Raw genomic sequence first — 141,030 nt, forward strand, 5'->3', positions numbered from 1 at the left:
TTAAACAAATAGGAAAACCGACTGGAAGGAAACAGCAGAACGCCAGCAGTGGGAGGAATCCTGGTCTCATCCTTCTCTACTTTCCACACTGCTTTCTATAAAATGCTTGGCCTGCTTCTTGAAAAGTCAAAATTAAGATACACAGAAATTCCAGACCAGCGGTTTCCAACTGCATTTTGGAGGCTCCCAGGGCTGTGGAGGGAAGGGCAGGAGTGGAGAGGGTACCCGGCTTGGATTCGCTCTCTTCCACTTGTGCATTTCGGGGTTTGGCCCAAGGTGTCACGTGTCCTTCAGTTAAGAGTTTTTTCAACTAAACACGTAACTGAAAATGAAGCTGACTGAACTGCAAACAGGGAGATTCCTCGTTCACACTCAGACGGGTATGGGCAGAGCCTACAACCTGATACCTGTCAGTTCTGGGTTCCCGTTCTCACCCCAACTGTGTGCCCACCTGAGAACGATAATCCTCTGAGGACACGGGGCTGCTGTGTGGCTAAGAAATGGCATAGGAAGAGTGCCCTGCAGACGGCATGTCTACTGTTACAAGCAGGACCAAGAATTCCAGGCTAACACCCTGGCGAACATCAGTTACTTACGTTCTCTCTCAAACAGTTCTCTGACGCCAGGCAAGTCTTTCGCTGCTCCGAAGTACTTGTAACCTCGATTTCCTGGGACTTCTTTCCCTTCATGATCCAGCATTTTAGGGCCAACTTTCTTATTGGGAAGGAAGAAGAGAAAATGGATCTGATCCTTAAACCCAGTATTTCCATGTTTGCAAACAGATTTAAGATAATAATGCTAAAGGTAGAAAATATTCATGTACAACAGAAATATATTTAGGTACTTTTTTTAATCCCTTAAAAATCAACCTAAATACCTAACAGTAAGAGGATGATTTAAGTAAATTATAGCATATTCAGGATGGAATATATCCTATAGCTTAAAAATGATGGTTCATATGGAACACTTTTATTGACTCAGAAAAACACAATATAATGTTAAGTGAAAAAAGCCTTTAAAAAATTGCAAAAAACCTAAATGGCAAGCAGTAGAAGACAAATGAAATATCCAGAAGATGGAATTCTCTCCACTAAAAATGATGATGTTGACAACTTCATACAGTATGTGACCCTGGACAAGGCTGTGTACTATAAGGGGAAAGGCCATAAAGGATGAAAATCAATAAAACAGCCAAATGACTGTATCAAAGTTAAATGTCTTAAACTCTACCATGGTTATATAAGAGAACATTCTTATTCTTAGGAAATACACACAAAAGTATTTCTTAGGAAATACCCCTTAAGTATTAAGGAGTAAAGGAACATGATGTATTTAAGCCTCAAACGGTTCAGAGAAAATAAATCTCAAGGTACACACAGAAAATGATAAAGCAAATACAGAAAAATGTTAAAAACTGGTAAATCTGTATAAAGGGTACATAGGATTTCTCTATACAATTTGTGGAACTTTCTATGAGCTCAGAAATGCTTTTTGAAACGATTATATAAATGATTATTTACTGACATGAACATATGTGTCTGATAGACTGTTAAGTGAACAAAGCATATAGTTAGAATAATGAATCATTATCTGTAAAAATAAATATATATGTATATAGAAAAAATTCTAGAAAGATAAGTAGAAAATGTTAATAGCAGTCATTTCTCAGTGGTAGGAAGATACATAATGTAATCTGTACCACACATAGAATATATAAAATTTTTTTATACTTTAGAATCTTATATTTTTGTTATGTATTCTTTTTTTTTTGACATAAAAGTAGGTACTCTTTATACAACCAAAGTTACCATTTTGAAAAGAAGTATAAAACCTAGAACCAAAATTGTACATACATGAGTATGACCTCAGTTACAGGACTCACGGAAAAACAATGGACGGAAATATTACAGAAGTTGCTCCTAGTTAAAAGGACCGTGACTGCATGGTGTCCTGCTCTGTACTTTTCTGAACTTAATAACAATATATTACTTTTTCTCTTATTATTGTACTAAAATACACGTAACATAAAATTTGCCGTCTTAACCATTTTTAAGTGTCCAGGTCAGTGGTATTAGTATATTCATAGCGTCATGCAACCATCACCACCATCTTGTAAAACAAACTCTAAACGTGTCACTTTTTTTTTTTCAGTTGCACTGAGCGGCTTGCAGGATCTTAGTTCCCCGACGAGGGACAGAACCTGGGCCACGGCAGTTAAAGTGCTGAGTCCTAACCACTGGACCACGAGGGAATTCCCTAAATGTTACTTTTGTACATAGAAAATGAAAATAAAATTCTTTAGCATTAAAAAGACGCTAGGGCTTCCCTGGTGGCGCAGTGGTTAAGAATCTGCCTGCCAATGAAGGGGACACGGGTTCGAGCCCCAGTCCGGGAAGATCCCACATGCCACGGAGCAACTAAGCCCATGCGCCACAACTACTGAGCCTGTGTTCTAGAGCCTGCGAACCACAACTACTGAAGCCCACGCGCCTAGAACCCATGCTCCACAACAAGAGAAGCCACGGCAAGGAGAAGCCCGCGCACTGCAATGAAGAGTAGCCCCCGCTCACCGCAACTAGAGAAAGCCCACGCACAGCAACGAAGAGCCACCGCAGCCAACAAATAAAAAAAATTAATAAAAAAAAAAAGACTCTACAAGGAAATACATAAAAACATTACTGTTGACTCTGGGTGGCGGAACTTAAGAATATTGTACATATTAATTTTGTAACCCTTCCAGGAAGGGTAGTAAACCCCTGCACTAAAGCAGTCTGACAGGGAGCAAAATCACCATCACAGAACTACTGAAGATGCAGTGAGAACGTTCCTAGCACAGGTACTCCAGGAGTGGAAGTGCCTTTCCTTCTGCAACAAGAATAAGTGCCTCATTTTTAGGCCAGGTACTAACGTGAGAACTGTGGTTTTGCATTAAATACATAAAAAACTGCACATATTTCTTACATAACATACTACAGTCCACTGACTACATACTACTGGTTCAAATGACCTGGGAAAATGGGGCAGGGCCTGGGGCAGCATTTTTCAAAGTTGACACCCACTGGCGGGTCGTGAAATCCATTACATGGGTCATAATCATCAATTTTTTAAAAATCAAGATAGAACAGAAAAAAAAAAGATAGAACAGAATAGAAAATATCAAAGTGCAGCAACATATACCAAGCATCTTTTCAGTACTGTGTTGTGATATAGTGAGTGAGTGAGTGTGTGTGTGTGTGTGTTTATTTTATAGTGGGTCATGGGCCTAAAAGCTTGAAAGTCACTGTTCTAGAATACTGCATTTAAAGAATCCAGAGAAAGGAAACACAGGCATGTCCCCAGGGCCCCCTTGAGTACAGAAGCCGACAATGGAATGGTTGCCCCAATTCTCAAGGAGTTCAGAGAAGGCTGTGAGGGGCCACGGTCATTTCAAACAAGAGGCCCAGGGAGCCCGAGCGGCTCACTCTGGAACACCTGGCCAGTACACGTACTGAGGCCTGCGCTGTGGACCTTTAAGCACCACTGGCCCGTGCTTTCACGTTTCCTGTCCACGCGCAACAGGCACTTTCAAGCCTCCTTTCATCTCTCCAGTGCCTACTCTGTGGCAGGACTGCGGAGGCAGCAGGAGCCACCCTGCAGGCAGACAGCACCCGAGCTCAGCCCCCAGGGCTGCGGCTTACTTACCCCATAGTCAGGACCACCCAGCTCCTTGATCCGGGCCTCCCAGTGTCCCTTCTCTCTTAGCAGCTTGTTAATTTCATCATTCAGGTCACGAATTCGGAATTCACCTAGACCAGCTAGAAAACAAAAACGTCCTATCGTTTCTTGAAAATACCAGTCGATGTTGTAGCCTTAAGAATGAATGTCAACACCTAAAAAGGTGCATAACACAAAGATACTATTTCAATTTATAAGAAAACCCACCCACACCGAAATCATGGAAGGGCAACAATCGTGCACAGTTTCAGCAGTGCTGGGGGGGAAGAAACTTCATCCTCATTAGCAACCGCAGAAATACAAACTGAAGCAATGCTGCAGCTCCATTTATACCACCACTGAAACAGTAAATTCTTAGAGGTGGGGACACAGCGTCCAATCAATGTCAGCCAAAATGCAGTGAGGCAGCGTCAGCATTAGGGTTGGCGGCAGTCTGTGTTAGTCTAGTCCTTTCAGGAAAGGGCTTGTTCCCACCTTGTTAAGTGGGAACATCTTTGACAAAGACTAGGGCCTGAGAACTGAGCCTAAGGGACAGATTTATAGTCTTTATTTTTTACTTATTTTATGGCCGCACTGCGCAGCACGCCGTATCTTACTTCCCCTACCAGGGATCGAACCTGTGCCCCCTGCAGTGGAAGCGCGGGTTCTTAACCACTGGGCCGCCAGGGAAGTCCCTAAGGGATGGATTTAAAGGGATGACGACAGGGAGTTTGCTGAGGTGTTGTTGTCGGCGGATGGGAGCCGGGAGCAGTTGGGGCTATTCCAAGGGAGAAACCCTCCCCTTCTCCACTGAATTGCTTTTGTACTTTGTCAAGTCAACTGACCACATACGTGTGCCCCTATTTCTGGACTTATTACTCTGTTCAACTGGTCTGTGTGTCTATCTTTCACCAATACCCAATTGTCTTGAATACCTTTAGCTTTACATTAAATCACGAAATTAGGTGTTATGAATACTCCAATTTTTTTCTTTTTCAAAACTGTTTTGGCTATTCTAGTTCCTTTGCCTTTCCATTTAAATTTTAGAAACAGTTCGTCAACATAAACCAAAAACCACTGCTGGGATTTTGACTATGATAGATTTTGAAAAGAAAAAGAATCGACACCTTTCCTATATTGAGTCTTCCCATCCACAAACACTGTCTATGTCTCCATTTGATTGGTTCTTTGACTCTTTCATCACTGTTTTATAGTTTTCAGCATACAGATCATATATATATTTTGTTAGATTTATACCTAAGTATTTCTTGTGTTTTGATGCTTCTGTAAATAACACTTTAATAAAAGTTCTAGTTCCAAATGTTCACTGCTAGTACACAGAAACAGAATTGATTTTTGTGTATTGACTTTCTATTCTGTGATCTTGCTAAACTCATTTATTCATTTTAGAAATCTTTCTGTAGATTCCTTGGGATTTTCTACATAGAAAATTATGTCACCTCAGAACAGAGCATTTTTCTTCCCTTCCAATCTTTGGGCCTTTTATTTCCTTTTCTTGCTTTATTGTACTGGAAAGGAATTCCAGTACAATACTGAATAGAAGTGGTGAGAATGGATATCTCCACCTTGTTCCTGATCTTAGGAGGAAAGCATTCAACCTATAGCTAACTATAGGTTTTTTGGTAGAAGTGCCTTATCAGGGAAAAAAAAAAGTTCCCTTCAATTCCCAGTTAGCTGAGGTGTTTTTTTTGGTTTTTATTTTTGCCTGCATTGGGTCTTTGTTGCTGCACGCGGGCTTTCGTTGCGGCGCTTGTTGCGGCGTGTGTGCTCTTCTTTGCGGTGTGCGGAGTTCTCTCTTGTTGCCGCGTGTGGGCTTTCTCTCCCTAGTTGTGGAGTGCAGGCTCCAGGGAGCATGGGCTCTGTAGTTTGTGGCACACAGGCTCTCTAGTTGTGGCAAACGGGCTTAGTTGCCCTGTGGCATGCGGGATTTTAGTTCCCCGGCCAGGGATTGAACCTGTGTCCCCTGCATTGGAAGGCGGACTCTATACCGCTGGACCACCAGGGAAGTCCCATGTGTTTTCGTTTTTTCTTGATCAGTCTGTCTGATTGGAAGTTTATCGATTTTACTGATCTTTTTATTTTTTTAATTTTATTTATTTATTTTCGGCTGCGCTGGGTCTCCGTTGCTGCTGCATGTGGCACGTGGGCCCCTGCATTGGCCGGCGGATTCTTAACCACTGCGCCGCCAGGTAAGTCCTGATCTTTTTAAAGAACCCGCTTTTGTTCTATTTTCTCTATTCATCTTGTTTTCAATTTCATTGACTTCTTCTCTTTATTATTTCCTTTCTTCTGCTTACTTTGGAATTAATTTGCTCTTCCTTTTCAGTTTCTTAGGGTAGAAGCTTAGATCACTGACTTTGAGACCTTTCTTATTTTCTTTTAATGCTATAAATGTTCACCTAAACGCTGCTTTACATGCATGCCATAAATTTTTTTGTCCCCTGAATTCTGACATTATGTTTTCATTCTCATTCAATTCAAAATATTTTCTAATCTCCTTGAGGTTTCCTCTTAGATATATGGGTTGTTTAGAAGTATGTCTAACTTCTAAATAGTTAGGAATTTTCCAGATGTCTTTTTGTTATCCATTTCTATGTTAACTGTGTTATAATCAGTGAACATACTTTGCAAAATTTTAATTATTTTAAGTTTGCTAACATTCATATTATAACCTAGAATATGCTTTATTTTGGTGAATATTCCATTTGCTCTTAAAAAAAGAAAATGTACTCTTTTCTGTGAGGTGGAGTGTTCCATAAAGGTCAACTAGGTCAAACTGATCGATATTATTGTTCAGTTCTTCTATGTTCTTACTCATTTTGTACCTACTTGTTCTATTGATTATTGAGAGAGGAGGCTGACGTCCCCAAGGCTAATGGTGGATTTGAGAATCGAGCACTTTAAACAGACAAGCTAGCTTACCATTCTGAATTTGAGCCACTTTTTTTTGAGATCTCTCCAATGATCTGTGAAAAAAATAAAAGGCAATATATTTTTATGACTTTTGAGTAAGTCTGAAAGCATAAGAAAAAATAATTCAAAGTGAGTAATGAAAAATTCTTAGAATTCTGGTTGAAGAGTCATGTAGCTACAAAAGCCATCAGAGACCTGTTCTGTAAGATCAGATTCACCCAGCACGTACCTGTCGTCTCCACTTCTCGGCTTTGGGCAGCTCAGTACACTCCGAGGCAAGGAAGGGTCTTCGTTCCTAAGGAAAAGCCAAAACACATGCTGCCGCTGTGCTGTATGAGATTACAGGCTTTGTGCAACACTCATGACTGACTCAGGCCTGAAGCCTGAAATGTCGAACAGGCTAAAGACATCTGCAGCTTCGGTTGCAGGTGCTCTTCTTCAAGCCTTATGGCTCACGCTGCAGCCTCTCCTTAGGAGAGAACTACACAGGCAAAAACATTCACTGCACTGCACCTGGTACAGGCAGCCACTGGAGACAACATAAAAGTCCAGTACACTTGACCCTTGAGCAACACGGGGGTTAACCTAAGTATAACTTACAGTCGGGCTTCAGCATCCGTGTTTCCTCCGCATCCACAGATTCAACCAAGCACAAACCGTGTAGTTCTGTAGTATTTACCGTTGGAAAAATCCGTGTATAAGTGAACCAATGCAGTTCAAACCCGTGTTGTTCAGGGTCAGTTGTTCCAGAGAGATGGCGAAGTACACTGGTTATACCCATTTCATGGCATACTTATACTACTTAGGAAATGACAGCTCTCAGTGTTTAGAACAAACATAAACATACATGCATGTCCGTGCGTATACAGGTGTGTGCGCGGGTGTGTGTATAATTAAAAAAAAACAAAAATATCCAAACAACAGTACATATCACCCCTAACCTGGCTGAGTCTCCATGAGCTAAGGTCATTACTGGTTTCAGGTTAGAGCTGCTCCTCACAGCACACCCCACTTTGTACTAGTCAGTATTAGACAGTGCTGGGATAACATGGAAACCCAATCATCATATTACAGAGCAGACAGAAGCACACGTAGTCAGATCATCACACTGCCCCAGCTACCTGGGATTCAAGTGTACAGACTCATAAGACACAGGAAAGCATGGACGAGAAAGAGGAAGATCTGGAGTCTGAAGTCTGTTCAGGAGGGAGTTGTACTGCACTTCTCCTCAATAATTTAAAAATTCATGAGGAAGATTTAAACCAACCTTTACTTTTCCCTCTTCCAGCTGAGCTTGGCGAAATCTTGCTAAGGCCGTCCTACCGGGAACAGAGGAGACTCCGTTAGATCCTGCTCGAAGATCTCTTATCATCCAAGTTCCTGGATGGGTAAATCTGCTCATGACCATACTGAATGTCAACCATCACTCATAAACATATATACATATTGCAATCAAGAAACCAGAGAAGTTATGAGTTTCCATGTTCCAAAAAGTAGGGCTTATAAGGATTTGTGTTCCTTCCACCCATACGGCGTGTAAGGACTGGACTGTGGGAAACTCTACTCATCAGGCCACTGTGGTGAGCAACACATCCAGATGTTAAAAAGACTAATATTATGGGCTGTCACTCTAACAGCCCCTGCACCACCCCAGGTGAGCCAACGTTCATCCAGAATAAGTTCTGGGAGCTGTCAGAAAACACTATGGGGAAAACAAATGTATGGGCAACTACTATACGAATACTATTTCAACACAGGTAGAGAAAGAAAGCTATATCAAAAGACCAAACAGAAATTTACAGACGAAATCGAGTTGATACGTACATGGCCTTTTCCGCATTTCGGGCCTAAAAGGAGAGAAGGGAAGAAAAACACCCATGTTTAAAGAGCTTTTTCTTTTACTTTCTAGAAAAACGTTTCATTTACTTTGTAGAGAAAAGTTCCACAAGGACACAGGCACAAGCAGAATGCCTACACTAGTGCACGAACACAGTAACAATCGCAACATCGATCACAAGATGCCCACATCCTGTGGCCTTACTTATGCTGCTCTCTCTACCTAAATTCTTTACTCCTCCACTCCCCCAAACCCCTTGGATCTGGCCACTCATCCTTCAGAATTTACCTGTGTTATCACCGTCCCAGATAATTCTTCTGTGGCCCCTTCATCCCAGCCAGGCTGCCCCGCTTTGTCTGGGTTTATACCTACCACACAATTTCCACCCAGCATCACAATTGTCTGTTCCCTGCCAGTGAAATTTGAGGGAGGAAAGACTGACTTTTACAAAGTGAGTTTTATATAAATACTGTTGCACTAATGTCAAGTCAATTATCCCTGAAACACAGTGCTAGGCACGAACACATTTTCCGGGTCGTAGTGTAAGTAGAAAGAGTACTTGCTGAGTCAAGGACTTGAGTTTCACTCCCAGCTCTCCAACTTACCATCCCTGAGAAGTTGTCTCTCTAAGCCTCAGTTCCCCCACCTTTACAGCAGAGATCATACCTTTTATCTCATAAAGATGTCATGATGATTTAATGAGGTAAATACATGAAGTCATCAGATGCTCAGCAAAAGCGAGCTCAATTTAAATCTTTTTGACTCTCCCTTTCAATGGACACAGAAACAAACTTGTCAAGTTTGTTTGGTAGATAAATGAACACACTATCTACTAAGGAATAAAACAGAGGTTCTCCCAGGAGAAGCCATCATCTTGAGGGCTGAGGCTGTGTCCTACCTATTTCATTAAAGCCTACAGATTCTAAGTATTTAATTTAATATTTCTCAATGCTTACTCCATGCTTGAAACACCACGCTGGGTACTAGGAATTTGGTCACGGTTCTTCCTTTTGAGGGAACTCATAGGAATTTCCCCCAAAAAACCATAAATCTTGGGATAAGGGCATGTACCAGGGGTGATGGAAACCCACAAATATGAATGTGTGTTGGTGACAGTTTGCCAGAAACATCCAGGCCCAGGGATCCTTCTGTCCTGCTAGGGAACGGAGACCGGCGATTCCCTATGTTTGTCAGAGTTCAGAAACAAGAGGCAGAATCAAGAGGCTGAGCCGGCTAGTATGAAGCAGTAATACGGGGCATATCCTCCGAGGGCTGGAGAATAGAAAGGGCTGCTTTTTGTCCACCGATTTCTCTCGTCCTCCGGATCTTGGGCTCATCAGTCTACAGTGGCATCCAATACACCTTCTACCATGTATTACGGCGTCGTGTGCTTCGCTTAATGAGACCACCATGGTAACCAACATGTAAGAGTATCTCCCTTGTGCCGGCACTCTGCGTGCTCCGTCGTGAGCGCTTCTAGAACAAATGAAGCAGCCGACCACCAGCGCCCGACTACAGCGATCACACCCTCCTGCGGTCACACGACGCCGGCCACTCGTCCATCCCTGGACCCCGACAACGCGCCAGACACCGCGTCAGGCGTTAAGGAGGCAGCGGTGGGAATACCCTGCCCTCGGGAAGCTCCCCGTTGGGGAGCCGGAGAGCAGACACAAGGCAAATAGCGCAGGAACCGCTGCTGGGCCCCCCACGGGACGCGGCGCCGGCCCTGCGCCTCCCAGAGCCTCGGCTTCCCGGTGGGGAACTACAGCGCGCCGTCCGGACTAAGCACGGCCGCGGACGGCGCGGCGGCGCCGAGGCTCAGCTTCCTCCGGCCTCTGGGCTCACGCGGCGCGAAGACCCCCGCGTCCCAGCCGCGGATCCTGTAACCCGCAGGGGTCCCCTGGGCGCCCCGGACCCGGCCCGCCGCTCGCCTCCCTCACTCCCCGCCCCACTCACCATGGTGCGAAGGAGGGCGCCGCCCTCAGGCCGCGCGGGCCTAGCCCGGGGAGCTTCGCCGCCCCAGGCGCGGCCGACCCGGACGGGAACTGAAGGTTCTAGGTGACCGCACCACCGCCTTCTGAGTCGGAAGGATAACTGGGAAGGACCAGAAGTGAGGGACCGGAAGCGAAATGGAGAATTGACCCGGGGAGGGGAAGAAAACGCAGGCGAGCTGCCGTAGACGGCCCTCCCTCGGCGTCTGGACCTCGCACCGACACGCCCGTACGGAAAATAGGGGCGCTGGCAGAACCGCGCTTGCGCAGTGGAATCGACGTGCCTCTAACTGGGCGCTGGTTTTGCTCTCGCGATAACAACGGCGAGACGTCCCGCGGCAACTATTGGTACTGCACACGCGGTCCCGCAGTTGTGTGTGAGGCTACCCGAGATGTGTGTGCAATTATAGGTGCGCATCCCTCCTGCCCTGTCTGGTTCTGTGAGAGCAGACACGCCCTGTGGAAGTTACTCGTCCTCATCCCTCTGAGTGGACGGGGCCCTTGGACTGGGCCCCCCCCCCCCCCCCCCGTCTGCGTGCTCTCCAGGGGCAGGAGCTGGCTCGGCCTCGCCAACCCCCACTCGCCTCCCAGGCGTTTACTTGCGGCCTGTGCTTTTTCTGAGATTTTCTCTTCCTGGAATCGAGGGGTCTGTCGGAGCTGGACCAGGGCTTGAGGTCACCCTTTTAAAATAAGAAATGTAAGGTCCAGGGGAGATGAGAGAGGGACAGTCAGTCGGTGTCTGCTGGGCACGTTGCGGGGATCAGAAGGGCCACAGTTCAGGACCAGGGAGGCAGGGGAGAGGCCACCGGTAGGGAGGTTCTGGTGGCTCCTCCCTCAGGGTGTCAGTGATGGAGCGAGCTGTGGTGTGACATTAAGGCGGGGGCCAGTGGCTACTTCAGCCATTTCCAGCGGCTCCCCCTTTGCAAGCATGGTGCTTCGCTGTGGCGACTTGCTCCGCCACAGGGCCTAACCGATGCCGGGAACTACGGCTGCAGGCGGGAAGCACAGGCCAGTGGGAGAAGCAGCTGACGTGTGTGGTTCAGGATCAGTCAGGACAGACATGTACTTGGGATAGACACCAGGAGCTCGTGCCTGAACCATGACAAGTTTTCTCCTTAAAAGTTTAGGCCGTTCTTCTAGACGCCAACGTCCCACCTCCCTGACGGCTAGGTGTGGGTTTGCCGGTAAATAATGGCCAATGGGAATTGAATGAAAGGAATGTGTGCCACTTAGGCGGTGCCCTGAAAAGTATGGACGTGCCTTTCCCTTTTCCCCTCTCTGCTGACTGGTGACTATGGGAGCAGCCACCGTGAAGGAAGAAATTAAGTATTTTGAGAATTGGGGGGGGGGTCCCCTTCCAGGCTGACAGCCACTTTCAGACTCCAAAGGCAGATAATCCTTAGTATTTGGTGACATCACTGACTTGTTGAGTCTTTGCCTGGAGCCCACTACTCAATCTTCAGTTGTATGAACCAATAAATTCCCTTTAGTGTTGCAGCCAATAGTCAGACTTTCTGGTACTTGAAACTCAGAGCATCCTTCCTGATCCACTTATCTTGCCACAGTCTGCTAAGTGTCCTTCCTCTCTAGGCTCACACTGATCCTGTCTTTGTCCACATCAACTGTCCCTGTTGCCTGCAGAACCCTTCTCCTCCATCCAGCCACCTAATCCCCTGTTCATGCCTGCTTATCATTTAAGGCAGTTCAGACAGCCTGGATTCATAACCTGATTCCAACGCTTCTTAGCTCTGTGGCCTCAGATGACATACTCAACCTCTCTGTTTAATTTTTACTCTGCTGTGAAATTGGCCTGAGTATTTACCTTCCTGTTCTCATTTTACCTCATCCACGAAATTGGGACATTTGCCTTAAGGAGCTGTGGTTTTATAGGAGACACTACACACAAAAACTGCTCAAGGCCACAGTCCTCACGGAGAGTCGCCGCGGTTTCTTGCTTCAACAGTGCTTGGACGGAACCCGGCGCTCGTCCCCCGCTCCGGCCGGCCGCTCAGAGCCAGCCCTCGCCACCACCTCACGGCGCCCTCCGATCGCCCCAAGGTCCCCGCTGCCGTTACAGCGCCACGCAGCCACCGCCACCGTTTCACCTCAGCCGCCCGCCATGACGACCGCGTCCCCCTCGCAGGTGCGCCAGAACTACCACCAGGACTCGGAGGCCGCCATCAACCGCCAGATCAACCTGGAGCTCTACGCCTCCTACGTCTACCTGTCCATGTCGTACTATTTTGACCGCGATGATGTGGCTTTGAAGAACTTTGCCAAATACTTTCTTCACCAGTCTTGTGAGGAGAGGGAACATGCTGAAAAATTGATGAAGCTGCAGAACCAGCGGGGTGGCCGAATCTTCCTTCAGGACATCAAGAAACCAGACCGTGATGACTGGGAGAATGGGCTGAATGCAATGGAATGTGCGCTACGCTTGGAAAAAAGTGTGAATCAGTCACTGCTGGAACTGCACAAACTGGCCACTGAGAAAAATGACCCCCATTTGTGTGACTTCATTGAGACTCATTATCTGAATGAGCAGGTGAAATCCATTAAAGAATTGGGTGACCACGTAACCAACTTGCGCACGATGGGGGCCCCCGAATCTGGCATGGCACAGTATCTCTTTGACAAGCACACCCTCGGAAATAGTGATAATGAGAGCTAAGCCTTAGGCTGGCTTCCCGTAGCCACAAGGATGACTTCCCTGGTCACCAAGGCAGTGCATGCATGTTTGGGTTACCTTACCTTTTCTGTAAGTTGTACCAAAATATCTACAAGTCCTTTCCTTAGTACCATTCCTTCAAATAAAGTAATTTGGTACCCAAAAAAAAAAAAAAAAAAAACTGCTCAAAACAGATCTATGTAAAGTTCTCAACTATTTCAAATACAAAAGCCCCATGCACTACAGTCAGATGTAGTGTGTGGGCTCACCTAACTCCCATGTACCGTCAGCTGGCCAGGCTCAGGGGCTTGCAGGGCTTTGTAAAAGCTCTCTTAGGGGCTTCCCTGGTGGCGCAGTGGTTGAGAGTCTGCCTGCCGACGCAGGGGACACGGGTTCGTGCCCCGGTCCGGGAAGATCCCACATGCCGCGGAGCGGCTGGGCCCATGAGCCATGGCCGCTGAGGCTGCGCGTCCGGAGCCTGTGCTCCGCAACGGGAGAGGCCCCAACAGTGAGAGGCCCTCTTACTGCAAAAAAAAAAGAAAAAAAAAGCTCTCTTAGCCTTTAAATCACTGTTTAAGATCGACAGGCCTGCCCTTACTGTAATCCTCTCTTGTTTTCTATGTCCACCTCCACACCCACCTCAGGCACAGGTCTGGCATGGAAGATTTTATGGCTGAATAAAGGGCACGTACAAGGCTGTGCTGCCTTCTGTTCGGGCCAACAGCCCCAGCTGATGCTGCTTCCTAGCGACCCTGTGTGCTGTAACAGAGTTTTTGTAGTAAGCGTCTCTGTACTCATATCCTAGTATCAACCACCCATATGTCTATATATTTTATCTATATATCCACAGTAAAACTGTAAAAGATGCTAAAACTAGGAGATTCACTATCAAGGGATGTGTGCTCTGGAGGAAAAGCCAAGGGTGTGGGTAGGCAGCCCTTTTCTAGTGTCTCAGAAGGATTAAAAGGACAGATGGCTTTTGGAAGAGATTAGGTGTGTGACTCATGGGTCCCTTCAACCATTTCAGCAGAAGCCAGGAAGAGAGAAGGGATTATCCAGAAATGATCTGTGGAGAAACCTCTTGTGTAACACAGTGAATTCCCATGACATACACAGGAGACCCCCCAGGCTGAACATTTTACACCAGCAGAACCGCTGCCAGCTTGGACTTCGAGGGACAGAGAGGAAACAAAACGAAAGGCTGTTCAACTTCCAAAATCGTAGGGGCAGCAAACAGACTGATGAAAGTAGGCAACCGTATACCAGTGCCACCCTTCATGGGAAAGAATGGATGGCTCTGGGGGAGGCAGCTCAAGCAGAGGAAATGCTCAGGCCTTAAAACGTAATACTGTTGGGCTTCCCTGGTGGCGCAGTGGTTGAGAGTCCGCCTGCCGATGCAGGGGACACGGGTTCGTGCCCCGGTCCGGGAAGATCCCACATGCCGCGGAGCGGCTGGGCCCGTGAGCCATGGCCGCTGAGCCTGCGCGTCCGGAGCCTGTGCTCCACAACGGGAGAGGCCACAGCAGTGAGAGGCCCGCGTACCGCAAAAAAAGAAAAAAAAACCTAATACTGTTTGCCCTGCTGGATTCTGTAACTGGTTGAGACCAGTGATGCCTTTTCCTTCCACTGCCTCCCATTGTCAAAGGTGGTGTCCTATGGCTCCCACTGATTTGGGGGAGCAGATAACTTTAAAACAAGTTATAAAACCGCAGACAGGAGTTTTGCCCTGGGATGGATCATACCCAGATCTCACCCATACCTGACTTAAGACAGTGAGATTGGGGACTGTGGAGCCGATGACATTTAGATGAGACTTAAAGACTGTGGTAGGCTGACACTCTCAGTGATGTCAGGATGAGGTGAATGCATTTTGCATGTGAGATGGCTGTGAATCTTGAGGGAACAGAGTGCAGCCTGAGGTAGTAGCATACCCTCCCCCTTTATGTACGTGTCCTGATCCCCAAACCCTGTGAACGTTACCTTATATGGCAAAAGACTTTGTAGATGGGAAAGTAATACAGTGGTTGATTCCTTGTAATCAGAATAGATGTTGGAACATTCTGTTCTTAGGGGAAAATAAGGATGTGACAATATGAGAAAAAAATAATAAAAAATAATTCATAAAAGGCCATCACTTTGTAATTTTGGTAAGAAAAGGCAAACGTTTACCAAAAAAGTTATGGATACTTCTGATTATACAGGTGTGTACCTATTTTGCCTGTGAATAAGTGAATAGAAACGTATCAAACAATCCAGAAAATTCATAAACTATACAAAGAACAAAAAGCACGCTCAACACCTGTGGCCTACTATAAAAACATATTTTAAGAACCCTTCGTTTCTTGAAAAAAGGGTTCCAACATTTAAAATGTCTGAAAGATAGTAATTAAAAGAGACTCATCATGTACTAATGTATTAAGAGGAACTGTTCTGAAAGAGGATTCAACCTCACTTCTAGAATCTCAGGTTTTAATCGACTTTGCGCTTCTGTGCCCCACACTAGAGTTAACCAGCCAGAAGTACCAGAAACTCCCATGCTCATGAGGAGATGGCATTCTTTTGGGTTTCACAGGAGTATTAACATCCAAGAAAAGAATAAAAATGGAGTATGGTAAAATCCTTAGGAAGGGGTATGACTGGAGCATCCCAAAGTTATAAGAAAAATTTTAGTTATTAACAAAACTTTAATCCATTATATTTGTAGTGTTTGTTTCAAATTGTCAAAGCCAAATCGCGTTTCTAACCAAAGTTTAAATTGTGAACTAACTGGGAATCAAGATCTAAATGCCCAAGAAAAACTGATTTTCAAAATGTGGCTCAGGTTTAGCCAAGAATGCATTAAACACGCTTTAGAACAGTAGACGGCTCCCCCTGCGCACCCCAGCCCTGGAGTGTCTCCGCGGCAGAGCAGAGCCAGGGAGCTGCTGTCATCCCTGGTGGGACAGGGCTCTTCTCCAGTTCCCTGCAGCACCACCTCCTCCACTTCCCAGCTCACCAGCTTCACCCACATCAGCTTTTGCCTTCCAGCCTCCAGAGTTAGCGGCTGGACACTAGGTGTCCCAGAGCTGGCTCATCCAGTCCCATTTCAGACTTGCCCAACACTGAGAGGTATTCCTCTCAAGTGGCATGCAATCTGGTGACACAGCAGGAAGAGTTTGAAAACAAACAATAGGTATCACTGATTATTCTACCAAGTGCTAGGCCCTCTACCAACAACGTCTCAGGTCATCCATCATAGTGATTCTTCAGTATAGGTTTTTTTTCCACTTTACAGATGAGCTTAGAGCTACTGGCTCAGTTTCAAATACGAGTGAACAACTGACCTAGAGCCAAGATTTCAATGAGGTCCAACACCACAGCCCATGCTGCCTGCACGATGCTACGTAGCTTCAAACACGAGCAAGGCCCTGCTGCTAAAACCAGAAGGGTTTTGGAGGCCTGGGTACAGAGGCACCAATAACCCTTGGGGGAGGTGAGAGATTACTTAGCCCCGGTTTTTAGAAGTCACACATAACTCCTGGGGTCTGTGACTGAAAACTCTGACCTCTGTCTTATCTGCTCAGGTTCACGTTGTAGAATATTTCACCCAAAACATTAGCGGATAAGCAAATGGTCTCAGCTTGGAGACGAGTGTCACCTCATCTATGGTAAACAGACCATATCATTTGCACAGTTTCACTTTCCCAAATTAAAAATACCACCTGGAGGCAATGAAAGAAATGCCCATACCTCTATATCAGCCAGAAATCTTCTCCTGACCTTGAAACATTCATCCAGGTCTAATCAGTTCTTGGTTCGAAGGCTCCCCAAAGCTCCATGATCAAATAAGGCAGCCTCATAAATGGTAGGAACATCACCTAAGCATCAAGTACTGAGAAAATGTGCCTAATGCATGAATCTCTGTGGCCTGACCAGGAAGTATAAATGTAGGTTGAATGACACGAGTTCCCCCTTCTCCTTTTGGGGAACTGCTCCCCACTCCTCCCCACATGCATCCACCTTAAGTGGAGGCCCTGAATGCAATAACCTCGCTCCAATGACTACCACGACAGGGGGCACAAGAGGGCAAGCTAACTGCAACTAGTAACATGTAAACTGAACCTGATGGAAGTGGATGGCTACCGTGGGAAGGAAAAGGCTCGAGGGAGGACGACTACAAGCGCAGGTAGCCATGCTTATGAAAGAAGTCCATCTCAGTGAACTGGGGGAAGTCCTACTGAGAAGTCACTGAATTCATTACCTCTGCCACCAAATTATCTTTGCCCAAGCTTGGTGACGTAGTCGTGTCCTCTGGGGAGGACAAGAGTAGTCAGGTTCCAGGCCATGGTTCACTTCATGTTGCGAAGTGTCTTCCATGAAAAACGCAATGATGAAAACGGGGAGCCCGGACGGACGGCAGCTCACGCACACTGCTCAGTGCAGCTGCCTGTGGTCGCCTCAGGCCCACTTAGGAAGTTTTTCAAGCGTAAGAGTAGAAATGGAAGTGTGAAAAAGACGTTTATGATTTTGAAGACACTGCTATGACCATCCTTGCCATCACATACGTATCAGCTAGCTCAGAAGACAGGTTTGACACCACAACTTGCTACCAAAACCTTTACTAAGAGATTACAAGTAGTTAAATTCCTTGCCAAGGTTTGTGGTGGAGGTGGAAATGGATAGATGGGAAGCAGTTATGTTTAGTGAATGCTCTTTCAGTTCTATGGCAAGCAGAAAGGATAATTACATGTACATAAACCACTGTAATTTACAGCATCAGCTCTGGACTGAGCTGTTCTCAAATTCCAACCATGACACTGAGGCCATGACGTTGCTTCCTTATCCCGGTAGCTGTCAATCCAGCGGCACCCTAGAATCACCGGGAAGCTTATAAAATACTGCTCAGGACCCACTCTGAGAAATTCAAGCCAAATGCCAACATCTCATAATTCTAGTAAAGAAGCCCCTTAACACCTACTCCATAAAACTGCTGTTAGGACTGACGCTTTTAAACGGCTTTAGCAGTTACATGCTCTGCATGGCATGCACTTAAAGGTCAGAGATGTAGCCCTTAATACTTCAGGTCACATAGAGCAAATGGAATGCCTAATGCTTATTACATATCAGAGTCCAGTACAAAAACAATGTAGTCAGAATCTTTTGGAGAACTCACACTTTCTTCCAGTTTTAAAATTATGGAATTAAGGGACTTCCCTGGTGGTGCAGTGATTAAGAATTCTCCTGCTAATGAAGGAGACACGGGTTCAAGCCCTGGTCTGCGAAGATCCCACATGCCGCGGAGCAACTAAGCCTGTGAGCTACAACTACTGAGCCTGTGCTCTAGAGCCCGCGAGCCACAACTACTGAAGCCCGTGCGCGTAGAGCCCGTGCTCCACAACAAGAGAAGCCACTGCAATGAGAAGCCCGCACACTGCAACGAAGAGTAGCCCCCGCTCACCACAGCTAGAGAAAGCCCGCGTGCAGCAAAGACGACCCAACGCAACCATAAATAAATAAGTAAATAGAAAGATAAACAAAATTTTTTTTAAAATTATGAAGTTTAACTTAACACGGTTGCAACCAGTACTAATTCATATTAAGGCAAACACATCCCAAAACAGGGAATAAGAGACAGATGATAAAAGACAAATATGTGCTGAAAACTTCTTTGACAGCCCCAAATTCTCAAGATTTTGCTTCCAACACTTAGAGTAGACAAGGTTACAAATGTACTTGTAACAGACAGCATGTTCTGAATGTATTCTGGAAGAGTAAACCACCCCAAAGCCCTGTGCTACTAATCAAGGTAAACGTGCAGTTTTTTGTTCTGCACTGGACTCCTGAAAACACAAAACACTATGCACAGGGGCCTCGGATGTTACCAAGTCACTAACTTCATTCCATCACTGTGGCCTTTCACTGCAACACAGCATACAGGTTTTGCGGGGAGGACTGGAATTCCTGACTTATCTACGGCAGGGAAAGGGAAGAATCTTCTCAGTTGCTTTTTTTTTTTTTTTTTTGCGGTATGCGGGCCTCTCACTGTTGTGGCCTCTTCCGTTGCGGAGCACAGGCTCCGGACGCGCAGGCTCAGCGGCCATGGCTCACGGGCCCAGCCGCTCCGCGGCATGTGGGATCTTCCCGGACCGGGGCACGAACCCGTGTCCCCTGCATCGGCAGGCGGACTCTCAACCACTGCGCCACCAGGGAAGCCCTTAAAGTGTCAAAGCAAGAATGCACCGACCAGTAAAATTAGCATTTCTAAAATTTGTTTTGCTAGATAAGCAGTAAGATGCAGGCTCTGTGGTTCGTCACAGCTAAAAACTATTAACAGTGTGGCTTTCTTTGCTGTGTGTATCTAAATTAGATGGAATAGAGAATTAAATGAGCTAGCCACCTGCAGCTAGGTGGACTTGATTCTCCTGGGGGACAATGTCTCACTGCCATGATTTAGAAGCCAGGAACCTGACCTCCTGACCCTGGAACTGCTACATGCTAAGGACAGACTATTCCATGAATAATTTAACATATAAAATAATCAAAATAACTGAAGCTCAACAGCCACAATCTTCCCAGACAAAATCCTTCAAGGCACTCTTTTCCCTACAACTTCAACAGAAATTTGACTATTTCTATTAAGAAAATCAACTTTTCCTTAATGGGTAATACTCAGTATTTACCGGGAACCTCAAAACCACGAAGGGCACTGTATCACTCGGTACCACCTGGCTTTGCCGGACCAGGGAGCAACAGTCTCCATTTCTCCCAACTGCGCAACAAGTTTACGAACTCAAGTCAACATCTGCACGGGGGCAATAAATGCTAAAAGCCTCAGCGGACGGGTGATGAAGACCGAGACATTCCGGACTGTTCGGGAGAAACGCACACCGCTACAAAGAAAGAAAGAGGCTGCCTTAAATGACCGTTCTGTATCAAGAGTAAAACTGATGTAACACAACATTACACACTTGGAAGACACTCTCGCCAACACAAGTTCAAGCTGACCCTAATCACCAGGAAATAAAGGGGATATAAACCAGTGAAATGACACCAAGGAAAATCAATCAGTAAACATAGGGCACTCAAGAAAATCGTGCCAGTTTCAAAAAAAAAAAAAAATCAAGCTTATGAGGCGGGAAAAGTTAGGAGAGACTGAGGAAACGTACCAACCAAATGCAACTTACAAACCCTGACTGGATCCTGGTTTGGGAAAACTGGCTATGCAAGGCTTTTTTGATACAACTGGGGCTATCTCAACAGTTGTATTAGGGATCAGATGGTACTAGGGAAATAATGTCAAATTTCTTAAGCATGACAGTGGTATCGTGATGCTGAGAGAGGACATCCTAGTTCCCACAAGATGCATGCCAAAACAGTCACACCTACAACTTACTCACAAACACCTCTGGACAACTGTTCGCTGTTAAATCTAGGGGTGGGGACACGTAAGTGTTCACTGTACTGGTTATTCTAAATACCACTTACAAAACCCTTCAAAACAGGCTTGTAGGCAAGAGCTCCTCCTGGTCCACTCACTGAAGTCCCTGATCAAGAAGCTTCAAGAAGTTGAGGAGAAATAGCTATTCTACAAGTACGCAAAACGGAGGCAAACGCTAACAGGTGAAAGATGCTACCTCCAAACAAGCCTCACTTTTGACAAAACCATTCATGTATCAAGGCAACGTTACTATCTGAAAACTGTTTTTAAAAAGTAGCCTTAAGGACTTCCCTGGTGGCGCAGTGGTTAAGAATCTGCCTGCCAATGCAGGGGACAGGGGTTCGAGCCCTGGTCCGGGAAGATCCCACATGCCGCGGAGCAACTAAGCCCGCTCGCCACAACTACTGAAGCCTGTGCACTCTAGGGCCTGTGTGCCCCAATGACTGAACCTGTCTGCTGCAACTACTGAAGCCCACAGGCCTAGAACCCGTGCTCAACAAGAGAAGCCACTGCAATGAGAACCACACGCACCGCAACGAAGAGCAGACCCCGCTCTCGCCAGAACTAGAGAGAAGCCCACACGCAGCAACCAAGACCCAATGCAGCCAAAAAATAAATAGAGTTAAAAAGATATCTAAGGAAGCATTAAAAAAAAACACAAAGTAGCCTTAAAACCAAGTCTGACAGCAAAGCATTAAAAGCCTACACAAAGTGCTCATTGGCTCCTAGCAATTAGCTCAATATCCCTGTAAAACACATTTTCTCACTGGACTTGTTCAGTCATCAAGGTCAATGCAAAGAAATGCTACCTTATGAAAGCACACTTCGTGGTCTGTTTCAAATAGGTCCTTAATTATGTGCATCAAAGGGTCTCGAACAAAAGGAAACTGCTAGGTACTACAAACGCAGCGCGCTACGTTGCAACAAAGCAGTTTTAAATATCTCGTTTGCTGTTTTATGTTTTCCACTTGAGGTTGGAAACACTGGGGGAAAATAACCTCATGTGCACTGGCCCCCAACCCTGAATTTAATTACATGTAACAGTGATGTCTTTGAAAACAGGGCTTCCCTTACGCTGTCTCATGCTTGTGCTAGAAACTAAAAAAAATTCTAACAGAAAGTAAGCTTGTACTCAAAAGGAAATGAACCCATGTCGTGATTTCATTTTCTTGCCTACTCTGGACTATTAATTTGACCAAGCTGGAATTAGCACAGCACAGCTGAAACACCAAATCTTAACACTGCAGTGATACACCAACACAAACTGACCAGACTTTACATGGAGGGTGAAAAATGCACGATACATCCAAGGTGAAATCACATGGCGGTGTGAAGGAGGAACAAATGAACTAACCTGCGGAAGCATGTGCCACTAACTGTGTGTTGTTTGGGGTGGGGTGGGGGGGACCACAAAAAAGTACAGAGGGCATAGGGTCGGAAGCTTACTTCAAGTTCCCGGCTCTAGGCACCCTTCAAGAAAGTTAAGCTTCTAGTAACTCACCTATAAAGTGAGTTTATTAAACCAGGTAACTTCGAAGGTCCATCTCAACTCTAGCTCAGACCCTAGGAAAAAAAGAAGGAATCCAGCATTTCAGATCCCCCTAAAGCCCAGGAAAAATATGAAATGCTAAAACAGCAATGGTATTAGAACTGTTCAGAATGAACACAGAGCTAAAGGCCATCATTATAATGAATGGATTAGAACGAATTAAATTTTCTATATCCCTGCAAAACAACTGACCCCAAAGTATCTGAAGCCTGTGCTTCCATGTAACAGCTATTTTTCATTACTGAAGACTTAACTTAGTACAAAAAGAAAAGTCCAAACTGTGAGCTTTCAGTCCTCCACATTCCCCTGTTTAATATGGCATTTTGCACTATATACATTAATGAACATCTGAAACAAGCAGAAAGAACTTGAGCCAAACTCCCCTTCCTCCTCCAGCTTTATTGGATAGTTTAAAGTTACACTTCTAGTTTCTAGGACTTCAGTCGCTTTTACCATCTGACCTTTAAGAACTGATTACAACAAGTGAAACACAGTTGTCTAAGTGATACAGTATACAAAAATAACATCTTCATTTCTGTGAAAATGCACTTCTCTGCAATTCCTGAATAGCTCCAAATTATGCTAGCTCTGAGCATAGATGTTTACTCTGGGTTTTAGATTTAGTCTTTGAAAAAATGTGTTCTACACCTTTGCCATCGCCATCTGTTTACCCAGCATCAACGCTGCGGGGAAGTTGTTCCTGTTCAGGCTTTTATCCCAAGTTTTCTTGCACAGCCGTTAACACGCATGTTTGGTTTTTATTTTGTTTACTCCCAGTCAACTGTATGTCCTATGTAGGGCCTGATACAGATGTTACTTGATGTTATTTAACAGCTACTGAGGTCAGACAATCCAAGGCAGTCATTATGCTAAAATTAAAGTTATTTATGGAAGAGCTCATGGACGCTTCCAGGATTGGTTTTTACCTCCTACATGGGAACATATTCGAGAAACCCAGAATGGGCTTACTGGTCTGACTCAACTCTTCCCATTCATCAATCCCTATTCACCAGTGGCGCGGAAAGGGGGTTCTTTAACAAAGCATTATACGTAACACCTCTACCAAACTAAACATAAACTTTTTTTTGTAGTTAAATGCAGGAAGTCGGTTTTTTTCCACCCCTTTCCTCCTTTTACACGGCAAGTAAAGCTCACTGGCCTGGGAGTAGCCTCTATCTGCCAACCTTTGGCCAGTGAAGAGGATTCAATCAGAAAAGGAGGGGCGACAGAGGACAGTAATTAAGCCGTGGCCTCGATCGTGCACTCCCGTGCAAGGTGCCCTGACTCGCCACAGCGGTAACAGTTGACTTCACTCGTCTTGCTGCAGTTGATGGCTACATGACCAGTCTCGCCACACCTAAAGAAAGGAAAGTAGAACAACTTCATAATAGCGCTCAGAAAATGCCCAACTGGACTGAAGCAATAGTTACTGCAGAACAAAAAGCAACAATAAACCAGTACAGTTTTGTTTTCAGGACAGTAAGTCTTATTATCCCCTAAACTAAGACCAAAAAGGAGGAATTTGATAGCGAAGCTACCCAATTGTGCAGCCTAAGGCATAAAACCAAAACCTTTGCCGTAAGAGTCCAATCGACAACACAACCAAATCACTGGCCAATGTTATACTTTCACACAAATTAACCCCTAAGATTTCAGTTATATACATATCAAAACTTATATAAAATTTTACACTTTCACGTGTACGTATTATTATATGTCACAGACAGGCAGAGTCTTCTGGTTTCATGACAAAAGATTTGTGTGTATGAATTACACGGTTTTCTACAAAGTGTCTGAAAACCCCAAATTATTATAACAGAAAATTTTTTTTTGGTGGGGGGGGGCCCCCACCCTGCACAGTAGGCGGAATCTTAGTTCCCTGACCAGGGACCAGACCTCAGGGACCAGACCCATGCCCCCTGAAGTGGAGGCACGCACGGAGTCCTGACCACTGGACCGTCAGGGAAGTCCCAACATTCTTATTTTGAGACCATTAAAAATTCCAAAGTTGTGCCGCGTGCCGCCCAGCTGCTATAACCCACCAGGCATCACGGTAGGACACTGCCCAAGGCAGACAGTTGGGCTACGCAGGCCGGAAACCTCTCCTACGGTCGCAGCCACCTCAGGGAATGTACTACCGCCACGGCCCTCCCATTTACAGCCAACTCACTCTCCAGGAGCCCCTGCAATGAGCTCTCCGCCAGCAGCACGCCAGCAACTCACCTATAGCACTTCACTTTGGTGCAGTCTTTCTGAATGTGTCCGAACTCTCCGCAAGAATAGCACTTCTGCTCGTCTGCGTGGTCACAGTCGCGGGCCAGGTGGCCGGGTTTGCCGCAGTTGTAGCAGCACTGCTCTCGCTCCCGCTTGGGCTCCTTGCAGTCCTTGGCAATGTGACCTCCCCGGCCGCAGTTATAGCAGGCTTCAACAATAAGGAAAAGAAGCAGACCAAGACTATAAAACCTTACAGACGCCGCTACACGTCAAACCACACAGCACACACCCTCAGAGGTGGAAAATGTCTTCCAACGCAGTAGAGCGTGCTTGCACGGAGAGGAAGTGTTAAATGCTTACCATCCTCCTGCAGATCACAATCCTTGGCAAGGTGACCAGACTCACCACAGCGGTAACAGATGTCTGGAAGCGATGAGGAAACAAACTGGAAACCTATTTTGGGCAGAAACAAAAAGAATTTGGCTATTTAGACCAGTCTTGATGCTTACGAATACTGAAGTACTTCAAAATTTTTTATTCGACAAAAATACCTCTATCCGAGGTAAAACCACCTCTGCCACGGCTTCTCATTCCACGACCACGGCCCCCACCAGTGGGGCATTCCCGGGCCCAGTGGCCAGATCGTCCACACTTGAAGCATTCATTACTGCTCATGGCTGCAGCCAGATCTTCAAAACATTAAAAGTGACAACATTAAACCACTTGAAATTACTTTTAGCTTTTATTCCCCGTTTAGTGTATTTCTGGATAATTATTCTGGAGAAAAAAAAAATATTTTTTCTAACCAATATATTGGTTAGAAAAACAATCACATAACTATATATGTAGGCATTATATATCTATTATGAAATATGTTAAAAGTGAAAAACACATTGAAAACATGTATTTTCAAAAAACTTGTGATCTTTACAATCATTAAGATTATGCATACATGTTAATCCAATTATTAATGAGATGGCGGGACTTACAGGGTTAGTATCCATGAATATCCACTATTAGAAATAATTAGTAATACCTCATTCCAGGTCCAACTTAATGGACATTTTCATGGTTACAAGCCAGTAAACTTTATTGTGGGCAACTGGAAGTCATTTACTGGTTATAAAATTGGAATAACCCAGTGGGGCTGTAGTATGGATTCTGGGAGTGGATGAAGAAACGCTCTCCTCTGCGCCCTTAGCACCTAACACGGTGCCTAATGAAACTGCAGCACTACGCGCTGATTCAGTATTTAGAGCAGATGCGCTAGAAGAAATGCAGGCACTTTTGTCTCTAGATGACAGGGTATGCTAAAAATATTAGAAAAAAGACAAAGAGGAACACCAAAGTAAAATGCCAGTAGCACTGGGACCACTTTTTCCCTCTTCTATTCTCCCATTTCCAAATTTTTCTGTAATTTTACATTTAAAACAAGGTTACTTGGAATTTCATAGTAGACCCCTTTATTGGTTATTGTTTCAAAATAAAAGCAAAACTCCAACTAAAGCAAATGCATTTTACACTTCTTATGTAACAACCTAAAAATAAGCACGGGCTATTCCTAGAATAGAATGGAATGGAATGGAATAGAACAGAATGGAACGTTGCAGGACAAAGTCCCAGTAAAGTCGCCTTTAAAAAACAAACTAGTTAAAAACAATGTAACCTTTACATTTCCACACTTGCATAGCTCAACATTTTTACCCTTAATTCCAGTGTCAAACAATGGTAAACAAAGTTTTAAAAACACGTTGTAGAGAAATCTAGTGACTAAAAATTATGCTCAAGTTGCAAGTCTCCATCATCAAATATTGAAAAGAACTCATTACCTATCCCAACTCTGCAATCAGAGCCAGGATAAATCTTCAGAGGAGTCTTTCTACCAGCCCTTGCCACTTGCCATATAAACTTATTATCAAAAGGGGGTAGGGGAAAGTGCCTGAATGCATAATGCACATTTCTAGTCAGATGAAACCAGTCAGCGAAGATTAAAAACGTATTCTTGCGAAATTACATTTGCCTTCTTATACGGGTGCTGGCATTCTAAGTCATGTGGAGGGCTGGTTTCCACCAGAGAGAATACTCATGACTAAAAAACGAATGGCACATAAAATGATCACAGAAAAAGGCAGCTTACGGTATGTCGTCCTCCCCTCAACCCCATTTTCATTTTGCATCTTCTGTTTACTCGGGACCAATTTGAGCACATTCACTCTTGGTCCCAAGGAGTTCTCTGCACAAACGATCACTTCCTTTCACAAGGTAATCCAGGCAATTTGACAAGTTCTGAGTATTTTATAATTTTCTTATTTCAATAAGATACTTATCTTTTAGAAAAATGACAACCCAATATTCAATATGCATTGTCAAAGATAAAGAAATGATAGCTCCGGGCAACCTCCCTTTTAGACTGCTGCTTTAAAAGGACCTCTTGTTTCATAATGGTAAAGTCAAAGGAAATACGTTACAATGAATCATCAGATGTTTATCAGTGTATCGAATAAAGACAGCAGTTAAAATTTTACGTTTACTTTTAGCCTACAAATATTAGTTTAAAAAATTTAGCTACTCAAGAACTGATAAGCTAAGTGTGGATTTTCCATGAACTGTTTCTCTCCCTTTGGCCAAGCCGACCTCAATCAGCTGGTCTACATTTACTCCTTTATGACAGAGAGCTCTTTAGTAACATTAACCCAACTGATTCCCACTATGTTTTTAAGGCACGCTACTGATCCTGGTACTCATCTTACATACAAATGTACTTAGTTCTAAGGTCTTTAGAGAATGGCATGCTATTATTCCTTAGGAAAACTAGAGGCGGTAAGACAAAGCTGCAAATCTATCATGGCTCCCTGACTCCCACTGCTCTAGGCTGCGAGTGTGCAGCACTGTCCTGCCCTGCCCCCACCTCTCCCGCTTGTCACCACCTTTTGCAGCCTTCCAGGGCCAACTCTATAAAAGAGCCTGACCACACCACCCAGCCTGGAGCTATCCTTAATCCCAGGGCACTCTGCACTACCATTTTGCTTTTTATCATATTCCTTCAGAGCAGACGCCGAGTAATTCACCTTTGAATCATAATACCCCATACAATTATCCTTTTAGTAGCAGTATAACAGTATTTTTAACCGCTGGGTTGTTGTTATTGGTTTTTTTTGGCGGGGGGGGGGGGGGGGGGCACCAATAGTCATTTGCTGAATGAAACCAATTGTGCTTCTGGTACAGACCCGATCCAATCCAGAAAGTACTGACAATAAAACACCTGAATTCTTGCTATCACAAGAGGTGCTGCACCATTAATTTAAAGTAGTGATGCTGAGAATTCCCTGGTGGTCCAGTGGTTAGGACTCAGCGCTTTCACTGCCGGGGCCCGGGTTCGAACTAAGATCTCACAAGCCATGTAGCACCACCCAAAAAAAAAAAAGTTAACGATGTATTTTCAACTACATACTCAATAAGGATTGAGTACAATCACTCTAAATTCAGTATGTATTTCAGATTGTCTAGTAAAATCCCCACATGTAACTGAGAAATTTTTACTCCTGGTCACTAAAATCAGCAACTGAGCCAGGACCCCTAACTTGCCATCCAGAGTCTCAGCAACATTTTATGGAATGCTACAAAACATATATACGAATTTAAAAAACAAATACCGTATTTTCACTGTTGCCAGGCAGTAGGAGAGCATATTTTTCTCTTCCTTTTGCTGCTAAAAATCATTTCTGTATCTACACCCATGTATCCTCACACAGTATAAAAAGACTTGGGGACTATAGGGCTAACCACTTAACCGAGCTTAACCACTTGCTGCGTTACCTCAAGACACCTGACCCCTCTCCTGTCTTGAGGAAGATAAAACTGATCTGTAACGAGATTACTACCAGGTGCCTTGTGCTTAACAGGTGCTCAATTTTAAAAAACGTATGGATATATGTACACTGCTCACAGTTATTCCTGCCTTTCCACTCTTCTCCCAGTTAAGTTGGATTGTAGACAGATAGATGAGCACTCAGTCCAGGGAATTCCCTGGTGGTCTAGTGGTTAGGATTCTGGGCATCCATCCTGCAAGCCGCACGACACAGCCAAAACAAACAAACAAAACCAACCTACACAGCAGGCTTGAAGTGGGCCCAACTCTGCTTATACTCAAGCTTCCCATCTCATAAAATCTACTTCCTGAGGGGAATGGATTAAAAGGGTGAATTCCTAATGACTTCACATTTTCAACAACAGGAATCAGGATCTGTTTCCATTTCGATTGCTGTGTATTGAATTTTCACTGACATAAATCACATGTAGAGATGTGGTAGGAGCACAAGGCATGCCAGGCAGCAGGAGGAGTAAGGCAGTCGAGATACGGTTTGCAAAGACGCACTGTGAGGCCGTGTAAGCCAAGCTATGAGGCCTCTTTTACAGGTACTGCACTCGTCTAGGCTTTAAGGCTTAAATCCTGGAATTGGTACCAAAATGCAAATGGTAATACAAATGTCTTCGTGAATGTAATTCTACCATATTTTCGACACTAAGAACAAAGCCAGTAAACTACTTAAACCTTAACGGCACACGGTCAAGACTAACAATGCGTTTCGACGACTAAGAGACCATGACTCTATAAATACATTTAAAATAAGTAGCAACAGGCAAGGCGGGAGTGGGGAGCGTGACATAAAGCAGTAGATAAGGATCGGGTTGGATTGTTTTCCTAACACAGCCACATCGACTCACATTTGCTGTGTCTCCAGTCACCTTCCCCAAACTCAGGGTTACCCGACTCATCCACGTTGACCTAAACTGCACTGAGACCACAGTGGAGCTTCTGCCCCTTGAATGCACTCACCCATTTTTACACCCTAATAAGTTGCTTCAGAGTTCCAACATGGTACTGAAACACTTCCAACTGTTGAAATAAAGATAAACTGCAGACAGAATGGAAGGAAGCAAGTTATACTGTGCACTACCTGCGTTCTGGCCAGAATACTGTAGAACAGAGTACAGTCCTGGGAGCAATGCCACTCACACCCATTTCTGCCTGCTCTGAAGGGTTTTAATCAGTAGCTGAATACCTACTATAAGTCAAGGATTGATAAACACATTATCTGTAATCCCTACAACCTTGCTAGTCATGTATTCTTGTCCCCATTTTACAATAAGGAAACTGAGGATCTGAGACCAAATGACTTCCCAAAGCTATACAACTACTGGGTTGGCCACAAAGTTCGCTCGGGTTTTCCCATAACATCTTATTTCTAGAACTTTTTGGCTAACCCTACAGAAAGTTCTACACTTGATCTTAGCCAAAAGGCCGAGAAGCGATTCAGAAAGTTCTAGAGTCAGGATTTCAACAGGTAGCTCCAAGTCCTCTGCAGAGGCTTTTGTTAGGTTCAAGTGATACTGTACATGAAAATGCTATCAGAAAAGCACACCAATTTAGAGAAGTCAAAATAAAACTAGAATCGATAGGTTTCTAAAAATCCACACCCACGAATGAATTTAAAGCCACTTTAGATTTTAACCTTCTTCCTGAGGCAGAACTTAGGAGTGTCACCACAGACCAAAGACTGGCAACCTGACTTCACTAGTTAACACCCTCATCTGCAATTATGGAGCAACTCCAGGCGACCACCCTACTGCACTCTGTCCTGATTAACAGAGCCCATCCACTCACAGCGTGAATGCTGGTAGCCACAAGCTCTATTTTATTATTCCAGCAGTTTTTTACAGCATGAAAATGGTGTACACTTTACTGTGAATCTCTCAACAGCATGCCCTTACTGCAGCAGCATCTCACACTGCCAGAATAAGAGTTCTATTAAGTGAGACAGTACAGAAAGAGTGTTCTCCACACAGCAGGCCAGGATGCCTTGGCATCAGTCTTCTGCTCTCCACTTACTGTCAGAAGGCTAGGAAGAGGAAAGAAGCCAGCAATTCTGAAAAGAAACTCTCACTCCTGCAAGGGGAAGAAAAAAAAAAAAAGCAAAATCTCTCTTGTGGTCAAGCGTTTAGACAACAGACCAATCATTCCAATTAGTCAAACTGTGGTTCTACTGCCTTTAAGTACCCATCTTAAGCCTCCATTTAGGTACCACAGACTTCAATCAGATTTTAAGAAAGGTAAAAAGAATCCAATCACAAAACTGTATTACAAAACTCGCTTATAATACCTTAAAAAAGATCGCATTCGGCCTGTTCCAGATGTTCAAATACAAGTGTAATAAATGCCCCTTAAGTTTTCCACTGATTTGGCTCAAAATATTTTAAAGAGACTGCACATATGAAATACCTAGCTTATCAATATGAAAAGGAATGTGGATCTTTGGTTGCTGAGAAAAACGTTCCCAGTTTATCTGCGACATATAAGTACATAAATATATACTGTTAGCTTTTTTCAAATACTGTTGCCAAGAGGTGCGATTTGGAAAAATTTTAAGTCCTTAATTCAGCCCTTGGGAACCTAATAAATTATTCCTTTTATATTCCAGTACACAGAGCTCCTTGCAGACAAGAATCAAGCTCAACAAACTAAAAACAGCATGAAACTATGTACGAGGCACTTTGTAGGTGTTTGATTAAGCCTCCATCACAGTAATTTTTAAGAAGCATTTGAAAATAACTGCTTTGCAGAGGGAAAAAAAAAAGCCTAAGAGGTAGGAACTTCTTTTCATCCATCTCTTTAGAACCTCAAAACCTTACACTCAACTTACAGGGCTTGAGCAAACGAATAACAAAGTTCTTAATTTAAATTAAGGTTAATTCACTGATGCAGAAATTAACTGGTTATGTTTCTCTCCCAAAACTGCGTCAAACAATAGGAAAAAGGGAAAAACCTGTTTTTAAAAGCTTGTCATTTGGGGGTACAAGATGAGAACGTAAATTACTCCTCCTGAAAAGAAAAAAAAAACGAATCCCGACTCTTGGCTTCTTTACCCTACCCCTTCTGTGGATCCTTCTGAATAATGCCTGAAACACACTATCTTAAGTCACAGATGAAAACTGAGCAATGTTTTCTCTTCCTAAGACCCCTAAAACCAGATGTAGTCACTTCCTTCGGAAGTGCCCTGTGGCTGCGGCCATGTGGTTAACATGTGGCAACAAGCACAAGCTTTACCCATAATAAAATCAACACCCAAACCCAAATGTGGGCCATTATGCCATTCTAAAATAGGTTTTCACGTTTGGAAAATCCAAATGGAGGTTGGCTAATTAATTTTCTCGCCTCGTTTTTAGATTAAATTGTATTCGTTTCACCTGTCCAAGAGATGATGCAAAGGTTACTGCTGCTGCCATGATTTTGGAAGTTTGACAAATTCATGCTTTTTTCTGATAACGGGGTTTTTTAAAAGCCTCCGTAACTTAAATTAGTGTTGACTCAAGAAAAGCGGGCCTTATCTGCCCCTTCCCGAACTGCACCGTAAAACAAGTAACTTAGCATGTCAATGACGATAAAAATTCAAGAAGCGAGAAGCTATCGGGAAGTAGGCAGAGCGAGTCCCGAAGACTCACGGGCCTTCCGGCGGGGTGTCCCCCCACCCTAAACGGAGGACTTCTCCAAGGCCCCACCTAAGCCCACACAGCCCCTGGCACATGGCCCGCGCCAGGCCCAGCCCCCGTGCCCCCCGCTGCTCCAGGGCCCTCCCCCACACACGGCCCCCTCCTCGCACGTTCCCGCCAAATCCACCCCCGCCCTACGTTCCGCGACCCCGGAGCCCCCGCCTCGGCCCCAAGGACGCGCGGCCTCGTCCGCGGCGAGGCTGCGGCCTGGGCCCGGCGGCCCAATTGCGGCGGCCCCGCGTCCCGGGCGGCAGGCAGGGCGGGAGGGCGGCCGGCCGCGGGGCGCAGTCCGGGGCCGGGCGGTGGCGGCCCGTTTCCCGCCTGACGCAGCAGCGGCGCAGGCCGGAGCGCGGCCGCCATCGCCGCCTCCCTGCTCCCGACCCTTCGTCCGCGGCCCCCGCACCGCGGCCCCCGGCATGCTCGCGGCCTCACCTTCGGCGTCGGAGGGGACCGCAGCGGCGGAGACTCGGACGCAGGCCGAGAAGGCGGCTCGCGAGGCAGCGGCTGTTTATTTTCAGGGTCCTCGCCTGCGCCACACGCGGGTCTGCACACGGCCCCACACACGCCGCTGCGCACGGCTCTCCTCCGCCTCGCCCACGCGGCCAATCAGCGCGCGGCGCTCGGCCGTCCAATTAGGGCCGCCTGTGGGGAGGGCCGCCCCGCCCGACGCTGCGCGTCGGGCGGGGGGCTCTTCCCCTGATCGCGCGGCCCTTCCCGCCGTGCCCCGCGTGAGGCCTTCTCGCCCCGAGACCCAGCCTCTCTGGATCGGGGATGTCGGCGTCCTGGCTCGGCGACCGTTCTGGCAGCAGCGCCGAGGGGCGCCGAGATGGGGTCTCAGGGAGGCGGCTGTGGTGCGCGTGGGGCCGGGAGGACTCCTCCCGGTGGCGGGCTCCGGAAAGCGTGTGCCCGCGGACCCTGAGCTGGCGCGGCCGGAGCCCGGCCCCACTTCCGGGGCCTCTCGGTTTGGAGAAGTCGGACTGCCCAGTCACGCAGGTGGCCGTGGCTGCGTGGGCCTGAGATTCGTTTGGGTTTTTCTGCGGCCCAGGCAGAGCCCCGGAGGCCTCGCAGCTCCCACTTGCAGGACTGATAACACCCCCTTTCAAATAAAAGTCCCTCACTGGGGAGCGGGCGGGGGTGGAAGGACGGCCCGCGACCTCGGTCCCAACACCCGTGTCACCGGAGGAGCATGTCATGAGTGACGTTCCCTGCGACAGGAGGGCCACCCGGCCTGGGCTGTCACGGTCCCGAAAAGCCTTTAGATTTTCTCCAAAAGACATTGTATATATAGCATAGATATTCTGTCATGGAGGAATAAAGTCAAACTGTTCAGTGGTAAACTCAGAAGTTACAGAATTTTGTGTCCCATTTGGGAATGGCCTTTATTAAAAACATAAAATTTTTAAAAAAGTAAGAGTCCCCAGTCTCTTGAGCCCTAAAAGGCCCTAAAATCACTTCAGTCTCATACTAAACTTGGCGTGCTCTTGAGGTTAGTCTGCGGCCCATGTTGCCTGATGCATGCGTGCCAGGAGTGTATTTTTCATTCTTTTAATGACTTACACTTGGAAAGTAAGCGCTCCTATCATTTGTTATTAAGATGTTAAAACTAGGGTGATCAGACCTTGTTTGTAGTGTTAGTTCCGCAGGTGGCTGTGTAGACTTGAGCTATTCATTTGCCCCCGGTTTCACCTCATTTGAATCCTAGTCGCAAGGCTGTATGGCTTCTTAAATCATGTTGTGAGGAGGTAGTATAGCAGAGTGGTTAAGAGCTCAGATGCTGAGAGTCAGGGTTAAACCTGATCCAAATCACTTAATTATTGTAAAGCATTTAGCAGATTGTGTTCAACATAGTGCTCAAGAGAGGGTAGCAATTATCAGAGTGGATGGACTATTTTAAGGGCCAATGATTTTTTTTTTAACTGTTGTTAATCAAGGCAATTTAAAGTAAAAATATTTTAAAATTAAGTATGAAAAGTCCCCATTTCCAATAAGACTGAGTTGCCTGGCACTTTATGCATTAAGTTACAACACCAGAGTGACCAATAATAAAATGGTATTTTGTGCTTACATAGTTTTATTACCAAGAAGCTTATACAGCTTCATGGACTTCCCCTCCCTAACTGCTGAATCTTTATAATATCTTGAGGTAAGGCGTAGTGTGGTAATTGCAGACACAACTAGTGATTTCCTAAGCCCTAACAGTGAGTCAGTGCAACACAAGAGCCTATGTAGGAAGTCCAGCCTGGGTGCCTCCACGCCATACCAGGAGGATGAATTAAAATTGTCGTAGGAACCATAAATTAACATTTTCTGACTTGATTTTTGTTTACCATTCCAACCACAGTGCTACATAAAACATCTGCTATTCATTATAGACGCAGGGACTGAATGTTCCTAATATTAAAAAATACACTTAAAAAAAAAAAAAGGTGGGTGGGGCTTCCCTGGTGGCGCAGTGGTTGAGAGTCCGCCTGCCGATGCAGGGGACACGGGTTCGTGCCCCGGTCCGGGAAGATCCCACATGCCGCGGAGCGGCTGGGCCCGTGAGCCATGGCCGCTGAGCCTGCGCGTCCGGAGCCTGTGCTCCGCAACGGGAGAGGCCACAACAGTGAGAGGCCCGCATATCGCAAAAAAATAAAAATAAAATAAAATAAGGTGGGTGTGAAATAAAGGTATTAGACATAATGTTCTTCTATAGGTTTAAAAGACTTAAGTAGAGGAATGGAAACGTAATGTGGTCTTTGCTGTTTGGCTCTGGGAGGAACAGCTAATGGCTCTTCTCTACCTGGCGTCCAGCTTTCCGCAATGACTACTCTCTACCTGGCGTCCGGCTTTCTGTAATGACTATTATTAATAGAGCCAGTCTGGTCATGAGGCATTCTGACTGACCCAGAGAAGGTCTGGGATGGAGCTGAACTACAATGACTCGTGTTGCGTGGATATGTGCCTCGGTACACCTGTTTCACTAGCGATGTTTGAAAATAAAGGGAAAAGGCCACCCCACTCAAAAGATAAACTGCCAAGTGTATTTGAAGGAAGAGGCTCCTATCATGTTTCCCTCCCCTGGAGATGTATTTTATCCCCTCCTGCCCTCCAATGTTCAGTCTAACCCAGGGTATTGTGCGCAGCATTGCAGGGGTTACAAAGGTGAGTTAAGACACAGACCGTGCCCTTGAAGATCTTGCAGGATGACACGGGCCAAAAGAAGTATTCAGTGTCCTCAAAGGACCAGCTAAAATGCTGTGATTCAGCATGATTCAGGATTCTTTCAAATGAGTGCCAGTTGAGCAGCAACATCTGCCGACTCCTAATTTCTGCCTAAAAGGCCTGACTGTCCAGCACAGGCCTTAGATCCTGCTGTTAAATGGAGATGATACTGTGTATATCCTTCTAAACCCTCCCATACCAACAGGGAAACAGTCTCTGACTTTGCTTGGAAAGTATGCAACTAAGGTTAAGGAGGATAAATTGTTTCCACCTCTCATGTCGGCTTCTAAAGCAGAAACATAGCTTACTAAGCTAAATCCTGAAATAAGAAGCAGTTATACAGTACTAATAATAGCTAATAGGTGGGCTTCCCTGGTGGCGCAGTGGTTGAGAATCTGCCTGCCAATGCAGGGGACACAGGTTCGAGCCCTGGTCTGGGAAGATCCCACATGCCGCGGAGCAACTAGGCCCGTGAGCCACAACTACTGAGCCTGCGCATCTGGAGCCTCTGCTCCGCAGTAAGAGCGGTGCGGTAGTGAGAGGCCTGTGCACTGTGATGAAGAGTGGGCCCTGCTTGCCGCGACTAGAGAAAGCCCTTGCACAGAAACGAAGACCCAACACAGCCAAAACTAAATAAATAAATAATAAAAATAAAGGCATTCCCTTAAAAAAAAATAGCTGATAGGTAATATAGAGAGAGTTCTTGTTACAGTGCCTGGCATAAAGTAATTACTATAAAGTATTATCCATCATTATTGTTATTAGCATTATCTACTGAGTGCTTACTATACACCAGGCATTGTTTATAACCTCTTTGTAAGTTTTCACAAAACCCCTGTGAGATAAGTACTTTTATTATCCCTATGGGGAAATAGGTCCAGAGAATTTAAGTAATCTGCCCAAGGTCAGAGAGTAAATAAATGACTGGGCAGGCTTCAAACAAGGGCGGCTGAAGTGCTTCACACAAAGCTTCCAGCCTCCCAGTAGTTATTGAGACTGAATCCTGCAATTTCCCATTGACTCCTTAAAGTGACAGAGTGGGGAAGGATAGCTGATGACAAGGAAAGTATGAAACACTGACTAATCATTTAGTGAGCTTTCCATTGGTTGGCTTCCTCCTCTGTGACCTTATGTTGAAACTATCTCTCCTTCTGCAAACTAACTGGTAAAAGAAAAACTTTATCTGAAAATAGTTTAAAAGTTTCAAAATAAAACCACCCATCTTTTTTTTATTAATAGAAAAGTAGATGCATTCATTTTAAAAAAGTACTTTCGGGACTTCCCCGGTGGTCCAGTGGTTAAGACTCCGTGCTCCTAATGCAGGGGGCCCGGGTTCAATCCCTGGTCAGGGAATTAGATCCTACATGCCGCAACTAAAAGATCCCGCATGCCACAACTAACAGCCCGCATGCCGCAATGAAGATCCCTCGTGTTGCAACTAAGACCCAGTGCAGCCAAATAAATAAATAAATATATATATTTTTTAAAGTAATTTCATGTCAAGCATCTACATTATTTAAACTTTGAAATACGTAGTGAATAGCAAGATAATGGTGTGTTTAAATTGTTCCCAAAGAGTATTTTACAAGATGTCTTACGTTGTGTTTTGAGAGAGCACTATACAGTGTAAAATTGGATCATGTAGCTCTCATAATCTATAAACATAATGTAATTGATTTTTAAAGACTAAATTTAAAAAGAACTATTATATAATTGGGTGAATTAGGATCTAAAACCTAGAAGGACATTTAGTCTAATCTCATAGCATTTAGTCTCATTTTAGTCTCATTTTAAATTTAAATTTAAAGAAGACCTATAGAGTTGCACAGAGTTCCTACAAGTGCTAAAAAGAACTGATGTTTCTTCAGCCATAAAAAAGAAAGAAATAATGCCATTTGCAGCAACATGACTGGACCTAGAGATTATCATATACGTGAAGTAAGTCAGAAAGAGAAAGAAATACCATATGATATCATTTATATGTGGAATCTAAAATATGACACAAATGAACTTATGTACGAAACAGAAATAGACTCACATAGAGAATAGACTTGTGGTTGCCAAGGGGGAGGGATGCATTGGGAGTTTGGGATTAGCAGCAAACTGGTATAGATAGAATGGATAAAGAACAATGTCCTCCTATACAGCACAGGAAACTATATTCAATATCCTGTGATAAACTATAATGGAAAAGAATGTGTGTGTGTGTGTATATATATATATATATATATACACACACACAAACGCACACACATATACACAACAGAAACACTTTTCTGTACAGTAGAAATTAACACATTATAAATCAACTATACTTCAATAAAATACATCTTTTTAATGTGAAAAAAAACCTGATGTTTTTAATATGAAAACAGGTGCCAGCCACATGTCATAAGGGCTGTTAGCTGTGCTCGTGCCCTGATTAGCCCAGGTAACCGCAGTGGAGTTAAGAAAAGGAGGGCCCAGATCTAATACTATACATTTCTTCATTGTGTCTCCAGCCCTGTTCTGTGGAAATGTACGCAAATGGCCATTCTAGTTTATAAATTAGTAGCTTATGAGTTTGGCAAGGATGAATCAATAACCAATTTCTCAATCTTGAGAAATATACTCAGACTTCAATTTAAGAAACGTAAACTTTAGACTCTACATTTTCATAAGGACTATGAAAATGTCCTCCAATTATGTATTATAACTACAAAAGAGAATGTCTGAGTTTATACCTGGCTGAAGAATGGCTTTTAGGTAATTAAATATTACAGTTACAGCTAATGTTCCCTTTAACCATCCCCACCCCAAGTCCCACTTCTTTCTCTTCCTCCCAATATCATGCAAATGGTATATATCCTTCTGGTCCATTTTTTATATTACGTAAATAAATGTATGTATATATTAAATGTATAAACTTGGGCAGACTATTTAAATATAAATTTTTTATAAATATGTAAAATTTATAATATTATATTGTATTATATATTCTGTAACTTATATATTACCATATGTATAAATTATATAAAATTTATATATAATCTATAATATGAATAATTTAATTATATAAATATAGGTTTATATAATTTTTATATATGGTTTATATATATCAAACAATACATACATAGTATCATATCTATCTGCTTACTTGTTTGTGTTCCCTTACAAGAACCTAAGAGCTGCAAGGCAGGGACTTTGTCTTGCTTTGTCTGTTTTCTGCTATACTTCCAGCTCCTAGAATGGCTCCCTATACATGAAAGGCACTCAAATTGTTGCTGAATGAATAAATATCAATCTTTATCTTGCTTTTTTAATTTGGTATTATGTTTCTGAGATCTGTCTATCCATATAAATGTATATACACACATATATCTGTATTCTTTTCTAGTTCATTATTTTTTACTGCTGTGTATTATAGATATACTATATTTTATTTATCCATTTCCCTAATGGAGGGTATTTATGTTATTTCCACTCTTTTGCTATTATACAATGTTGTAATAAGCACCCCTGTGTGCAGGTCTCCTCAGGCACATGTGGGAGTGTTTCTCTACGATACACAAACCCAGAGGAGAGGTGCTGGCATTGAACAGGCTGTATTTTACGTTTCACTGGTTGCCTGCCATGTGACTCTCAAAGTGGCCATACCAAAGTATACTCCCAGCTGCAGTGGCTAAGGGTGCCATGTTTCTCAAATCTTTGCCAACATTTTATACTGTGAGATGATTTAATTTTTGCCTATCTGATGGGTAAAACATGGGGTCTCTCTTGTTTGTTTGCTTCTATTGACATAACTGTAGATTCACGTGTAGTTGAAAGAAATAATACAGAGAGATCAGATGTACTCTTTACCCGACTTCCCCCAATAGTAACATCTTGCATAATACAATGTCACAATCAGGATATTGAAGTCGATACTGCCCCCTGATTCTGTTCAGCTGTCCTCAATTTTACTAGTACTCTGTGTGTGTGTTGTTTAGTTCTATACAAGTACGTCTCATGCACAGGTCTGTGCATCCATCTCTGCGCTCAAGAGACTGAACGGCTGCAACGTTGAGTTCCTGCAGAACTCAAAGACATGTATGTTATGTATATCTCTTGAGGAGGAACTAGAACTCTATTTTATTGCTGAACTATTGTTTCTTGACTGCTTTTCCTTTATCCTTGCATTCCCTCACTTCCCTTAACATCCTTAATTACTGAGACCTGTTCAAAGGCAAGCACTGTGGCCAGGCTTCGATACCAACATGGCTTAGACCCAAAATGGCTTTTCTTATGTCAAGAAAGCCATGCCTGGTTCTGTTTCTCCAGAGACCACCTGCCCTACCTGGTTACACAATCTTCAAGCATTACAATTAAAGCTGCTGTGAACATTTGTGTAAAGGTTTTTGTGTGCACGTTTCCACCCGGTATCTTGTCTTTTTCCCACATCACAGTGAGGCTGAACATACTCCATACATTTGTAGGCCATTCAAGTTTCCTCTTATGAGAAAGGCTGAGTTGCTCATTTTTTCTATTTTGTTGTTTACCATTTTCCTACTGACTTGAAAGAGTTCTTTATATGTTCTGGACACCAATCCTTTGTCAGTTATACGATGTTGTGCTTATTGATGGTTTAGTGATAACTGTTTCTCAAAGTGATGTAAAGAGTCGGAATTGATAAAAGAATTTCTGAAACTTGCATTTGGATGAAGGGACAGAGGGGTTTCATTCAGGCTGCCCACACTGCGTTTGCGGAGATGGCTGCCCTCTCCCCAACGCTCTGTAGCACCACCTTTGCCTCTGTTATATGCCAACTGTATGTTTTAATGGTGGCATGCAGGATGCCAGCCAGACAGCATCAAAGCCTCTGCCTGCTGCAGGGCAAACACCAGGCATCCTTACGTTTGCTTTTAACAAACGCATTCAGACGCGTTATTGCATCACAAACCCATGCTTCTCAGCATTTCGACCCTCGGAAGCTGCTGACTTCATGATGTACTTTCTTCACGATGCTGCCATTTTCCCCAGCGCTGCAGCCGGAATTTAGAATCCTGACTCACCCTCCAGCCAGCCACCGAGAATGCTGATTATTCTGGTATGGTCAGCGCTCTCAAAGTGACTTTGACGGGGGAAATAGCTCCCGGACAAGCCCAAGCCAGTGCAACCTCAGGTAACAGGGAGGCCTCTTCTTTCCTGACTCTCTCATCTGCTCAGCCTCTTGTTCTTTCTGCCTTGGCAGATGCAGAAGCCACGCTCCTGCAATCCTGGCCAGAAAGCTGCAGACTGTACGAGCTGGCAGAGCCTGCACTGTCCTTCTGAGCTCAGAGAGTTGTCTTTCCCATCAGCACCGAAGTCCCGGCTGGGGGGCAGCACCCACAGTGCAATGGTCTGTAGAACTGAGTTACAATTCCAAATTCAGTTTGCATTTCGATAGATTACCTTATAAAACATTCACTCACCAAAATTATCTTGATTATCTTTTATGCACGTTGCGGTTCCCCAAATTGCCAATGGAGAAACTGATACACAAAGTTTCTTATAATTTCCCCTCAACCCATAGCAAAAACATAAAGGCAGGTAATAGGATTTCGAGGAGCATGAAATCTATACCTATAAAGTGTTATACCAAATAGATATTAAAGAAAAGAAGCTTTGGATATTCAAAGGTCTGTGGTGAAGGCCAAATAGTTATAATATATGAAAATGCTTTGCAAATTCCACACTGTTTTACCAAGGTAAACTGTGATTAAGATCAATTTCTGTTAGCCTGACACACGTCATGAAATTCTTTTTCTAGGGCTTCCCCGGTGACGCAGTGGTTAAGAATCTGCCTGCCAATGCAGGGGACACGGGTTCGAGCCCTGGTCCCAGAAGATCCCACATGCCGTGGAGCAACTAAGCCCACTCGCCACAACTACTGAGCCTGAACTCTAGAGCACGTGAGCCACAACTACTGAGCCCACGTGCTGCAACTACTGAAGCCTGCACACCTGGAGCCCGTGCCCCGCAACAAGAGAAGCCACAACAATGAGAAGCCTGTGCACCGCAACAAAGAGTAGCCCCTGCTCACCGCAGCTAGAGAAAGCCTGCACACAGCAATGAAGACCCAACAAAGACAAAAATAAATAAGTTAATTAATTAAAAAAAGAAATTTTTTTTCTACACTGATTTATTACAAGTAAAGAAAATATTCTGGACACATGAATAAGCAATCATAGTATTTCTCTTGCATTTGAAGAATGATTGGAAGTAATTTTTCCCTTTATTTAGGGGTTGGTTTCCTCATTTAATGCAATAAAAGTTCTCTGGGGACTACAACTGACTCTAAAAGTTACTGGTGCTGAAGATTTATCCAAAATGAAGTCTGCTTTGAGTGGCACAGAATTCAAAGACAGCTCTGGACCAAACTGAACTGAGTGGTGAATTCGATCTTTTCTGTGCTTCCTCCTTTCTTCCTTTTGGACACTTCGAATCCACATCTAGTTTCCTAGGGATTTCCTGAGTTGACCACGGCCACTTTCTTCTCTCTTCCAGGTTGACCAGCCCCATTCCATCAGGGACTGTCATTTTATCAACCCATGCATGCTACGATAATAATCACCTCATTTACATAGCATTTCATAGTTTGCACATAAAAATTCAGTCAGAATTTATTGTGAGATTATTACGTGCCACACTCTGCTGGGCAGTTCCACCTTTGTTACATTATTTAGTCATTTGTAATCTTATTATCTGAACCTATGAGGGTTTTTTTTTTAATAAATTTATTCATTTATTTATTTATTGGCTGCGTTGGGTCTTCGTTGATGCACGGGGGCTTTCTCTAGTTGGGTGAGCAGGGGCTACTCTTTGTTGCAGTGAGCGGACTTCTCATTGTGGTGGCTTCTCTTGTTGCGGAGCATGGGCTCTAGACATGTGGGCTTCAGTAGTTGTGGCGTGCAGGCTCAGCAGTCATGGCTGGCGGGCTCCAGAGAGCAGGCTCAGTAGTTGCGGCGCATGGGCTTAGCTGCTCCGCAGCATGTGGGATCTTTCCGGACCAGGGATCGAATCCGTGTCCCCTACATTGGCAGGTGGGTTCTTAATCACTGCGCCACCAGGGTAGTCCTGAACCTATGAGGTTTAGAAATCTCATAGATTCAAGCACGACCTCTCTAGGTGGGATCTAGATATTTAAGTAGGAGGCATTAGCAGCCTAATGTTTTTCACAGCGAGAGATGCCTGGATGCTTTAGGTGGTATATGACAGGGCATCAGCTAAAATTGCGCTGTATGGTAATAAAGTGTCATCTCAAGGAGGAAGCCTCAGTTTGGTGCTTACCAACCTTTAACTCCTCTGTGACACTTTACCTACCCTGTGTTGAGTAGCCATCTTGGATGTTATCATTTTATTGTGATAACACAATATACAAGTTATGCTCTTTTCTCACTTGTACAGTAGGGTCTCCTCTTTTTTTTTTTTGGACATACACACATAGATGTTTTATTTTATGGCTGAACCATCTGAGAGAAAGTCGCAGATTTTGTACATTTTTTTATAGAGATTATAATTGACATATAACATTATATTAGTTTCAGGTATACACCACAATGATTCCATATTTGTATATATTGCAAAATGATCACCACAAAAGTCTAGTTAGCATCCTTCACCACAGTTACTCATTTTTTCCTTGTGATGAGAACTTTTAAGACCTATTCTCTCGGAGGGGTAAGTTAGGAGTTTGGGATTAACACATACACACTACTATATATACATCAGATAACCAACAAGGACCTACAGTATAGCACAGGGAACTCTACTCAATATTTTGTAATAACCTATAATGGAAAGGAATCTGAAAAAATAGATCTATATGTACGTATGACTGAATCACTTTGCTGTATACCTGAAACTAACACACACTGTAAATCAATTTTACTTCAATAAAAAAAAAAAAAAACACTTCATACCAAAACAAAAGACCTGTTCTCTCAACAACTTCCAAATACGCAATACAGTATCATTAACTATATTCCTCATGCTGTACATTCTATTCCCAGGACTTATTTATTTTATAACTGGAAGTTTGTACCTTTTGACCCCCTTCACTGATTTTCACCTACCCAACCCCTCACAACCCAGCAACCACCAATCTGTCCTCTGTTTCTATGAGCTTGATTTTTTTTTTATTTCCACATATAAGTGAGATCATGTGGTATTAGTCTTTCTCTGGCTTATTTCACTTAGCATAATGCCCTCGAGGTCCATCCATGTTGTTGCAAATGGCAAGATTTCCTCCTTTTTTACGGCTGAATAACATTCAGTGGTTTACATGTACCAAAATTTCTGTATCCATTCATCTGTCAAAAGACACTTAGGCTGCTTCCAAAAGTTTCCACTTAAAATAAGAATAAAATGTGAGTTAATCTAAAAATAAACATGAAGTAAATAAGAGCAGAGGAAGTACACAAATGTGAAGAGTCAAAAGGATAGGTGGATGTGACAAAAGGGAGTCACGGCTGTGCCAGTGGAGCCAGTGTGGAAACCTAGTGAAATCCAAAGGACCCGTCTATCGGCGGAGGAGGAGAGGAAAGTACCCAGGGCAGCATCTTCAGAGCCTGTCGCCTGGCCTGGGGTCTGCTTTTGGGCTCTGACGGGCCTTCAGGGTCCGCTGTCAGAGTAATCTGTGTGATAATCAGGGTGGAAGAAAAGAGCCTCAAGAAATACACTACTGCCATTAAACGTAAAACCCAAGATTTTCTTGAATATGGCAAGAAAGCTGTTGAAGAATCAACACAATGGTCAGCTATCCTGGAGGATTGACAATGTTTTAAATTGAGGGGAAAATAAGAGGACAGAACCAAGTTCCTGCCGCTTCCGTCTTCTGTGTGCAGAGTCTTCAGACAGAAGAAGCTGGAGCAGGGCTGGCGCTGGGGCACCCGAATGTCTGCGGACGCGCAGGTCCACCAGCTTTTCCTGCTGCCTTGCTCTTAGGGGCAGCTGTCTGCAGGGCTGTTGGGTGGGGGTGGGGAGGGGGTGAAGTGTTAGCAGAAGGGACTTTGGAGAGGTCCAGCCCCTGCATGTCGTGTATGTCTAAAAATCCAGTGTAGGTGGTAGGTGGAAGGTCTTTTTAGCCATAGGCGGCATCTCAAGTGCAGAGCAACAGACTCACTCTGTGTGTGTCTGTGTGCGTGCTCACACACACACTCCTGCATGCAGCACCTTACACGCCCTTCATGATTGGAAGAAAAACACAGACGGTAAAACCTCCTCTCAAGATAAACAACCCCAAGTGTGTTGACTGGGCCTCAGGGGGATCTAAGACCCCACTGGAGGTGAAAGTTGTCTTTGATTTCTGGTTTTTATTTCCTTATCACTCCCTTTCCCCTTCCTTACTATTATCTTTCCAGTACTCTTAGGTAGTGGCCCCAGCTGAATAGAGCCAATAAATCACTTCCCCCGGAGAGGCTAGGGGACGTCAGCCAACAGTCTTAGCTTTTCCAGGGTTTCATCCATGGCTCCTTCTTGGAGACCCCATTAAAGTCTTTGTGGTAGATTTCACGGAGAGGCTAGCAAATACAGTCTCCTCAAGGCTGTTCACATCATAACCACAGACCCTTACCTACTTCCTTCTCCTACCATCTTTTAAGACCTTTATACATTCTTCTATAAAGGACAGAACTTTGGGTTATTATATAGGGACATAAACAATAAAACTGTAGTTTAAGATCTGCAATAGGGAAAAGAAGAGAATTCCGAAAAGTCAAATCACAGGAAGTTTTGGAAAACACACGGCTTAGTTTCATGACATGATTCTAAACTGTAGACCCTCCAAGGTCAAGGGGAGGCAAGACGTGACTAAGGTTTACAGTAGCAGCTCCTAGCAGAGGCCTACAGGGGATCGTTACGGAGTGCACGAGGACTGTCCTCGTCCACACCACTCCTGAGACTGCCCAAACCGCCCGTGATCCTCAGGGCCAGCATTTCTCAGATCTCACTAGAAAGTTGCTAAGACAAGGCATCTTCCACAGGCTTTTCCTGTTTCCTAAGTACCTCCCAACACCATTCCGGTGACAACGTCACTGGCATGGGTTTTATGCTGCCTTTGCGATGATACAGCAGACAATGTGGAATCTCCAGAATCGATATTAATACAAATAGTTTTTAAATGGAACCACCACACAAAGGGAAGGCTGACACTTACCTCACCAGAGAGGGTTGTGAGTTTAGAATAATGTATGTCAGAAGCGCTTTTTACACTGTAAAGTGCTATCCATTTATTAGTTATTACTGGAATATCAGAAAACAACCCACAGGACTTTACAAAGAGTCATTATTCCAGGTCATTTTTACTCTCTATAACAAAGCACTGATTCTCCAACATTTGTGGTCAGTTAATCATTTTGGCAAAAATACCTCAAGACTTGCCATCTCGTTCACTCTTACCGTCCAATCCAAGACTTCTATGAGAATAAGTGGGAAGAATAGAGCTATTTTTAATATCCAGATATGCTATAAAAGTCACCCTTTTAGGTCTTCCCTGGTGGTGCAGTGGTTAAGAATCTGCCTGCCAATGCAGGGGACACAGGTTCAATCCCTGGCCCGGGAAGATCCCACATGCCGCAGAGCAACTAAGCCCGTGCACCACAACTACTGAGTCCGCACGCCTATAGCCCATGCTCCGCAACAAGAGAAGCCCCACCGCAGTGAGAAGCCCGCGCACCTCAATGAAGAGTAGCCCCCGCTCGCCACAACTAGAGAAAGCCTGTGCACAGCAACGAAGAGCCAATGCAGCCAAATATAAATAAATAAAATAAATTTTTTTAAAATGTCACCCTTTTATAGTGTACAGTTCACTGGGTTTCAGTACTTTCACAAAGCCATGCAACCATTACCTAATTCCAGACATTTTTTTTTAGGGCAGCTTTAGGTTCAGAGCAAAATTGAGCGGAGAGTACAGAGCTCCCACATCCCTGCTCCAGAAATACCGGCAGCCACCACTCATCTCACTATCTCCCTAGTTCTGCCTTTTCCAGCGTGCCCGAGAGTTGGAATCATACAGTTTGCAGCCTTTTCAGGTGGGCTTCTTTCACTTAGTCATACGCATTTCCGTTTTCTCCACAGATTTTCATGGTTTGATAGCTCCTTCCTTTTTCCTGCCAAATAATATTCCATTGTCTGAATGTACCACAGTTTATGTATCCATTCATTTACTGAAGGATGTCTTGGTTGCTTCCAAGTTTTGGCAATTATAAATAAATCTGCTATAAATGCCTGTGTGCAGGTTTTTCTGTTGACATAAATTTTCACCTCCTTTGGGTAAATACCAAGGAGTACGATTGCTGGATCATACAGTAAGAGTATGTTTAGTTTTGTACGAGTCTGCCAAACTGTCTTACAAAGTGACTGTACCATTTTGCCTTCCTACCAGCAATGAGTGAGAATTCATGCTCCAGGTCCTCGCCAGTGTTGTCAGTCTTTGGTTTTTGGCCCTCTGACAGGTGTGTAGTGATATCTCATCACTGTTTTTAATCTGCAGTTCCCTGATGACGTATGACGGTAAGCATCTCTTCACATGTATACTTGCCATCTCTACATCTTCTTTGGTGAGGTGCTTGTTCAGCTGTTTTGCTCTTTTTTTTTTTTTTTTTTTCGGTACACGGGCCTCTCACTGTTGTGGCCTCTCCCGTTGCGGATCACAGGCTCCGGACGCGCAGGCTCAGCGGCCATGGCTCACGGGGCCCAGCCGCTCCGCGGCATGTGGGATCTTCCCGGACCGGGGCACAAACCCATGTCCCCTGCAACGGCAGGTGGAGTCTCAACCACTGCACCACCAGGGAAGCCCTCATTTTTAAATTGAGTTGTTCCTTTTCTTATCGTTGAGTTTTAAGGGTTCTTTGTATATTCACAATATTTAAAAGTTTCTTTGAGATTTCTTCTTTAACCCACATGTTATTTAGAAGTGTGTTGTTTAATCTCCAAGTATCTGGGGGGGGGGCTTTCCAGATCTCTCTTTGTTACTCATCCCTATTTTAATCCCACATGGTCTGGGAGTAGGCTGGCATCACGTGGCCACCCCGTGTTACAGGGCAGAGTCATGGCCCTGAGTACTGACATCACTGAATCTGCAGCATCTGAGCTGAGTCTGACTATAACTTTAATCTGGAAGGATTAATCATCTAAAAAAAAAAAGTCCAAATCTCCACCTCTCTATGTTTTAAACTGATTTATACAATTGAAAATAAAAGGCTCAGTGTTCAGTAAAGGAAAACTAAGCAGATTTCTGTTTAACAAACCATGGCCTAAATGTACCAAGCCACGTGGATTGGCGGTAGACTCTCCTTCTGAATTTTTTTATTGTGGTGAAATATACTTAACATACAATTTACCTTCTCAACCATTTTTAAGTGTACAGTTCAGTGGCATTAAGTACACTCACGCTGTTGTGCATCCATCGCCACCATCCAGCTCCACAACTTTCTCATTTTCCCAAACTGACACTCTGTCCCCACTGAACACTAACTCCCCCCTCCCCCTCCCCCAGCCCGTGACACACACACACCCCCATCCTCCTTTCTGTCTCTATGGATTTGACTGCTCTAGGGACCTCATGCAAGTGAATCATACAGCATTTGTCTTTTTGTGACTGGCAGAATTTCCTTTCTTTTTAAGTCTCCATCTGAATTTTTATTTCTCCATTTTGTTTCAAATTAAAACTACAACAGTACAAATCAGTCCTGATTTAGCAAATGAACGTGCTGTGTGCAGCTGACCTAAAGACAGGGTAACCACCGTCTCCAGAGGCTGCTGCCTTTGCAAGGATGGTCATTTGCACAAGGACCTCAAACCTCTCTATTGACCGTGGCTGAGAAGCAGCAGAGCATTATTTAGTTTTCTTTGCCAAAAGAGAATCTAAATTGTGCTGAATCAGAGCAACTATAAACATTGCTTGCTTTTAGATATTTCACTTTATCAGGCAGGCTCAGAGATAATCAGCCTGTGTCCTGGAACTGTGCTTCTGAGAAACAGATACAAATGAGTTGGCAGAGTCCATAAGCAAAATATTTCAGGCCCTCCTAATCTAGGACAAGCCAACTAACATAAACCGTGGTTTGTATTATACAAATCTTTATAAAAGGCGAGCATTAACTGGTGCAAGGAAATTTCTAGTCTATAGAAAACGGCAACATATAAAGCGGTTAATGATTTATTCTTGTACTTTAATATTTTACTATATATACTTTTTCATATAATATTTTCTAAGTACCATAATTTTATCACCTCTTCCTATTGTAAATTTATCAAACTGAAAAGTCAAAGCAATAAATGCTGGTGCATCTAGAAAAAAATCCAACTGCTTTCTTACATTGTATCACCATAAAATATGCGGTTATAGTCTGTATGTGTAAGTATATATGTTGCATATTTATATTATTATGAAGAGTGTAAATATATATTTATGTATGTGTATATATGTAAAATTGCATGGTATTTACTGGTTTTGACCAAATTTAAAAGATGGCCTCCAGGCTTCCCTGGTGGCACAGTGGTTGAGAGTCCGCCTGCCGATGCAGGGGACACAGGTTCATGCCCCGGTCCGGGAAGATCCCACGTGCCGCGGAGCGGCTGGGCCCGTGAGCCATGGCCGCTGAGCCTGCGCGTCCGGAGCCTGTGCCCTGCAACGGGAGAGGCCACAACAGTGAGAGGCCCGCATACCACAAAAAAAAAAAAAAAAAAAAAAGGTGGGGGGTATGGGGGAATTGAGTTCTGACACATTCTATAACATGGGCAAATCTTTAAAACACTTGTAAGTGAAATAAGCTGGACACAGAAGGACAAATACTATACAATTCCACTTATATGAAATACCTATCGTGAGAAAATTCATAGAGGCACAAAGTGGACGAGAGGTTACCAGGGTTGGAAGCAAGGGGGAGTGGGGAGCTATTACTTCTTGGGGACAGAGTTCCTGTTTGGGGTGATGGAAACATTTTGGAAATAGTGCTGATGGCTGCACAACACTGTAATTAACGCCACTGAATGGCACACTTGAAAATGGCGAGTTATATATATTTTCCCCCACCAAAACAAACAAATAAACAAAATCAAATGAACAAAAAACCTTCAGTGGCTCCACAGCTTTTTAGAACTCAAAGTGCATGCATCCTGGCTGGTGGGCAGGGCCCTTCTCTGCCTTTTCAGGCTCCTCGGCTGGTCCTGGCCGACACCCAGTCCTTCTGGCCCAGCTCAACTGGGCCTTCTCCAATTCCCGGTCTGAGTGTCTCACCCAGTCCAGTGAGTAACTGGCCAATCCTGAACCACCTACTGCCCCACCCTGCACCCTCCTAGGCCTCAACTCTGAGTCATCTGGGCTCGCACAGGGGCTGTCTGCTCAGTAATCTTAAGGACCCAGAGAAGAAGGAGAGAGAGCAAATGTAGGGGCTGGCCAAGGTCATGGCTTAGGACACAGTGTGTGCTCCAGGAGAAAGGCCACAGGACTTGGCATCCGAAGACAGAGGTTCCAGGTCCCCTCTGCCACCAGCTAATAGGGTGATGGTGGACCACCCACTGCCCCTCTCTGGACTTGCTTTCTCTTCTGTAAAATGAGAGGGTTGGACTGGGATCTCCAAGAGTGCTTTCAGTTCCAGGCTTTGGGGAATAAACTTGGGCACAGAGTACAGCAAGATAAAAGCAACCCTTTTTCTTTGTTTAATTTGGCTGCGCCGGATCTTAGTTGCGGCATGCGGGCTCTAGTTCCCTGAGCAGGGATTGAACCCGGGCCCACTGCATTGGAAGCGTGGAGTCTTAGCTGCTGGACCACCAGGGAAGTACCAGAAGCAACCTTCTTCAAAGGAGAAAGTTTTCCTGAAATTTTCAATTGATGATTTTCTTCTCATCAGAGCACCTGGGGCAGCCTTTAAGGTTTCTTGAGAGAGAAATGAAAAAAATTTAAGGTGTCCAAGTTAAGAGTTTTGAGGCTGTTACACAATAATTTCAGTTATGCAATAATTTCAGTCCATTACAATATTAGGATTTTCATAAAAGAAATTTTCCAGAGGAAATAGCAGTTATTCTTTCTACTCTTAGCCTACAAATGTAACCCTAAGATGCTGAGTAGAATCTGGATATTAGTAATGCATCATTGAAGGTAGAAGCAACTAAGAGGAGGCAGTAAAACAGGTGTGGCAGTGGAATACTATACAGCAGTGATTCAGAACTCAGCACAACTTCCTACCACAACACAGATGAGTCTCCCAATGATAGACGCTGTACCACTCCCCTCTGTGAAGCATTCAGAAATGGGTGAAATTAATTGACCATGCTTTTCGTGATTCCACAGCATTCCAGCATGAGTTAACTTTGGTTTTAAAAATAAAATAAGGAACAACTGGAAAAATATTTAAGATAAGATTTTATTTAACTCATCAATTTCACTTCTGGGTATTTATCCTAATGAAATATTCAGTGATGTGTACAACTATTAGTTATATGTATATTCACTGAAGGATTGTTGTTACAGACTGAATGTTTATGTCCCCCCAAAATCTGTATTGAAACTCTAATCCTCAGTGTGATAGTATTGGGAGGTGGGACCTTTGGAAGGTAATTAGCTCATAAGGGTGGATACCTCATGAGGGGGATTAGTGCCCTTCTAAGAAGAGGTCAGAGAGCGAGCATGGTCCTTTTCTGCCATGTGAGGATACAATGAGGGGACAGCTGTCTGCAAACCAGGAAGCGGACCCTCACTAGATACCAGCTCTGCCAACACCTTGATCTTAGACTTCCCAGCCTCCAGAACTGTGAGAAATAAATGTCTGCTGTTTAAGCCAGCCAGATAATTTGTTATAGCAGCCCAGATAAGACTAAGATAATTGTTTATAATACCGAAAAAGAAACAACCTAAATGTCTTAAGGAATTGGTTTTATATGTATAATACATATATGTATTGATATAATAGCATACATATAAACATACGGCAGTATATACATATGCCATTATATCAATATATCAATTCATATGCCAGAGATATATCACATATATAAGTAAATATAATATAAATTACATGTAAATATAATTGTATTATATTGATATATATTTACTTAACAGATGTCAGTGTATCAATACAGTGGAATGCTATACAGCCATTTAAACTTTTGGAGAAGAATATTTAATCACTTAGTAATAGTAACTAACATTTACTGGACTCCAATCAAGCATATATATTATCTCATTTAATCCTTACACTATAACTCACTGTGATAAAATACTTGTATTTATAGATGAGAATACTAACACATAGGGAGTGAAGTAACTTGCTCAAGAAAACCTAGTTAAAAAGTGACAAGCCCAGAAACATATCCACTAATTTCTGCTTAAGTAAAAAATCAGGTATGTAACAATATGTGCAGTATTATCCCATTTTTATTGCTGTAATTTTTTGTTCTAATTTTTTCAAAATATGTGTCTGTGCACATATGTAAGACAATAACAACATATACATACATACACAACACACACATAACCTCTACAAAATGCAGTGGTGGGATTATGAGAAATTATGCTTCTCCTCCTTTTGGTTGACGTGTGTTGAGTGGGTCTGTCTATGAAATATGGTGCAGGGTCTTACCGATTACCAGCCCCTGGGGACTGCCCTATCCGAGGGTGAGTCAACATAACACAATACGCGGGGGTTGCTGTTTGCATGTTCCTAAGACATACAGCAGGGCCAGAGGTACACCTGTCATCTCTAGGACCAACGTGCCAGGGGTTGCTCATTTGCATGGAGCCTATCAGATCAGAGGGCCACGCCCCACTCTGGAGTTCAGGATCCCTGAGCATGGTGGCATCTATACCCAGCACAGCAGGGCGGCATGCTGTCCTCCACACTCCAACTCTAGAAGTGGGGGGAGTCTCTGGCTGCAGGCTCTGGCCCTCCCTCCGGTGGGGGAGCCCTTGTCCTGGATCCAACCCACAGTGAGCAAAGGCCTAGACAGCTGCAAGAAGGAGCCACCCTAACATGATACCACCTAGAAGTTATGGTACCAGGTATGGCCTCTGACCCTACCTCACAGAAATCTGCCATGTGTGCTGTTGTTCAATAGGATGCTTGGGTAGATTAGATACTTGTATCAATATATTGGACAATTTTTGTTAGGTTGAATAATTTTACAATAAATACAAGTCATTTGAAAAGGCTGCCCAAGTTACCACATCACTCTATTAGAGCAAGTGGTGCGACTATAACTCAATTCACTAAATAGCTTTGACAACGTCTATTGTCTAAAGTTTCTGTAATGAAGCATTTTTTCATAAAAACATAATCTGGGGGGAGGGGCAACATAGGGATGGGGGGAGTGGGAGGTACAAACTATTGGGTGTAAGATAGGCTCAAGGACGTATTGTACAACATCTTGTAATAACTATAAACACAAAGTAACCTTTAAAATTGTATTAAAAATTTTTTTAAATAAAAAAATTGCAAATATGTTTTAAACATTTTGGAAGCATTCATTCATTTAACAAATATTTGGGAGCTGGCCACAAGGAGAAGACACAAGATTCATATGTTGTGCGTTTATGGTGTGCACATGGAATCCCATTCTCCTCTGCACCCCTGACAAGGAAGCCCCTAGATTCTCTGCGTCTGTGTCTCTGGGGTGCAGGCGCCCTGCCCTCCCCCTGGCTCTTCTCTGACTCACTCTTATGGCTGCTTGAGGCCAACGGGAGCACTCCCCTCCCTGGGCTTACTTGTAATATTCTGATACCCATGATATCTTATATTTATTGGGTGCTCCGTGTGTGTCAAGTACTTTGCCTTCCTCAGCTCTTACCCCTCCCAACAGCACAGCGAGATGCTCTTCTCACTTTAATGCTGAAAGGCACTCATACACAGAGAGGTCGGGTATCACCCCAGGCAGACCGGCCCCAGAACCTGCACCCAGTCTCAAGCCCTTAGCTCGATGCCATGTCCACCCCCAAAGCATGTATACGGCCCACCCTGGCTGGCCTGGAAAGTTCTCAAGGGAGAAATCCATCTAGGCGTTCCCGAATAGCCCCAGACACTACAGTGGCCAAGACTTATTGTTTCAAAATCCAGTTTTTCTCTAGCACTGTTGGTGAGAATGTAAATTGATACAGCCACTATGGAGAACAGTATGGAGGTTCCTTAAAAAACTAAAAATAGAACTACCATACGACCCAGCAATCTCACTACTGGGCATATACCCAGAGAAAACCATAATTCAAAAAGAGTCGTGTACCAAAATGTTCACTGCAGCTCGATTTACAATAGCCAGGACACGGAAGCAACCTAAGTGTCCATGAACAGATGAATGGATAAAGAAAATGTGGCACATATATACAATGGAATATTACTCAGCCATAAAAAGAAATGAAATTGAGTTATTTGTAGTGAGGTGGATGGACCTAGAGTCTGTCATACAGAGTGAAGTAAGTCAGAAAGAGAAAAACAAATACTGTATGCTAACACATATATATGGAATCTAAGGGAAAAAAAAGGCCATGACGAACCTAGGGGCAAGACGGGAATAAAGACGCAGACCTACTAGAGAACAGACTTGAGGATACAGGGAGAGGGGAAGGGTAAGCTGGGACAAAGTGAGAGAGTGGCATGGACATATATACACTACCAAATGTAAAATAGCTAGTGGGAAGCGGCCGCATAGCACAGGAAGATCAGCTCGGTGCTTTGTGACCACCTAGAGGGGTGGGATAGGGAGGGTGGGAGGGAGGGAGACGCAAGAGGGAAGAGATATGGGAACATATGTATAACTGATTCACTTTGTTATAAAGCAGAAACTAAGACACCATTGTAAAGCAATTATACTCCAATAAAGATGTTAAAAAAAAAAATCCAGGTTTTCTCTGCAATCCAGACCCTTCCTTTTCTTTCAGCCCAGCTGCCTCTGCTAGGCCCTCACTGTCACCAGCCTGCACACAACCACCACTCACTCAAGTGGAGTCATATTTAAGCCCCTCCACTGGCTCCATACTGACCTGGGGACAGAGTCCAGCCTGTTGCATGGCAAGCAAGGTTCTCAGTGACCCAGCCCCAGCCAGCCTTCCCAGCTCCATCGCCCACCTCCATCCTGCCACCAAGCTGATCTCACCATGCTGGACCCGTCCTGAGGCTCCACCTGCAAAGGCACTTCCTGCCCTCCTCCAGAGAGACCCACTGGGCCAGAGGAGCCAGGCGTAGTCAGAGGGACTGCTGTAAAGGACAAACTAAAATACAGTGTGTAAATGGTAAGACCATCCCGAGAGAATGAGGGAAGACTGCTCGGAGGAGGAGATATTTCCCCTGTGTCTTGAAGAATGAGAAGGTATTCACTGGGCTGAGAAAAGCAGGGAGGGAATCCCATAGTTAATGGCTGTGAAAGGGCCTTTGTAAACTGCAACAAGATCTGTGCTCTACAGACATTACTTTATTCACGGACACAGCCCGAGGACCAGGCTTTGGAGTCAGTTCAGAGCTGGGATCCAGTCCTGGCTCTACCCACTCAGCTCCGAGCTTGTTTACGCAGCTGTAAAGAGGAGGTGGGAGCGGGGAGAGGGGAGAGATGGGACCCCTAAATGAGGTATGGGGATGCCTAGAGCAGGTAACATCGTTTCTGGTTTTTTTCTACCACAAACCAGACAGCAGAGGGTTCTAGGCACACATGGGGCTGCTGTGTCATCCCTTGACCCTCTAGGTCTATTATTAGCCCCATTTTACACTCAAATATGAAATCATTAATGATGCTGTGCCGGTATTTCTCTAGATTACTGATATATTTTATAAAAGACATAATGGGTAATGCCTGGCAGTCCAGTGGTTAGGACTCTGCACTTCCCCTGCCGAGGGCCTGGGTTCAATCCCTGATTGTGGAACTAGGATCCTGCAAGCCGCATGGCGCAACCCAAAAAACAAACAAACAAACAAACAAAAAACCACATAATACATTCAAAACCTAGGGCGTTACTCTTGGGAATTTGTTGAAAGTAATTAAATTAATAACTAGAAAAATGCATGTGCACAAAGATGTTTCACTAAAAAGTGAAAAATCGAGTACCCAAGAGAAGAATAATTTCCATTAACTTATGGGCTATCTCTGGATGCGATATTGTGCAGCCATTAACAATTATAATTTTGAGGACTGTAATGCATGAGAAATGCTTACGTCTTAAGTGAAGAAACAGAACACGAAAGTACATAGACATTATGCTTATCAGGGAACCCAGAAGCTATAAAAGCAAAGATTCTCATATTTGACTACTTGAAATTTTAAGTTTTATGACAAAAAAACACTTAAAAAGTTAGAAGACAAAGGATAGATCAGGGAAAAAATGATAATATCTACAACAAAGGTTAACATCTTTAGTAAACAAAGAATTGCTAGAAATCAAAATCCAATAGAAAAATAGGTAAATGATCTGTACAGACAATTCATAAAAGAGGAAATCCAAGAAGCACAAGCTCGGCAGTCGGCGAAATGCAAACTCAGGCAATAATGAGATACTCATTTTCATCTGTGGAATTGGCAAAAACTGAAAAGAATGAGAACACCCAGTGCTTGCAAAGATTCAGGGAAAAAGACATTCCTGTTCATTGCTGGTAGGAATGTGGCCAGCTATGACCTCTTTGGAAAGTAACGGTTCTCTCAAAATTACACTCGGCAGCATAAAGGAAGAAACTTCCTAGATGAGCCACGAGGTGGATGAATGTCCAGGTCGTAGGGCCAAGTGAAAGAGCCAAACCCGGGCAGCTACACACTGAGTGATCCCAGGTACATGAAGTCCCAGGAAATGGGAAACTGCATGGGCAGTGGGGGAAAGGCTCTCCTGCGAAGGTGTAAGGACCTTGCGGGGTACAAAGTTGTGTATCTGGGTTGTGTTGGTGGTGATACTGGTGAATACGCTTGTCAAAACTCACTGACTCATACACTGAAAAGGGAAGCATTTTGGGCTTCCCTGGTGGCGCAGTGGTTGAGAGTCCGCCTGCCGATGCAGGGAACACGGGTTCGTGCCCCGGTTCGGGAGGATCCCGCATGCTGTGGAGTGCCTGGGCTCGTGCGCCATGGCCGTTGAGCCTGCGCGTCCGGAGCCTGTGCTCCGCAACGGGAGAGGCCACGGCAGTGAGAGGCTCGCGTACCGCAAAAAAAAAAAAGGGGGGAGCATTTTATTGCATGAACATGGTATCTGCAAAAAGTTGATTAAAAAATTTAAAAATACAAATAAATATGTTTTCTGACCTTGCAAATCCCATTTTGGAGAATCAGGCTCGCAGATATAAAAGTACCAGTATATCTTTTTTTTTTTTTAAGTCTTTATTGAATTTGTTAAAATATTGCTGCTGTTTTGTGTTTTGATTTTTTGGCCGCAAGGCATGTGGGATCTTAGCTCCCCAACCAGGGATTGAACCGGCACCCCCTGCACTGGGAGGTGACATCTTAACCACTGGACTGCCAGGGAAGTCCCAATGTACCACTATAGAAGAATATACGTAGATGGATGTTTTATTGCAGTACTGTTATTAGAGGCAAAAAAACTGGAATTGATAGGAATGTTTATCATCAGGAAAATATATTACAATAGATCCTTAATGTAAAATATTATAAACCCACTTCAAAGAATAAGTTAAATTAGTATCTATCGGCCTTGAGGAATATGCATGCTATGGTTAAAAAAAAAAAGTGAGGTGTCAAGAAATGTGCATAGTATTCCATTTTTGTAAAAAAAAGTGTATATATATATATATATTTTTTGTGTGTGTGTGTGTGTGGTACGCGGGCCTCTCACTGTTGTGGCCTCTCCCGTTGCGGAGCACAGGCTCCGGACGCGCAGGCTCAGCGGCCATGGCTCACGGGCCCAGCCGCTCCGCGGCATGTGGGATCTTCCTGGACCAGGGCACGAACCCTTGTCCCCTGCATTGGCAGGCGGAGTCTCAACCACTGCGCCACCAGGGAAGCCCAGAAGTGTATATTTTTTGATATATCATTTATATCTGAAAGATAGAGGAAAAAATATGGATTGAGCACTTCAGGCTGTTAATATTTATTTATTACTTCAGGGTATGGAATTAGAGTAGGGTGTGGGGTAGACATAATTTTTCTTTCACAAAATTTTGAATGATTTCAATTGTAAAAAATAAGCATGAATTACCTTTGTAATTCTTTCAAGTCTTAAAGAAAATTTCAGAAAAAATGATAACGAGTAAAAGGAATCATTAAATGTTTTATAATATAAAATAGGATAAAAATATTAAATTGAATTCATGCTTTAATTACAACTGGAAAAATGAAATATGCATGTGGATAAGGACTGGTAAGGAGAACTCAAAACAGGTTTTTAGAGTTTTGTAGAGTGTAGGAGTAGGTATTCTTTTTTTTTAAACCTGTGAATGCTTCCGGGCAATAACCAAAATAGTTCTATTATGTAAAATATGCAAAATATGGACGCAGTGAACAAAGTATAGATAGAAAATGCAAAACCTGAAGTGGTTCAGTAAAGATGGCAGGCTTATGAATAATTGTTTTCCATTTCCCCAAACTTTATGTAATATTACAGCATCTTAGGATAAAAAGTAACTCCTCCCCTCTGAGAAGCTAGGTACTCTTTTCTGGAATCAGTGACATTAGGAGAAAAGAAGAAACAAATGTTATCAGCTTTGTCAACCTAAACCCCTATACGGACAAGGACTAGAAAGAAGAAGGCTTGGATGGTTGAGGTTTCTAATTTCTATTTCCTTTACTGTTATACTGCAAAAAATACAAATCAAGAGTAGGGGGGAAGCCATTCGCAGCAACGTGGATGGACCTAGAGATGATCATACACTAAGCGAAGTAAGCAGACAGAGAAAGACAAATAGCATATGATATCACCTATTTGTGGAACCTAAAAAATAATAATACAAAGGAACTTATATACAAAACAGAAATAGACCCACAGACATAGAAAACAAATTTTTGCTACCAAAGGGGAAAGTTGGGAGAGGGATAAATTAGGAGTTTGGGATTAACATATACACACCACTATATATACATTAGATAACCAACAAAGACCTTCTGTACAGCACAGGGAACTCTACTCAATGTTTTGTAATAACCTATAACGGAGAAGCTGAAAAAATAGATATATATGTATGTATAACTGAATCACTTTGCTGTATACCTGTATAGCTGTATATCAACTATACTTCAATAAAAATTAATTAAAAAAAAAAGTAGAGGGAAAAAGTTTTAATTTGTGTTTTCCCAGTTGCCAGAGGCTCTATGTTCTTTTTCCAATTATAAAAAGTCTCTGTTTTAAATTCTAGCTGATCGGGTCGTCCCTGAAACACATTACCTCAAGCTGCTGACCTTTGGAAAGCAAATCAGAGACCATGTGGAGATGTGATCTGGCTCCAGCTTCAGTGAGGGTGATTCAGCCCCGGTTACAGCCCCGCCTGGGCAGGGGGGGTGCTGGGTCCGACACATGGAGGGGACACCGGAGCAGGTCTGAAGCTGATGTTCCAGGAAGGAGGCCCGGGACTTCCCTGGCAATCTCCGCCAAGCTCGCGGAGGATGTTTGTGCCATGTCTAAACACGGACTGCAGATTGAACATGACCCAAGCAGGTCACTTTCCCTGCAGTTTTAAAAACAAACTCAATCCAAGACTTGATATGGTTCAAATCAGCTGGATCAGGGGGCCTCTCGGGTTGAGAGAGGCTCCAGCCACTTCTAATTTGGTTTTAGAATATGAAGAAATATCAAATTGGTATTCAAAATCGTGATATATTTTAAATATTTAGATAATTAACACTTTCAACACATTTGCATCTGTAATAGTGCTATCCTAAAGATGACTACAGAATTATATATACATATATATGGATGGAGATACATATATTCCCTTTTTGGAATGTATAGATATATTTTTAAAGTCAGGAAAAAGGATAAGTTTATTTTATTTTTTTGCTTTTTGTTTTTGGCTGTGCCATGCAGCTTGCTTTAAAGCAATAGCTCCAATTGTTTATTTGAAAAAGTACAGTAAATACACAGGGAAATTTTTACACATCTTGTGTAATAGTCTCTCACTATATATCTGCTCATGGTATACCACAGGTGCACTGGTTTGATAAAGGAAGACAAATTCAGGGTAATACGATAAAACAAAATACATTTTTTTTTTAATCCTTCTTTTCACGAAGGTCCTTGTATGGAGATGGAGCTCTTGGAGAATGCGCAACCTGGACACCTGCCCAGGGCAGGCCCTGCTAGGAGACAGCAAGAGCTGCAGGGGGTGGAGCCTGTGACTCGGCATCAAAGGACTCAGGTTGGAATTGCAGCGCTGCTCTTTCTTGTGTGACTCTGAGCCTATATCCTCCACAGCGAGATGGAGATAGTTGTAAAGCCTGCACAGGCTTGTGGGGAAGGTAAACTGAGATCATGCGCAGAATGGCTTACCACAAGATTTAGCACAAAAGTTGCTCAAATGTTTACTTCCTTGGACCATCTCTCTCTAGCTGGACGTGAGGATTACGTGGGATGATATATGTGAAAACAAATGTTGGTTATAATTAGAAATGGGCAACAGGGACCCGGAATCTGTGTCAAGGCAGCACGTCTGTGTGTAAGATGGTGGTGGCAGGAGCTTTTGCACGGCCTCTCCATTTCCAGCACAGGGATGCTAGCCCTCAAATGCTACGATATTTTTTTAGCTTCCTTCTGAGCTCCCCTGACCTTCTGGCAGTTCCCAGATCTAGCGAGCTTCTTAGAATGCTTCTGGAAATGCAGAGGAGCACAGGAAAGGGGCAGGCCTATGGGCAAGGAACTACAGGTCGCAGCTCCTGACACTCAAGCAATACTTCTGGGCTGCACCCAGAGGCTCAGCAAGGCCTGGCCTGCGCACTCTGACCTTCCCTCCCTTCTTTTATACTCCAGCCACCCTGGCCTTTCTTCTGTCAAGAAGAAACACGTCAAGCTGAGTCTTAGTCAAGGTGTATTCCTGCTCCTTCCTTTGCCCTTGGTTCCCTCCTCCTAGAACATTCTGACCCAGATCTCCACAAGCCTGGCTCCCCCTCATCACCTAAGTCTCAGCTAAGCTACCTGCTGCAAGGAAGGCCTCTCCTGACCCCCACAGCTAAAGCATCCACCCCTCAACCCCTGCTCACTCTCTGTCCCATCGTGCTATTTTATTTTCTTTACAGCACTTGTCATCATCTGAAATTGTCTTATCTGTGTGTAGGTTATTTGATACCCCACAGAAGCAAGAGCTCGCCTAATGTGTCCAAACTGCACATTCAAGAAATACTTGTTAAATGAATGAACGAGTGAAATCCTTCATGGCGTCTTCATAGCCGAATGGATAGCTTCCTCCTGGGTGATCCATGGCAGTTTATTTACTCCTGTATGCAGCACTCTTCCTGGTTGTGGTGGTTCAGTACATCAGTGGTCTCCAACGAACATCAGCCCCTTTGTGGTCCCTCAAGTGTAAATTCCGGGATTGGCCATGTGACTTGCTTTGGCCAATGGTACGGTAGCAAGTGTGCTGGGCACAGAGCCTTGGTAAGTACTTGAATGCTGGGGTCTGTCCTCTTGGGACACTGTCTCTTAAGGTCTTGAGTTACTCTGTAAAGAGGTCCAGCTACCATGATGAAGAGAAGAGACCACACAGAGGGACAAGTGAGCCCAGCCAGCCCCCTTTTCCAGCCATTCCAGCTGAAGCCCTAGAAATGTGAGAGAAGACGCTCTCTTCACTCACCTTCCACCACAGGAGATACCAGGTAGGGCGGAAGAACCACCCAGCTGAGCCCAGCCCAGAGGGCAGAGCCAGGAGAAATATGAAATCACTTTAAAAATAAGTTTGACTTGCTTACTTCAGCAGTAAGTAGCTGAAACACCAGCTTACCTTCCATTATGAATGGTCATGTGTGAGTCTGTGACCCAGAGCCCAAGGCAAAGAGCTGCAACATAGTTCCCTTTGTCTTTCACACTTTGCCCGGCATCCCACACAAATTAGAGTCAATAGTTCATTCAGAAGTTTATTGAACTTCTCTCCAAGCTAGTCTCTGCACTACTTGTGTGTGTGATGGAGAGGGTGCCAGTCATTTTCTCCGTGATCTTTAAGGTCATCCCAGAGGTGTCAGTAGGGCCGTTTCCCGGCTTGTCCTTGGTCACAGAGCTTGTGAAGGGCTGCAGCAGCTGGGCCAGCAAGGGTGAGCTTCCTGCAGACTTTACAGCTGGGTCACTGCCCTCTGCCTGGGCCTTACGTCCTGCACTCTTTCCCTCAGCAATAATTGCTCTCTGGGAGAGAGATAGGTCTGCCTAAACTTGAAGTTCATTCATGTCTTAAAAAACAAGAAACAAACCCTACTCTATACTGCCCCAAACCTATGTTTAATTAGAAAGTCTTATTTCTTCCTTTCTTTTTCCCTCTTGGACGAATTAAATAAATCCAAAGTGATGACACAGTTTATCTCAGGTAGATTAGAAGCTACGATTGGTGATTTGAAAGTTAAAAAATTAATTTTACAGTTAAAAATAAATACATTAAAAAAATTTAAGGGAGGAAGTGGGGGTTCTTTTATCCCCAAACTTTTTATTAAAAAAGTCGAATATGCAGACTTAAAAGATCCAACAATTGTCATTAAGTTGACATATTCACTTTATATGTGAATGTGTGTGTGTGTGTTTTCCTCAAAGATTTGGAGGAAACTTCGATTCTCCAACCACCACAGCATCATCACACCTAAAAAAAGTAACCTCATGAGACAGAGTCTTCAAACACAGGGCTTGGGGGAAAGAGATAACACCTTTGTCTTCACTTCTTACCTGGGAGCACAGGCTAGTTGGCCAGGGTGCTGGGCCAAGTGTGGGAGGAGGGAACGAGAGGGCTTTCTGATCCTCAAAGGCCGGGCAAAGGCGTGGGCTTGGCGCCCTTCAAAGTTGTGTTTAAAACCATTTATGGGAGAGCCCCAGCTCCTGGATTCTGAGCCCGCCTGAGTAACTGCCTTTGCGTTAGCAAGCTCCGGGCTAGCTCACCCATCAGCAGTGTGGAAATGGCATGAAAGATAGAACTGAGTGGGTCTCTGAGAGACGAAACAAACTGTAGCCACAAGTCAAGCACATGCGGGAAACAGAAAAGATTCAGTGCAGACAATTTCTGCTGTGAATGAACCCAGGTCTTCCCAGGGGGGCGACCTGGGTGGGGACAGTTGGACTGAGGAAGGACATGAGGCTCAGGCAGGAGGAAATTCCTGGCTGTGTTAACTGAGTATGGAATGTGCTGGAGGAGCACCTCGCTCGTCCACCTCTGCCAGCTCGGGGGGGGGGGGGGTGCCACAGGGGAGGCTTCCTGGCCTGGAAGGTTTTTGCAGAAGCCCTCTGTGCCTTCTCTGCAGCCCTATCTCCGTTCCTCCACCCCTCTGGCTCCATCTCCCTCACAGACTTGTTTTTCTTTATCTGAGTCCCTAAACGTCCTCATCCCTGTAACGCAGAGGCGATATCTGCTTGCAGGGCAGTTCTCAGGCAGGGCCACACGGGGTGGGGTGGGGTGGGTGACCATGGCTGGCACATTGTCAGGCACCTTAGAACAGGCCCTAAGTAAATGGTGTCTGAGTCATTTCCTGGGGAACCCCCGCCTTGCTCACGGCTGGGTCCAGCCAATGGGAGATACCAGTGGGGGCTGGGCAGGCAGGAGGAGGGAGAAACCAGGGTTCTTCTCCCCTTCTCCCTGGCAGGGGGTGGAGTGGGAGCTGACCCTCCTCTGTCGTGCTGGCACCTGCCGACAGCTCACCCTCTGTGCCCCAGTGCCCAGCAGGCAGCCCCACACCTGAGTCAGCCTCTGGGCTCAGGCAACACCACCCCTTGTCCTGGGGCAGCAGAGGTCTCCCTGTTGCTGCTGCTGGTTTCTGGGTTCCCTGCCTCCTGCGTGGCTTCCCAGCTCTTCAATCACCTGGGAGACCAACTCCTTGTATTAAATTCTGTCAGTTTGAAATACCTACAGTGGTATCAGTTTTCCTGGCTGGACCCTGGCTGGTACACATGGTAAGTGTTCAGATCAAGTATGCAGTAAAGGGATAACTCAGCAGGCTTGGGTAGCCCAAACCCCGCACATTCCATGGAAAGCACTGCCCTTGACTGGCTCCTGGGAGCTAACCTGTAGACTCTTGGAATATCCTGCCTGGTAAGAGTGCCTTTGTGTACCTGGAGTCTGGGGCCACGCCAGACAGCTAATGCTAACAATGCGATTTATGGTGAATGCTTATTTTTATTTGCCTGGGACCTTGGGCCACACTGTTTTAGTTCGACGTGGTTGGGGGGTTGGTAGTGGAGACCGAATACCTGTGGTCAGTCATGGGGTTGCTCCCTGCCTACGAGACTGGCCCTCCAAAATATCCCCGAACTCTGAGGCTCAGATGAGCTTCCCTGGCTGGCCACATTTTGTGCACATTGTCACACATGGTCGCTGGGAAAACTAAGTGCTGTCTGCAGGTCTCCTCTGGGTGAGGACAGCCAGACGCTCTCACTTGGTCACTCCTGGACCCTGCTCTGTATATTTTTTCCTTTGCTGATTTTATAAATTTATTTATTTATTTATTTATTCCTGGCTGCATTGGGTCTTCGTCACTGCGCGCGGGCTTTCTCTACTTGCGGCGAGTGGGGGTTACTTTTCATTGCGGTGCACAGGCTTCTTGCTGCAGTGGCTTCTCTTGCTGCGGAGCATGGGCTCTAGGCATGCTCCATACGTCAACAGGCATCTACTGAACTCTTCGACTAAGTGACCACTCGCTAGCCAGGGAGTGACCAGAGTGGGTTCGTGTGGGTGAGGCCACTCTAGCTGCAGAGTGAGGGAGGACCAGGAGTGAAACAGGGCGACTGCAGAAGCCCAGAGAGACAGGCTGGCGTGTGGACCAGGGGGGCTCAGTAGTTGCGGTGCATAGGCTTAGTTGCTCCGCCACACATGGGATCTTCCTGGACCAGGGCTCGAACCCGTGTTCCCTGCATTGACAGGCGAATTCTTAACCACTAGGGCGCCACTTCCAAAGTCCCTCCTTTGCTGATTTTAATCTCTATTCTTCTGCTATAATGAACTGTAACCACGAGTTTAACATTTTTTCTGAGTTGTATGAGTCCTCCTAGCAAATCACTGAAGCTGAGGGTGGTCCTGGAGACCCCCAACACGCTAATTAAACAGGAAACTTTGCTCTTCCCAGAGACAAAATGTCTAGGGTCCCCAGAACTTAAGTAACTTAACTGAACTGGATGCAGGTTCCACTAGACTCCAAAGGCCTGGACCCCGTCACCACACACCATGTACTGCCTCTGGCAAGGACGGAGCAGGGGGTGAGGAATGTGGAAGCAGGAAGGCCACTTGACTGAGGAGCTGAAATAGGGACGGCTGAGGCCCCTCCTGACTCCAACAACTCATAAATCCATACGCCAATAGGCATCTGTTGAACTCTTCGACTAAGCGACAATTTGCTGGCCAGGGAGTGACTGGAGAAGGTTCGTGTAGGTGAGGCCACTGGAGCTGTAAAGTGAGGGAGGACCAGGAGGGAACCAGGGCGGAGGCGACTGCAGAAGCCCAGAGAGACAGGCTGGCGCGTGGACCGGGGGTGGCAGTGGGGAGAGAGAGGCAGGGTGGATTCAAGCCACCAAGGGAAATGGCTGTTGGGCCTCTCCACTGGGAATCCCCCCACTTCCCCAAACTGGTGGCGTCCTGGCTTCAGCACTGCGGTAGGTGATACAGGATAATTAGAGTGAGAAACACAGCATCCTCTGGTCCCTTCCTTCCCCTTGCTTCACCCACACACCAGCAAATCATATCACGTCTACTTCTGAAATCGATCTGCAAGGGCCTTCTTTTCTCTCTCTCCACCTCCACCACCAAAGTCCAGACTGGCGCCCCCTTTGCCTCTGCACCACCTGCTCCGTCCCGGGATGCCTGCCTGGCTACTTCCTTCTCATCCCTCTGGCTTCGTGCAAAATGTGGCTCCACAGAGAAGCTTTCCCTGCCCACCCAGGGAGAGGAGGCCACGCTGTCCTCTCCTACAGCCTCCTCTTTTGTTCTCACTTACAACTTTTCTCACTTTCTCCGACAATCACAGCTAGGACTTGTTGAGCATATACTGTGTGCCAGACACTGCTCGAAGCATATTACTTCATGTTAGTTCACTTGGTCCTCATTTACCCAATTCCATTTTAAATTAACTTTACAACTAAGGAAACAAGTTTAAAACTACTGCCTCAACAAGCCTGCGGGCACGAGGAGGGCAGGGAGCCTGCCTGTCCAGGTTATTGCTGATCCAGAAGCTGGGAACACAGCCTGGTCCATATGCAGGAACTCTGGATGTATTTGCTGGAGACACAGAGAAGCATGCGGATGGACTGGATGTGGAGACGGGGGAAGGAAGGTGTTGAGGATGGATCTCGGTCTCTGGGTGAGGCAACTGGGTGGTACCGTTGACAGAGGTGCGGAGGTCTGCCGGGTGAGCCGCTGTGCAAACCCTGTGCAAAGCCCTCTCTGAATGTGGGCTGGACCTGATTACTTGATTCTACCAAGTAGGACATGACAAAAGTGATGTGATGTCACATCTGTAGTTAGATTACAAAAAATTCTGACTTCCATCTCACTAGTAGACTCGTTCTATTGCCCTCCTGGTTTGCACACTCTAAGGAAGTGAGCCAACATGTGGAGAGGACCGCATGGCAAGGGGCCGAGGGCAGCGTCTGGCCCAAGCCATTGAACGACAGAGGCCCTCGGGCCAGTGGCACACAAGGAACTGAATCCTGCCAACAGTCACGCAATTTTGGAAGACCTTTCCCCAGCCTTCAGATGAGACCCCAGCCCCTGTGCAGCCTCGTGAGAGAGCCTGAAGCAGAGGACCCGGCTGAGCTGGGCCCAGATTCCTAGCCGCACAAACTGTGAGATAAGAAATGGATGGTTTTTTATTTTTTATTGTGGCGAAAAGCACGTAGCATAAAATTTACCATCTTAGCCATTTGAAGTGTCCTGTTCCGTACTGTTAACTACATGCATGTCGCCCCAGGGCTGAACTTCCTGGGGGTTGCCAAGTCACGGGCCCTTTACAAGCTGCACCAGGGTCACCCTCCAGGGGAATGCCAGTACCAGGTCCCTGCACATGAAATGTGTCCCCGCCTTAGTCACACAGTGTGACTTGTGTACACTCCACGATACCGTGCGTGTGTCTTTTAGCTGTTCATGCAAAGGCAGACTTGCTCTGGGGCCTTTCTGACTACAAAATCCGCAGAACCACGTACAACCCAAGGTTGGTGGGCCCCGTGGGGTGGGTGTAGGGCTCGGAGGTCTCATCACAGGCACTCCCTGTTGGTTTATCGAGCTGTCACTATTCTGTCACTGTCCTCCAGTCTGCTGGCGGGTGGAGATGTGCTCAACCCTTTCTATTTACTGTCACCAGCTCCTGGTGAGTCACTAATAGACAATCCGGCCCTGCCACCCCTCCTGGAGGGTGAGAGCCTGCAGAGGACTGCTTCTCCTCCTACTTTGCAGCGACAGGAAAACTGTCTCTGGGGAACCTTGAAGCTTTGTTGCAGGCCTCTCAGGCTTACAGCCACACAGCCAGAGAAGAGCAGGATGGGTGTTAATTTTGTTGCTTGGGAACTGAGAAGCCACAAGAAGCTGAGCTGCCTGACACTCCCAGGCCGGGGCTCTTTCATCACACAAAAAGAACACCATGCATTTGCGTGCGGACACTGATTTGACTGCAGATGTTATGTTTTTCTCCTCAGTCAACCAGCAGTGATCAACATGAAGGAATGTCTTATTGCAGAAAACGAATAAACATGGGATCGCTCAGAGCAGGGCTGGAGTCTGGGCTCTGTCATTCATTCATCCCACTGCTATTTACTGACCAATTATTATGTGCCAGATGTCAGGAATATGCCAGACAAGGAGCTGCCTTAGCAGCTGAAGGTGGAGAGATGACAGTAAACAAGTGTGATGGTTAACTTTATGTGTCAACTTGACTGGGCCACGGGGCACCCAGATATCTGGTCAAACATTACCCTGGGTGTTTCTGTGAGGGTGTTTTTGGATGAGATTACGTTTAAACCACTAGACTGAGTAAAGCCAACTGCCCTCCCCAACGTGGGTGGGCCTCACCCAAACAGCTGAGGGCCTGAGTAAAACAAACAAACAAAAAAACTGAATGAGAGGGAACTAAACCTGCCTAACGGCCTTTCAAACTAAGATATCAGCTTTTTTCCTGCCTTTGGACTCAAATTGAAACATCAGCTCTTCCTGAGTCTGGAGCCTGCCAGTCCTCACACAGAAACCACTACTCAGCTCTCCTACTCTTCAGCCCTTTGGACTCAGACCACAACTTAATCATTGGCTCTCCTGGGGCCCCACATTGCTGACTCACCCTGCAGGTCTCGGGACCTGCCCACTCCCATAACTGCATGAGCCAATTCCTTACAGCAAATCTCAACCTCTCTGTCTCTCTGCCTCTATATATACCCACACACAAACATACACATCCTATTATTTCTATCTTTTTGGAGAATCTTGAATAATACGACAGGCCAACAAATGATCAATTCGGACAGTGATAAACTGCCATGAAGGAAGTAAAGCAAGACCGTGGAAAAGAGAGGGGGTGGTACTTCAGCCACAGAAGTCAGGAATGCCTCTCTGAGCAGGTGGCCTTTCAGCTGACAACAGCAGGAGAGCAACAGGCACATAAAAGCTGTGGGGGACTGGCTGGGCAGAGGCCTTGTCCACAGGGCAGGGTCACAGAGAGCTGGAGGAACAGGAAGAATCCCAGAGAGGCTGGAGGGAACCATGGCAGGAGAGTGAGGCAGGATGCAGGGTGTTAGGGCCTCACAGGCCACGGGGAGGAGTCTGGATTTTATTCCCAGTGTGAGGGGAATCCTCTGGAAGCTTTTCTACTTTTTTGGGGGGGGGAGGACCGCACCTCACAGCACGCAGGATCTTCGTTCCCTGACCAGGGATTGAACCCATGCCCCCCACAGTGGAAGCACGGAGTCTTAACCATCGGACCACCAGGGAGGTCCTGGAAGCTTTTAAGAAGTTGTTAACCCTCTGGCTGCTTTGTGTCCCTAGCTTGCTGTGTGATCTTGAGCAAATGAATGTGCCTCTCTGAGCTTCAGTTTCCTGGTGTTGTGACGATCAAATGAGATAACGTAAGAGAATGAGTTAGCGTCCCATGTGGCGCAAAGAAGCGGCTGTGGAAATGTCAGTTTCTTTTGCTGCTTGTTCAACGGGGGCACTGATTGGTAAATGCTGACACTAGAACTAGCTGGGGAAGTAAAACTGACATGAACTTTCTGGAAACAGGGGCAAAATGTATACCAGAGATGTTTATCACAATGTCGTTTACCCGTGGAGAAACTGGAAACAGCTAAATGCCCGAGAGGAAGACGCTTTGGTGCATTAAAGCTAGAGGCGTGGGGACTTCCCTAGTGGTCCAATGGTAAAGAATCCACCTTGCAATGCAGGAGACACAGGGTCGATCCCTGGTCAGGGAACTAAGATCCCACGTGCCTCAGGGCAACTAAGCCCATGCGCCACAACTACTGAGCTCAGGTGCCTCAACGAGAGAGCCTGCGTGCCACAAACTACAAAGCCCACGCGTTCTGGAACCCCTGCACCACAACTACAGAGCCCACACGCCCTGAAGCCTGCACGCCACAACTAGAGAAGAGAAAACCCGCACGTCACAACTAGAGAGAAGCCCACGCACCACAACTAAGACCCGATGCAGCCAAGAATAAATAAAATTTAAAAATAATAAATACATCTTAAAAAAAAAAAACTTGTAGTCAGACAGACTTGGGTTCAAACTTTGGCTCTTCCGCTGCCTCCCCCGGGCAACTTTTGTCAAATCATCAAATTCTGTCAGCTTCAGTGAACTTGGAAAATGGAGACTGTGAGAATTAAATTAGAGAGCTTGTGCAGCGCATAAACACAGTACCTGGCACCTGTCAGAGACACTGGGGGAAATGCAAGTACCAAGGTTACATTTATTTTTTTTAATTTATTTATTTTTTATTTTATTTATTTTTGGCTGTGTTGGGTCTTCGTTGCTGTGCGCGGGCTTTCTCTAGTTGCAGTGAGGGGGGGCTACTCCTCGTTGTAGTGTGTGGGCTTCTCATTGCAGCGGCTTCTCCTGCTGCGGAGCACGGGCTCAAGGCGCACAGGCTTCAGTAGTTGTGGCATGCGGGCTCAGTAGTTGTGGCTCGCGGGCTCAGTAGCTGTGGCGCATGGGCTTAGTTGTTCTGCAGCACGTCGGATCTTCCCGGACCAGGGCTCAAACCCGTGTCCCCTGCATTGGCAGGTGGATTCTTAACCACTGCGCCGCCAGGGAAGCCTGATTTAATTCAATTCTAATTAAAATCCCATGGTTTGTCTATGGAACAAGCAGAGGCAAGACATGCTCTGAGAATAAGATGGAAGGACTCGCCTTCCTAGATACTAACATCAATGCTTATCCTGACTATGATGATTAACGCAGTACGGAATTGACACAGGGATAGACAGACTGACAATGATACAGAATAGGAAGCCCAGAAACAGACCCACAGAGATGGCCCTTGATAGATAACATACAAACAGCATATAAATGGAAGTTTGACAGGGGGCAAAAATGGCATTGCAAATCAGTGTGGAAAGAAAGGATTATTCAATAAAATGTGTTAGGCAATTGATTATCCAAATGGAAAAAAAATGAAATGGACTCCTTACCTCACACCATACAAAAAAAAAATTATGATGAAGTCAGAACTTAAATGTGAAAGGCAAATTTAAAATCTTTGGAAGATAACATAAAACTGTGCTGTTCGATACAGCTCAATATAAAAAAACCAAACAACTCAATCAAAATATGGGCAGAAGACCTAAATAGAAAATTCTACAAAGAAGATACCCAGATGGCCAACAGGCACATGAAAAGATGTTCAACATTGCTAATCGTTAGAGAAATGCAAATCAAAACCACAGTGAGGTATCACCTCACACCAGTCAGAATGGCCATCATCAAAAAGTTTACAAATAATAAATGCTGGAGAGGATGTGGAGAAAAAGGAACTCTCCTACAGTGTGGGTGGGAATGTAAATTGGTGCAGCCACTATAGAGAACAGTATGCAGGTTCCTTTAAAAAAAAAACACGAAAAATAGAACTACCATATGATCCAGCAATACCCCTCCTGAGGGGTATATCAGGAAAAGACGAGAACTCTAATTCAAAAAGATACTTGTGGGTCTTCCCTGGTGGCGCAATGGTTAAGAATCCGCCTGCCAATGCAGGGGACACGGGTTCAAGCCCTGGTCCGGGAAGATCCCACATGCAGAGCAACTAAGGCCGTGCGCCACAACTAGTGAGCCTGCACTCTACAGCCCGAGAGCCACAACTACTGAGCCCACACACCGTGACTACTGAAGCCCACACGCCTACAGCCCATGCCCTGCAGCAAGAGAAGCCACTGCAATGAGAAGCCCACTAGAATGGCTATAATCAAAAAGTCAATAAATGTTACCGAGGATGTGGAGAAATTGGAAACTTTAATACACTGCTAGTGGGAAAATAAAGTGGGGCAGATGCTTTGGAAACCAGGCAGTTTTGCAAAAAGTTAAACAGAGTTATCATATGACCAGCATTTCTACTCTTATATGCTCCAGAGAAATGAAAACATGTGTCACACAAAAGCTTGTACACAAGTATTCACAGCAGCATTATTCACAAGAGTCAAAAAGTGGAAACAGCCCAAGTGTCCATTAACTGATGAATGTTAAATAAACAAAATGTGTGTGTGTGTATATATATATATTCATAAATGCAGTATAATTCAGCAATAAAAGAGAATGAAATACTGATTGATGCTGTGACATGAACCTTGAAAACACTATGCTAAGTGAAAGAAGCAGACACACAAAAGGCCACATTGTATGACTCTATTTACATGAAATACCCAGAACAGACAAATCCACAGAGACAGAAAGTAGATCAATGGCTGGGGCGGGGAGTGAGGGATGGTGAATGACTAGTAATGGAGACAGATTTCTTTGGGGTAATGAGAATGTTCTGGAAGTAGTGGTGATGCACGCTCAACTGTTTGAATATACTAAGAACCACTGAAGTGTACACTTATAAAAGGGTGAATTTTAAGGTATGTGGATTATATCTCAATTTTTCAAAACGAGTAATGTTAATAAAAAAAATACCACAAGCAGGATATCGATATTGGTACAACCTACTAATCTTATTCAGATTCCCTAATTTCTCCGGTACTTTCAGTATCCTGTGTTTCTACAAAGGACTCAGCAATTATCATGAAGAATGTATATTAAAGGGACTTCCCTGGTGGTCCAGTGGGTAAGACTCCACACTCCCAGGGCAGGGGGCCCCGGTTCCAAAATAAATAAATAATAACTAAAAATTTTTTTTAAAAAGGAATGAAGTACTGATACATGCTGTAATATGGATGAACCCTGCAAATATTTTTTAAAAAAAGAATGTATATTACAGTTAAAAAATAATAAAAACCCTACAATTACATGTTAGCTTATACAGAAAGCTGGACTCACAACCCACAATTCTCATTATAAAAATGAGGTATTATAAAAATTGCCCTTGGTATATAGTTCTATAGAATTAATATCATAATATAAAAGGATATTTATCTCAACACACTTTATCTGTACTTCACGGTCTTAACACAACAACGAAAAACTCTGGGGTTCTTTTCTGGCTTTTAACCATGAGGCATACTTATTTCACCTTAATTATGAACACTTTTACACCCTGCTTTTCCCCTTTAACGTCTCATTTCGTTTAAGAAGTTTGGATACTGCCTCCCAAGTCCTCAGAAATATCCCTTTAGAAGGGTGTGGAATGTTTCATCCGATGGATGCACCACAATGCCCTTAATCATCCCCTTACTGCTGGGCATTTAGGGTGTTTCCAATTATCTTGCTGCAAACTGCTGCAGTGAGCAACTTGATTTTCTTCCTTTGGATGATTTCCTCCGGATAAGGAAGGGGTGGGGTTACTGGTTAAATATTTTGCACATCTTTCTGGCTCTTGACAATTTCACGTTGGCGCAAGACCCCCGCCCCCCCTCCCCCGCGGCCCCCGCGGCCCCCGGGTCCCGGGCCCCAGCTTCTGCAAAGCAGGACTGCAGAGGCGGGCGCCTGTGCGTCCGGGGTCCCGGCGCGTTGCGGTCCAAGCCCCCCGCCCCTTGGGCACCGCCCGCGCCCCGGCTCACCTGGACTCCTCCCCTCGGGCCAGGGGACTCCGTCTCGGTGTCGCGCAAGTCCTCACCTTGGCCTCGGGGTGTCTTCCCAGGTCCGTGGAGGTAACCCTGGGCGACGTCCGTCTCTCCTTCGCGTCCTTTCCCTACCCCAGCGCCAGGCGGCGCATCCAGTAGGTGCTCGATAAATACCCACAGATTTCAAGAGCAAGTTGACGTTGCCGCGCCGACCTTTGACTCTAGTCAGATCCCTGGAAGTTAGCCAAGTACCAAGCAGTTCGCACCAGGAGCGTAGGTGAGGGGGGTGGGCAGAGTTGAACTGTAGAAGCCTATTCATGCAACAATTGTCTGAGCACCTACTGTATGTCAACATCATCCACCGCTGGGAATAAAAGACAGTCAAAGCGGTAAAGTAAGAATGTAGTTAGTGTGTCAGACGGCGATTCGAGGTAGGCAGAGAAATCCGGCAGGGGAGGGGCTGAAGTGAGGCGAGGCTGGCGGGCCTCCGGGAGGAGGTGACCAGAAGAGGTAGTACCTCGGAGGTGGGCGACTGCTCGGGCCAGCGTGCTAGGGCCTCGCCTCCGAAAGCACATTTAAACTCCCGCCACAGGCATGAGGCGGGAACGAATGTACCGAGAGGAGGGCGTAAGGCCCCGAATTAAGCCCCGACCCCTCCCGGCAGGGACGGGGTTACGCCTGACGGGGCGAAGCGTCCCGGATGTGCGCATGCGCGGAGCGCGGAGTGCGCCTGCGCACAGCGCCGGGCGACGTGGCCGGCCGGAAGTGGCCCGTGCGGAACCTTCGGAGGACCACCGTAGTCAGTCGGTCAGTCCTGCGCCAGGTGCTGGTTCGCGCCCCCGCCGGCACCACCATGCTGAAGAAATTTGACAAGAAGGACGAGGAATCGGGTGAGGGGGGCGAGGCCTGCGGGAGGCCGGACCAATGCCCAGGCTCTCGGCGCCCTCCCCGGCGGCCTCTGTCCCGACCCGAGGCCCCGGGAGGGACGGGGGCTTGTGCGAGGGGCTGCCGCCGGTCAGTGGCAAGCCCTGGAGAGCCCGAGCAGGCTCCACTGCCCCGCACTCGTAAGCTCGGACCGCGATTCGCTGGGTGACCTTGGGCGGGTCGCACGCCTCTCTGGGCCTCAGTTTCCCCATCTGTTAGGGGAGGGCGCCGCGCGCGATGCTCTTGTGGGGATTCGCTGGGGCTGCGTCGGTGCTGACCGGACTGGGGAGCACAGTGTCCCGTGGCTGAGAACCCTGACTCTCATGCATTTACCCAGTAAACATATATTGAGCGCTTACTGCATGCCAGGCTGTACTGTGCCCTGACATTGCAGTAGAACAAGAGAGACGCTCAGTGCTCGAGCCCGGAATATTAGAATGGTCGCGACGTAGTGGAGGAAACAGACGTCAGTCAGATACTGAGGTGTGTAACTAATTACACGTGTGATATCTGCCAAGCACAGACCCTAGTCGCTGGAAGTGGTGGTCCCGCACGTAGTAGGAACTCAGTTAAGTACCAGTTGCATAAATGAATGCAAGACGTGACACTCTGAGAGGCACACAAGGACTGTACCAGGGCTGCTGGGTGACTGTGAGTCAGTGGCTTGGGATGGAGGGAGCTCCCCTTGCAGGAGGATGGCTGGATCTACTGGCAGTTTGTAGAGCTTTGGTTGCCACTCAGAGGAGTTGGAACTTGACTAGGTCGGGCACTGGGACATGTTTCCCTTGGCTACATCTGAGAGAGTTCTGAAATTCAGGGTCACAGCCTGTGCTCAGTCCTGCCTGTTCTCTGACTGTAGGTGGAGGCTCCAACCCGTTCCAGCACCTTGAGAAGAGCGCAGTGCTCCAGGAGGCAAGTGTCATTTGCTCCCGTCTCTTCCGTCATGAGTGTTCCTAGTCGGCGTGCGGGCACGTTCAGAGTGCTGGTTTAAAGGACAACAGGGGGGAGACCTGCTCCTGGAAAGACGGGGGCACTTTGTTCCCAGGGAGGGTTCATTAGGCCTGTCTTTTTCTTTGTCTTCGTTTCTCCTTCTAGTTAATTAATAAGCGTTGCCAGGCTTCCCTGGTGGCGCAGTGGTTGAGAGTCTGCCTGCCGATGCAGGGGACGCGGGTTCGTACCCTGGTCCGGGAAGATCCCACATGCCACGGAGCGGCTGGGCCCGTGAGCCATGGCCGCTGAGCCTGCGCGTCCGGAGCCTGTGCTCTGCAACGGGAGAGGCCACAACACTGAGAGGCCCGCGTACCGCAAAATAAATAAATAAATAAAAATAAGCGTTGTCTGACTATCCGTTAGTCACTAAGTCAGCACATCCTCAGCTAATACTTAGGGAAAATTTCAGGAGTTGTTAATAGGTAAAGTAAGAAAAAAGCAAAACAAGACTCTTTCCTTATGAAAATAAGGTTGGGCAAGTGTATTTATTTACGCTGGGCCTTCTCAGACCTCGACGTGCTTGAGGGCAGTCAGGGAAGGGAAATAAGCTCAGCCAGAAGGTAATATCCTTGGCTGCTTCTTCCTAGGCCCGCGTGTTTAACGAAACTCCCATCAATCCTCGGAAATGTGCCCACATCCTCACCAAGATCCTCTACCTCATAAACCAGGTAACAGGGTGAGGCTTGGGGGTGGGGAAGATGGTACTGGGGTGTGTTGGGGGCAGGGGCACAGCCCCTGTGTAGTTGTAGCCAGCGGCCCAGCTCTGGGTCCCCTCAGCGTCCCACTCCGATGTGTCGCCCTTGACGGAGCCTCTGCAGGGTCCGAGGGCCTGGCCTGGGCTGATCCGGCAGGAAGAGCATTCTGGCCCGTCTGTCCCAAGCTGAGACTTCTTTCTTGATTAAAACAGGGAGAGCACCTGGGGACCACAGAAGCAACCGAGGCCTTCTTTGCCATGACCAAACTCTTTCAGTCCAATGATGTAAGTGTCCCCACCCCAGCCCTCCTCCAGAGGGGGCAGCTCTGACAGGGTGGTGGGAGGGCCTCCTGTCAGCAAGGCTGCCTCATGCTGTGCCAGGGGTCAGAGGGCTTTTCACGTCTCTTGCGCAGCCCACCCTCCGTCGGATGTGCTACTTGACCATCAAGGAGATGTCCTGCATCGCAGAGGATGTCATCATCGTGACCAGCAGGCGAGTCTTGGTCTCTGAATGATCCACCGACACAGAGCCCATCTTCTCACGAGTACCAGGCGCTCAGACTTCGGCTTATGCGTTGCCTGCGCCCTTTTTTTTTTTTTTTTTTTTTAATTTTTAACTCAGTTCTTCCTTCCTTCCTTCTTTTCTTTCATTTCTTTCATTTTTGGCTGTGTTTGGGTCTTTGTTTCTGTGTGAGGGCTTTCTCTAGTTGCGGCAAGCGGGGGCCACTTTTCATCAAGGTGCGCGGGCCTCTCACTATCGCGGCCTCTCTTGTTGCGGAGCACAGGCTCCAGACGCGCAGGCTCAGTAGCTGTGGCTCACGGGCCTAGTTGCTCCATGGCATGTGGGATCTTCCCAGACCAGGGCTCGAACCCGTGTCCCCTGCATAGGCAGGCAGATTCTCAACCACTGCGCCACCCGGGAAGCCCGCCCGTGCCCTTTTCTCCTTTGCTCTCCTGTCTCCCTCGTCCTTCAGTTACCCTGCCCACCAGTGGCAGCCTCCAGGGTGGGCGGTTTCCCTTTTAATTCTCTGGCCTGAACTTAGGCACAGAGCCTTCCTTCCCTTGATTCCTCTCAGTCAACTGAGGCAGCCGGAAGTTTCACAAAGACTCTAGCGAGTACCAAGAGAAAGCCCAGGGAGGATACACGTAGGGGTATATATACACGGGGAGCACAGGCAGACTCACGCACTAAGGACTGCTTTGCTCACTAAGTGTTAGGCTGAGGGATTCAGGGGACAGAGTGGACTGAAATATAATCCCTGGGCTCAGTTCTTTTATTGCTTCTTGCCACAGTTTCGGGGGGGACGTTATACATTCGTGTGTAGGTTCATTTAGACAATATTTATCGTCTGTCAGCCCCCGTGTAACTCTGGGAATAGAGCAGCAAACACGACAGGCATGGCCTCTGCAGCCCCAGAATTTACCGAGAAGTAACCCAGCAGACAGGCATTAGGGAAGTGTGATGGCTCTGAGAGCAGATCAGGAGGACAGCCAACTTGAATTTGGGTCAGGAAAGGCCTCCTGGAACTGTCTGAGTGGAGTCCTGAGGGCTGAGTGAGAAGTAGCAGGACAGAGGTGGAGATGAGGGGGGCAGTGCGCTCGGCTGAGGGGATGCAGGTGCCAGGGCCTGGGGTGGAGAGCACGGCCTGTTTGGGGACGTCTCTGTGAGGGGCTGATGGGGATGGCAGCAGGAAGCCTCTGGAAGGTTTCAGTCAGAGCAGGGGAGTGACCCGGTCAGTTTTCAGTTTTATGAAAAACCCTCTGGCTGCTGTGTGGTGTTTGGTGGGGAAGGGTTAAGAGCACAGGGAGGACGCCCGTTAGGAGACTGGCGTGGTGACCTGGGGTGGGCAGGGCAGGGCCGGGGGGGCAGGCCCGGCCCCTGCGTGAGGCCATCGCCTTGTCCCTGCAGCTTGACGAAGGACATGACTGGGAAGGAAGACAGCTACCGGGGCCCGGCCGTGCGCGCCCTCTGCCAGATCACCGACGTGAGTCCCCCTTGGCCAGCTTGGTCGCTGTGGGGTCTCACCCTTCACGTGCTCTTGCTCGTGTCCCGGCTCCTGGGAGGGGTGCGGGGACGCAGGACATGAGCCTGCTTCCTCCCTCCTGGCCGTCCCTTCTCCACACCCTGTCTCCTGCACTCCTGAGGGCGGCAGGGACTGACCGGGCCCCCTCCCACCCACCCCTTGTCCCCACAGAGCACCATGCTACAGGCTATCGAGCGCTACATGAAGCAGGCCATCGTGGACAAGGTGCCCAGCGTCTCCAGCTCTGCTCTGGTGTCTTCCCTGGTGTGTAGCCTCAGCAGGGGCTGGGGGTGGGCGCTGGATTGGGAGACTGAAGAAACATCAAAGTTGCTTTTCAAAAGAAAAGAAAAGCTTTGTATCCCCAGATCTGAGAGTCCCACCCCCTTCTCAGTGAAGAGCTCCCGGGGAACTCTGGGTTAATTGAGGGGCCAGTTGGACAGCCTTGACCCATCCTTTGGGGTGACAGATTTTTGGAATTTGAGCCTGGCAGGAAGTTTGCCAGGGCAGGGAGAGTGAGGGTGGGAGCTGTCCCGAGTCTGTGCACTTCTCAGAGGACCCGGACGACAGAGGGGCCCTGGGCTGTGTCTGAGGGAAGACCCAGAGCCAGCTGAACTGTGGCCAGACCGGGAGGTGTGATGGCAGAGCATCCTGCCTGCCCACCCCTCAATGCGCCCTGTGCCCCACAGCACCTGCTCAAGTGCAGCTTCGACGTGGTCAAGCGCTGGGTGAATGAGGCCCAGGAGGCAGCATCCAGTGATAACATCATGGTCCAGGTGAGCAAAGCAGTGATGTTGAAGATACTTAGGCTGGTGGCACCGTCCTGGCCAGACAGCATGGACTCTTACCACGGAGATCCTGGCGGCCCCTGGCTGGAGCAGGCTTTAATCGTTTTGTCATTGTGGGGAGACTTGGGGGGTGTGGGGAAAGAATCCAGGGCACCACTTGCAGGGGGAGTTGGGTTGGAGATGTTACTAGCTGGTACCGAAATATCGAGTATTTTGATAACCAGAGTGTTGTTTTGGGGTATGCGACACAGCTGACCTGGCCCAGCTGGCTTTGTTAGTGATGCACGGAAGCATCCTGGTGGGGCTTTCATGTGCTGATCTCTTCCTCAGTGACTTCAGCCAGGAATCCCTTTATTTCCATGAGTCTCAGTTTCCTTGTCTGTAAAACAGGAAAGAAAGTCCTTGCCTCACAAAACTGTGAGGATCAAATGAGAGCCTCTGTAGCCTCTGCCCATCTGCCTACCTGCAGCCTCCCTGTATGGGCATCTGTTCCCTCCCTCTGTGCCCTTTGTGCTGGGTCTCGTCTCCAGGACCAGCTGTGGCCCCTCAAACCCTTCCTAGGGTCAGAGAAGCTTCCCACATAGAAGGCCCTTGAGTGTCACCCTGGTAAGGAATTAGGAAAGAGCAGAGGGGACAGGAGGTAACTCCGTGTGCCTTCCCTCTGCAGACCTAGCCTTGCCAGCAGCAGCCACGAGTCCTTGGGCTGGGCAGTGGGGGCAGAAGTACTATCACACGGTGTCACACGTAAGGTCTGACGCTGTGAGGGCTCATGTCTGCACAGCACCTTACGACACGTGTCCCCCTCGAGGCCTGGCTCCCGCTTTCTCTATCTGGTCAGAGACACCTGGTCTCCTCCTGTTCTTCCATCTGTGGCACCTGTTGTCCCCTCCACACCTGCACTCACGCTGCCCGTCGAGGCCCTTGCTGAAATTGGGGACGGATGAGGACCGCAGACACCCAGGTGGCTTGTTGGGCACGGTCGCACCCAGGCTCTGGAGGAAGCGACCACAATGCCCATCCCAGAGACGAGGAGGCCGGAGCCCAGAGGGACCGTGACCTCCAGAACCCCACGGCCAGGGGGCCCGGCCTCACACGCCCGTGCTCTGCTGCCCTTTCCCGCTCTCTAGTACCACGCGCTGGGGCTCCTGTACCACGTGCGGAAGAACGACCGCCTGGCCGTCAGCAAGATGATCAGCAAGTTCACGCGGCACGGCCTCAAGTCCCCCTTCGCCTACTGCATGATGATCCGCGTGGCCAGCCGGCAGCTGGAGGAGGAGGACGGCAGGTAGTGGCACTGTGTCCCCCCTCATGCCACGCGAGGCCTTGCCCGTCTCCCGGGCGGGACCCCCAGCATCCTCTTGCCGCCTGTTGTCCCGCAGCCGCGACAGCCCACTGTTCGACTTCATCGAGAGCTGCTTGCGCAACAAGCACGAGATGGTGGTATACGAAGCCGCCTCGGCCATCGTCAGCCTGCCGGGCTGCAGTGCCACGGAGCTGGCCCCGGCCGTGTCAGGTGACCGGGCGCTCCCCACCCAAGCCCCACGTGGCTGTGCCTGCCAGGAGCTGGGCCCTGGGCCAGGGGGCACGGGAAAGAAAGGAAATGCCCTCAGGTGGGCCACAGGCTATGCTTAAGAGAGGGCATCAGTCCCCAGGCAGCGCCTGCTCCCTGCCGGGCCAGGGCCTCTCACCTGGGCTCTGGCGGGTGGCGGAGGCGAGGTTCAGAGGCGCTCTGCCGCCTGCGGGTGGCTGCCGTGGCAGGAGGGCCCGGCGGAGGAAGCCTGCATTTATGAAGCCAGGGCCCGGGCCATCTCGGGGAGGAGAAAGGGGGCTTGGGCAGAGTCTGGACAGGAGCGTGGGTTGCAGTCCTGGCTCTGTGGCGGGGCAGCTGCGCGAGCCTGGGCGAGCCAGCTGTCCTCTCTGCGGGAAGGATAGCAATCGTGCCGTTACACTGGCAGCGTGGTGCACGCGGCACCTGCGCTCCGGGTGGTCGTGCAGCAGAATCCGCTGGGCTCCCGCTGCTGTCGGGCCAGCTGCTGAGTGATCAGTGCCTTGATCTTGCGGGCCCCTGTCCTGAGCATTGAGATCTCACTACATGTCGGGGTAGCAGGCACGTGACGGTGGGCTAAGTGTTCGATCCTGGAAGGTGGGTGCATTGAGAAGTGGGAATTGGAGCAGGAGGGAAGGGGCAAGCATCCCAGAAGGACAGGCCTAGTAATGGAAGCCATGATGTTCTGCCAGAGAGTTCCAGCTGCAGAGGCTGAGGAATGGTTGGCCCTCCTGCTTTTCTCATGTTCTCCAGAATAAGGTTGCAAACCTGTCAGGCAGAGAGATGGGGTTCACATTTGCAGAGAGAAGTCTCTCCTCCTCCTTGGCGACAGAAGCAAAAGAACTAAATTCATTCCCTGGTTCGAATGTTTGTTCTTTCTTGTTATATTACTCATGTTCCAGAATAACGAAAGTCAAACAGAGAGCGCTTTTAAAATAAGGGTTGTTTAAGAAAACCGTAAATAAGTGCTGAAAAAGTATAAGAGAATGGAAGCCAAGTTATGAGGAGAGGAGCGTAGACACCGCAGAAAACAGCAGTCATGTTTGCCGCTCCAGCGAGTGCACCCGGAGCCTGAGCTTCCTGAGGCCAAGGCGCAGGCTGGGGCGGCCAGTGCTCTGCCGCGACCCTGGGTAGGGCAATGGCTCGGGCCCCGGGGCAGGCAGCCCCGGATGTCAGTCCTGGTTCTGCCACTTCCTGGCTGCTGGCCTCGTTCCTTCAGTTGCTCTGCCCCTTTGTGCCTTGGCCTCTGTGTCTGTGAAATGGGGAGATACGGGAGCTGCTTTGCAGGCGTGTGGGGACTCGCGGGGACATGGCAGGCAGTTCTCAGCCCTCTGCCCGGCACCGTAGGCTCCCGCATGTGAACCGCTGGGCGGTTGCAAGCGTGCCCACGGGTCCGTGCGAGGCTCAGGTGCCCACGGGGAGGACGGCTGTCTCCTTGGTTGGGGTGGTGGCACCAGCAGGGAGACAGCTGGACGCAGCCTCAGAGCCCTTGCATGTGTGCCCCGCCGCTGTGCCCTGTCCCTGCCCCTCGTGGGGGCCCCTGGGCTTCCCGGCAGCCCAGCACCCGTATCTGTCTCCCCACAGTGCTCCAGCTCTTCTGCAGCTCCCCCAAGGCTGCGCTCCGTTATGCCGCCGTCCGCACCCTCAACAAGGTGAGTTCGGAGTGGGCGGAGTGGGGCGGGGGGAGTCTCCTGGCCCCCGCCCTGCGGGAGGTGCAGCCCTGGTCCGCCTCTGTCCTCCGGCAGTGACCTGAGCTCACCCGAAGGACCAGCGGAACGGTGGGGGACCTGCTGTACCCCGTCCCTGTCCTCATGTCTTTCCTCCCGAATCAAAACAGGTGGCCATGAAGCATCCATCTGCGGTGACAGCTTGTAACCTGGACCTGGAGAACCTGGTTACAGACTCGAACCGCAGCATCGCCACGCTGGCCATCACCACCCTCCTCAAGACGGGCAGCGAGGGCAGCATCGACCGCCTCATGAAGCAGATCTCCTCCTTCATGTCAGAGATCTCGGACGAGTTCAAGGTCCATAGTCCCCGCCTGCCGCGTCCCCGCCCCGAGCCGGGGCGGAGGTTCTGGGGGGCTGGTGGGGCGGAGGGATGGCAGAGGCGCACGCGGTGCTGCACCCAGCTTTTGTCCAGCGAGGCCAGGAGCCTCCAGGCCAGCTTGTCAAGTTCTTCAGTGTTTCCTGTGCGCTTGCCATGTGCTGGGCAGAGTTTGGAGAAAGGGGAACAGAGCAGTGGACAGACCTGTCCTGTGTTCGTGGAGCTTGCTTGCTGAGGAGGGGAGGTGGACAGTCAACAAGGTGGGACACGGTAATTTCACACACTAGTGCAGGGAGGAAACCCCACAGGGTAGAGGTTCCCAGGAGGAGCCGCCCAGGGGAGGTACCTGGGAAGACACGGGAGAAAAGGCAGAAGCAAGTGTGTTGGGAACAGGAGGAAGGGGCTGAAGTGCCAGGTTGGGGGCTTCGCGGCCAGTGGAGGCCATGAAGTCGGAGCAGGTGGAGGCGAGACCGTGTGAGGCCCGGGGGTTCGTGATAAAGAGCTGTGGTTTTAAGGAAGCTGCTAAAGCGTTTTCTGTAGTGTTCTCTAAACATTTATTTTCAAACAATTCACAGAAGGTTGTAAAGAAATATACTGAGAATTCCAGTGCTCCCCTCCCCCAGCTGCCTCGTCCTCCAGCACCCGCAGGGCCACAGGACAGTGTCACAGCACAGGCACAGGCCACAGTTTGCTCACCAGTTACAGTGTGTGTGTGTGTGTGTGTGTGTGTGTGTGTGTGTGTGTGTGTGTGAAACTACGTTAAGATACTGGATGCTCAACTGCACCACCACCAGGAGACTCCCTGGTGTTCCCTGCATAGCTGCACCCATCCCCTCCTCCCCTCTCTACACGCTGTTCTCAACTTCTGTAACAACGTTATTTCACAACAGTTAACATAAACGTTAGTGTGTTTTTGGAGAGCTTTAATCAGGGCAGGAGGCAGACAGACGGCAATGTGAATGACTGTGATAGAGCATGGTGAGTTCTGTAGCAGGAATGACACAAGGTAGGCGGAATAAGCTCTGCCTGTGGGTTGTAGGAACACTTTGTAGACTGTGGAATGACACAGCGAGACTTACATGTAGAGAGATCCTTCCCAAGCTGCTGGAGGGTGAACTGGACGGAGGCTTGGTTGTGGGAGCTGGGCAGAGAGGCGAAGGCCCCCCACAGGCCCGGGAAACGGGAGGGGGGCTGGTCTCAGAGCGCCTGGGGAACAGAGCCAGATGTCGGGGCGCCATGTGACAGCTGAGGGCGTGAACGTCCTCAGAGGTGAGTCCATGTTCTAGTTCGGGTTCACGGTGCTGTGGATGCGTTTGGGGAAGGAGGGAGACGGTCAGGGCTGAGAGGAGGGAAGCGGGGGTAATGGTGGTGATTGCGGCCAAGTTTGAGGTGTCCGTGGGCACCAGGTGCAGTTGTGTGGTAGACATTTGGAAGCACTGCTCTTGAACTCAGACCAGAGACAAAGATTTGCGCGTTGGGGGCATAGAAGAGGTGGTTAAAACCACGGGAGGAGATGAGATTGCCAAAGAGACTGAGAAGAGAAGAGGGCTGGGGCCAGAGCACCCCAAGGGGCAGCCTGAGCTGGAAGGCTCAGGGGTGGGAATGGTGGGGGAGGGGAGAAGCAGGACAGGCGGGATGGAGGGGCTGGTGGACTTTCCTTGAAGTCTTGAGTAGAGGGACCCAGAGTCTGGATCTGGGCCTCGGGACTGCTGTGCATGCCTCCCTGTCTGGGGGGCTCAGGGCTGCGGGCCCCCCGAGGGTGGAGGTGGGGCTCCCCTCGCGTCTTGGCCTGTTGCTCCCAGGGCCCGGCCCTGCCTGAGGAAAGACTCCGCTGGCACTGGGTGCATGAAGTAACCACCAGGTGGCAGGGCCGCTGCTCACGCATGTCTGTTTGGCCCAGGTGGTGGTGGTCCAGGCCATCAGCGCACTGTGTCAGAAGTACCCTCGCAAGCACGCCGTGCTCATGAGCTTCCTGTTCTCCATGCTGCGTGAGGAGGTAAGAGCAGGGCGCTCGGGCGCCAGGTGTCCTGTGCAGGTGGTGGCCTGGCCGCTGGCTCCACACCCAACTAGTTCTCGGGTGTACCCAGTCCACCTGCTGGCCAGCTGCTTTCCTGGTGCCCGCGGCCCTTGAAACTCCTCATGGGCTGACAGTGTAAACATGCACCAATCACTGTGATCACACTGATAAGCCTAATGGCACGCTACCCGTGCTCTAAAGACCCAGCAGATGCCCCAAGGTGATGCTTGTGTAGAAGATGAGAAACTGAGTTCTGTCTGGTGTCATCTCGTGTAGAAATATTCCAGCCGTTCCAGGAGCTCCAGGGTGGTTTCTTGGGAAACTGAGGCTAACAATGTGACATTGGTTCTCTTTTTGTTCCTGACGTGAATTAGTGATTCACGTGGGCCACCTTTCTTGGTTGTCTCAACAAAACTGGTCCGTTCAGGGGCGCAGAAGCAGAGTGTTCATGCAGTAGATTTGGTCCCCAGATATTTGGTGGCCCTTTGCCCCAGCCCCAGATGGGCCCTTGGACGAAGGCAGTAGAGGAACCGTTGCCTTGGGTGCCTTTGGGGTTCCCAGGAATATGAGAAGGGAGCAGGGCTTAGGGTGCCTTCAGCTGACGGCCCAGCACAGTGGAGACACCACACAGCATAAACCATCTTGTGATCCTCATAACAGGCCTGTCGTAGACGTTATTTTCTCCCTTTAAAAATCAGGGATCTGAGACCACCTGCCTGTGGCCACCTGGTCAGTAAGTGTCTGGCTCCAGAGCCATGGTTTTTTCCCGGACCTCCCTGCCTCCCAGGACAACGTGTGGCTCCACGGAAGACAGCGTGAGAGCTTCACTCATTAGAACACAGCACTCAGACACCGAGACCCTGGAAAAGGGTCTGTCCCTCAGCCCAGGGTGTGTCAGCCATGAGCTGCTGCAGGCAAAGCCCTGCAGTTACTCTGAACCTGTCAGTGCCCAGTCGGTGGGCGGGCTGCAGAACCGGTATCATAGCTAGGGCACCTGCTGACCGAACAGCCTTATTGAAATGTAAGGCGCGTGTGTAATTCACAGAGCGTATTTATTCTTCACAATAACCCATGAGGTCAGTACGCTAATGTTCCTTGTTATGAAGGTGCCTGAGGCTCAGACAAAGAGAGTGACTTATCACGGCCGTAAAACAAGCTAATCTGAGAACAGGGGCCAGATTTGACCCACAGACAAATTCTACTTGGGTTGTGCAGAGTTTTACACATTTTGAATTAGTAGCCGTTATTTAAAAATCAGGAAAACCACCTCGATAGATTTCCAGTTTCTCTTTAAAAACTTCTAAGACCTGGCAACGCTAGGCTGCGTGGTGATTTCGCTCTTTAGATGGGATGGGCACTATGCATGCGCCAGCATCCCATCCCGTGTGCTGCGCGTTGCCGGGTTACGGCCGGGCACCTAGCGAGTATCTCACTTGCCACTTCTGTTATTAAAGTCTGTAAGTGGCAGAGCATAGATTTGACCCGGGATCTTTTGTCTCTCTACTGCCCTATTCTGCCTTTTTTTAAACTCTCATAAAATACCCACGACATAGAATTCTATTATCTGTCTTTAAGTGTAGAGTTCAGTATTGTGAAGTACATTCACGCTGGCGTGCAGTTAACCTCCAGAACGTTTTCATACTGCACAACTGAACTCTGTTCCCATTAAACACTAGCACCCCACTCCTCCAGCATCCACATCACCCATTCTGCCTTTATCTCAAACTTGGAAAGAAAATGAAGTCCCAAATATTTCTCTTAAGCCATCTACTCTTAGAACCGGCAGGGCCCCAGCGAGCATTCAGCCCGAGCCTTTTGTTTTACACAAAAGGGAGGTAGAGGCCGGGAGAGCCAGGCCCTCATCACCAGGTTCAGTGCCTGGACCGCTGTGCCGGGTCCCGGTTAGGCTCTGGAGAGAGCAGCCTCGGCACTCAGCTCGCCCCTTGTGCTGCAGGGCGGCTTTGAGTACAAGCGGGCCATTGTGGACTGTATCATCAGCATCATTGAGGAGAACTCGGAGAGCAAGGAGACGGGGCTGTCGCACCTGTGCGAGTTCATCGAGGACTGCGAATTCACCGTGCTGGCCACGCGCATCCTGCACCTCCTGGGCCAGGAGGGGCCCAAGACCAACAACCCCTCCAAGTACATCCGCTTCATCTACAACCGAGTGGTCCTGGAGCATGAGGAGGTCCGGGCAGGTGGGTCAGCAGGGCTGCCCCTGGGCCCCGGGCTTGCCCTGCAGTAGACCCCCCAGCAAAGGGCCCTGAGCCCCCGGGGGGACACGGGCACCTGGTGTTGTTGCCTCACAAGCTCAGTGTTCTATAATCTTGTAGCAAGGACCTTAGATGTTTGGGCGTCATCTAGGTGAATGGTTCTTAACCTCTAATTCGCCTTAGTGATTTTTTTGTTTTTAAGTGTCACTATATGTTGTCGTTTAACTTTCTTTCTCTCTTTCTCGCTCCCTTTTTCCTTTCTTTCCTCCTTTCTTTCTTTCTTCTTGGTGTTTAGTTTTTTATTTTTAGTAATAGCTTTGTTGAGATATAATTCACATACGATAAAACTCTTTTCAATTAGTGTGCAATTCAGTTTGCAAACATCATATTCTTAATTTTACTTTTCATTTATTGCTCTTTTTTTCTCAAGCCCTCTCTGGACAGATGTTCCTCTTTCAGCAGTTGTTACTCATTCAGTAGTAGTTTGTTCTCTTGTTTATGGTCGTGTACTGCTTCACTGTGAGCTGAGGCCATTTGGATACAGAAGTTGAGGGCAGCTCTCGTGGCATCTTCTTAGTTAATACTGAAAAGGACTCCTGGGACCCAAGAACAGGGCTGCCTTCCCTGTGAGAGGCGAGGAGTTGAGGCCGGGTGGTGCCCACGTGACCGAGGCTCCTTGTTTCATGGTGTCGGGTTGGGCCTGCTGGGTCGGGGCTGCTTGGCTCTGGATGGCCCGTTCCGAGCCCTGGCAGTAAATCGTATTTCCTTCATAAACACAGGCGCTGTCAGTGCTCTGGCCAAGTTCGGAGCGCAGAATGAAGAGATGCTGCCCAGTATCTTGGTGTTGCTGAAGAGGTGAGTCCAGGCCACGGGCCTGGTGGACAACAGTGTTCCCTTGGGCCCAGGCGGCTGTCCTTTGTCTCTTTTTAATTGAAAAAGGGGAGAAAAGATACACAACTATTGATTGTAGGAAAAAATGGAAACACAGAAAAGTATGGGACTTCCCTGGGGGTCCAGTGGGTAAGACTCTGCCCTCCCAATGCAAGGGGCCCAGGTTCTATCCCAGGTCGGGGAGCTACATCCTGCATGCAGCAACTAAGACCCTGAACAGCCTAAATTAATTAATTAAAGAAAAGAAGAAAAGCATGAAAACTAATGTCATGCAAAAATCCCTCCACCTAGGCGTTAATTTGAGGTGTTTTCTATTTTAAAAAACAGCTTTATTGAGATATAATTCGAGACCCATACGATGTACCCATTTAAAATGTATAATACGATGGTTTTAGTACATTCAGGGTTGCATAACGATTGCCACAGTCTAAGTTGAAAACTTTTTGTGTTTTTTTTTTTTGGCCATGTCGCGTGGCTTGTGGGATCTTAGTTCCCAACCAGGGATGGAACCTGTGCCCCCTGCAGTGAAAGTGCAGAGTCCTAACCACTGGACCACTGGGGAAGCCCCGAGAACATTTTTAGCACCCCCAAAAGAAACAGTGTACCGATGAATAGTCATCACAATTCCCCCCAGCCCTCCAGGCCTAGTCAGCCAGTCGCTTTCCTTCTGGCTCTGGATTTGCCCGTTCCGGACACCTCATATAAACTCAGGCATGCAGTATGTCACCTTTCATGTGTCTGGCTTCTTCATGATGTTTTCAGGGTTCATCCGTGTTGTAGCATGTGCCAGTACTTCATTCCTTCTTACGGGCAGATAATATTCCATTGCATGAGTAGACCACATTTTGTTTGTCGGTACATCCGTTGATAGGCATCTGGGTTGTTTCCACTTCGTGGCTGTTGTGACTAGTGCTGCTGTAAACAGTTGTGTGCGACTTTTTATATGACGTGTTTTCAGCTCTCTTGTGTGTATACCCAGGAGTGGAATTGTTGGGTCGTATTAAATTCTTTTGTGATGTATGCTGTGGATATAGGAGATTGCCTCCCTCACTGGGTGGGCTCTGGGGAGAGGGTCCAGGGAGTATGAATACGGCCACCTCCTAGTTAATTAGAGTCCCGCGGGCCCTTCTGTGCATTTGATGCCTGGGTCCACATCCGAGGACTGAGCTTTAAGAGACCTGCTTCCTCTCACTGACCTCTGCTGAAGCCCTGCAGCATCCCTCCTGCCACCCTGGTCAGGAGGACCTTGTGTTCTGGCCACAGGTGTGTGATGGACGACGACAATGAAGTAAGGGACCGAGCCACCTTCTATCTCAGTGTCCTGGAGCAGAAGCAGAAGGCCCTCAATGCAGGCTATATCCTAAACGGTGAGTCTTTTCCTGGCTGACCCTGACCCAGCCCCGTAACGGAGCTGCAGTCTCACCAGGCAGGGGAATTCGGAGGCAAGACGCTCTCGGCTGGGCTTTCATGGCAACTGCACAGCATCACTGTGACCTCAGGAGACCCAGGGCCCTGCGTTCACAGCCCTGTGGGTGGAAACAGCCCAGTGAATTGAAACACTAGTTAGTCATAAGAGCCTCCATTTGCAGAGTGCTTTACCCTTTATAAGTCCCTCTCCTATGTCCGTTTACTCCCCACATCAGTCCTGCAAAGGACGATGTCGTGAGAAAGTGGGACCTCAGAGGCCTAAGTGGTTTTCTCAAGGTCCTACAACCTTGACCCCAGGACCTCAGTCTCCCACTGGCCTCTAGGTCTGACTGTGTCCATCCCTGGTCTGGAGAGGGCTCTGCAGCAGTACACTCTAGAACCATCGGAAAAGCCTTTTGACCTCAAGTCTGTGCCCCTGGCCACCACACCCATGGCAGAGCAGAGAACAGGTAAGTAACAGCTGCACTCCTTTCATAGGCCCTCCGGTCCAGGCCTCCGCTGGAGGGTCTGCGTTGGCTGCAAAGTCACTAAACCTGCCCAGGATGGATGGGGCTATACTGGGCGGAGGGAGTTATCCCATCTGCCTCTGGCTGCAGGAAATGAAGACGTAGGCACAGACACCTGCTCTCTTCCTCACGTGCTCTGTACTTCACACTCTCCGGGGTGGAAGTTATAATCCCTGAGTAACAGCACCGTGGTCAACACTACCCTGGCCCGTTCCCTGGAGTTGTGGGTCACCATTCATGTTTGTTCCTGCAGAAAGCACCCCCATCACGGCAGCCAAGCAGCCTGAGAAGGTGGCAGCCACCCGGCAGGAGATCTTCCAAGGTGAGTAATGGTGCTTGGCGGGGCTTCCCAGGGCCGCGGCTAGGGTAGCGGTTCTTCTCCAGGGAATTAAGAGTAGGAACTGTCATCGGTTGAGTCTCTCCTGAGCGCTGGGCTCTGAGAGTGTTTAGACAGCATGTTTGACCCTCAGGTGGAGGTTATTGGGTCCATTTGATATTGGAAGATTCGGACGTTCAGAGAGAGACAGTGATTTGCCCAAGTTTGCACAGCAAGAAGGGGAGGTGCGGGGGTGGCGGTGGAATTAAGATCCACCTCCAACTGGCTCAGAGCTGCCTCGGCCCTGGTTCTGAGGCTCAGTTCCCTGAGGCCCAGGCCAGTTCCGGATGTCTGATGCTATACAGCTGACTCAAGGGACACGGTCCTTTGTCTCGGGTTCCAGACGTGTTCCGTCCACGTTGTCTTGCAGGGTTTTGTTTAGGTTTTCATCTGTCCCTCTGCATTTTTTAAGGGGAGAGGCTGCGAGTCCAGTTGCCAGACCACGTTATCCACTAGATTCCTACCTTTGAGGCCTAGCACGTGTCCCTCGCCCTTGGTGATGCCCTCCCCGAGCTCCTCTCTTCTCCTCCGTGGTCCTGTGCAGTTCTCCACGTTCTGTCGTCTATATTCTCTGTCATTGCACTTAGTGCCTTCCTTCCTCACAGTAGGCTCCCGATTATCGTTGAGTTAAACTAAATCCCACCTTTTCCATTCCCTTCCCGAACCCTGTCTTCCATCAACATACTGTCTCAGATTCAGCAAAACTAGGATCCTGAGCTGAGTGGGATCACTGTAATCCAAAACTTCTCCTTGTGTTAGTTCTCTCTTGCTGCTGTCACAAGTTACCGTGAAGTTAATGGCTTAACGTAACACACATGTATCACCGTGTTCTGAGGACAGAAATCCAAAATGGGTTCCGCCGTGTTGGCGGTGCCGAGCTCCCTCTGGAGGCTCTGAGGGGTTCGTCTTTGGCGGCCGCCTACGTTCGCTGCCTAGAGCCCCCGTCCTCTGTCTTCAAAGCCAGAAGTACAGCCACAGTCCCATCTCTCTGCCTCTGACCCTCCTGCCTCCCTCTCACCAGGACCTTGTGGTCACTTTGGGCTCACCCAGATAATTCAGGAGACGCTCCCCAGCTCAAGATGCACATAATCTCTGCAAAGTGAGGGAACATACTCACAGGTTCTGGGAATTAGCTCGTGCACATCTTGGGGGCCGTTGTTCTGCCACGCCCTCCCGGGAAGACTCCTTTGAAGCCTCTTCCAGGGACTCAAGCCCATTTGTAAACAACCTTCCAGAGCCTAATATTTATTGATCACGTGTTAAGTTCCAGGATCTTTGCTAGATCTTGACCTTTATTGCCTCTTCTATCTTCACAACGACCCTGTGGACAAGATTATTGAATCTATTTTATTGATGAAGAGTCTGAAACTCAGGGGCGGTAGTTTATAGCTACTAGCAGAGTCCCCCAGGCAGTAAGGGGCAGCGTGTCCGCAAACTTGATGCCCAATGAAATCAATTCCCATAGAAAAGCACTCTGGCGGCTGACGCCCACAGGGGGCCTGAATGTGCCTCCTAATATGTAAGCTGGCTCTCTCTGGGCTTCTTATCGCCTGCACGTTCAGACGGCTGAAGCAGGCACACAGGCTGCCTCTTTGTGGGGGGAGAAGGACAAATAATAATAATGCCTTCTTTCTCTCCCTGTCCCTGAAATGTGAATCGAGTACCTGCTCAGGCAGAATATCAAATCCCTGGCCTCAGGCACAGTTCTTTTCCACATGGAGTTCAATTTAACTGGGAAGACAAGTTAAAAATCTTGAGTAGTGGTCTTCAGATATCAGTATACATCAGAGTCATCTGAGGAGACTTGTTAGTAATGCAGATTGGTGGATCCCAAACCCAGGAATTTTGATAGAGCCGATCTGGGATGGGTCCAGGAATCTGCGTTGTTAACAAGCCCTCACCCCCAGGTAATTCTGACACAGGTGATTCATGACCACTCTGTGGGGAATTCTGCCCCTGCCGTAGAATAGGGGCAGCTGCCAGACGCCTTGTTCCCCTGGACTCACCAGGGCTGGAACCTGGCTGTGGGCCGCAGGGAGAGGCCTTACCAAACGCCCACCGTCCACACCAAGTTGGGTTTTCTGCAGCACTCTGAATCTGCAGCCTCTCCTTTTGGGCCACTGTCTTAAGTGCCCCGTGTCGAAGACCAGTTTGTTCTTTCACCTGGTTCCGTGGCCATCACAGCATTCAGCTCCTCGTAGCCTTTTCCCAGTCCCCCTTTTAAGAATCCTTGCTGAGCTTCTAAGGTTGAGGGAGTCTCCAAATGGCTTAGGCCTGGGACGTTGGGCCTGATGTCCACTGGTTGCTCTGGTGTCTTGTGTGGGACAGCGGGGCGGGGTGTTTCATGTGGGTGGCACAAGCCGAGCAGTGAGGGAGGTGAGGAAATGCTCGGGTTTGTTCGGGAAATCGGGAGTGACCACTTCAGTGGGTGGGAGAGCTTGAGGACCAGGCCTGAGGATTGAGCAGCTGAGTGAGCGTGTGGCCTGGGGGTTTCAGAGCAGCTGGCGGCAGTGCCCGAGTTCCAGGGGCTGGGGCCCCTCTTCAAGTCCTCGCCTGAGCCCGTGGCCCTCACTGAGTCGGAGACAGAGTACGTGATCCGCTGCACCAAGCACACCTTCCCTGAGCACATGGTCTTCCAGGTGAGCCGGGGGGAGGCCCTCCCGCAGGGCCCTGGCACCCCACACCGGTGCTTGGAGCCCAGCCCGATGCCAGATCCACGACCAGCTGCTGTGTCCCTCGAGTCCTTGATGCAGGGCCTCGGTGGCTCCTGAGTGTCCATGTGCAGACACGGGGCCTGGGACGGGGGCCTGGGATGGTCGTCGGCGTGGCCCTGGGGTGAGAGGCAGGACCTTCTGGCTGCTCCTGTGCAGCAGGCTTAGGTCCAGGGCAGTGTCTCAGCGCCCACGCCCGCCCCGCTCCCCGGTCCAGTTTGACTGCACGAACACGCTCAACGACCAGACTCTGGAGAACGTCACAGTGCAGATGGAGCCCACGGAGGCCTACGAGGTGCTGTGTTACGTGCCCGCCCGGAGCCTGCCCTACAATCAGCCCGGCACCTGCTACACGCTGGTGGCCCTGCCCAAGGAAGACCCCACAGCAGGTGAGCCCCTCTGCAGATGCCCCCCTGGCCTTGTGGGAGGCCCTGGCGGGGGGTGGCTTGTGCACCAGCTGTTTGTTTCCTGTCAGAGCTTCAGCTCCTTGAGGTCAGTCCCGAGAAGAAGAGAAGGATGGCTGAGTCCTGGGGCTTTTCACACATCTGCTCACTTCCTCCTCATAGACCCCTGGGGAGCAGGGAAGTAAGACTGGGGTCAAATGGCTTGTCTGAGTTCACGTGGCTGGTAGGACGCCTGGTCCTCAAACCAGGACTCTCTCATTGTACCAGGAGAGAGCACAGAGGAAGGCCCAGAGACAGGCACAAACATGGACCGTCCCAGGTCCACTCCAACCAAAGAAACCAGGTGCTTTTTGCAGGAGCCACCCTGCAGCATCTCTGCATTCCTCTCTCTTCCTTCCCTGTGAGGGCAACTCCTGGGGGCTGCAACCTGGCTCTCCTGCCTTCTACAAGCCGGTGCCCTCTGTCCAGATTTGTGGGGCCGGGTGGCATGTGCCGCTAGTGCAGACGCAGCTGAGGCCTAAAGGGCAGGCTGTGGCCACGCGCCCACAGAGGACCTCGCCCAACTGCCCGGCCTTCCCTCCCCGCAGTGGGCTGCACGTTCAGCTGCATGATGAAGTTCACTGTCAAGGACTGCGATCCCACTACCGGGGAGACCGACGACGAAGGCTATGAGGATGAGTATGTGGTAAGACGCTGGGGCAAGGAGGCTTCAGGAGCTGACAGCCAGTCTTGAAGCATTTTCTTGCTGGTTTTGGTTTTGAAAGAATTTTTTTTTAAAACTTAAAAAAAAAATACATGTTCGTGTGTAAAAAGAAAATTTGGGAAATACAAAAAGTATACACAAACAGGAAAACATTACCCATAGTCCTTGGGAATGACTGCGGGGGGCGGGGGCAGTTGTATCATTGTGGTTATTCTGTACATTACAGATCTTGCTGTGCTCACTTAGAACCAGAGTGTATTTTCCTGCCATTACAAATACTTCATGAACACAATTTTTAATGACTTTAAGATACTCCCTTATCTTAATATATCCTAACTCACTTGACCTTGTTTTCCTTAAACACTTGTCATTTGTGATTCCAAATTTTCACTTTTTTAAAAAAAATTTTTAGCCGTACTGCACGGCTTGTGGGATCTTAGTACCCCAACCAGGCATTGAACCTGGGCCCTTAGCAGTGGAAGCGTGGAGTCCTAACCTCTGGACTGCCAGGGAGTTCCCAAATTTTCACTTTTTAAATGCTACATTAAGCATCCCTTTGGGTAGAAATTTTTATCTGCATTTCAAGTTATCTTCTTAGGACAGATTCCTAGAAGTAGAATAATTAGGTCAAAGGCTAAGTCTGATTTTAAGACTTTTTTGAGGGACTTCCCTGGTGGCGCAGTGGTTAAGAATCCGCCTGCCAATGCAGAGGACACGGGTTCAAGCCCTGGTCCGGGATGATCCCACATGCCGCGGAGGAACTAAGCCCGTGCCTTTGCTCTAGAGCCCGTGTGCCCTAGAGACCATGCTCCGCAACAAGAGACGCCACCGCAATGAGAAGCCCGTGCACCACAATGAAGAGTAGCCCCCGCTCGCCGCAACTAGAGAAACCTCATGCACAGCAGTGAAGACCCAACACAGCCAAAAAAAAAAAAGGACTTTGATTCATACTGTCAAATTGCTTTCTAGAGAAATTGGATCAGTTTGCATCTGCTGGGCAGTCCTTTCATGCACTGAAACGTCCCTTCCAGTTCCAGCTCTCAGAGCTTGCATGGAACTGAGTGCAGGGTTGTTCTGGGGTTTGCCCCGGTCACAGTGGCTCAGTGCCATCTGAGTGCAGACCCTGATACTAAACCTGGGATGGAGATTATCAGAGCCCTCATGTCCAGAGGGGCAGTCACTGAATAACAGCTGATGGTCACTTATGTCCTCCCAGGTCCATTGTTGAGGATGGGCCTTCCCTGAGCCAGCAATGACCTAAGGGCGGGAACTGCCCCAGGACAGGAGGGCTGGGTCTGAGGCATAGCTTCTACCGTAGGAGCTGAGTCCTGCTTGTGAACACCTTACACGTGCACAGGGGTAGGGGCTCAGTGAAGAGCTGTTGGGTGAATGAATGGGGAACCTTTATGTACAGTTAGTTCAAGGCGGGGAGGGGGGGGCAGTACGACGTGTCGGCCCCAGGGAGGACACGACTGAGTCACAGGATGCAGGCCTCCCTCCCGTCCAGTCTGGCACTTACCCTAGGCTTCAGAGTGACGTGTTCTCATAGCTGCCACCCGGGGATGAGGACAGTGGGCCCTCCGTATCTGTCGGTTCTGCCTCCATGTGTTCAACCAACAGATAGAAAGTATTCAGAATTGGGGTGGGGGGTGTTCCAGAAAATTCCAAAAAGCAAAACTTGAGTTTTCCACACAAGGCAACTATTTCCATAGTGTTTGCATTGTACTTACAACTATTTACATAACATTTACATTGTATCAGGTATTATAAGTAACCTAGAGGTGATTCAAAGTATAAGGGAGGATGTGTGTAGGTTAAATGCAAATACTGCAGCATTTTATATAAAGGACTTGAGAATCTGCGATTTTGGTATCCGAGGGGGTCCTGGAACCAGTCCCCACAGATACTGAGGGGTGGCTGTAAACGGGTGAGGCGTTTTCTGCTGAGGGGCCACCACTTGGCTGTGAGCACCTGTGGCTGCGTGGTGGGAAGGGGCGGGTGGCCAGAGTGGAGTAGAGGCTCGGAGGTGACTCTCCCCTAGAGCTGTGTGCCTAACGCGCCCCTGCATCTCCCCAGCTGGAAGATCTGGAAGTCACGATAGCTGATCACATCCAAAAGGTCATGAAGCTGAACTTTGAAGCAGCCTGGGATGAGGTAGGGGATGAGTTTGAGAAGGAGGAAACATTCACCTTGTCCACCATCAAGACACTTGAAGGTAAATCCTGGGGAGGCCATTTCCGGCTTGCTTGCCTTACAAGATCCTTGGCTACTGTTGAAGAGCTCCCCCCGTCCCCTGCCCCCAAGTCCCCAAAGATCCAGGGCCATGTCTAGAGCACGTACTTCAGATGCCACTTCATTAAAAACTGCAGAGTGGGGTCAGGGGGTGGGGGAGTGGTGGTGGCGCCAGGGGGAGATCGTGGGTTAATAACACCGGGATTTCTCCCCACAGAGGCTGTGGGCAATATTGTGAAGTTCTTAGGAATGCACCCTTGTGAGAGGTCAGACAAAGTGCCAGATAACAAGAACACGCACACGCTGCTCCTGGCAGGTAAGCGGCATTTCTGGTGGGAAGGGCCTTGATGCCACCGCATCCTGGGCTGAGGGCGCCCCCTGGGAACCTGGGAATTCAGAATTCACGGCGTTGAATGTTCACAGGGCATAAAGAGACCTGCAGCGAAATGTCTCCCTCCCAACACTTGCTGCCAGTCATTCAGTTTCCCTTCCACCAGGCAACCAGTGTTATATTATAAAGGATGCTGTGTATCCTTCCTGTGATCATAGGGATGTAAAAGCAAATGTGTATGCATTTCCCTTTTTAAACTCAAATGTTTACATACAGGTGGTGTATATGTTGTTCTGCACTTGGTTTTTCACTTGATGGTGCATCTTGGAGAACTTCCTTATCGATACTCAGAGCTTCCTCCTTTTTTTTTTTTTTTTTAACATAACATGAAATTGACCATTTTAACCATATTTAGGTGCACAGTTCAGTGGCGTTAAGTACATTCACATTGTTGTGCACCTATCACACCATCCAACTCCAGAACTTTCTCATCATCCCAAACTGTGTGCTCAGTCTTTCTTGTAGTTGAGTACTATTCCATTCTATGGATGGACCATATTTTGTAGAACCAGTTCATGTATTGATGAACATTTAGATTGTCCTAGTCTTTTTTTTTTTTTAATAAATTTATTTATTTATTTTTGGCTGTGTTGGGTCTTCGCTGCTGCACGCAGTCTTCCTCTAGTTGCGGCGAGCGGGGGCTACTCTTCGTTGCAGTGTGTGGGCTTCTCGTTGCGGTGGCTTCTTATTGCGGAGCACGGGCTCTAGGCACGCGGGCTTCAGTAGTTGTGGCTGGCAGGCTCTAGAGCACAGGCTCAGTAGTTGTGGCGCACGGGCTTAGTTGCTCCGTGGCATGTGGGATCTTCCCAGACCAGGGCTCGAACCCGTGTCCCCTAGCATTGTCAGGTGGATTCTTAACCACTGCGCCACCAGGGAAACCCTCCACATAGTTTTACTTTACATTTCTTGTATATTGAAGGAAGTTAAGTATCTTCTCAAATGCAAAGTGCCATTTGTATTTCCTTTTCTGTGAATTGTTTTCAGATCCTTTGTCTAATTTTCTATTGGGCTGGTTGGTCTTTTCTAATAGGAGTGGGATTTTAAGCACTTACGGAAATTTTCAAATTTACGCAAAAATGGGACCCCCCAAGTACTCATCCTCCATCTACAACAACAGATAATGTCTCTACCTATACTCATTCTCCACCCCCAGATTATTTTAGAGCAAACTCCATATATAGACATTTCATATGTAAATGTTTCTGATCTGTATGCTTCTCTAAAAGCTAATGACCCTTTGTTTAAAAGGGAGGCAATACACTTATCACACCTAAAACAATGAACGAAAGGAAATTTTTTTTTCTGAGTGTTTATAAACAGGGTTAGGAAGTAGTTCTGCTTCAGTGCCCTGCTCACAGCTGACAGCCCCCAAGCCCATCATTTCTGACCACAGTGAAGCAACCCAGTCCCCCGGGTTTTGCAGACACCTGCGCTGTGGTTTTGTCATGGTGGGGCTGTCCCTTCGTCTGTGCTCTTAGATCCCGTTAGCGTGTGTGAGCGCCCCTGTGATGTCAGACACAAGCCATATGTGTCCACTAATTCATTTTAGCTTGGCTGAAGCGTGAAATACGGCTAGTAGAGTGATCTCTACTGAGATCATTGATGATGCTGCAGCTCAAGAGGTAAAGTGACGTGCCCAGGGCCTCACGCAGGGATTTCAGCCAGTGCTTCTGGTTGCGGGCCCCTCCCATCTCAAGCCCCAGAGCTGCCTTCGCCAGTTGTTGCAGGTGGCCCTCTCAGCCCAGCTCTCAGCCCCCTTCTGCCTTACACACCTGTCCTTTTCTCTTCTCTTCCAGGCGTATTCCGGGGGGGTCATGACATCCTGGTGCGCTCCCGGCTGCTGCTTTTGGACACAGTAACAATGCAGGTGACAGCCAGAAGTTCGGAGGAGCTGCCAGTGGACATCGTCTTGGCATCTGTGGGCTAAGAGGCCAGCCTGCATAGGACCAAGTCCTACCCTTTCCACCCAACACTGTGCAGAAGTCAGGCCTTCCTTATGAACCCAGTGGAAAGTCCTTTCCAAGCCAATTGTATTCAAAAACAATTAGGAATCAATGAGGGTTTTTTTGTTTTTGTTTTTGTTTTTTTAATTTAACCCCTGCCCCAAAACTCCCTGCTGAGGGTAACTTTTGAAAGAGGGGGGTGGTTTTAGCTTGTCCTAGAACTTGCTGCCTTGCCTGCCAGGGAAGGGACATCTCAAATGAATAAAATGCTTGCACCACCTCTTGAATTGATCCCCTAAGGAACCATCTTATCCCTATAAATAAAATCAGCATGTATTTATTGAATGACTGCTACTTCTGCAGACTCGTGCTTAGGGGTCCGGCTTCCCTACCCCCAAGGACACCTCTGCGTCCCGTTTGCACCTGCAGCCCTTTGCCACTGTACTTAGCATGAGGCAGGACCCTCTCGCTGGCCCCTGCCCGAGCCCCATGCCCAGGGGCAGGAGCGGTGCAGGTTTGCTGAGGGAATGACAGCAGCTGGCAGGCGTTGAGTCTTTGCCCTTAAACCACCCTCCTTTTGTAGGAGATCAGTGAGGCCGGAGGGTCTGGGTGGATTACCCGGCTGTTGCCTAGTGCCCGGTCTGAGGTGGCCGTTGCACTTCTGCCGGAGGAACAGCCCTTACAGAGCAGAAGCCCCTGGTTTCCTCTGCTGGGATTTTAAACACAAGCCAGGTGTTTTGCCAATTTTGTGGCTGAAATACACCTGTAAAGCCTAGTTTTAAAAAACATAGGCCTGAACCCTTAGAGATTCAGGTTTGGGGGTGGGGGAAAGGTGGGGCCTTGGAAAGTGTTCTGGTGCCCACCGAAGTTTCAGAGTGACTTGCGTGATCCATGGCAGTTTTCCTGATGGTTTTTCAATTTTTGCCCGAAACTATGGGCCGTTAGTAGGGCTGCGAAGTAAAGAAAATTTCCCGATTTCACCCCTACGAGAACCTGGTGCCCTGGAGTCGTGGTTCCCGCTGTACGGAGAAGGGGCTGTAGGCCTCCGGGTCGCATCTAGGGTCTCTGCCAGCCTGCACCCTCGGGACCCTTCCCGGCCCATTCCCGAGGTTCGCCCTGGGAGGGAGTTAACCCCGCAGAGGAACGGCCCACACGGAGGACGAGTCCCCGAGACAATCAGGGGCTCCTGCTCGGGCTCCTTCAGGAGAGTCAGGTTTCACAGTCCCAACTCTGCAAGATGCGGGAGGGGAAGACGCCCCGGCGCTAGGCGGAACCGCCGGCCGCTGGGAGGCGGGGCCGGCCTGCTGGGGGCGGGGCCTGGTGCGGGGAGCGCGGTCGCGCGGAGAGCGACGCGGCCGCTGGGTCTGAGGTGGAGGTGAGGTGGGGGAAGGCGGACGGGCAGGCGGGCCTGAGGGGGAGGCGAAGTGGGACGGACGGGGGCTGAGCGGGGGTGAGCGGAGCCGAGGCGGGATGGGAGGGCGGCGGGCCTGAGGGGGAAGTGAGACCGGACGGGCGGCGGGGGTGGGGGTGGGGCGCGGTCCTCAGGGTCCGCGGTCCCGGAGGGAGCGGGGTGGAGCTGGGGAGGCCGGGGCCGGCTAGGCAGGGGGAGCCCCCGGCTGAGAAGCTTCCTTTCCTCGCCTGGCCGGGCCGCGTGGCGGGAGGTGGCCCTGTGAGCCCGGCGCGCGGGCCTGGGGTGGGGGTAGGGTGGGGCGGGGCGGAGGCCCGAGACCCGCGTGTGAGGCGCTCGAACCCCGTCCTCGCGTCCAGGGCCGCGGTGTTCGCAGCGCCGAGGATGTGCGGGCGGACGTCCTGCCACCTGTCCAAGGAGGTCCTCGCCCGGGCCTGCGCCTACCGGGACCGGCAGGGCCAGCGGCGGCTCCCAGAGTGGAGGGACCCGGACCGGTACTGCCCGTCGTACAACAAGAGCCCGCAGTCCAGCAGCCCGGTGCTCCTGTCCCGGCTGCACGTGGAGAAGGTGAGCGCTGACCTGCCCTGCGCCCGCCGCTGCGCCTGTGCTGAGGCCTCCGGGACGGGTCACTGTTCCTGGGGCCCCAGCTGAGTGCTGCTCTGCAAGAGGCGCGCCAGCCCTGGTGCCTGCCCGGTTCATATGCATTTGAAAACACTTTAAGGTAGCGTCTTTCACACCTCACTGATCATCAGGGACTTTTCAATATCTTTAAAAAAAATAAATAAATAAAGGATTTCCATGCCCCTTATGAGTCCATAAGCGAAGTCAGAATCTCTGGGCTTAGGGCAGGATTAAGACTAGCTAGTCTAAAAACACCTCTGACGTTTCTTGAACGTTTAAGTTTCTATTCTTTCTGATTGCGTCTTCAGTCTTTTTATGTTTGTCTTTTACTGAAGCTAGGAACAGAGGTATTTGGTTTGGTGTTCTGAAGTTTAATTGCATTCTTTATCTTTGCGGAATCTACTTCTGTAGTGTTGGAGTGGCCGATAACTTATAATCATGTTTTGGTTCTTGGCTTTATCTCCTGAAAGGGAGGGAGTATGTGCCCGTATGCATGCATACCTGCAGTGTAATAAAAATGCTTCATTCCAGGACTTCCCTGGTGGCGCAGTGGTTGAGAGTCCGCCTGCCGATGCAGGGGACACGGGTCCGTGTCCCGGTCCGGGAAGATCCCACATGCCGCGGAGCGGCTGGGCCCGTGAGCCATGGCCGCTGAGCCTGCGCGTCCGGAGCCTGTGCTCCACAACGGGAGAGGCCACAACAGTGAGAGGCCCGCGTACCGCAAAAAAAAAAAAAAAAAAAAAAAGCTTCATTCCAGAAATCAGTAGTTTTTCCATGTCTTAAATATGTTAAATATCCTTGATATGTTTTTTAAAATCCTGATTGTTTCCATCCTGGATTTTTATTCTATCTGATCCATAATGCTTAAGTCACTTGATACAATTGATTATACTACCCTGCTAAATACTCTTCAGAACTGTTGTGATAATATGGTGGTCAAAAAAGATTCATTTTTCCGTTATGGGGATCAGATTATTTTGAAAAAAAAAATACCAGACGCCTTTGATCTTTTTGGTTGAATGAAGCCATTTACATGAAATAGTTTATTCTTGAGCCATTTTTAGTGGATGCATACTTGTTGAAACTAAAAGAACTTTTTTTAATGAGAGGCAAATCAAAGTAAAGACAATATCATGGGGAACCTTGACTGGAAAAGGAAAAAATAAAATGTTTCAGAGGGAGGAATAATTTGAAGAGAAAGAAGGATAAACTGTTTGAGGTTTCTTATTTTTTAGCCTCGGTTTTCTTTGTACCACGTCATTAAAATTATAGAATGAATGTTAGCTGGAAGAAAACTTTAACAGATGTAAAGAGAGAAGTGTAGAAAGATTGTGAGTGGTCCTGGGTTACCCAGTCAGTGGGGGAAGAGCTGGTACCGAGGTCCAGTCCACTGTTCCCACTCCAGTGGATACTTCCTGGAACTAGGAACGGGCAAGGTGGAGCCCCTAAGCACAGCAGAGCCCTCCTCTTCTGTCAGTGGTGTCAGTTTGCTGATGGAATGTTTTGACTCCACATCTCTAATAAATTTTATAAAGATTGCTAGGGGTTTCCTAATTTTGATAAATATTTGAGGTTTCATTTATCTGAAGATGAAAATAGTAAATTGTAAAGCGAAAATAGAACTATTTCAGATCACTAATCCGTATCATCAGTGTCAGCGCATGTGTATAGATTGTAACATTTGCATTTGAAGCCACTGACTTGCAAATTACTTCCTCTTTCATTTATCTACCCCCAGTGCTACCAGCTGTTCAGGTTACAAGTCCAAGAGGGTAGAGGAAAAGATGACTAATACTGAGCAATATTTTCAGTATTTTGGCTTAGAAGCCGCTTTCTATTCATTGCTCCCAGTATGGGGCAGCCCTGTATTTGGGTTTGGTTTACAATTGTCCATTGAACACACTCAGGTTAAAGGTGATCAGTGGAATTTTTACGAGCATGATTTCTCAGCCTTGGCACTATTGACATTTTAAGTGGGATAATTGTGGGAAGCTGACCTGTGAGTTGTAGAATGTTTAGCTGCGTCACTGGCTCTACCCAGTAGATGCCAGTTTTCCCTAGGTCACCATAACCAAAAATGTCTCCTGACATTGCCAAATACCCATTCGATATACCCACTGGATGCCAGTGGGCCAGCCCTCACCCCCGGGCTTGGTGAAGTGAAGATGGTGGGGGCGGGCAGTGTCAGAATTGCCCCATGTCCAGAATCTCAGATTTAGAGCTTTGTCTTGTAAATTTCTGATGCGAGATTGTTTAGTTGGCTGTGAGATAATGTTATCTCTTATTTTCATTTATGGTTTGTACAGGGGGCCCTTCTGCTTGGAAGGCACATTTGACACATTTGATTCCGGAAGGGAAGGAGGATTTACAAAAGTTCTGTGTTTTCACACATTCTTTCTCTTCCTTCATTCTCTACCCTACCATTTCTTCCAGGGCCACCTTTTCCTTAGTTATCCTGCGAGCTCATTTATTGGTTTTAAAGGCTGCTTCTGTCTTTAAGGAGAAGGAAACACATATATGTATATATGTATATATACATACAATTGACCCTCATTCTTCGTAGATTCTGTTGGTAAATTTGCCTACTTGCCTACTTTGTAACCCCTAAAATAATACTCATGATGCTTTTGTAGCCATTCGTGGACATACAGAGTGGTGAAATATTCAAGTTACCCAAATACGTATTCCTAACTGAGATCAAGTAAGATGAAGTTCTACTTTCTTGTTTCACTTTTTATACTATAAACAAGTGTCTTTTTTGAGATCTGTTTATTGCCATGTTTTTTGCATTTCTATGCTTTTTGTTGGTGATCTTAGTGTTTAAAATTGTCCCCAAGCATAGTGGTAAAGTGCAGGCTAGAATTCGTAAATGCAAGAAGGGCGTAATATGCCTTACAGAGAAAATACATGTGTTAGAGATGCTTCGTTCAGGCTTGAGTTACTGTGGCTGCTGGTCATGAATTCAGCATTAATGAACCAACAATATATGTTAAATAAAGTTTAACATATAATAATAAATATGTTAAACAAAAACACACAGAAGACAAGGTTGTATATTGATCAGTTGATGAAGATGTTCTCACTGTGGGTTCCTGGCAACCTAACGGTGTTTCCCCTCAGAGCTGCAGTTCAGTGTTCCCTACTTCAGTGTCATGGCAACTTTGTACAACCTACCTGCCGTGTATAACAAGAAGGGTTCTGTGTTGTGTGTGTGTGTGTGTGTGTTTATTTGTTTATATGGCAAGGGGATTAACTAATACAGGCAAGATTTTGAAAGAAGTGGGACAGGATCCTGTGAAGAGCACAGTGGAAGAATTAGCTTTAAACAGAAGGGAAGCCCGGGACTTTCTTGGTGATCCAGTGGTTAAGACTCCACGATCCCAGTGCAGGGGTCCTGGGTTCGATCCCTGGTCAGGGAACTAGATCCCGCATGCCGCAACTAAAGATCCCACGTGCTGCAACTAAGACCCGGTGCAGCCAAATAAATTTAAGAGAAAAAAAAAGGGAAGCCCTTCTAAGACACTACTACTGACGATTCCCCTCTTGGAATTCCATCCTTTCAGCTTTTTTCATTCTGCTTTTATCTCTCTAGGAACTTTTTGTTGGACTGCACTTTTTCCTCATTTCTCCTTTTTGTTTTTGTACCCCCAGGTTTGATCCTGTGATTGATCTGCTCTCTAAGAAACTTTATCCTAATGGCTTTACCAGTCACCTTTGTATAGAAGATTTTGCTGTTTCTTTTTCATCATAACCTCAAAAAATATTAAACTACAATTAGTGTGCCTATTCCATGCCACACATCTAGCCTCATAAGTAGCGGAGAAGGGACTTTTGAACCAGGGTCTTCTTACAAAGGCCATGTTCTTTCCTTTATACCAGAGGTTGGCAAACCATGGTCCTCAGACCAAATTTGGCTCACTGCCTGTTTTTATAAATAAAGTTTTATTAGAATACAGCCATGCTCACTTGTTCTTTGGCTGCTTTCACACTACCAACGGTGGCAGAGTTGAGTTGCAGCAGAGACTGTGTGGACTCAGAAAGCCGAAAATATTTACTGTCTGGTCCATTACAGAAAAAGTTTGCTGACCCATTCTCTGTACCATGCTGCCTCTCTCCTAAGCTTTAATTCCACATGCTCGTTGGACATAGTAAACCTCTGTCTGTGGATTTTATTCTAGAACTAACTCAGAACAACCTTTATATTATGTTCACCAGTGAGGAATTAGGACAGGGCATTGCAGGTATGGTTTGTCTCTTCCCTGGAGTCTGGGGCCTCAGCTGAGAAGGTATTGGGGCTAGAATCATCTAGAGCAGGAGGCAGAAAACTAGGGCCCTCTGATCATTTTTGTAAATGAAATTTTATGGGACAGAGCAACATCCATTTATCAATTGCCTATGGCTGCTCTGTCCCTATAATAGCGTTTATAACAAAGACTGTAAAGCCTACAGTACTTAATATTTAGCCTTTTAGAGAAAAGTTTACTAACATCTGATCTAGAGGCATCTTCAGTGTCTTATCTGGCAGTTGATGTTGGCTCTGAACTGGGGCTTTTGACCAAAGCCCCTACATGTGGCCTCTCCACAAAGCCTGGGCTTTTTCACCAAGGTAGCTGGATTTCTTATATGGCAGCTCAGGGCAGTGAAGGCAGTGTCTCAGCAAACAAGGAGGAAGCTGAAAAACCTTTTCTGACTTAGCCTTAGAAATCATGCAGTGTCACTTGTGCCACATTCTGTTGGATAGAAGCAGGTCACAGGCCCGTCCAGATTCAAGAAAAGGGCACATAGGTCCCCCACACAGCTCTTGATAGGAGAAGCGTCGAGGACTTCGGGACCGTTTTTCCAAGCTGCCACAGACTTCCCGCTGTTATCTGAAATTCAGTGTGTGATATTTCCCCACATCAAACCTCTTTTCAGACTTTTCTCTTTTGTTCAATAGCACCATCATTATTTCAGGCTTCTGGGCTTGAAACCTTAATCATCCCTGTTTTCTTTGTCCATTTGACACCACAATTTCTTTTTTTTTTTTCTTTCTATCTTTTGAATGTCTTTTATTCTCACTACTGTCACCAGACCTACTGTACCACCCTAGTAGAACCTAAAATGCACTGTGTGCTCACTGGTGTCTTCCAGCTCAGTGTAGTACACCGTAAGAATAGAGTGTGTGTGTGTGTGTGTGTGTGTGTGTGTGTGTGTGTGTGTGTGCATTTTAATCTGTAGATTTCATCAAATTCTCAAGGGGCCAGTTACCCCAAAAGAGTTTAACAGCCATGTGTTGAGGGTGAGGCCCCAAGACTACCCCCACATTTGGAGATGCGTTCGAAGGACTCAGCATATGACGTGGCTAAGGTTTATTACAGTGAAAGCATACTCAATAGAATCAGCAAGGGAAAAGAAACAAGTAGAAATCTGGAGAAATTTATGCACAAGCTTCCTTATAGTCTCTCCTTCCTGTGAGGGGACACACCAAGCATGTTTTCTCTCTAGCAGTGAAAAATGTGGTAACTTTGTGCACTGTTTCTGCCCAGGGAAACCCATTAGAAACTTAGGCCCAAGGTTTTTGTTGGGGGCTGGTCATGTAGGCACTCTCTGCCTAGCAAGTACCAAAATGCTAGACTCCTAGAAGGAAAGCAGGTGCTCGGCATAAACCTCATTTTTTGCACAAAGCAGGCATAGTGTACCATCCTTATCAGTTAGGGGAAGGTGGAAACACTCACAATCCAAGTTCTCAGATCCTAACTGAAGGCCAGTCCTGTAAGCAGGCCTTCCTAAAAATAGCATCCTCAGGCTTGCTATAACTTGGCCACACAAAACCACTTGCACATTCTTGACACGGCCCCTAATTTCATACCTGGTCTTTCCTCCCATCTCTTCTCTGTCTGATTCCTGTACCTCTTGTGGGATCCAATCCAAGATCCACCTCACCCTATTCCCTCCCCTGCTGCCCCTCCCAAGGAGCTGATAATACTTCTCCATTCCATCTCTCACAGAGCACTCTCCACTGAACTTTTTTGACACTCCTTGTACCACTTATATGACCCTTAGCCTGTAGTATCTTATTACTTCATATTTTTAATGTCTGTGCGGCCTCACAAGTTATAGTGCAAGCCCTTTGAGGTTAAGCACCTTTCATGTGCCCCCGTACTACCCTATGTATCCCTTAATCATTGCATGTACCTTTTTACATGATGGTTGCCTGTAACGTGTGCTTCTTGAGAGCTGGGGCCATGTGAAGTGCAGGGCCTAGTACTATGTCTCTCCTGCAGTAGGCACTAATTAAAAGTTTACAGAAATTAAACCTCTTTGTATCCCCCATCCTACCCAAGCAGAATGTCATACATTCTGATAAATATGATTGCTAGAGAACTCAAATTACTCACATCATGATACATCATTAAAATTGTTTTCAAGTAGAATCTTTCCCTATTAATAATCCTCTGTATTTTGAGACTAGTAGTAATGTAATGCATGTACTGAATTAGGTTTTCTAAATTTCATTATGATCTCCTCACTGGATCTTAACCTTTTTCGTGGCAGGGCGCAGACTCATCTGAGCGTGTCATTGCTCCCATGCGGTGGGGCTTGGTCCCATCTTGGTTTAAAGAAGCTGATCCTTCCAAGCTGCAGTTCAACACTAGCAACTGTCGTAGTGATACCATGATGGAGAAACGGTCCTTTAAGGTAGGTAGCTGGCCTAGGGAAAAGGCACATATTCGTTATTTTATCTAACAGAACTATTAGTGCCTTATATACCTGAGAAATAGTTCCAAAGTGTGTTCCCAGTTATTAATGTAGAGTGTTGTTCTGTTTATTACTGTGTGACAGAGCATGCCAAGACAACAGTTTATTATTTCTCATAATAAACCATGGGCTGCCTGGGCTCAACTAGACAGTGTTTACTCAACCAGAGGTTCTCATGTAGTTCTAATCAGATGACAGCTGCATGTCCCAGGTGGCCTCTTAACCCACATGTGTGACACCTCAGCTGGGATGAGTAGAACAACTGGAGGCCTGTCCATGTGCCTGCTAGGGGGTGTCAAGGTGGTCAGGCACCTCACACGGCATCTGGCTTACCCAGAGTTCACCATCCAAGAGAGCAGGGCAGGAGCTGCAGGGCTTTGTGACCTTGCCTTTGAAATCATAACAGCGTCACTTCTGCTGCGTTCTATTGGTCATACAGAGCCAGCCTGACATCACTGAGGGAGGGGACTACATAGCATGTGAATATTGGTAGGCGTGGTTCTCTGTGGGGCCAGCTTTGGAGACTAGCTACCACAGTGCCTGTTTCCTGCTACGTACATTATTTAATCTTTTCAGCATCTGTGTAAGTGTGACTTTATACATAAGAAATGTGACATACAGAGGAATTAACTGCTCTGAGGTCACACATTGGCAGATCTGAGATTTTTAAGTCTGTGAAACATGTTTCTGTCACTAAGACCATATCTTGCTCATGTTTTCCCTCAGGTGCCTCTGGGAAAGGGAAGGCGCTGTGTTGTTTTAGCAGATGGTTTCTATGAGTGGCAGCGATGTCAGGGAACAAACAAGACGCAGCCCTACTTCATCTACTTCCCCCAAATCAAAACAGAAAAGGTATCATCAGCAGTGTGTATCTGTGTCTATGTCTTTGTGTGTTTGGTATGTTCTCTGAGCTGCTTGGATTTTTGGTTTGATGTCTTTCCTGTTTTTTTGAAAATTCTCAGCCATTATCTATTCAGCTATTTCTTCTGCCCCATTTTCTCTTCTCTTTCTGACATTCTAATTATATATGTGTTAGTTTGATATCGTCCCATAGTTTTTGGATGTTCTCTTCTGTATATTTCATTCTTTTTTCTTTGTGTTTCAGTTTGAGTGATTATTGACTTGTTTTTAAGTTCACTCTTCTTTCTTATTTCACTGAAATTGCTTATCTGCCTATTCATGCATGTTGTCTACCTTTTCTATAAGAGCTATTATATATATATGTAATATATATAGCTAATATATATATATAGTTATTACACTTAAACTCCTGCCTGATAGTTCAGCATTTGGGAAATGTAATCTCTTGAGTCTGGTCCTGTTGATTTGTATATATCTTGGCAGTTCATTTTTGGCTTTTCGTATGTCTTACAATTTTTTTATTGATTGCCAGACATAGTAGATAGGACAGAGACTGAGATAAATAATATTTATGTCTGGAAATGGATATGTTTATTCTTTTTTTTTTTTTTTTTTTTTGGCTGTATTGAGTCTTTGTTGCTGCGCGCGGGCTTTCTCTAGTTGTGGCGAGCGGGGGCTACTCTTCCTTGCGGTGCGTGGGCTTCTCATCGCGGTGGCTTCTCGTTGTGGAGCACGGGCTCTAGGCACGTGGGCTTCAGTGGTTGTGGCACGCGGGCTCAGTAGTTGTGGCTCAGTAGTTGTGGTGCACGGGCTTAGTTGGTCTGCTGTATGTAGGATCTTCCCAGACCAGGGATCGAACCCATGTTGCCTGCAATGGCAGGCGGATTGTTAAACTGCGCCAGCAGGGAAGTCCCCGTTTATTCTTTTATTAGGCCGTTAATGTCCGAGGTTGAGTTGATCTTGTCCGGAGCTGAACTGGGTTTGGTTTTGTTGTGCATCACAGGCTTTAAATATTTCTCTGCTGTCACCTTGTGTTCAGGGTAAGGGTTGGTTTTCCAGAGGGTTTTTCTCAATAGTCCTGCTCCCTGCAGCTCTTGTTACTTCCCTTTGAGCCTGTGCCTTCGAGAGGATCTCTCCATGCTCTTGCCCCTCCCCCAGAAGTAGACTGCTGTTGCTTGTCATCTGGTGTGCAGGGAGGTGGAGAGAGCTCTCCGTGGCCTTGGTTCAGTCTCAGGCTGAAGCAGAACTGTGTCCCCGGCTCTCAGGCTCAGGCTTTCTCAGTGATCCTGCTTCTCCAGGGGCATAGAGGGTTTTTTCTTTTGCCCTTTTCCAGGCTCAGGAGGTCTTTACCTGTATCTTAGGAGCGATAGGATTTATCACTTTTACCCTGGCCCCTTAAGCTTTTTGTTCCTTAGAGGAGAAGTGACCAGGTAAGGCTTCTCACCATCCCTGAGGCAAAAGAGCTCCCCGCGTCTAGCACGCATTGGCAAAGAAGCTTTCTCCAGTCTCCTGCCCCCAGTCTCTCTCGTGGGCACCTGTGGAGGGTGGTCTGCAAGCTGAGGCAAACTTCCCTGATGTCTGCAGCCCCCAGGGGTTCTGTGCCCTCAGGCTAGCCCACACTCTGCATCGAGCAATTTGTTGATAATTTTATCTGAATTCTTACCTGCTGTATGAAGGAGGCCTTGTTTTCCTTCTGTTACCACTGGGAAGCCAGTACTGGTGTCTCATCTTCTCTTGGATGACCCTGTCTTTCCATAAAGTTCAGGCTAATTGGTTGCCCTGTGACCTCAGTTCTCTGATGAGTTTAAGTTATGGTTATTTAGATTCTCTACCTTTTCTTTTTTTTTTTTTTTTTTTGCGGTACGCGGGCCTCTCACTGTTGTGGCCTCTCCCGTTGCGGAGCACAGGCTCCGGACGCGCAGGCTCAGTGGCCATGGCTCACGGGCCCAGCCGCTCCGCGGCATGTGGGATTCTCCCGGACCGGGGCACGAACCCATGTCCCCTGCGTCGGCAGGTGGACTCTCAACCACTGCGCCACCAGGGAAACCCTCTACCCTTTTTTTTGTTAGGGTGGAGGTGACACTTTCCAGCTTTCTGTATTCTAGGCCTTGAACTGAATCTTAAACGGCAAGTAGGAGTTGGCATGATGAAAAAGGGAAGGAAAGACCTTTGGGGCAGAGGAAAGTTGCTTCTGCGAGATACAGGGGCATGAAATTGCATGAGAGCATCATCATTTAGAAATAGCTGGGCTTAATTCAAGTTAACATTGTAATTGAAAGCCGGAATCATGATCCAGATCATGGAAGGCTGGAATATCCACTGAAGGTGTTAAACTGTGTTGTGAAAGCATTAAGGAGCCATAAATCTATTGCTTCAGTGAGTATCTGCCACCAAGCCTCTTTCCTTCCGCGACAGTGGATCAAGAGGACCCATGCTAAAGGCATGGGCTGAATTACTTCTAAAATGATTGCCGTGCTCTCAAGTCTGTAATAGTACCCAACCTGCAGGGGAGAGGGTGGCTGCTGAGTATCTAATCTACCATGGATTTTGCTTCCAGTCAGAGAGCATGGGTGCTGCAGATGGCCCTGAGGACTGGGAGAAAGTCTGGGACAACTGGAGGCCGCTGACAATGGCCGGGCTCTTTGACTGCTGGGAGCCCCCGGAGGGAGGAGACTGCCTGTATTCTTATACCATCATCACAGTGGATTCCTGCAAAGGCTTGAATGACATCCACCACCGGCAAGTCACACTTCTCATGCCTGGGTCCAAAAGGATTCAGGGCAGGGTTTGTCCTCTTTGCTTTTAGATAGGCAGCTTCTGTACGCACAGATTTAGAGAGTAGGAAACTGAGACAGTTGCTTCACAAAATACAGTCAGTTTGGCTGTAACGTGACGTGCGTTCCTAACAGTCACCACGGTATGCAGAATTGCACTATGAGAACCACAGGACTTACGGGGAGCGCGGGACTGAGGGGACTACACTGAAACATTTCGTCAGTGACACAGCCAAACAAAAAGAAAATAGGAATCTAGTAAAAACAGTACTATCGTTCCATGCATTCAGTGGTTAAGAAATACATAGATATTACAATAAATATGGCATTTTACCTTAGAAACACCTGAAACTGACTTGTGGAAGTGAGCGTCGGAAGAGTTGCAGCTTGTGTTGCTGTGCAGTCTTAAATCCTGGGGCATGTTCTTCTGCCTTTGAAACGTTGTTCCTTCGAGGCGTGCCTTTATAATAGATACGTATTTAATCAAAACTGAACATTTTGGTGCAATGTATGGCCTCCTCCAATTAACCTCAGTATCACTAGTGGAAATTGCTTACCAACATCTTCATCTGTGCTCATGTCTTCTCCCAACAGCTGAGAGCTCTGGAAATTGCAGCAGTGTTTGAGGCCACCAAAACAGCCATTACTGGCGCTAAGAGGAGCCACCTCTGTGGTGTTTTTGTGGTCTTTGTGTATAGAGAGGGCATTCTCTTTGTGAGAAAGCTTCCAGTTTTTTAACTGTTCGGCTTTCAGTCCATATACTAAATCTTGCCATTGCTTCTATTCCTTCAGACCTGGCTGGTATTGACTTTATAACACTTTTTGCAATTGTTCCAGCCGTGGATGTTCCTTTTTTCCCAGCCCTGTTACTGTTGTGGATCCTTTATGTCTGTTGCTCAGGAGATGTCACATGTTCTCTTCTTGCTTTCAAGACGCTTTATTATTATTTCAAGCTTCTCGTCAAGATTTACAAGTTTTCTGTTTGCATGCACTGCTTAGCGTGTTTGAGCCAGGAAGCTTAGACGTGTTTCAGATGTTGAACGAATAGTTTTTTTTAATATAGAGAAAAGTTTACAAATGCAAAGTAAGAGCAGAGCACTTCAGAGGATAATATGCAGTGAGCCAAGGTAGCCGTCAGTGTTTGAGATGTGTGCATTTTGTGTACTCTTACAAGGCTCAGTTCAGCAGGGTGCAGTTTTCTGTGTTCACTTTGTGTTTCTCACAGACAAAACCGTATATAAGCAAAGGCAAAATTTGCATTATGTTCTAAAAAAATAATAGATCAATCACATTGGAACAGATTTTCATTTTAAAAACAAGCGTTATGGGACCTCGCTGGTGGTCCAGTGGCTAAGACTCTGTGCTCCCAATGCAGGGGGCCTGGGTTCGATACCTGGTCAGGGAACTAGGTCCCACATGCATGCCGCAACTAAGAGTTCACATGCTGCAGCGAAGATCCCGCACAAGGCAACAAAGATCCTGTGTGCTGCAACTAAGACACAACGCAGCCAAATAAATAAATATTTTAAAAGATATTTAATAAAGTAAAAAACGTTAGCAGAACTGACTAGTGTAACATTTTCACAGTTTTTGCCAGATCTGAGTGTCCTCAGAAGTAATTTTATGATTTTTTGCTGAAAAGAATGCAGTGCTGCACATACTGGATTACCTGTTTTAGCCCTCTTGTCCTAAGCGTTCTGTCTGAAATGATGCTTTTTTCATGGGATATAATAGTTCTAGTTTTTGCTAATTCACCTTAAATTCCTATTTCATCTGATCTAAGATTTTGTACCACTATTTTATACATTGTTAAGAAAAATAAAGTGCTGCTGCCAATTATTGCCAATTAAACTGTGATAGTGCAGAGATGCCATTCATCATAAAATGCATCTGAATTTAAAAGATCTTAAAATACCCTTTTTTTTAATATTTATTGATTTATTTAAATTTATTTGGTTGCCCCAGGTCTTAGTTGTGGCAGGCGGGCTCCTTAGTTGTAGCATGTGGGCTTCTTAGTTGTGGCATGCAAACTCTCAGTTGCGGCACGTGTGTGAGATCTAGTTCCCTGATCAGGGATGGAACCTGGGCCCCCTGCATTGGGAGCTTGGAGTCCCAACCACTGCACCACCAGGGAAGTCCCTTAAAATACTTTTTAAAAGTACATGTTTAGAGGAATTCCCTGGCAATCCAGTGGTTAGGACTCCGTGCTTCCACTGCTGAGGGCCTGGATTCGATCTCTGGTCGGGGAACTAAGAATCCCATAAGCCATGCAGTGCGGCCAAAAAAATAAATTAAATTAAAATAAAATAAAATGTTTGACTTATTGAAGTAATAATAATTATTAAAATAGATGTTAACGCATTTATCTCCTATCTGTACCACCCACCAATGAAGTGTGTACATTCTTTGCATTGGCCTAAAACTGGGGGCTAAACAAGGGATCTTTTCCTAACATCTGCTGGGTACCAGGAGTCATCTGAGGCAGGCTCTTTGCTTTTCTGAGCCATAGTTTCCTTTTGTTCACAATTATATAAATAGCTCTTTCTTAGATAAATTTTCCATGGGTGATAAGGCTGGAGAGTATTGTTGAGAGACAAGTTTTCCAGGGTTTATTTTCCCTTTAAGTCTAGGCTGGAGTGTCGTAAAGGTCACCAGTTTGCTAGCGTGTACACTGGAGTGGATCCACTCATAGCACGGGGCACTGTCTTTGCCATCTGACTCTGTTAAGCTGGGTCTCCTGGTGTTGAGTTTTGTGCCCTGTGGGTGGGGGGGGGGGGGGGGACACCGGGCAGCAACTGGCATGTGAGGCGCGGAGAGAGGGTGAGCTGCTGCTTGGGGCAGTTTGCGCTTCAGCTGACCGGGCCTTTCTCCCCGCCCCCCCACCCCCCACCCGCGGCTCCCAACCACTGTCTTCACCTCGCGGGCTAGGATGCCTGCCATATTAGATGGAGAGGAGGCAGTCTCTAAGTGGCTGGACTTTGGGGAGGTCTCAGCTCAAGAAGCTCTGAAGTTAATTCACCCCACAGAGAACATCACCTTCCATCCAGTCTCTTCCGTGGTGAACAACTCCCGAAACAACACTCCTGAGTGTCTGCTTCCTGTTGACTCGCTGGTCAAAAAGGTAGGGCCTATGACTACGATAGTTCTTTCTGAGCTTTCTGTCTTCTGTCAGTGTGACCTGTTAATTTTATGCCATGACCTTTCACAACCAGAGATTGAATACAAACCACCCCAAATTCACCTTCCTCATGCACGGCAAGGTAGACCAGAGCAGTGACTCTCAAAGCTGGCTGTGACCCGGGAGTCCTCAGGAGACCTGTTTCAAAATGTAAATGCCAGCCTCTGTCTGGACCTACTGCTTCAGTATTCAGGGCTGGGCTTGGGCTTCTGTATCTTTAAGAAGCTGCCTTGGTGGGTCTGATAATAACCCAAGTTTGAGGATTCCTAATCTAGAGGGTGATTGTGAGAAGGACAAAGGAGCCCTCGACCATAACTGTATCTCTCGCCAACCAGATGTGTGATTTATGTCTGTTTTCTGCACCTCTTTTCCCAGCTACAAGATGGAGGAATTCCAATCGTCGCTCTCCTTCAGGGGGATCTGAGAACATTCCTGCCGTGAACTTTAACTTCTTAGAATTGGCAGGGATCCAGATGATGTATTTTGAAGGGAAGGTGAACAGGCAAGAGGCCTCAGTGAGAAGGAAGTTCCAGAGCAGAAGCTGGCCCCTGCTGATACCCGGGGTGAAGGTTTAGGAGTAGCAACTGTTTGTAGGTGGCATAGAGGGACCTGAAGTAAGACATGGATCTGAGTGTTCTAAAGTAGGCGTCTTAGGGTGCCTGAGAAGTGTGGAGGACAGTGATGGCTAGAACAGCTGCCCCCTTCCCCACTTTTCTAAGTTTATTAAGTTTTCATACTCACTGTCAGTGTCATCTTTTTTCTCTCAGTTCTGTCAAACTCCTGCACCCCTGACACTTTTTTTCATTACCCGTCTCTAAAAATGTCATTGTATGTATTCCTTTTGCACTAGACACTGCCCCATTTCTGCCATGGTCTTTCCTCCAGAAGAATTCAAAAAAAAAAAAAAGAATTCACATTCTGGAGAGGTGGCATCTTGTGAACTCAGAAGCTTCAGTCTGGGGTTGGCGAAGGTGTAGAGGGAGCGGGGCTGGTGGGGGGCTGTGTGGAGGGCGGTGCCGCGGGAGAGAGCTGCGCTCCGGCCCCCGGCTGACTCCCGCCCTGCGGCTCTCCTCCCCACACCACACTGCCTGGTCCTGCTGAAGCACACACTTTTCCCTGACACTGCTTCATTGTCTGCTCGTGTTTGGAGTGCCCAGCAGCTCTCTTCTCTGGCTGGTCCCACACACCTCTGGGAAGCCTCCTCTGAGAGCTGCTCCCTACTCCTTGCAGCCCTTGGAACGCACTCTGCTCCTCTCGTCCCACTCCTGATTAGGGGCCCTATCTGGCCCTTGGTGACATTTTCCAAGCCTAGGTCAATACCTAATGCCTCTTCCCGTCTTTCTTCCCTTGGAATTGGCCTGTTTCCACAAGCTTGAGCTGGTGGTTTGAGCTTTTCCTTCTTTCTCCTAGGAGCTCAAGGCAAGTGGCAGCAGCCAGAAGATGTTGCAATGGCTGGCCACAAAGTCACCCAAAAAGGAAGACACCAAAGCACCCCAAAAGGCAGAGTCACATGTGCCCCAGTGGTCCAGTCAGAAGAGCCCGTTCTCCCGCAGGAGAGGCGCTGACCTCCTGGAGCGATGGCTGAAGCGGGAGAAGGAGGAGGAGCCTGTGGCCAAGCAGCCTCACACCCAGTAGCACAGGACTTACAGAGGCCAAGGCCAAGGCCTGCTGCACTGAATACCATGGTGATGACAGGTTGGGGGGGGTGTGTTCCTTGGAGGAGGTAGCACGGTGTTAACAGTTGTGGCTTCTTGGGGGAGGGGTGCCCTGACTGTGACCGGGGAACCCCCAGTGGGGTGGGTGGGCAGCCTGGGAAAAGGGAGAGGTACCACCATCAACTCATGGTGGGGGGCGGGGGGGCCTTGTGCCCACAGCTCTCTCCTGGTAGCCCAGGGACCTTCCCTCAGAGTCTGACCCTGCTGGCAGTTCCCAGCGTGACCTGGTACTGCTTAGCAGAGGCTGTTTTCTGTTTAGCCTTCGGGCTCTTTCAGTGCTTTGGAATTAAGTTCTTAAAACATTGTATTTTTTTCTGAATAAAGTGTTTGATAAACTGTTTACATTTCAGAAAATGCTGCTGGTGGGAGGAACTCGGGATCTCACTGTTTTCTCCTGGCATAGTCCTAGGGAATGGTTTTGTCACAATGTGGGGCACTGGGGTTTTTGTGGACAAAACTGCCTCTCTGGAAACAAAAAGACTTGATGGGGCACTCTTTATTGAGTCTCTGTTCACTCTTAACACTTGGAAGTTGCCCGAATCTTTTAGCTTAAAACCAGCCAGTGCCTGCCAAACACGAGGGGTTGCAGAGGCCAAGACCCCTGCATGGGGAGTGCAGGATCTGGGTGCGAGCCCTGCCCAGATTCGCGGCCCCTGGGTGGAGCAGGGCACGGAGGGTGACACGGGTTTGGGGGCCATCCGCCCCAGCCTGGTCAGCGCCCCCGCGGTTTGTTCTGCAGGCTCGTCCCAGGCACCACTCTGTAATTAGATGTTTGGGTGGTTGTGACTGTACGCCTCCCCACCCAGATGACTGGGTCCGTGAAGGTACGGACCGCTTTCGGCCCACGTGAACAGGAGGGCTGCAAAGGCTCCTATAATGTAGCTGCGCACTAATGCGCGCGCAGCCGTCCAGGCTTAACCGGATGCCACGCCTCGGGGGGCGAGGAGCGGGCCGCCCACGGTGGGGACGCCGAGGCCGAGGGGCCTTCCCAGGGATCCGGGGACAGCCTCCAGGAGGGCCGCGCCGGGCACGCCCCCTCCCCCCCCGCATCCGGGCGTCCGGGAGACGGAACCCGCCAAACGCGGACCTGGCGGCGGGATGGATGTGGCGCCTCCGCGCGTAGGCTGACGCGTGCACGCCGCCGCCGGGCCTATGCAAATCAGGGATCGCAACCTTACCAATCAGAGCGGGGCCCCGGCGCTGTTCCTGCCAATGGGGGCGAGCGACGCCGGCGGGCGGGATCCCCGCCCCAGACCCTAGGCCTCCAAATTCTTCTTCCGGGGGGCGGCGGCGGCGGCGGAGTGGCGGGTGGGGTTTGGAGAGCAACCTCGGCGAGAGGGGCGCGGGGCGCTTTCCCGGCGCTTCTCTGGGCTCTTTGGCACGAGGTTGAAGTAAGAGATCTTACAGATACCTTACTACCAGAATGTTGACTGTTAACGACTTTTGTCGTATTTGCTTCAAGTTTAATGAGCGGCAAAAGTAAAATTCCCTTTGTTTCTCCTCGCTTTTCCCCACTCTTTTTCAAGGTTCAGTTTGGTGGGGTCGTTTACCAGGCAGAATAGAGTGTTCTCAGGAGCCTGTGTCCTTTTCATTCAGGTTTTTATACTTTGACATAAATGTGATGTTAAAAGCACATTCTTGTATCAAAACATTGTTTTGTGATATTCAGGTTTACATAAATGGTATCATCTTGGGCATTTCCTTCGGCAGTTTTTTCCCCCTATCTGAGTCATCAGCTTTACTAGGTATTGCCAAGTTGCTCTCCAAATTTTCACTAGTTTCAGGGGCATGTGATTACCATTTTCCCACCTTTTGCCAATACTTACTCCTGCTTGTTAGAGCAGCATAGCATCCTGTCCTGCCCTTCTTTTTTATTAATTATTCATTTTTTATTTTTGGCTGCGTTGGGTCTCCTTTAATGGTGTGATCTAGTAGACCAGGACCCTAACTGTTCTCAGGGCAGGAGGTACAGCTCTTGAATGAGGCTGTCTGGCCTCTCAGCTGGGGTCCCAGCTGGCAGGCCCTCCTCACCCCACCCTACCTGCACGATGACCAGGCTTGCTCCAGGCCTTAGGGGACCCTTTCCTGCTCTGAAGCCTTAGAGCAGGCAGAGGGTCCCCTAGACTCCGGATTCTAGTAGACCGGTGTCTCCCCCGCTGCTGTCTGCGGTCCCTCTGGATCCATCTCTTCTTGCAAAGCTTGTGTACCTGAAGCACAGTCCTGCTTTGTGTAGAAGCAAGCAGAACAGACGCAGGCAAGGGAGGGCTTGGCGCACAGCGCACAGCTTGGCATAGGTAAGTTGAGGGCAGATCTGAGGGGCTCCTGGCCTGGGAACGGTGTCTCAGTTTGGAGAGTTTGGACAAGACCCTGCTTGCTGCCAGGAGAGCCCAGAGGGTAGGTCGGTGGTGGGAACCAGAGAGGGTAATGCGTGGACTCAGACTCTCTACCTCTTCTTAGCCAGAATGAGGAGCAGTCCGCGATGGGAGGTGTGGAACCTCATTCCTTGGGGAAAGGAGCTTTGGCTTGGGCTGTATGGAAGGGTCCCTAGTACATACAAAACTTACCAAGTCCTTGGCCCTCTCTGAGACTTGGTTTGCCCATCTCTGAATCAGGAGAGTAGGTGCTCACAGTTGAACTCCCAGGATCCCACAGCCACAGGCGCTGGTTGTTGGAGACCGAGAACCTACCTCTTGTCATGGTGTCCCTCATGTGGTGATGGGTGAGGGTCCCCCTTGCGTCCCGGGGCTCCAGGGAAGAGAGGCATGCTGCAGGCTCCACAGGCAACACTCCCAGCAGGCAGCGGAAGCTAAAGGACTGTTTGGAGGAGCTGGGGCTTCAGTGAAAGGGGTTGGATAATCACACTGAATAACACAAGAAGTTTTATAGGGCAGCCAGGCTGGGGCAGGGCCCCAGTGCCATACTTTTTGCCCCTGATGGAGGCAGCCAGAAGAAAGCCGGGAGCTGGGAGAGGCAAGAGGAGGTGAGAATAGGGAAGCACATATGTGTGGGGTGCACTGTGCGAGGCTCTGGGGTCCTAGGAGCAGCCCTGTGGGAGGAGGTGGTCACCCTGGTGCAGGCCCTCAGCACGGGCAGCCTGGTCTCTGCTGTCACCACTGTGTGGCGTCCTTTGGCTCCGGATCCATCAGGACATCACCATTCGAAGCTTCTTGTCTCGTGACACAGCCAGAACAGCCCACACAGAAGATCAAGTTGAGTGATCGCAGAGGTGGGGACCGAAGGCCACACGGAGTCACACGTGGTTTTGCTTGGGCCATACAGTGTTTATTTATTTTTAGTTGTGGTAAAATACACAGGACGTAAGATTTACCATCTCAACCATTTTTAAGTGTACAGTTCAGTGGTATTAAATACAATACATTCACATTATTGTACAACCATCACCACCATCCATCCGCAGAACTCTTTTCATCTTGCAAAACTGAAATTCTGAGCCCATTAAACACCAACTCTCCATCCCCCGCCAGCCCCTGGCACCCACCATCCTACTTCCTGTCTCTGTGAAGCTGACTCCTCTAGGGACCTCATATAAGTGGGATCATACTTGTCCCTTTGTGACTGGCTTATTTCACTGAGCACGCTGTCTTCCAGGTTCATCCGTGTTGTCTCAAGTGTCAGAACTTCCTTTTAAGACTGAATAATATTCCATTGTGTGTAGAGACCACGCTTTGTTCATCCATCATCCATTGACAGACACCTGGGTTGCTTCCGCCTTTTGGCTGTTGTGAATAGCGTTGCTATGAACATGGGTGTGCGAATCTCTCTTTGAGTCACTGTTTTCAGTGCTTTTGGGTGTGTCCCCAGAGGTAAAATTGCTGGATCAATTCTACGTTTGATTGAGGCACCTCCATACCGTTTTCCAACAGCTGCAACATCTTACCTTCCCACCAACAGGGCACAAAATTCCAATTTCTCCACACCCTCACCAACACTTTTTTTTTTTTTTTAATGGTAGCCATCCTAATGGGTGTGAGGTGGAGTATTTCCTTTTTTAAGCCCACATTTTAAAAGTGGGAGGTTTCACAAAAAGAAGTTTATAGTTTCCACATAAAATATTCTCAGGAGGGACTTCCATGGTGGCACAGTGGTTAAGAATCTACCTGCCGACGCAGGGGACACGGGTTCAAGCCCTGGTCCGGGAAGATCCCACATGCTGCGGAGCAACTAAGCCCGTGCGCCACAACTACTGAGCCTGCGCTCCAGAGCCCTCGAGCCACAACTGCTGAGCCTGCACGCCACAACTACTGAAGCCTGCATGCCTAGAGCCCGTGCTCTGCAACAAGAGAAGCCACCACAGTGAGAAGCCCGCGTACCGCAACGAAGAGTGGCCCTGCTCACCGCAACTAGAGAAAGCCCGCGTGCAGCAACAAAGACCCAACGCAGCCAAAAGAAATAATTAAAAAAAAAAATTCTCAGGAGGTGGCTCTGATGACTGAGCCCCGTGTGGGACCACTGCCGGCCGGGGCACCCTCCTGCCAGGCCTCCCTGGATGGCCCACGCCCCTCCATGCCTCGGGAGGGGAAATCAAAAACTTTCAGGAGGTGCTCCTAATAGGTCTGAGAAGGTGGAAAGCTCTGTCCACATTCCGCTGCATTGCTGCCTGGAGACCATCAGCAGGACTGGGTGGTCACTGCCCCTCTTCAGGGGGGTCTGTGTCCTCCAGTTGGGCAGGCTGTCCTGCCCGGCCTGGGACCCGTGCACCTCTGTGTCTGAGACCCTGGTGCAGTTCACACGCACCCATTCTGTAGTGGGGAACCATGATGGCTTCGTACTGTGTCAGTTTGGCTGCACTGCACTACCTCTCCCAGAGCGCCCTCGCTGCTAGGTTTCCCGGTAGGGTGGGCCACAGGCAGATTCTTGCCAGATTTGGAAGGAAGCAACCATTTTGGTTGGTGAGCTGCTGATTTACCTCCTTGCTGGGAAGTGGCACCTGGGCCTGCAATTACTCTACTTTCCCTGGACTCTGCTTCAGTTTTTCTGACTGCTGGGCCAGGTGTGGACATGAGCTCCGGATGAAAGGTCTCAGCTTCTGCAGAATACCCTCATCGCCAAGGTCAGAGGCAACATGGACATGGGTTTCAGTCCTGTGCTCAGTGCCAGGCCCTGCCCTGGCAGAGGACAGCTTTAGCTGGGTTGGTCCCCAGCAGTTGAATGGGTGGAGACCCCATCCTTTGGGTCGCTCAGGCTGCTCGACCTGGAAAGGGGCCTTTGCAGTGTGCGCAGAGCTGTCCGGGGCCCAGGGAGAAGTAGAACCCAGGAGTGCAGAGGGTAGACCCGAGATCCTGAGGAGGTTCACAGGGAGGCAGGGTCCCAGCCCTGTGAGAGGAAGGAAGTGGCTTCACAGGAGGAGAGAGCGCTACCCAAGGGGTGCAAGAGACCGAAACCTGAGACCGTGGCCAGGGGTGCTGTGTTCAGACTGCCCAGGTCAGCAGGTGAGTAAGAGAAATCTTTTTTGGCTCTGTTTATAGGTGAGGGCACTGAGGCTTGGAGAAAAGTCTTGCCCCAGAGAAAAGACCATGGTGGACCCAGGCTCAGAACCCTGACCTCATCCTCTGTGGGCCCCCCACCCAAGTCCCCTCCATCGGTGGGTGCGGGCGTGGGCTGTTGCTGTGCCCTATCTTACAGACAAGAAAACCACCTAGTCCTTTGTCTCCTTTTCTGCACAATGGATACCTCCTCCAGGGCCTCAGTGTCATGTGCCTTCAGTGTTCACCTGGAATTGAGGCCCCTTGAAGCCAAATCCAAGAGACACAGTAAGTAAATGAGCTCCCCCGCTCTGTGCAGGAGCTGAGTGTGGTGTCAGGGCAGAAAATACACCTTCAGCACCAGTAAGGTGAGTGTTGGAACACCTCCCTCGCTGGGCTGTCTTGAGGCTGAGGCCTCTGCCCTTCCTCAGAGTGCCTGGCACACGCCGAGTGTTCGTTCAACTTCAGGATGTGGGACCCACCTACAGAGATGCAGCTCGGCCGAAGGGTCTGAGTGAGCAAGTTGGGAAGGTGGGGGACCTGTGGGTGGAGGACAGTGGGACCCTAGGAGAGTGGTTTTGAGGAAGAGCAATTTGAATAGATGACAAGGTCCAGGATATGGGCATGGGAGGATAAAGTGAGTTAAAGGAATGAGAGACCAGACTGCAAGGGACATAAACCCAATTTCAACTAGCTTATGTGAAAAGCAAGTATCAGCTCACAGAATAGCCAGGTCTATGTAGCTTCAGGCATGGCTGGATCCAGACGCTGCATTAATGTCCTTAGTTCTTGGCTCCACCTTTATGTCTTGGCTCTTTTTTCAGGTGGGTTTTCCCTATGTGTTGACAAAGATGGCCACTGGCAGCTCTGGCCCCAGTGTCCCTACCCTTAGTGATCCTGGGTGAGAGAGCACCTCTTTCTCACTAGTTCCATGAAGTCTCAGGATTGACTCATTGAACTCACTGGGGTCAAGAACCAGTTTCTCCAATCATTGCAGCCAAGGAACAGACTAAACACCCAACAGCCAGGTCTTTGGTCACGCAACCATCCCTGGGACTGGTAGGGTCAGACCCCCCAGAGCCATGTGGCCTGAGAGTAGGGGAGCGGTTTGTCTCCAGAAGAAAATTAAAGTGCTTTTTATTATCAGAAGAATGAGAGATGCTACCTGGAGAAGATAGGCCTTGGTGTGGACAAGAAGCCAGAGGCTAAGACTTCAAAGAATGGAGGGGGGCGGTGGTGACAAGGGTGTGGGGGGCAGCATCAGGGCCAGAGGCTGCTGGAAGAGCCAGGTGGTGTGAGCAGTGAAGGGCGGATTTCAGTGGGAAATCTGGAAGGACAGTGTGGCATAAGGCCAACCTGAAGGGCGCTTTGGGGCCTTGGAGCTCACGGGATGTCTTCAAAGGATAGAGAGTCAGTAGGGGTGGAGCTTTGGTCAGGGAGGACTCTGGGAAGGGGAGGTGGCTCAGTGTAAAGGGTTGGGCAGGAAGGAGCAGTGTCCACATGCCCAGGTTCCTGCAGCCCTTCCAACCCTCTCTGAACCTCAGGGCAACCTAGGAGAGGGTCAGAAACCCAAGCCCCAGGCCCCAGCCTCAGATGCTGACTTGGACAACTGGGGTGAGCCCAGGTGGCATCTGGGCTTGGGTTTCTGGTTTAGGGAAAGAGGGTGTGGAATGGGAGGGCTCCCGTTTAGCTGGTCAGGAGCGCCATCCCCCAGAGCCCTGGGGAGGCTGCGGCCTCTCACTGCTGCTAGCTGCTGGTGGCCTATTGCTTGGCTCTGCAGGCAGCTTAGGACCGGCCGAGGCTGGCACGGTGGCCCTGCAGCAGGGCACTGGGCACACTGCCCCAAAATCAAAACTGCAAAGTAGATGAAGCCGTTACTGATCAGTAAGTGGCCAGGACATGGGCTGACAAGGTGGGTGGAGTTCCCAAGAACTGAAAACAGCCTTTGCCTTAATGCCAACCAGATCAGGGCCCCATCTGGCTCTCAAGTCTCTCTCTCCGAGCTTCTGCCTTGAGGGCAATGATGTGGTACCCCTGTGACTTCTGTCTCCCCACTTCTCCCACACTGGAAGCGTGGGCAGGGCAGGCACCTGTGCTGGTTTGGCCCGCTGCTGTGTGCCCTGGGCCCAGGCCAGGGCAGGGCAATAACACATTGGCAGCTGGCCCTGCAGTTCCCTGCGGCAGGAAGCAGTGGGGAGAGCCTGCAGCAGGGTGGAGAGAGACTTGAAGTGGGACTGGCTGGCCACTTGCCCAATGTGGGAAGGGTCTGCCCCGTTACCCAGCCTGTGTGCCAGAGGAGGGTAGTGGCTGCCAGGCCATGGTCAGGGTCACTTGCTGGCCAGGGCCTCTTCTCCAGGGGAGATCCCCTGAAGCTCTCTCACCTACTTGCTCAGCCTGGTCTGTGCATATGCACTACCCTAGAATGCTGTCTGGCTTTCCACTGCTCCAGGGCTCTCCCTGTTTTGCAGGGTTGTCCCTTCATAGGAGCAAATGTCAGAATAGGCCTCAAGTCTAGTACTCAACTAGAGGCACAACTATTCCATATGATGGACACGAAGGGTGGGAGGGCGTCCCAGGGTTGAGGGTCATTCCTGCCAATTTGTCTGTAACCCTGGGTCCCGTGTGCACTCCAGAGTAACTTACAAGCTCCAGGAGGGTCAGAGCCTTGCTCAGACCACACCTGTTAGTGGTGAGTGAACCAAAACCTGGCTCCACTGTCCCTGTCACAGTAACACGAAGCCTCACTGAATTCGCAGTCAGTAAGCTCTGTGAAGGCCCAGCGTGCGGTGACCTTGTGAGACGTGAAGGTCTCTAACCCGCAGACCCCGCAAAGCCCCCGCTCCCCCACCCCCCAGGCGGTGGACCCAACTGCCCATCTACCAAGATAAACTCCGCACCTCCTTCGGGGACCAACCGGCCCCCGCTCATGCTGGGCTCCGGACCTGCACCTCTAATGGATCCGGGATGCTGGGGACCCGCCCCCCATCCAGCCCAAGCCCCGAGGCGGCCGCGCCCAACCCTACTCCACTCGTAAGAAAACAAGAGCGGTTCAGAGGTTTAAACAATTTATTGTGCCCCAAAAACGGCGACGAGAAAAAAGAGCGCCGCGCGGCCCCGCGCCCCGCGCCCCGCGCGATTGCTCGGCGCGCGCCCGTTAAGAGGCAGGGCGGGGGCGGGAAGGACTGAGCGGCCGTCGCGTCCTCGCGCGCAGGCGCGGCGCGGCCTTCGGAGCCCGGTAACCAAGGCGACACCCGTTGCCAAGGGCGAGAGCCAATAGGAGCATCGCCAGGGCCGTTTCAAAAATCTAAAGCAAACAAAAAAACGCTCCCACGCGGGGGATGGGCAGGCCAGTGCGGGCCCGGGTCCCCTGAAGTCGGAGCGCGCACGGCGGCCCGGGCCGGTGCCCCGCGCAAAACCTACGTGCAGTCGGGGTGGAAAAGCGGGCGCCGGGGCCCCGCGTTCACTTGCGGCCCTTGGGCACTTTGGGCACGCTGGGCTTGGCCGCCTTCTTCACCTTCTTGCCGCCCGCGGCTGCCGCCTTCTTGGCCTTGCTGCCTTTGTCCTTCTTGGAGGCGGCACCCTTCTTGTGCGAGCGCTTCTCGGGCTGCGGGCCCTTGGCGGGCTTCTTGTCCGCGCGCCGCGCAGGGGCCGCGCTCGGGGCCGCCTTCTTGGCCTTATGCGCAGCAGGCGCCGGGGCGGAGGCGGGCGCCGGGGCTCCGCGCCGCTCCCCGCCGCCCTCCAGCTTCTTGCGGTTGAGCTTGAAGGAACCGTTGGCGCCGGTGCCCTTCACCTGCAGCAGCGTATCGTTCTGCACCAGCGCCTTGATGGAATACTTGAGGTAGGTGCGCCCGTTTTGCTGGTCGAACCATGCCACCTTCTTGGCCTCCGCGTAGATCTTGGCCAGCGACGAGCCGTTGCGCTCGCCCAGTCGGCGGATGGTCTCCACCACCAACTGGCTGTATTTTCCTGGTTGGTTCTTCTTCTTGCTATTCTTCCTTTTTTTGGATGGGGACAGCGAGGTCGAGCCGCCGGCCTTGGCCGCCTTCTTGGCCGCCCCCTCGGCGGTGGTTAGCGGCAGGGCCTCCTCCAGCTCCACAGACATGGTGGCGAGCGGGTTGGTGGCGGGCGGGGCGCGGAAGCCCGGGGGCCGCGCCGGGAAGAGAAAGGCGAGGGGCCGCGGGGGCGCCGGGGGGCTGGGGGCGCGCGGCGGCTCCAGGCGGGAGCGGCCGCGGCCGTGCCTGGGGCCGGGCGGCAGGGCTGGGGTGGGGGCCGGGCCGGCCGGAGCGGGGGTCCCGAGCCGGGGCCGGCGCGGGGTCGGCCGGAGCGCAGGAATCCGACGCGAGGTAGCCGGAGCGGGGACCGTCTCGGAGCGGGTTTAGTCGGCCTCACGAGCGTCGCCGCCTCCGCCAGAGCTCGTTCGGCGTGCGCGCTGGGCTCTGGCGAGGAGGGCGCCCCGCTCCGCTTTTATGGCTCTACGGCGGACCACGTTGAGAACAACAACAGCCTGGTCCGGGGCCAGCGCCAACTTGTGCTTCTTAGAGCCCCTTCCCCGGCCGCTGGCTTCCCAGACCGCGCCTCCCCGGCGCCGCCGCGCCCGCCGCTGTGCGCCCCGGACAGGGCCCGAGCCTGCGGCGTGGCGGAAAGGCGGCCCGCGCCCAGGGAGGGCTCGGCAGAGGGGAACGGAGGGGCGCACCCTAGGCTGCGGGAGCGCGAGAGGAGGGGGGCACCCCGTTTAGGGCCGAATAGCGCGGGACCCCGGGGAGGCCCCGCGGCCCGGAGCTCTGCGGCAGTCAGCCAAGAGTGGTCCACGGGCCCCCAAGGCCAGACCGCGTCCGGGGGGGCCCTGGCCTGCCCGCTAGACGCGCTTTAATTTGTTCGAACTAACACAGGGCACGCCCTCACGCGGTCGGCTAGGGCAGTGTGGAGGGAGCCGGGACGGCTTCGAGGGGGGTCTCCGCCAGAGTGCAAGAGGAGAGCGGATGCTGGCGCCCTCCTCTGCGCGCCCGGGGTCTCCTTACGCCTCGGGGGCTGGGCAGGACGCGGGAGGCGGCGGAGAAGACCGCAGGTGCTTCTCTGGGGACATTTCCTAGCCGCCGTCCCCCCCGCCCCCGCCCCCGCCGCAGATGCTACAGCGCCCCATTTTATGGTGGGTGAGCAGCCTCCATCATTCCCCCCAAAGCCAAATGGCGGCTCCGGCTGGGAGAGAGGGGAAGGCCGCGGACTCCGGACGGTTTCCCGGAGAGGATGGGGGAGGGGAGTTGCTCCTCGTTCCGGGCCACACCCCTCCCCCTCCCGTGTGGGGAGCGCAGTTGAGAGCGGGGGCTCCCTTTCCGGGTACCACGCGGAGGCTTGTGCAAATCTGGTGGCCCTGCCGCTGGGTCCAGTATTGGGGGTGCAGAGGAGGCGCTGGACCATCTTTCTTGAAGCCAAAGGAGCCCCCACTTGGGGAGCTGAGGCCACGGGGAGACGCTCCGGGAGGAGGGCGGATCCCTTTGGGGTGAGTGATTTAGGCCCGGATCCTACGGCCGCGGCCACGGCCACGGCAGGATAAACAGTTCCCTGAGGCCCGAGCATGGAGGAGAGGGGGTGGGACGGGGTGGGGGTTGGACTGGAGCTCCAGGGGTGAGAAGAGGTGCAGGCCGTGAAAGCCAAAAAAGCGGGGTGCGTTTCGGGCCTTCTGACCCAGCAGGCCCCCTGAGCGGTCTGTGCTTCCCCCTGTCACAGCGCTTGTCCGGCCCCCATTTGCTTTCCGACAAGCTGGGGAATAAGCCCCAGGGGAGAAGGAAATTGAGGCTGGTGGGGTGTTTGCGGGGGGTCAGGGGCTTGAGCCACAAAAGGGGGCAGAGAGTACAGCCCGTAGGAGAGGGAAGATGGATCTCAGCCCGGGCTCCTGCAGAGAAGGCCAAGACCCTCTCCCAGGGAGGAGGGCCGCTTAGCGAGCCCAGCCCAGGTGACGAAAGACCATCCGAAGTTCCTAACGTGGGGGGGGGGGGGGACACACGGGTCTGTGAGAGCTGAGCCTTGGGAGGAATGGGGCGCAGTGGCAAGGAGCTTGCACATACTGCATGGCTTGAGCAAAGACCTCGGGTTCCGAAGATGTGTGCAGGGTGAGAAGCAGTGAGGTGTAGACCCCGTGCCCCCGAGGGGTCTGCCTGGGAGCAGAAGCCCTGGGAGTGAGCAGAGGGTGGGTGTGCTGGGGGTGGGCGTGGCGGCCCTCCCAGGAGGACCAGGGCGCACTGAGGTCGAGTGGGAGCAGGGGTGCCCACGAGAGAGCTGGCCCAGGGTCCCCGGGCGACTGGCACGAGGGGCTCCAGCTTGGGTCTCTGAAAGGTCAAAGGGAGAGCAGAGGGTGATAGCCCAGAAGGACCCCCGACTGAAACCTGCCCAGCCATCGCCGTGGAGGGGGCCAGGTCGCTGGAAATGTGAATCTGGAGCTGGTTGCGGTAGCAGGCGGGGTGAGGGCTGTCTCCCCGGGTCATCGGAGGGGAAGGAAGGACGTGGGGCTGGCCGGAGAGGGAGGCTGCCCGTTGGAGACAGAAGGAACGGTCAGAGGGGAAGGGACGGCCAGGCGTGGCTGGTGTCCTGGAAGCCGAGAAGGAGAGAGTTTCAAGAAAGAAGGGCCGGTCTGTCCAGTGCAGCTCCCTCAGGAAGCTGCTTGACCCTCAGAGCCGGCTTCTGAGACCCTTTGCCTGGACCCTGCCTGTTTCGCCTGGTGTCTTACCAAGACCTAAATTACTTCCAGGATTTAAAAATCAGGCGATTTCAGTAAAAATGCAGTCCAGATTTCAGATTTCCCTTTTAAAAATCTGAAGATTTGACCGGGGTGGGTTGGGGGGAGTGGGCAGAGGGTGCAGGGCCTGAGTAACAGTTCAGTGAAGGGTGCCGGGAGGCTCCCTTGCCCTGGGGGAGGCCTGGCCGTAACTGGAGGAGAGAAGGAATCAAAGCAGGGAATGGACACATGCAGGCAGGGCAGTCCACAGGGAGGACACAGCAGACACGGCTCGAGAGTCCACACCGGCCCTGCTGGGCTCCTTGGCCTGCCCAGAGGCGCGTTGCTGCCTGGGGCCCAGGGCTCAGGGAGACTAATTCTAGGCTTTTGGAGTGAGCAGGGAGGCGATTTCCTCCCAGTGACCTCCTTATACAAGTGAGGACACGGAGGCCTGGGTGGCAGTTAGTAGCTTTACCCAGTTCTCCAGGACGCTAGGCCTTCAGGGATGCCTCTTGAACCGAAGGCGCGCGGGTAGCCCCCTGCCATCCTTCTAAGGACGTCACAGGTGGGGAAGGCCTCACGTGGCCAATGGGAAAATGCCAAAATACGGGAAAAGGAGCACCTGGAATTGGCCAGGGCCTGGTGGAGAGGGCCACCCCTTCCCCAGGGCCGGGGGTGCATATTCTGGGCGGGTGCACTCTCCCTAGGCAGGCTCCTCCAGCCCTGGGGCTCCAAACACCATCCATACATTGGTGACGCCCATTTCTGTCTCTCTCCCGAGTAACAGACGCCGCGAACTGCCCACTGCTTCCCCTGGGATGTCTAAAAAGCGTCTCTTCTGTGTCATCGCTGAAACAAAAACTCCCCATTTTCTCTTGCAATCCTGCTTCTCCCCAAACGTGCAGAAAGCATGGGCCCCTCCTCATCTCTTCTTCCCTCTCCCCCCACCCATAGGTGCCTGTGTGCACTTCTCCCCCAGCCGCCGCGCTTGCCGCCCTCCCTCTCCAGGCTTTTTGTTCCTCCCACACACCAGGGGCTCCCACCTTGGGGCCTTCGCACCTGCTGTGTGGCTAGCTCCTTTCACCCAGAACCCATTCAGTGCAGCCTCCAGGCCAGCCGGGCCAAGACGCCTCTCTGGGATTCCTGTCTCGTTACCCTGCTTTATTTTCTTCTTAGCACTTAACGATCATCTGACCCTCTTTTGCCTATTTCTGGGGGGGGCTCCGAGAGCGTAGCTGGGTCTGCCTTGCTCCTTGCCGGCCCCCAGCCCCGGGCACACCCTGCTTGGCAACGCAGCAGCAGGAAGGTGGACTCTGGGAGTCGGGAGCTCCCCTCCCGCAAACTCCCTGTGTGACCAACCTGCTTGGGCCCTGGGTGGTCTCAGTGTTGCCATCTGTATAAGGGGTGCACGCACAAAAGGGCAAACAGAGGCACCTCCACCTCGGAGTGTTTCTGACAGCCTGGGCAGGAGCCCCGGGCGGGGAGGCCCAGAGGGCTGTGGGGTCGCCAGCCTGCTGTAGGAAAGGCCCAGTCGGCTGTGGCTGGGCTGCTGGGGGTAACAGTTAAGAGGCCAAAGGGTTTGTCTCCCCAGAAGGTGTTTTAAACCGAGGTTGGCTCCAGCCTTAGCCTGGGCTGGGCCCAGTTTGGGGTTTGAAATGTAAATAAGAGGCATTAAGTGCTTTTCAGTATTTAAGGGGAGACAAAGGGGAATTCACCAGACGAGGCTGTGGGGAGGTTGCCTTTAAGATGCAAATGTGTATTGTGAAGCCCTGAATGGGGACGTGGTGAGGGCCTCTGGCCCCTCAGCCCCAGGGCCGGCGGTGGGGCGGGGGCGGGACCGCCAGGCGGGAGGCTGAGATCAAAGGAGCGGACGAGTAGATGCTGACGCTTAGAGGAGGTGGAACGGGGGACTGAGCTGCCACCGCGTCCTGTCCTGTCCCCGGGGCCCCGGCTGCCCACCACCTCCGCAGACACCCCCAAAGTGCTGCTGTCCTTAACGTGCAGGTTGTCAAGAAGGGACTTAGGTGCTACTCAGTGTGGAAGGAGCCAGACCTCGGCCGGACCCGCCACTGCCTGGCGCTGTGTGTCAGGGTCAGAGTGAGGGAGGCCCCCACTCCGGGGGACTGAGGACCGTGGGTGCCGAGTAAGGACCCCATCCTAGAGACGGGCCTGCAGTGCTGATCAGAGGCGCGGCGTGGAGAGTGGAGCCCGTACCCTGGGATGTGAACAGTGGCTCGGCTCCAGGAGGGGTCCTACCACCTCCCTCTTCCGCTTCTGCCCGAGCTGGGGACCTTCTCCAGGACTTTTACTTTTCTTTCCTTTCATTTCTTTAAGTGCTGGGTAGTTTTTTCTTGGTGAAGTTATTTGTGGTATAAAACCCAACGGGAGTAGAAGGATGTGAAGTGAAAACAGCCTCCGCCCTTGGCCCCAGCTCGCGAGCTGTGCGCGCACAGGGCTGCGTGTCGCTGACTCTGGACACCGGGTCCGCGTCCAGGTCGCCTGTCCTGACGGCTGCAGCGCCAGCCGTCTGGTCGTGTCCTCCTGCGGGGCAGGCGGGGCTGTTACTAAGGTGTTTCCGTGACTGTCCTTTGTTCACGAGCCCAGAACTAGCCGCCAGATTCACTGTTATAAATCGGGTTAAGCCTTGCTGCCCCGCGGCCGTGCAGCCCTCCGAGCGCCCCTCCTCCCCGCACCGGCGTCCCAGATGAACGCCCATCCCGGCTTCTGTGACTCCACCCAGCCTGGCCTGTGTGTGTCCCCACCTCCCGCCCCATTTCAGGCACCGCCATCCCCCCGCCCCCGTGACCTGGCCGCCTCCTCAGGGCTTCCCGACCCCCCGTCTCTTCTGGGCCGCGGCCACCAGCCTTTGGGGGTGTGAAGGGACGTGGCATCCTGCCCCCCTCACAGCCTGGCTTTGCCGTCCCCACCTTCCCCTGCCCTTCCTTTCGGCCTCTGCCCAGCCCAGCCTCCCCAGGGGCCTCCCCTGCGGGGGTCTCTGCCTGGCTGGGCCAGGTCTGGGGGGAGCAGTGGAGTTGGATGGCGTTTGGGCCCTTGTTTCAAGGACAGGGGAGCCGGCGACTCTCCTGGCCCAGGAGACGCGGGCTCCCGGCCCCCCTGTCTGCAGGGCAGGGGTCTCCTGGGACCCAGGCTGCCCGCTCCAGTGCCCCCGGGGAGGGAGCCGGCCCAGTGGGCGAGGCCAGACTTGTCTTCCAGCCTGGGGCTGTGGTAGAGCTTGACATCTCTTCTCCAGAAGGCCCGGGGTTTGAGGCCCGAGGAGCCCGGGCGGGTTTGCCATGGAGAGACCATTTGGGGAGGGGCCCCGGCGACCAGGACAAAACGCTACAAAGAGAGAAACCATCTTCCAGCGTCGCCCTGCGGGGCAGAGGCGCCGACAAGGGAATCTCGGCTTTATCTCCTTTCTTACAAGCAGCCTCAGCTGTGGAGACGCTCCCGTGGGGGCCAGGGCGGGGAGGGGGGGACCCGCAAAGCCCTACAGGGGGCGAGAGCAGCCTGGGCCCAGGTGCCGGGCATCCACCCATCCCATGCGGCTGGGGCTGCGTTTCTGCCTGCGGTGGAAAACCGGGACCCAGGAGAGACTGGGTAAGGTCCCCGGTGACCCCTGGCCAGGAAGAGATGGCAGAGCATTTGCTGTTTACCTCATTTCAAGGCGGCCCCCCCCACCCCACTTTCTAGCACTTGGTCTCACACCACCTCTCGCTTTCTCATGCCTGCCACCCCCAGGAGAGCAGGGACCCGATCAACCCATGCTGCATGAGGCCTGGCACGTAGTAGGTCCTCAATAAATATTCGTTGAATGAATGAGATGGGAGTCAAACTCTGGCGGGCTTCCTGTCCCAGTGCGAGTCTGCGCGGCCCCAGGGCCGAGCCGAGAGCCCGCGGGGCCCGCGAGGCTCGCAGATGCTCATGTCAGTGTGACTGGCGATCCCGACATTCTCTCCTGGTCAAGAACAACTCACACAGCTGCCCTGAGAGGCTGGGACTCCACTCCCTAACTGCCGTTGTCCGGGGGGGCTGCCACCCCCCAGCCTGGGCCCCCGCCCTCCCCGCTCAGGACCCTCCAGGGCTCCCCGACCGTCCTGCAGCACTCGGGCCTGCTGACCTCTTCAGACCTTATGTCCTGGCGCCCCTGCCCTCCCCGCGGCCTCCCTCCCAGAGCCCACTTCCCACCCCTGGTTTGACTTCCATTGGCTCCTTCAGTCCTGTCATCCTCGTTCCTTTTCTCATAAGTTTTCTGTAGCTAAAGTATCTTTTGTTTTAGCATCTATCCCCCACCCCCAAGAGCTTGTCTGTCTTGTGTAGCATTGAATGATGAGAATCTAGAAAGGAATCTAACTTCAAACTCAGGAGTTAGGTCCGTCAGGACTCAGAATTATATTTGTGAAAGGGGGAAACAAAAGCCACCAAACCAACACCTAGTCTAGAGCTCGACATAAACGGCTCTCCAAAAATGAGTTCCCTTACTTTATTTCCCTCTAATCAGATATTAATTCCTGAACGCTTTGGGACCGTCGATGGATCCAGTGGGAAGGACCCTTCGACCCTGTCTTGTGTCCTGTCTGCCCTGTCCCCACCTTACATGCAGAAGCTGAGGTCCAGAGAAGACGCAGGGCTCACACGGTGCCACTGGATTGCGCTCCGAGTCTGATTCCTAGTGCAGGGCTCTTGCCCTTCCTGACACTTCATCTGTCCAGTTAGCCAGGGCCGGGGGAGGGGCAGCAAGGCCAAGGCTAGGTCCCAGGATGAGGACAGGTGTTCGCCAAGCTCCAGCCTGGTTTGGGTGCAGAAGTCTTTCTATCCGGGCCAGGCCCCGGAGCCAGGGAACGGCGGAAGGGCAGCCGGAGGAGGCCCAAGCAGTCTTGAGGCATCTAAGCTCACTCTGGACCTGCCTGTTAGGCGCCATCTGCCCCAGAAGACTGAGAAAGCCTCAGAGTGGATCTCCCTGTTGCCACGTCTTCACAGAGGCCAAGGTTTTCTCAAAGCCCCCATTGGACCCCATCAGATACTGCACACCCCTCAAACACGCGGGCGGCTTCCCATCACACTTAAGATAAAATACAGACATCTCTCCACGGCCTTATGCGGCTTGCCTTCCTGTCCCTGCCCTGGACAGCCAGCCCACCCCACGTGGTGTCTTTGTGCTGCTGTTCCCTCCTCCTTGGACTCTCAGGCCCTATTCCTTCTTGCCAGTCAGGTGAATAACACCTCAGGGAAGCCTTCCCTAAACACCCCGTCTGAAGTAGGGCCACCCACCCCCTTCTTTCCCCATCACTTTGACAAGTTTTTCTTTAAAGCGCTTATCACTACTTGAGCTTTTGCATTTATAGCCTAGTCTCTCCTCCCCACCTGGAGTCAGCTTGTCTGGTGTGTGGGTCACTGAATTCTCTGTACTTAGCATACAGTAGATGCTCAATAAACATTTGTTTGAATAAGTGACAGAGAAAGGGCCCTCACAGGGAGTACAGAGATTCGGCCCGTTTTTTCTGCCCAAGGTATTAAACTGCGCGCCTGGAGAGCCTGGGGGCTAGGTCCAAGACAGCACCTTCCCCTGCCCTCCCCCAGACCCTAGGCCTTCGAGAAGTGAGCAGTTGGCTCCAGTGGAGGAACTAGCATTTCAAACGGGAGAGAGGTTGGGGCCTTGGGGCAGCTTTCTGTGTGGGGAGCGGGGACAGTTCTCGGGAAGGACAGCCTTCACCCTTAGGGTGAGTAACGACCACGGCCAGGGTCAATCGCTGTGGAGGGGACTGAGCGGAAAGGGTCCCCCGGATGCTCGGGAAGGATGCTTGTCTTTGCGTCAGGGGGAGCGGGAGCCGGCGCCCAGCTTCTGCGTTTTCGGCTGCCCAAGTCCCCCTCCGGGCTTAAGGGGCGCGCCGCGTGGTCTCACCCGCGTCCCCGGCCCTTCCGCGCTCGCCTCCCTCCCGCCCCGCCCGTGCGGCTGGACTGCCCGGCGGGTAACAGCGCTCGGCCGGCGGGCGTTGGGCGCGCGCCCCGCCCCGTCTCCATGGAGACCGCTTGCCAGCCTCCCAACAGCCCACCGGCTGCGCGGCTCCGGGGACCAGACGCGCGGATCCTCAAGCCCGGAGACGCATGTCAACACGGGGACCCCCAGACCCCCTTCTCGACAGGCCCAGGAAGTGGCGGGGGGGTGTCTCTCGTTTAACAAAGGGTCGATGCTGGGGCAGGTTTGGGAAAAGGAATTGACCCAAAGCCTGGAGAGCTTGGACCCCTGGGTACTGTTGCTGGTCCAGGACCTGCACTGGAGCTTTCCTGCCACAGGTCCTCCTGAGGCCTTGCTAAGGTTTCCCTGGGGTGGCACCGAGGCCAGACCCCAGGACTTCGTCCCCTGGGCACAGATCCCTCTGGTCACTCCCCACGGGGCTGCACTGGACGAGGCTCTGAGATGAGGTTCTGTGAAGGATGCTGCAAGACTCCCCCCGACGCCACCGGGCAGCCACCAGGGAAGGCGTCCCGCTGTGGGGACTGCTTGCCCCCATAGATCCCAGACAGGCTATGGCAGAAGCTCTGCAAAGCTGACCTTGGTCTTTGACCTCTGCCTGGTAGGCTCAGAGAACAGCCTAGGCCACACCTACGCCCGCCAAGGAGACCAACTGCTGGTTTCCTCCCAAGGCCCGCACCCTGCACAGATTTTTAGATGTCCACAGCCCCAGTAGAGGACTGGCTAACCTGAAAGCTGACTTCTCCCGGGATATGGCCAAGTGACCGCTGGTGCACACCTGACCTGCCACTGCACCAACCGCTAGAGCTGGCTTCCAGAGTGACCTTTTAACTGGTCCTCACTGGCCACTCCCGATGCTGCCTTCAAGGCCTGTACAGTCGGCACCTGCTGGCCTTTGTATGTCAGGAATCCACGCCACCAGCCCCTGTGGTGACACCGGACACTGGGGACCAGAGCTTCGCAGATTTGCCTGATGGTAAACCACCAGAGATCTGTCCTTGTGTGGAACCACCACACTGCACACCTCTGTGCCTTTCTTGTCCACCTGTCTGGGATGCTTTTCTATTCCAATTTTGTCCCAGGAAACAAACAAAAGTCCAAACCAAAACAGAAGACAAAAGCATTAATTTTATCTGTCCCGAGGTTCACAGACTTACAGGCCTACCTGGCCAGGTAGAAAATATCAATGAATGAGATGGTTTGTGAGGGACTGGTGACCTGAGGGGCACGGTGCGCCCATAAGGGGGCAATGAGCCCAGCCCCCGCTGCTATGCCAGGTAGAAGGCAGGCCCCGGGCTGCAGAATACTCTGAAGACAAGTGGCAAAACGATATTTTTTAGTCTATAATCTGTTCTTCTCTCAACATTATTCAAAATTCAGATTAAAAGACTTCCCTGGTGGCACAGTGGTTAAGAATCTGCCAGCCAGTGCAGGGGACACGGGTTCGAGCCCTGGCCCAGGAAGATCCCACATGCCGTGGAACAGCTGACCCCGTGCGCCACCACTATTGAGCCAGCGCTCTAGAGCCCGCGAGCCACAACTACTGAGCCCACGTGCTGCAACTACTGAAGCCCACACACCTAGAGCCCGTGCTCTGCCATGAGACAAGCCACCACAATGAGAAGCCCGCGCACCACAACGAAGAGTAGCCCCTGCTTGCCGCAACTCCGAGAAAGCCCATGCGCAGCAACGAAGACCCAACACAGCCAAAAATAAATAAATAAAATTTAAAAAAAATTTAGATTAAAGAAAAAATTGTAAGAAGTAAGACAAGGCACGTCTGCAGCTCAGGGTTGGCCTGCCTGGCTTGCTAGCCTGGACTTCAGCGCAGATTCAGCCCTGTCTGCCCGTGCTCTTATGAAAACTCCACTTAAGCCTGCTGTGTGCAGACCCCCTGGACACTGTTCTTTGCATGTGCCTGAGCCCCAGAGATCCCTCCGTGTTACTGGCCGGCTGGGGGCTCCTCAGGGTGGCACCCTGCCTGGCCCAGCTCCCTCACCTGCTTCTCCCTGAGGAGCAAGGGCTGCCCAAAGATTCTTTACCAAACTGATCCTGCAACCAGTCTAGAAGGAGATGGAGAGGGAGGTGGGGGTCTCTGGGCCTCTCAGCACCAGGTGCCAGGCCAGCCGCAGGGTGCACTCTTCCCGCTTTGAGTTTGGCCCCAGACTTGTGAGCCGACTTTCTCAAAAGCCCCTCCCACCCCCTGGACCTAGAGGTCAGCGTGGAAAGAGCAGCACAGCAGCTTGGCTTCCAAGGCAGCTTCTAGCAGCATCCACGCAGTACTGAGATTCCCAAACTGAGCCCTGAAAATCTGCACCTCGTTCCTGGCCCCTTTCCGGATGGTTTATGTGCTGACCAGCGACGTGCACTTGTGCATAAGCCAGCGCCCTGCTCTGGGGCCCCAGCGGGCAGCTCAGGGGCCCTGTTGCTCCGGGGGGCCCTGGGCGCCTCCAGGTCCAGGTGTGACTTCCCAGGGGGACGGTTCCTGCGCACAGTGAGGGGCGTGTGACGGTAGTTCCTCGGGCTTCAGGCCTTGACTGAGAAGGGAAGGGGGTTTCTCTCTTCCCCTTTCCAGAAACGTACAAAACAGAAGCAGAAACCAACTGCTGTGCCCTCTAATACTTGTCTGCTGCCAACCTGTCATCTTGCAGGACCACGGACACTGGAACACGATGACCACGGTGACGCCGGCTCCTTTCCTAGTTCCCTAAGGAGCCTTGGGCCACGGCCTCTGCTGACTGGTCACAATCCAGAAGAGTGGTTCTCAACCTGGCTGCACACTCAGATCACCTCGTGAGCTCTAAAAACTCCCAGCGCCTTCTCCCAGGACAGTGAAATCCACAGTGCCAAAGGTAGAGCCCAGGCATGAGGATTTTTTCTTCCAGTGTTATTGGGATATAATTGACGGGTACTAGGATTTCGGGGGGGGGGGGGATGGGGGCATTACCAGAGAAAGAATGCCTGCCTCGGGGCAGTGGAAACGCTGCCCTGCCCCCAGCGGGAGGAGGTGAGCCCTGGGGCTCCCTGTGGTCCAGGGGCAGGCTTCCCAACTTCCGGGATGCCAGGTGGGTGACAGCCACTCCAAGGGGGGGGGTGGGCGGCAATCTGAGTCTGGGGCCTTTCTCGGGGGAGGGAGGGGTGCCTGACGGGGTGTTCTTTGGCCCCCTCCGCTTCCACCTCCTTCAGGTAGTGGGGCTGGCAGGCCTTGCCCACTGGCTCTTTTAGGGCTTGATGGCCAAAGAAATTAGCCCCACACCACTGCGGCCTCCCACGCCTTGGAAGAAGCTCGTGTTCTCTATATACACGGGGGAGTGGCAGCAGAAGTCGAGCTGGCCGAGCTGTCTCGTGTGCGGTGTGGCTTTGCCCACGCACGGGCGCTCCTGCTGAAAGGGCACCCCGCGCAGGGACATCACAGAGGATGGAGGATGTTTGCGGGCAGAGGCAGGGGCCCCTGGGGTTCTGTGAGGCTGAGCCCTCTTTTCAGGTTTCGTGAGCTGCAGACACTGCCTTTGACTTCTTTAGCTCGGCAGTTTCCTTTTTCCCCCTTTTTTAAAAACAAAAATGAAATGCACGTAACAAACTTTTTACCATTTTAACCGTTTTTAAGTGTACAGTTCAGCGTCATGACATCTATTCACAATGTTGTGAACCATCACCACTGTTCATTTCCAGAACTCTTCCGTCATTGCTAACAGAAGCTCTGTACCAACTAAAGAGTAACTCTCCGTTCCCCCACTGCCCACAACATCTATTCTATTTTCGGTTGATAGGATTTTTCCTATTCTAGCGCCTTCATCTAAGTGAAGTCATACAATATTTATTTTTCTATGTCAGGCTTATTTTACTTAGCAGAATGGCTTCAAGGTTCATCCATGTTGCAGCATTATTCAGAATTCGTTCCGTTTTGTGGCTGAATGGTACTCCGTTATATAAACCACATTTTGTTTGCCCATCATCTGTTGATGGACGCTTGGGTTGTTTCCACCTTATAGCTATTGCAAATAATGCTGCTGTGAACTTGCTATACGACCATCTCTCTGAGTCCCAGCTTTCAATTCTTTTGGGTAAATACATAGGAGTGGAATTGCTGGCTCATATGGTAACGCTATGTTTAAATTTTTGAGGAATGACCAAACTATTTTCCACACAGGCACACCATTTTACATTATTTCCATGTGCACAAAGGTTCCAATTTCTCCACATCCTTGGTAACACTCATTTTCTGTTTTTTTGGGTTTGTTTCTTTTGTTTTGTTTTGGTTGCGTTGGGTCTTCGTTGCTGCGCGCGGGCTTTCTCTAGTTGTGGCGAGTGGGGGCTACTCTTGGTTGCGGTGCGCGGGCTTCTCATTGCGGAGGCTTCTCTTGTTGCAGAGCACGAGCTCTAGGTGCGCGGGCTTCAGTTGTTGTGGCTCGCGGGCTCTAGAGCACAGGCTCAGTAGTTGCAACAACGCGCACGGGCTTAGTTGCTCCAGGGCATGTGGGATCTTCCTGGACCAGGACTTGAACCCGTGTCCCCTGCATTGGCAGGCGGATTCTTAACCACTGCACCACCAGGGAAGTCCCTTTGTTTTGTTTAGAATAATAGGCATACTACTGGGTGTAAGGTGGCTTTGATTTGCATTTCCCAAATGCCTACTGACATTGAGCATCTTTTCATGTTCTTATTGGCCACCTGTGTATCTTCTTTGGACAGATATCCAAGTCTTTTGACCATTTTTATTTATTTATTTTTGCGGTACCGCTGTGGCCTGTCGCATTGCGGAGCACAGGCTCCAGACGCGCAGGCTCAGTGGCCATGGCTCATGGGCCCAACCGCTCCGCGGCGTGTGGGATCTTCCCCAGACCGGGGCACGAACCCGCGTCCCCTGCATCGGCAGGCGGACTCTCAACCGCTGCGCCACCAGGGAAGCCCTATTTTACTAATTTTGATGCTATCGTAAATGGAATTATTTTCTTAATTTTTTGGGTTGTTTATCGTTAGCATACAGAAATGCAGCTGATTTTTGCGTGTTGATTTTTGTATTCTGCGATGTTGCTGCAGTAGTTTATCATCTCTAATTATATTGTGGACTCTTCAGGGTTTTCTACATATAAGACTGTGCCATCTGTGAACAAAGATACTTTTACGTCTTCCCTTCCGATTTGGAGGCCTTTTATTTCTGTTTTGCCCTAAGTGTCCTGGATAGACCTGCCGGTGCTCTGCGGAACGTGGTGATGGAAGGGGGCGCCCTTGTCTTGTTCCTGACCTTAGGGAAAAGGCTTTCAGTCTTTAACCGCGGAGTATGACGTTGACTGTGGGGTTTTCATATGTGGGTTTTATGATGTTGAGGCAGTTTCCTTCTATTGCTAGTTTACTCAGTGTTTGTTTCACAAAAAGGGGTTGAAGTTTTAAACACTGAGATATAACTGACACCTAGCATGACATTGGTTTCAGGTGTACCGCTATCTGTATATACTGTGAAATGATCACAGGAAGTGTAGTCAAATCCGTCACCATACATCGTTACAAAGTTTCTTTTTCTTCTGATGAGAACTTGGAAGGTCTAGGCTCTTAGTGAAACTGCAGGGACTGCTTAGTTAAATCCATTTCACCTGTAACCTGCCTTGACTCATCAAGGGGGTTTTAATTGTTGCTACAAAAAGACCTGCGTGTCCTCCACGCAGCCTAACAGTGTCCGGAAGCCCAGAGTCAGCTGCACCCGGTTAGAGCTGAGCCGGTTGAAACCGGTTAGGACCACCGGCCCTCCAACTGGGCCTGCGCAGCTGTCCCCGGGGCGGCCTTTTGAACCCGCAGAGGCCGGGGGCCTAGTTCCACCGGCTCACACCCTTCTTCCATCACTTTGCTCCACGCCCCCCACGCGAAGACCCCGCCCTGCTTCCTTATTCCTAAACCACCCGGGCCCCTTGCCTGCCGGGGCGTCTGTTCTCCTGTCTCCTCGCTCGGCTTGCCGACCTCGGTATCTCAGCTTGTGGCTTGCCGCGCGTCAGGTAAGACAGCTTGTTTCAGCAACTCTGAAATATGCAGTCGAGTATGATTAACCCTGGTCGCCATCCAGGACGTTACATTCCCAGGACCAACGTTGGAACCGGAAGCCTGGCCCTCTTGACCCATTTCACCCCCCACCCCCACCGCCCACCGCCCACCCCCCACCCCCGCCAGCTCTGGCAACCTCCAGTCTGTTCTCTGTGTCCGTGGGTTTGGCTTATTTATTTTTTGATTCCACATATCAAGGAGATCATACGTATTTGTCTTTCTCTTACTTCGCTTAGCCTGATGCCCTGAAGTCCATCCACGATGACATAAATGTCAGGATTTCCTTCGTTTCTTATGGCTAAGAGTCCATTGCATCCGTGTACCACATCTTCTTTATCCGTTTATCTGTTGATGGACACTCAGGTTGTTTCCATGTCTTGACTGTTGTGAATAGTGCTGCGGTGAACGTGAGGGTGCAGCTGTCTTTCGAGTTGTGTTTTCACTTCCTTCAGATAAATACTGAGCAGTGGAATTGCTGGATGGATTGATAGTTCTATTTTTTAAATTTACTGATTTGTTTGTTTTACTTTTTCACAAACCCCTGTGTCGAGGGCCGACTTTCAGTAGATCGAGGCCCGACCCAGAAGCAGCTCGTCTACAGACGGTTCAGCTCCAGGTTCCCCACAAACGTGCGGTGCATGATTCTGTTTTTCATTTTTGAGGAACCTGCATACTCTCTTCCACTCCCACCAACAGTGCACAAGGGCTCCCTTTTCTCTACATCATCAGCAACACTTGTTATTTCTTGTCTTTGATAAACAGCCATTCAGACACGTGTGAGGTGGTATCTCATCGTGGTCTTGCCTCGTTTCCCCGACGTAGTGACGTTGAGCATCTTTTCATGTACCCGATGGCCATCTGTGTGTGTCCTCTGGAAAAATGTCTCTTCAGATCCTTTGCCTGTTTTTATTTTTTGCAGTACGCGGGCCTCTCACTGTTGTGGCCTCTCCCGTCGCGGAGCACAGGCTCCAGACGCGCAGGCTCTGCGGCCATGGCTCATGGGCCCAGCCGCGCCGCGGCATGTGGGATCTTCCCGGACCGGGGCACGAACCCGTGTCCCCTGCATCGGCAGGCGGGCTCTCAACCACTGCGCTACCAGGGAAGCCCCTTTGACCATTTTTAAATTGGATTGTTTGTTCTTTTGCTTTTGAATTGTATGAGTTTTTAAATATATTTTGGTTATTAAGCGTTTATCAGCTGTATAATTTGCAAATATTTTATCCCATTCAGCAGGCTGTCTTTTCATTGTGTTCATGGCTTCCTTTGCAGAAACTTTCTAGTTGAATTTTTTCAAATGCTTTTTCTGCATCAGTGGAGATCATGTTTTTTTGTCTTCATCCTGTAAATGTCGTGTATCGATAGACTTGAGTATGTTGAATCATCCTTGAATTCTAGGCATAAATTCCACTTGGACATAGTGTATAATCCTTTTTATACGCTTTAGCAGTTTCCGTTTTTACAGCGAGAATAGCCAGAGAATCAGTGACCTGACAGGATTCTCATGATCCCCAGGGTAACCTGAGTTGATCTCAGAGTTGGAGGATCCTATCCCAGCGCCAGAAATGGGGGATGGCAGGCAGTTTCCCTGTCCTTCCACAACCCCTGGACAAGACAGCCCCCAAACAGTCCTTTCCAGGCGTGGAGGGCTGACTGGAGAGAGAACCAGGGTCCTTTTTTTTTTTTTTTTTTTGATGTGGACCATTTTTTAAAAGTCTTTATTGAATCTGGTACAAGACTGCTTCTGTTTCATGTTTTGGTTTTGTGGCTGTGTGGCATGTGGGATCTTAGCTCCCCCACCAGGGATCGAACCCGCACCCCCTCCCTGCTTTGGAAGAGGAAGTCTTAACCACTGGACTGCCAGGGAAGGCCCCAGCGTGCTTCTCTGAACTAACAGCCATGCTGGCTTCTCCAAGTAGAAGCAACAGATACACGTGCAGACCCCAGTTCAGCCAGTTGGCTTTCCTGCTCTAAAGCGAGGGGTTTATTACAGCCCTTACCCTTCCTCCCCTCTGGCCTAAAGTAGGGACTCAAGGTTCACCCATGAGCTAGACTAGACCCTAAGTGGTAACGTACTTCCAGCGCTGGCTCCTTTCCTTGGAGCTCCGGCAAAATGGCGAGTGCCCAGCGACACGGACAGTTCTAGCCCTGCAGTGCCAACTGAGGCAGGACTCCCGCCAGCGAGCTCGCTTCTCCCCAGACGTCAGGTAACTCGGGAGACTGAGCCCGCCTGGTGGAGCAGCGCCTCCATTGCCTCGTTCCGCCACACACCAGGGCTCCGGCAGCACCAGATGGCAGTCACACGCTTCTTGGCCAGCACGTGCAACTGACACACACAGGGAGAAGGCAAGTGTGCAACGCGGTGGGTCCTCCAGGGCATGAGGGATCTTCCCAGACCAGGGCTCGAACCCATGTCCCCTGCATTGGCAGGCGGATTCTTAACCACTGAGCCACCAGT

At 49.2% G+C, this 141,030-nt stretch overlaps 6 protein-coding genes across 10 annotated transcripts in view; 3 read left to right on the plus strand and 3 right to left on the minus strand.

Moving 5' to 3' along the window:
* The window catches only part of LOC114907894 (pre-mRNA-splicing factor ISY1 homolog), a 17,719-nt gene extending 7,051 nt beyond the window's left edge, over positions 1-10,668 (minus strand). The window contains 8 exon segments of the mRNA XM_029243984.1: positions 597-714; positions 3,682-3,794; positions 6,637-6,661; positions 6,663-6,680; positions 6,857-6,922; positions 7,895-7,946; positions 8,452-8,474; positions 10,421-10,668. Coding sequence (XP_029099817.1) covers positions 597-714; positions 3,682-3,794; positions 6,637-6,661; positions 6,663-6,680; positions 6,857-6,922; positions 7,895-7,946; positions 8,452-8,474; positions 10,421-10,423 — 418 coding nt within the window. The 5' untranslated portion in view covers positions 10,424-10,668.
* A 1,557-nt stretch (positions 10,669-12,225) lies between these two features.
* LOC114906806 (ferritin heavy chain) lies at positions 12,226-13,304 on the plus strand. The gene has a single exon (XM_029241649.1). The coding sequence runs from the start codon at positions 12,575-12,577 to the stop codon at positions 13,124-13,126; it is 552 nt and encodes a 183-aa protein (XP_029097482.1). The 5' UTR covers positions 12,226-12,574; the 3' UTR covers positions 13,127-13,304.
* A 9,071-nt stretch (positions 13,305-22,375) lies between these two features.
* On the minus strand, positions 22,376-72,497 carry CNBP (CCHC-type zinc finger nucleic acid binding protein). Of its 5 annotated transcripts, none has more exons than XM_029242961.1 (5): positions 72,255-72,497; positions 24,855-24,992; positions 24,664-24,756; positions 24,313-24,514; positions 22,376-23,446 (listed from the first exon to the last, which is right to left on the minus strand). In XM_029242961.1, exons 2-5 carry the CDS (start codon positions 24,976-24,978, stop codon positions 23,329-23,331), a joined length of 537 nt encoding a protein of 178 aa, XP_029098794.1. In that variant the 5' UTR covers positions 24,979-24,992; positions 72,255-72,497; the 3' UTR covers positions 22,376-23,328. The 5 variants fall into 5 exon arrangements, with proteins under 5 accessions (XP_029098794.1, XP_029098797.1, XP_029098796.1 ...); XM_029242964.1 differs by lacking the exon at positions 72,255-72,497 and adding an exon at positions 32,284-32,457 and having other exon boundaries at positions 24,313-24,511; positions 24,876-24,992; XM_029242963.1 differs by lacking the exon at positions 72,255-72,497 and adding an exon at positions 32,284-32,457 and having other exon boundaries at positions 24,876-24,992.
* A 500-nt stretch (positions 72,498-72,997) lies between these two features.
* Positions 72,998-97,429, plus strand: COPG1 (coatomer protein complex subunit gamma 1). The gene is made up of 24 exons (XM_029243145.1): positions 72,998-73,147; positions 74,041-74,093; positions 74,759-74,839; positions 75,079-75,150; positions 75,279-75,358; positions 76,775-76,850; positions 77,061-77,153; positions 77,576-77,662; positions 78,802-78,959; positions 79,054-79,187; positions 80,805-80,872; positions 81,058-81,246; positions 83,167-83,262; positions 85,238-85,481; positions 86,276-86,351; positions 87,651-87,754; positions 88,139-88,264; positions 88,575-88,643; positions 91,194-91,336; positions 91,626-91,797; positions 92,400-92,497; positions 94,592-94,730; positions 94,965-95,063; positions 96,935-97,429. The coding sequence occupies exons 1-24, from the start codon at positions 73,111-73,113 to the stop codon at positions 97,063-97,065; spliced, it is 2,625 nt and encodes an 874-aa protein (XP_029098978.1). The 5' UTR covers positions 72,998-73,110; the 3' UTR covers positions 97,066-97,429.
* Positions 97,430-98,417: 988 nt separating this feature from the next.
* Positions 98,418-114,714, plus strand: HMCES (5-hydroxymethylcytosine binding, ES cell specific). The gene is made up of 7 exons (XM_029244216.1): positions 98,418-98,456; positions 98,849-99,056; positions 105,645-105,788; positions 106,575-106,700; positions 109,267-109,448; positions 112,412-112,604; positions 114,072-114,714. The coding sequence occupies exons 2-7, from the start codon at positions 98,874-98,876 to the stop codon at positions 114,294-114,296; spliced, it is 1,053 nt and encodes a 350-aa protein (XP_029100049.1). The 5' UTR covers positions 98,418-98,456; positions 98,849-98,873; the 3' UTR covers positions 114,297-114,714.
* Positions 114,715-122,913: 8,199 nt separating this feature from the next.
* Positions 122,914-124,071, minus strand: LOC114908063 (histone H1x). Its single transcript, XM_029244310.1, has one exon. The coding sequence runs from the start codon at positions 123,959-123,961 to the stop codon at positions 123,320-123,322; it is 642 nt and encodes a 213-aa protein (XP_029100143.1). The 5' UTR covers positions 123,962-124,071; the 3' UTR covers positions 122,914-123,319.
* Between the last annotated feature and the right edge of the window lie 16,959 nt (positions 124,072-141,030).

This window comes from Monodon monoceros, unplaced genomic scaffold, assembly GCF_005190385.1.
Source record: "Monodon monoceros isolate NGI ecotype Baffin Bay Population unplaced genomic scaffold, NGI_Narwhal_1 Super_Scaffold_3, whole genome shotgun sequence".
In the NCBI taxonomy this organism is placed as follows: Eukaryota; Metazoa; Chordata; class Mammalia; order Artiodactyla; family Monodontidae; genus Monodon; species Monodon monoceros.

What these genes read in the sequence shown, in the direction of transcription:
- LOC114906806 (XM_029241649.1), top strand. Translation starts at nt 12,575, where the DNA reads ATGACGACCGCGTCCCCCTCGCAGGTGCGCCAGAACTACCACCAGGAC.
- CNBP (XM_029242961.1), bottom strand. Translation starts at nt 24,978, where the DNA reads ATGAGCAGTAATGAATGCTTCAAGTGTGGACGATCTGGCCACTGGGCC. An exon ending in TGGTTTTACCTCGGATAGAG is followed by an intron (nt 24,757 to 24,854) that starts GTATTTTTGTCG and finishes TGCCCAAAATAG; the next exon opens with GTTTCCAGTTTGTTTCCTCA. An exon ending in ACCAAAGTGAAGTGCTATAG is followed by an intron (nt 23,447 to 24,312) that starts GTGAGTTGCTGG and finishes TCCTTTCTTTAG; the next exon opens with GTGTGGCGAGACTGGTCATG.
- COPG1 (XM_029243145.1), top strand. Translation starts at nt 73,111, where the DNA reads ATGCTGAAGAAATTTGACAAGAAGGACGAGGAATCGG. An exon ending in CCCTCTGCCAGATCACCGAC is followed by an intron (nt 76,851 to 77,060) that starts GTGAGTCCCCCT and finishes TTGTCCCCACAG; the next exon opens with AGCACCATGCTACAGGCTAT. An exon ending in CTGGAGGAGGAGGACGGCAG is followed by an intron (nt 78,960 to 79,053) that starts GTAGTGGCACTG and finishes GTTGTCCCGCAG; the next exon opens with CCGCGACAGCCCACTGTTCG.
- HMCES (XM_029244216.1), top strand. Translation starts at nt 98,874, where the DNA reads ATGTGCGGGCGGACGTCCTGCCACCTGTCCAAGGAGGTCCTCGCCCGG. An exon ending in CCCAAATCAAAACAGAAAAG is followed by an intron (nt 106,701 to 109,266) that starts GTATCATCAGCA and finishes TTTTGCTTCCAG; the next exon opens with TCAGAGAGCATGGGTGCTGC. An exon ending in TTGACTCGCTGGTCAAAAAG is followed by an intron (nt 112,605 to 114,071) that starts GTAGGGCCTATG and finishes TCTTTCTCCTAG; the next exon opens with GAGCTCAAGGCAAGTGGCAG.
- LOC114908063 (XM_029244310.1), bottom strand. Translation starts at nt 123,961, where the DNA reads ATGTCTGTGGAGCTGGAGGAGGCCCTGCCGCTAACCACCGCCGAGGGG.